The sequence below is a fragment of the Notechis scutatus genome, chromosome 1 (assembly GCF_049901735.1).
Source record: "Notechis scutatus isolate UNSWTSFEM ecotype Mainland chromosome 1, rNotScu1.2, whole genome shotgun sequence".
Taxonomy (NCBI): Eukaryota; Metazoa; Chordata; class Lepidosauria; order Squamata; family Elapidae; genus Notechis; species Notechis scutatus.
The window spans coordinates 72,778,710-72,920,576 of NC_142009.1; the positions used below are offsets into that span (position 1 = coordinate 72,778,710).

Sequence of the window (141,867 nt, forward strand, 5' to 3'; positions counted from 1 at the left end):
TCTCCTTTCCTTTTTATTTCATTTTTTCTACAGCATAGCTGCTTTCTCTGTGAGGAGACAAAACTGGATTAAATTACTTTATCAGTTTTTATTCTGATAATGAAAGGCTTTTCCCATTAAGTGCTGCTAGCTTAAAATAATTCAGCTCCAGCTTTAGAGTCAGGGACCTTAATCTTCCATTTCAAAAACATTACAAATTCCTCTTATTCTGGTGCTCTTCCATTCAATTCAAATACAATAAAAAATAAAACTAAATATTTTCACAGACAAATGTCCACTTTTTTTTTTTTTAAAAAAAAGCAACTTCCAGAATTCAACAGAGCACATTCTATCTATGCAATCTCTAATTACACCTTTAAAAATATAGTATCTAATAAAATGGATATTCTATACATTTGTTCCTAAATCTTTATCTACAAAGGGGAATCTAGTTATCAGAGAACTGTTGCAGGTAATAAACATTAAAATTCTTAATCTGCAGTAGGAAGAAGTCTGTAAATTGTGAAGGAGCAGCTTATTTAAAAACAGTTTGTAATGTAATATTTGTATTCTGTGAGGGAATGAATGTCAGTTTAAGTACAATATACAGATTTGTACATATTTTGCTTTGCTTTGATAAGTAAAACAATATTTACAAAATGAATTAAAAGTGCTCTTAAAATCTTATAATTTAAGACATGTCTACTGTTGGTGGTGGTGTGTGTATGTGTGTGTGTGTCTATGTGTATGACATACTTTAAGCAACATAATTCCATAAGTTTGTGGTTTAAGTTTTTAAAAATGAAGATTATGAGCTATATATTTACCCACATATGTGAAAGTTTCCAGTGATAACTAAATTAAGAAAAATTGTAAAGTTTTGTCCTTATAATTTAAGATTTCATTGATAATTAAAACCAATAGATAGTGAGCCATATTCTAAAGATTGCATTCAGTTCAGGGCTTAGCAAATATGCACTTCAGGTCTTCATGGTAGATAAGAATAGTTTTGTGGTAACATATTCTGAAACTGCTATGTGCCTTATAATTTAATGTTACTGGTAAGATCTGTTACTGGTAATATCTGATTCTTATCAATTAGCTTTATTGTATCCAATTTGTGATGAATCACACATAAGACTTTGTCCAGTGGAATGGATATTATTTTTGTGAATTCATCCATTTTTCATACCTTTCCCCAATATTTAATCCAAAGGATAATGGGAAAATTCAAAATAGTCTAGTGCCATGATGGCAAACCTATGGCACGCGTGCCAGAAATGGCACCCATCTCTCTGGGCACGCCAGCTGTCGCCTGTTGCTCTTCCCGGTTCCAGCACGCATGTGGGAGCACCGGAAACCAAAAGAGCAAGTCCCCGGTGTGCATGTGCACTCCGGGAAGCTGCTTCCGGTTTTTGGGGTGCACATGCATGCTGGCCAGCTGGTCTTCATATGTGCATGCGTGCCAGAAACCAGAAGAACCAGGGGCAAACATGCAAAACTGGAAGCTCAGCTTCCCGATGCGCACCGGGGAGCTACTCTTCTGGTTTCCAGTGCTCCCCTGCGCGTGCGCTCCTCTTTCGGCACTCATTGCCAAAAAGGTTTGCCAATACTGGTCTAGTGTGTTGCCATTAACCCCCCCCTCTCAAAATGCTGAAGGAGATTTGAATAGATTCAGAATTTGTGGGAAATTTTTTAACTATTTCCTGTTGTTGTGACACAAATTAAGTACAATCCTTAACTACAATTTTATTTGGGACATGAAATGAGAAATTTATATAAGGAATTCGACAATATGGCGTTATTTGTTTGTTATCAAATATCTAGATTAGGTTGCTAGCCCAGCAAAGATTTGATAATACTGTGTTGATTAATTCCTTTTGGCTGAGGAATTTTTCAGTAGTTAGAACTAGGAACATTGTCAAATATCTGTGGAATGGCAAGATGAAGCACAGTCATCTATGAATGTCTTTAGATGCTATGGAGCATGAGATGTCCACAGGTTTTCCAGAGAGTTCTAAATAATGAAGCCTATCAGGTCCCAGTTAGAATACCATTTGCAAAGGACTCTTTAAAAGCTGGTCATGTGTATGACATGATACACTAAAATACTTCCTGTGTGACTGAGGGCAATAAAGAGAATCTTTTAAAGGTAGTCCTCAACTTATCACTGCAATGGAGCCTGAAATTTCAGTCCTAAGTCATTGTAAAGGCACCGCATGACCAGATTCAATTTTTAGAACAATCATGAAGTAAGTCACCATAGTTGTTAAGCCAACCATGTGATCCTTAAGTGAATCCAACATATCCAATGGACTGGAAACCAGCAAAAAATGTTGCAAATTGCAATCATGTGACTGCAATTGTGAATGTGAGCTCATTACAAAGTGCCTGAAAGGCAATTATGGGAGGAGATACAGCAATTGTAACTTTGAGGATGAGTGGTAAGTAGCTTTTTTGAAGCTTGTCATAATTTTGAACAGTCATAAAGCACTGGTCATCAAATGAGGACTATGTACTGTTTCTGATGTATACCTCAGTTTTTATTTGTTTGATTTTGTTTTGGATTTCATGTTGTCTGCCCTGGAAACTATTATTTTACAACCTTCAACAACCTGTTACAATAATTTTGCAGAGCATTTTGAGAAGCAGTTTGCCACTCAGACACATGTGGTGGTTTGTCCCGTCATTTGTTATCTTGCCTCTTTCCCATCATGGCTACATTAAATTAGCTTAAAGGGATTAACTGATGGGTTCAGGGTTGGGGGAAAGCTTCTTTGCATTAGGACAGGCTCCTGGTTGCCCTTAAAGAGGTCACAATTTAACCTCACCAGGAAAAGCTTTCTTGGATCTGGAAGATTGTAATTGTCATCTAAGATTGAATACATGGACAAGTATTTATAATAACTGTAAATTGCTTTGGGAACTTTAAAATAATGTACAGGAAGTCCTCAACTTATAACCACAACTGAGCCCAAAATTTCCACTGCTAAGCAAGACAGTTGTTAAGGAGTTTTGCCAAATTTTATGATCTTTCTTGCCACAGGCGTTAAATGAATCACTGCAGATGTTCATTTTGTAAAACTGTTCTTAAGTGAATCTGGCTTTCTCACTGTCTTTGCAAAAGGTGATCACGTGACTGAGACACTGCAGCCATCACAAATACATGCCAATTGTCCAGTGTCCAAATTTTGATCAGAACACCATTTTGATCACATAGGGATGCTGGAATGGTCATAAGGCGTAAAAAACTATCATCAGATTTCTTCAGTGCCATGGAAACTGTGAATGATCGTTAAATGAATGGTTGAAAGTCAACGACTACCTGTATAAATATTTTTCATAAAATATTTAGAGTTAAATACACATTACATAAGGCATGTGCATAAAGATGTGTTTTGTTGGATAAGTCACAATCTTGCAAACTGACTATGGAAGGAGAGAAAGTAAGAAGTATACTCTTAGGTCTATTTTGAAAAAGGATAGATAGATTGGATTGTTTTTCCTTACAAATGAACATCCAAAGTGGAGAAAATTCAGAAATGTAGTGCAGAATCAAAGTACACATGCAAATAGAAATTTTATGTACACTGTTTAGAGAAGATCTGGCCATGACAAGTCAGAACTGTAAACTCCAATTTATTATATGGATTGCTGAAGCTAACACAACTGTAAACTGGATCTCAGGGCAAATTCTTCTTTGATTTTTTAAAGTTAGTAGCTTCCTGGTATAATCAAAGAGGACAGGAAATTGAAATAAAAAGTAGACAGTTTTAGTGGAACACAGCAGTTCTTCCAATCTGTCACCCTCACTCATGCATGAGTAAATGTATACAAAATTATTTTAATGACCAATTTACTAAAACTAATAATACATTTTAAATAAATTTGCATGTTAATATAGGTCAAAAACCATCAACGTAAGTTTCACTGGACATTATATTGTACAATTAAATTAATATTTTAAACACCACCAGGTCTATACATATTCACATTTTAAATATTTGACTTTTTTCAAAATTTAGAGTTTTTCAAACAATTTTCTAAATTGTAAATACAGAAAACAGATTTTTTTTCATCAACTCAACTCTTTAAAACTCAAATATTTTTAACATTATAAACTCTCAGTTCTTTTGTACATAATTTAAGTATGTAAGTCCTTGCAAAATAACCCTCCTTACTAAAGTTGAATAAAGGGGAGAGAGTATCATTGGTCTCTCATTATATTGGGCTTCGTGGCTGAGAATCTGAAATGAAATCATGTTGTAGGGATCCAACTTGAACCATTAAGCTGTTATTTAGATATCCCCAGTCATAGGATTCAGGAGAGAAGCTAGAAGATAAAAACAATGTACTTTGTAAAAAATAAGCAAAAGTTTAATAGTGTTTCAAGTTATGCAATTTTATAAAGCTATTCAAATGCATTTTACTGCTTATATTCTGACTGTGTAGACCTATTTGCTTCAGTCCTCTTCCTGGAATAAATTTGACCAGACTTGCTTGGCCTAAATTTTATACAAAATTGTTAATCCAGGACATGAAAAATTTCATTTTAACAATGTTCAATTACATACAGTTTCTATTTATATAAAAGGCATTTTGATTAAACAAAGAAGGTATAGTATCAAAGGTATTGTACTTATTGATGATGTGCACTGCTCAAAAAAATGAACACAAAAATAAGACATCCTAGATCTGAATGAATGAAATATTCTTATTAAATACATTGTTCATTACATAGTTGAATGTGCTGACAACAAAATCACACAAAAATTATCAATGGAAATCAAATTTAGCAACCCATGGACGTCTGGATTTGGAGTTACACTCAAAATTAAAGTGGAAAAAAAACACTACAGGTTGATCCAACTTTGATGTAATGTCTTTAAAACAAGTCAAAATGAGGCTCAGTAGTGTGTGTGGCCTCCATGTGCCTGAATGACCTCCCTACAACACCTGGGCATGCTCCTGATCAGGGGGCGGATGGTCTCCTGAGGGATCTCCTCCCACACCTGGACTAAAGCATCCCCCAATTCCTGGACAGTCTGTGGTGCAACGTGGAGTTGGTGGATGGAGCGAGACATGATGTCCCAGATGTGCTCAATTGGATTCAGGTCTAGAGAACGGGCGGGCCAGTCCATAGCATCAATGCCTTCGTCTTGCAGGAACTGCTGACACACTCCAGCCAGTCTAGCATTGTCTTGCATTAGGGCCAACCGCACCAGCATATGGTCTCACAAGGGGTCGGAGGATCTCATCTCGGTACCTAATGGCAGTCAGGCTACCTCCGGCGAGCACATGGAGAGCTGTGTGGCCCCCTAAAGAAATGCCACCCGACACCATTACTGACCCACTGCCAAACCGGTTATGTTGGAGGATGTTGCAGGCAGCAGAACGTTCTCCTGTCACGTCTGCCACATGTGCTCAGTGTGAACCTGCTTTCATCTGTGAAGAGCACAGGGCACCAGTGGCGAATTTGCCAATCTTGGTGTTCTCTGGCAAATGCCAAACGTCCTGCACAGTGTTGGGCTGTAAGCCCAACCCCCACCTCATACCACCCTTATGGAGTCTGTTTCTGACCTTTTGAGCAGCCACATGCACATTTGTGGCCTACTGGAGGTCATTTTGCAGGGCTCTGGCAGTGCTCCTCCTGTCCCTCCTTGCACAAAGGCGGAGGTCACTACCTGATGCTGTCCTGATCCTGGGTCCTGATGCTGGGTTGTTGCCCTCCTATGGCCTCCTCCACATCTCCTGATGTACTGGCCTGTCTCCTGGTAGTGCCTCCATGCTCTGGACACTACGCTGACAGACACAGCAAACCTTCTTGCCACAGCTCGCATTGATGTGCCATCCTGGATGAGCTGCACTACCTGAGCCACTTGTGTGGGTTGTAGACTCCGTCTCATGCTACCACTAGAGTGAAAGCACCACTAGAGTGAAAGCACCACTAGAGTGAAAGCATTCAAAAATGACCAAACCATCAGCCAGAAAGCATAGGATCTGAGAAGTGGTCTGTGGCACCACCTGCAGAACCACTCCTTTATTGGGGATGTCTTGCTAACTGCCTATGCTTTCCACCTGTTGTCTATTCCATTTGCACAACAGTATGTGAAATTGATTGTCAATCAGTGTTGCTACCTAAGTGGACAGTTTGATTTCACAGAAGTGTGATTGACTTGGAGTTACATTGTGTTGTTTAAGTGTTCCCTTTATTGTTTTGAGCAGCGTATGTTTGCAACATGCATTACCTGTTAGGTTGTCTTTAAGTTCTTTGTGTAGATTGGTTCATTGATGAAGTAATTCATTTTCTTTTTCTAAACTGTATGATTTATTGATGGAAAGTGTAAACCCCTCCCCTAAGATTTTTCTGTGACATACACAAACAAGGCTTAAAGTTATATAAACCTAAGAAAAGTGCCGTGTTTCCCCAAAAATAAGACCAAGTCTTATTTTCTTTTGGGCCCCAAAAAAGCACCAGGTCTTATTTTGGGGGGATGTCTTCCCATATACCTTAGGACCGCCACAGCCAGGCCTACCATGCCCTGACACCAGTTGTGCAACTACCTGACTTCTGTGGCATGTTGGGCCATTGTGCACACAAGCGGTGGCACTGATGCATCACATGCGGCCTCCTGCCATAAGTGATGGCACTGGTGCCATGTGCCACATGGCATCTGGCTGCAAGCAGCAGAAGTAGCTACAGAAGAAGTCAGGCAGTGACATGACAATTGTTGGGGCATGGGAGGTCTGGCTGTAGCAGCCCTAAGGTAAGCGGGGGTGGGGCACGTGGGGCAGCTCCACTCCTCCCCACCCTAGCTTGAGTTTTACACATGTACCTTGCCCCACCTCGTACAACCAGACAATGGGACTGAGTGGGCAGGGTTTTAACTAGTGCTTCTTTTAGGGGTAGGGCTTATATTAGGCACACATGGCAAAATCAAGCTAGGGCTTATTTTTGGGTGAATCGTATTTTCAGGGAGACACTGTATACTGAGCTGTGCTATATATACTATGGTAATGGACTGCAAGGTATGCATGATTATTGTGAATAAAATATTAGTCTGTGTCACAAGTCTGTTTGCTTGTGTAACTGATTAGTCCACTCTTAATGGGATTTTGAAAGAATTTTTTTCACCAGTTGTTCTAATGAAAGCACTACCTGCATACTTTTTTTGAATTTTTCTAGAACTCTGAAGCCCTTTGTGAAGTTATACCATTCCTTTGTATGATCTATATACATATATTTGTCCTACCTGCCATATATGCTATGTGGTGATATGCTCCATGCCAAATCATCATCACTGTCATATCTGCGAGGATTGTCAAAGAAATAAGTTCTTGGGTTAAAAGCATGAGTTGGTACTATTCCTGGATTCGTCTGGAGAAAAAAGAAAAGTTATTTCTAATTGAAGCTATTTGTTGTAGAAATTTATTCCTTAGTTTCTTTTAAAAAAGAAAAATGTAAATACTTAGAATCACAGATTAGAATGGAACATTTAGGTCATCAAATCCAACCTCTAGTCAGTGCAAAAAATCCAAACAGAAGCAGCCCTGACAAACAGTTATTGTTTTCCCATTAATTATCCAAAGATTGGGAGTCCACAATCTCTCTGGGTTACTAGTTCTACTGTTGCTCTTATAGATACGAAGCTTTCCCCCTAATATTCAGTTGAATTCTGCCTTTCTGTAACTTAAACCCATTGTTATTATCAGATTTAATATGCATACAATCTGCTTCAAACAAGTGATTAGTAAAAATAATGAAGATTAGAGGACCCAGGACTGGTTCTTGTGGCACTCCTTTTGATAACTGTCAGCAGAATAAGAAACCCTTTAGTATTTTCACATCAGGCCACTTATTGTCAAGCCATACACCGCATACCAAACTGCCTTACAAATCAGTATGACATGTGGGACTTTATCAAATATTTTGCTAATGCTAAGCTTTGTTAACAATCTTACAGAAGTTATATAGTCAACAGCAAGACCAGATTGGTCTGGCAAGACTCTTGACAAATCTGTTTATTTCTGATAACTTATCACATTGTTCTAAGATAATCCCCTTAAGATTTGCTTTAGAGTTCTCCTGTCAGACTGACTAGTCTGTAGTTTGCTGGGTTGTTTTTTTCAAGGCAAAGGAAAGATAAGAAACTCTTGTTGTTCTGAGAGTACTTTTAAGGTTCAGCAGGATTTTTTAAGTTATGTCTAAACATCTACCAGTAACAAAATGTTTTAGGGGTTCTATACATTATGCTTTACATATAAATTATCAATTGTCCCTCCTGTAGTAGAAGATATTTCAGGTTTGGAAGGAGCCTTTCCAGTTTTTTCTTAGTAATTCAATTGCTTTGACTGTTCAATGTCTCAAATAAAAAATTCTACCAATTAGTTTGAGGAATGGTCTGATTTTCATTGAATTTCAAAACAATCAGTCACTTCCACTTTTTCATAGATATCCAGATATTTTTTTTCTTCATCTCATTTGTCATTAGTTCAATCACCTGCTGTTAGAATTCTGATGTTACAAATTGAATATATAACTTCAAATAAAAATCCACATAAATGATTAGATCATGCATAATATCAATAAAATCCTTTATTTACCCCATATACAAAATTATATATAACATTGTATCTCTTCAGTGACATTCTACTATGCTGATTAGTCTAAGATTATCTTATTTTGTTTTTAGATAAAACTTTGACTCAATATATATTTAGCTCTCTTTAGAATGTGTTACTAGTGGTGAGGTTTATGTTATTTGCAGATAAAACTTGGGGATGGCAAAACAGAATAATGTGGGGGGGGGGAACCTCAGTGAAAATGGTTTCCACTGCAAAGTTATATTGATAGAAATCAAACAATACCCTGCATCTTCTATTAATTTAAATATTTTTTCCTTTCCCATATAAATTTTCTTTTATGCAGATAAGTATTCTTTTAAACTACTATACCTTCTGGTGGCTTACTGCCAGAATATGTAATGTTACTAACTTAAGAAAACTGGAAAAGAATTTTCTGTTGACAGTTGGTTTTCTGGTAGTAAGAAAACATTGTACAGATATCTCCATATATTTATATGTATATCCCTAATGTTTTGTTTCTGACAAATGGTACAAACAATATTGTGCAACAGAGACTGTACAAATAATGTAAAATAGATCGTTTCTAGGGAACAAGTTCCCTAAATAATCAGGGAAAATTAACAAAAATTGGGAGTGGGGTTGAACTAAAGAAAAATACAAGGGAGAAATGTCAAAGAAACTACAAATTACTATGTCCTCAATTATGAGAAGTGAAAGAAAAAATTTTGTATAGCTGCTAATTATAAAGAGTTTGCCTTGAGAATTGCTGATTATTAATTGTGGATGATTGAGTAATGCTTCTTGCTGAGTAAGCAGAAGCAGATGAAATGAATGGAAAACTAATGAATATAAATTCAATGAATACAGAGGCTGATGAATATGAATGAGCGAGCAAATGGAAAATAGGAATTTTACAGAAGAGCTGTAAAAGAATATTAGCTGCAAAATATTTTTACAGTCCTTCTAACTACAGCTGAAAATAGACAGAGGTTACTCCATAATTTACCAACCATGCTTCCAATTATTCTGATTCTGTTTGTATCCTTGGCAAAAAATAAAGCGTAGATATGCAGCAAATGTAACTTCACTACAATCATCATCATCATCATCTTTTAACCACTCCATAATCCCTTGTGGGATGGATTCTGGGCAACTGAATGGAACTAGCAGAGTGTTTAATGGCCAGATGCCCTTCCTGTCGCCAGTGCTGAGTTTTGTTCAGCAGATATATTCTCATTGTGCCCAGAGAGAGAAATATCTGTCTCTACCTAGGATCGAACTCTCAGCCTCCTGATTGATGAGGCGAGAGCTCCACCTCCGGGCCATCGCACCACTCCATGCAACTTCTCTACAATGCTAAGAAAAAAAAGGAAGTAAAGGATTAGATCAGTGGGTGGCTGTACTCTAACTCAGAAAAAGAACAAACTTTTCTTGGGTCAAGCAAAAGAGGCAGTAAAGCAAAGAAATAACATTGTGGGGGTGGGGGTGATATGCCAAAAACAAAGGAGTGGAAGGGAACCTTACTCTGTAGAAAACACTGATGAACCAGAAGCAAGAAGCAAGATGTTCTGGGCCGATAGGATTTAAGAAGAGCTTTAAGACCATCAAGAAAGCTCTTACAGTGGGAGACCATGATGAGCAACATATGAGAAATAGGAGCACTTCAGAGCAGAACAAATGGCATTAATACCTGCAAATGAATAAAGCGGAGAATTGTAATTGTTTGTGATTAGCTATGACAAAGAATCAAAGGTAATGGGCGTTAGATGGTTAGGATGCCTTTGAAAATATATTATTTTAGAGTCATGGAATCAAAGGATTGGAAGGAATCTTGGAAGACTTCTAGTAAAATCCCCAAATCTTCCAGAAGCGCAGATTAGGAATGTAATTGTGCACTGCCAAAATTCATCATACAGGAACAAAGGATGCTGCTATGAGTGGCTCCAACTTCTTTTTTCCCCTTGTTACAATACATCTTAATATATTTTATTATTTCAATATAATGATCTTTCTATAATATACAGTACTTAAATATTATGGACATTATATTCTTTAGATAATATTGAAAACAGAGAAGAAAAGAAGGTATTCAATAAATATTAATTACAATTTGGGATATCTGCATTACAATTTTATATAAAGTTGCATATAACAAAAAATCAGTGACCTGCCTCACACTTTTGATCATAAATTAATTATTTAATATTTAAGTCTTATTGTAAGTAGAGCAAATTTAACAAGAACTAAAATACCAATACAAGTAATCCTCAACATTTAGTGACTCTTCAAAGTTACAATGGCACTGAAAAAAGCGATTTATGACCATTTTTCACACTTATATAACCATTGCAGCATCCCCAGTCACATGATCAAAATTCAGATGCTTGGCAATTGACTCATATATGTATGATGGTTGCAGTGTCCTGAGGTTTTGTGATCTGACAAGCAAAGTCAGTGGAGAAGCCAGATTCACTGAACAGCCATCTTACTAACTTAATAACTGTAGTGATTCACTTAACAACTGTGGCAAGAAAGGTCATAAAATAGGGCAAAACTCACTTAATGACTGTCTCATTTTGCAAAAGAAGTTTTGGGCTGAATTGTCATAAATCGAGGACTACTTGTAATTAGAAAAAAAAACCCCAAATTTAACCAAAAGCTGAGTGAAAGTTTGAAAAACAAGGTGGAACAACAACTGATGACGTCCTTTTTTACCGGTCCACGATAAAAAGCGCCCTCACTTATTGCATTACAGTATGGTATGCTGGCTTGACAGCAGCAGATAGAAAGACATTACAGAGGGTGATGAGCGCAGCACAAAACATCCTAGGCTGTCCCCTAACACCACTGGATGAAATCGCCAGGACTCACTGCCTGGTCAGCACTTTTACTCTCCTACCATCGGGCAAGAGATATAGAAGCATACATAGCCAGTCGTACAAACAGACTGAATAACAGCTTTTATCCATGAGCTGTCAGACTCCTGAATACAAAATAACATCATAACTATGTAGTATGATAGACTTGCAGGGCCGGCGCAATGTGCAACATGTTCGCATTGGTGCAATACAATGTCATGTTGTGTACATATACAATATCTCACAGAAGTGAGTACACCCCCTCACAGTTTGTAAATATTTAAGTATATATTTTCATGTGACAACACTGAAGAAATGACACTTGGCTACAGTGTTAAAGTAGTAAGGATACAGCTTATATAACAGTGTAAATGTGCTGTCCCCTCAAAATAAATACTGTATGTATAGAGGATTGTGTTTGTTAGTATAATTTACTGGGTTAGGGATTTTCTTATTGAGATGTATTGCGGGGGTGTGTGTGTGCACTAAGGGAGGGTCAGCCAATCTCATTATACACATATTGTGCATTGACAATAAAGGTTTGTTTATTATTATTAATTACAACAGTTAATTTTTTCTTAGAAAAGTCATTTCCTTTAAAATAAGTAAATATTAAGACAGGTATAACTTACTAGGTCTTTTGTAGGACTTTGAACACGGAAGAAAAATACCACCAAGGAAGTAGGGAGAAGTTCCCACACAAACAAGATTATTCCAAATACTATATAGCCAGCATCGCCCAACTGGCATTTCAGATCTGCCTGTTGCAAAGTTAAAGGGAATTTAAAATAGTCAAATATTAAACGTCTGTTAGCAGATAGCAAGATGAAATCTTATCTGACAAGCAATTTCCTAAGATTTCTGCAGCCTCTAAATCTAGATATTTTCCAAATTTTTTCAGCCTAACTAAACAAATATGCATCTATCTGAACTATCAATACTTATTGCTGAGTACATTCTTCCAGTCAGAACATTTCAATTAGTGGATACTTACTGAATTGTATCAATACTACAATCTGTATTAGAACTATAGCCTGAATCAATTGTGGATAAATTGATTTAATCCAGAATCAATCAGATTGACTAACACATAGGTAATCTACCTGTGAATCACTTGAAAGCATGTCACATTTAAATACATTTTAAAATAGATAATAGGATTAACTCTTCCTGTTACACAATTCCCTTTCTTCTAAACTGTTAGTCCAGAATAGGAAAAGTTCCCATTGGCTTATCTAATATATTGTAAAATTTTCATCACAAAGCTAAACTGAATGAAACTTAAAATTCTCCATGGTTAAAGTATTGCTGGCATACAATACCCCATTAAAATTACAGTAAGCCTAACATTTCAACTCCGCTCATTATGATTTTCTCAAATATTTTTTTTTGCAAAGGATAAAATGATTTATGGCTTCCCTGGTTTTAACATACACCAGGCTATGATTGTTCAGTCACATATAAACATTTCCTACATCTTTCATTGAAGATTCCATTCTCATTTTTGTTAAAATGATGCCAGTAGTCTTATAATCTTTTGTTTTTCTTGACATATGTAGTTAAAAAATATTGAGCTTGTAACTGCAATGATGTAGGAGTGTGGAGGAAGGATGCTTTCTTTTACACCATTAAGTATATGTATCTAAATTATAGATATTGTCAGAAGAAATTGCTACATAGTACTTGCCTGATCAGATACATTGTACCAATCATAATCAAAAGAGTTCATTGCCTTATTTTGAGAAAATGATAGAATAGTCAGATTGTAACAGGCTCTTGAGGTATACAGTAGTATAACAGTTGCTCCTATTGTTGTTAACTGGCATACTGATGAGCCCTAAAGAAGATATTAAAACACAGATATTAAAACTCACTTGTCTTCGTAAATAATGCACAAAATATTAGTATAAGATGAATGTCACAAACTGTTGATGTTATAAGATTTTTATATCTGTTGTCTTTTTAAAATTATAAAGGATTAATAAAGTTTCTTTTAAAAAAAGACTCACTTGTCTACTGATAACTAAAATGTTCAAGGTTCTAGTTTGAGAGAAAATTTGTAGCCAAAGCTAAAGTCATTTTGGACCATCCTTAAACATTATGCTTTGTAATTCTGCTGGAATCTAAAAAGTGCTGATATACCTTACAATATATTTCCTTGGAAAAGTGAAAGCCATGGTTTTTTTGGTGGGGCAGGATAGAAGGAAAAAAAACAAGGAAAGATTGTCTATTTAATGTTCCACACTGGAAAAATATATATCACACCATAGTGGAATAAGAAGTAAATATAATTCAGAAAAAAAAGTTTAAGATCTGCAAATAATTCAGTCTGCTTTTTGTAAAGCAGGAAGATAGATACACTGATATTACTTAATCTGCTGGTCAGGAATTATACAAGTTATTATTATGCATATTTGTTGGACACCTGGAAAATGTTCCTCATCTTTTTTTAAATGTAATTTATAAAATACAACCAACACAAAAAGGGTTATTTTGTTACAAATGATTGCAGTGTCCAACAAGTAATCGTAACAGTTGCAAAATTGTTTTTATAAAACAGTTGCAGTTGCAGTAGAACTACCAACGAGGCATAAATTAGAGTATTTCTAATAACAGAAGACTACAATATGAAGAATAGGAAGTTAATTTAATTAAAGGGAAATTTCCTTAATCAAAGACAATTAGCTCCTATATCACCCCTGGAGAGAAAAAGTGAGATTCGTTGAAAAAAAAAGACACTTTTTTCTCTATCTTTATAGAACCATTTGAAAAGAATAAAATCTCAAGGAATAAACAAGAGCACTCTTGGTGTTAAAAGAGAAAGACCTTGACTTCATTCCAAGTAAGAATATAAGCAGTCTGCTTAATCAGTTCTAAAGCCTCTTTTGTCCACTTATTCCTTCATTAAATCTTCAGTGATGGAAATGAGAAAGCTAATACAATCTTTCATTAGCTGCTGAGAAGTGACAGATGGAAGTTCATAAACACATACAAAACACAAAAAAACTAAGATGTACTTTACCTTGGATTCCAAGTAAATATTTGCTAAGGTCATTTTGGAAATCTTGTAGAGACAAACCGAGAGTGAGATGGCACAGAGTACAAACAGAGTGTCATTTATAGCAACCCTGACCAATACAATTATCCTCCTTTCTGAATTTTCTAATTTCACAAGCACAGCACATGTTAAATTCACCAGCAGGAAAAGTAGACTGACCATGAAAGACACCAAGTAGAGGGGTAACCTAAGCAAGGAGAGGGAAAATAGTATTAATTCCGCAATTATTATTTTTAGCAAATATTACTACAATACTAAATCACTCTTCCCCAAATTGGTATCTTCCAGGTGTGTTGGGATTCCAAGCTGCTTGAAAAAGACTTTGTGTTGCTCAGTTTTTCCCAGCAATGCATAATATGCCCTCTCTTATAAAATAGCTTAGAGGCTTGATCAATGGTGGGATTCAAATAATTTAACAACCGGTTCTCTGCCCTAATGATTTCTTCCAACAACCAGTTCACCAAACTGCTCAGAAAGTTAACAACTGGTTCTCCCGAAGTAGTGCGAACTGGCTGAACCCCATCACTGGCCTTGATTCTGTAACCCAAATTTCCCACCATTGAATTTTCAGGATTTCATTGACTGTATCATGTCATTTCTAAAGTGACTAATTACTGTTGTTTGCACAAACCAAGTCTTAACTAAATTTTCTCAGGAGATTATTAAGTAAATTAAATATAATTTTAATTATTAAAAGTAATTAAGCTTTCTTAGTTGTGCCTATCATGGAACAGCCCTCCCCCCCCCCAAGACATGGAAGGTCCAAACCCACTTAATCTTCCTGAAGGATGTGAATACCTGACTCTCCCTGCAGGTACTTAATTAGGATGGTAATGAGCCCAATATAAGTGTAAGTTTCTTATGGTGCCCAGCTGTTGTATTTTGTCTATTTTTAACTTGGTTTGTATTTGTGTTTTGAGATCTTATTATGTATTTTATGATAACTGTTGTTAGCTGCCCAGGGTTATGCATGTACAGTAAATGGGCAACTTTGTAAATTCTCTAAATGAATTAATAAAAGTAATTATTTCTCAGAGATACATGGACATGTTTTTATTCCTAGAAATAAAATAAAACATGTCCCAATAGTTTGCAACTGCTTGTTCCCCTTCATTCATGGTGGAAATATGTTTTTACCTGTATTTAAGTAATTCTGGTGAGTATTTAGATTTAGCTTTGAAAATCACCTGTAAGAAAATGAGACTGTGTTATTAAACATGCAATGCATAGTAGGGCTGGCACTCTCTTGAACTGTGAGTTCATTTTATTTCAGATGGATGCCTTGGGCACATACGTAGCAAAACCATTGTGCAGCTCCTGCATTCTTGCTTTCAGATTTGCAAATAGACAATTTTCTATGTGGCAGCAAAATTTTATTCATCAGTGTGTTTACAGGAAATATATATCTTTTTTTTATCCTAGACAAAAAAAAAAACCTGCAGAAGCGAAAGTAGCTTTGTATGCAATCAGATAAACCAAGCAAAAATAATAACTATAATCATCCATTCAAGGGTAGGATCTTTTGAAAGGAAATAATTCTGTGGTAGTGCTTGTATTCTACCCCAGTTCCCCAACCTTTCTGGCTTTGCGGGGGAGGTAGAGGAAATGGTTCCGGGCAAGTGATGGGCAAGCACATATGGATGCATGCAGTTGCCAACTGCTTGTGCATGGGGGAATTCACATGTGCAAGCACTTGCCCGCCATTTTGGGTGGCCCAGTTTTCAACAGCTCATGGCTCAGTAGTGGGCTGTGTCTCGAGGGTTGGAGACTCCTGTTCTAACCTATCTTTTCGTTCCGTGGTGGTCCAATTGCTTATGCTCCAAGATTAAAATAGGAAACTCTGTCTCAGATTGAGTTCAAGTTGTAGGAACTGCTTGGATTCAGCCAGTTAATTTCTTGGTATTTTTGCCACTTATCTTCCTCTGGAGTGTTTTTCAACTTTCCAGTCCAGTGCACTACCCTGGGATTGCTTGATAATCTCTCAGACCAGGTGCTGTCCCCTGCTAAGATCAAAAAATGGTCAATGGGGCAAATGAGATTCATGCAGGTCAGAAAAGCACCAATGCTTATTTTCATGGTTTCATGATTGTTATCAACCCTTCCTGACTACTGCCTAGGACTTCCCTATCTCTAGCTTTTTTGCTTGAAGATTGTTTTTTATCAGTTAGTCGCAGGCAGATGGGTACTCTATGGCTCAGTTCTTTTGCCCTGCTTTCCTTAAAATATTTTGCCCTGCTTTCCTTAAAAATAAAAAACCCTCAAAGGCATCATCATCATCATCTTTTTTCAGAGTTCCATTATATAACATAGCAAAAGTAGGAACAGAGCATATTGAAATAGGCCACATATACAACTTTGGCACTACAAGAAGTAAAGTAATGCTGTAAACTTATTTATTTCCCATGTTCAATTTATTCTCAGAAATGTCAGTTTCTCTTCCATGTATCTCTGTAGTACACGCTTCCTCAAACTGGTCTCACTTCAGATTTTGTAGCTTTCAGCTACTAGAATTCTCATCAACGATTGAGGCAGTTTTGGAGTTAAGTCTACATATCTTGAGACTGCTTAGCTCTGTCACGTATTTCAGAAGCAAGCAGACAATCTGTTGCTCATAATTATGAATCATGCTTAATAAGAACATTCAGACCTTTGGAGAAGAAACACACTTTTCCTCAAAATTTTTAATATCCTTGAATGCTAACTCTGGAGCTGACACCCCCCAGTTAGTAAAAGAGCTAAATAATCTTCCCCCACCCCCATGAGATTTGCACCTTCCTTTCTGGATGAAGCCTTGACACTTCCATATGGCCAGGAACTCCAAAGGGGGAGTGGCACCTTGAGGGTGCTAAATGGATTAGTCAGACCCCACCTCCTCCCCATAGCCACCTTCCTCCTTTCCTTTCCATCTGGTTAACTGAGTTTTGATTTTAAATGTATGTTTCTTATTCTTTCAAATATTGTATATGGTATTTTAACTGTATGCATATAAGCCACCTAGAGTTACCTCAATGAGATGGATAGCAGAAATTTAATAATAAATACCAATAAAAGAGAAGATTGGTAGCTCAGGGTTGGAATGAAGGCTCCTTAGTGCTTTACTTTACTTAATGCATTACCCAACTAAGTAACACCATCAGTGCTGGGAAGGTGTGCAGTTTGCTAAGTTTATATTCTAGTGGCTTGCCTGTCAGTGTTGGTGGGAGAGGTCAGAGATTCTTTGGTTGGGGCTGTTTGCTGTTGTCCTCTTTGGCAGTTTCTTGATTGGGGTATTGTTTACTTAATCGTTTGTCTGATGCTAAGCTTGGAGTTAATCTGTGCTGATTACTGGTGGAGAGGTGCTGGAATCCTGTTTGTGGGGGAGGTTGTCTCTTTTGCATAATCTATAGATGTTGTTAATGTCTGTGTATCTATTGATGGCTGGTTTGTCAGATTCCCTGGCATTTTTGGACTTGGCCTGCTCTAGGATTGTTACATTTTTCCAATTGAAACTATGGTTGAATCTGTCTATATGTTGTAAAATTATAGAATTGCCATTTAATTTGACAATCAAACAAGGAAGCTCAGAGAGCACCAAAGACCCCTCATTTCATAATAAATACATAAAATAAAACAATTCCAAGTTCACAACTTACTAAGAATCAAACAAAGAGAAATCACAAATGGTCAGTTCCTTTTTAATATATGATGGGTGATTATATGTTGGGCCAATCTATACAATCAATTGGCTTGGCTTGGAGTGTTCTGATCCACTTTTATTGCATGTGTGTTCTTCCTAACCCATCTCAATTATACTATTTTCCTAAATATCCTCTTCCCTTCCCTAGCTGTTTTTAGGATGGTTCTTTGGGGAAATTATAGCTTCTATACATAGCTACCATGCACAATTAATTATTAAACACTTCTATCCTGGCAACATTTTCAGAAACCATTTGACGATGAGCCATGATTGTCTTCACTTCTGTTGATGGATGGCTGAGAATAAGAAGGTAAAATCTCATTCCTGCCCTGTTGCAAGCTTTGTAGCAACAGAGAAATGCCCATGCTCTCACTCCACTTCTCGGGAGATGATGCTGCTGAGATATAGAGAAAGCAAACTGTACTAACAATACTATAAGTAGGAAAACATCTGTAACCTTTCAAATAACTTCTCTTCCTTCCTTCACAATGCACAAGTTTCATAATGGAGTAGTAGTATTCCTTGCTATATGCCAAAGAAACAGCAATTCCTTTTCCTTTAAATACCACCCTCATACATGTATATCTCACAAACCTAAGACACCCTAGCTAGCGTAATTTACCAGAAACATCAGCCTTGTGGGTGTGTTAGCAACTCACATCTCTCCCCAAAACCACTTGGAAACTGAAGACATATTCACCAAGCAGAGGCATTTCTAGATATGGATGAACAAATTTAAACGATGGACATTCGAGCTAACCTATCACTCCTATGGGTGACCTGATTTTCCAGATTCCTTTAGTATCAGTTTAGCCTAAGACTGTATCATAGGAAAAGTCAGTTTGAGATGGGATGTATAGTCATGCAGATTTTGGTCTAGCTACTGTATGTCTATGATTCTTTGTCCAGGGATAAACCCTAGCAATGGAAAGAAGGCTGAGTCATAAATAGTATTATTGGATTTGATAAGCATCCCTCACAATCATGGAAAAAAACATTTGTTTCAAATGAAAGATCCTTTAAAAGGGACTAGTATATTCTGCATCTTTCTCTAAATATATTCTGTTCCATTTCCTCCTAACCTTTTCCTAATGTATCGCATGTTCCAATTCAGTAATCATACTATCCAATATTTTAATTATCCTCTAAATCTCCATATGTTTCTACTAATCTAAAAATGGAGATTAAACTATAATTAGTAACTCCCAACTTTGCACAGGAAACTCACTGTCTTCCAAAGCTTAAGGATGATGAGAGTTGTAGTCCAGCACAGCTGGGTATAATGCCATGGAGAGTACTTCTATACAGGTAGTCCTTGACTTACAACCACAATTGAGCCCAACATTTCTGTTGTTAAGTGAAACATTTGTTAAGTGAGCTTTGCCCCATTTTACAACCTTTCTTGCCAGAGTTGTTGAGTAAATCACTGCAGTTTAAGTTAGTAACATGGTTATTAAGTGAATCTGGCTTCCCAATTGACTTTGCAATGGTCATAAGTATGAATCAGTTGCCAAGCATCTGAATGTTGATTACATGACCATGTTGATGCCACAATGGTCATAAGCGTGAAATACAGTCATAAGTCACTTTTTTCAATACTATTGTATCTTTGAATGGTCACCAAAGAAGCTGTTGTAAGTTGAGGACTACCTGTATGTTATGACCCAATTACTATATGCTGTAGTCAAGCAAGAAGGGAAAAAAATAACCATGCAGAGTTATATGCACCCAGCAATGCATATGAATAGGATTCTTAGCCTTGAGATGCCAGGGCATGAATGGCATATATCAAAGTTAAATGAAAAACATGATATATAACACAACCAATTATTATTATTTTTGGCTGCACATATCATGTTCAAATCAGGCTTAATTCAACAGTTTTATCTGGGTGCTTTAAAGGACAAAAACACAGAATAACATTCATATACAAACATATACAGAACAGAGGGCTTTGATAAAATAATATTCATTTAAAGGTCGAAACATTCTCAGATTAATCTTGATTGATGGATACATTCATGCAGTTTTCTTGGCAATAATCCAAAAGTGAGTTGCCATTGCTTTATTCCAGGATGTTTTTTAAATTTCTCAGCCTAGCCTACAGCCCTGCTATTCCCTGTTGACGATAGGATACTGCAAACAGCCATAAAAGTGAGTTGTTTGCCAAGCCCTAAAATGCAATCATATGATTTTCATAGATGACAGAGAAAGTGTTCTCACCCTTCACTTTCAATTAAACTGTATACAAAAGACAAAAAAGGACAAAAGAACAGAAACAGTACAATGCATGCTACAAAATTTGTAATTGATAGGATAACATAAATCCTAATATAGGTAGAAAAACATGTAAGCTAAATTCTAGTCCTAAAGTAGAATAGATATGGATATGAATACAGAAGTGAATTGAACCAGTGTTTTGAAACCAGGTTTATGCTTCTTCTGTATTTTGTTGGAGAGAGAGACTTTATTTATTGAATTTATTTATTGATTGAATTCATTTAAAATACAACACTTCAGAGTAGACCTGCATTATATGTAATACAAACAGAATTTTTCAATATATTATCCACTTTGTCGGTCAATTTTGTCTGTTTGTCTAAAATAGTATAAAATCTGCTTGAGCAGGGGGTTGGATTAGAAGACCTCCAAGGCCCCTTCTATTATTCTGTTAATCTGTTATTATGAGAAAAGAGTAAGATTCAAAAAGGATACAATTCGGCTTTCCACCACTTTTTTCCTACAACTTCTTCCTCTTAAGCTGTTCCCGTCATGGCTCAAAATCTAAAAATAAACCCAGCTAAGATAAATAGTCATAGAGGAAGAGATTGCAAGAAAGAGTTGAAAGGCAAGAACATACTAAACCGCCTTTCTTCTTTCTTTCATTCCTTCCATCCCACACTTCCATCACCATGGTCTCAATAGGTTGCAGCACGTCATCAACCTTGTCTGGACATGGGGGCTAAGCAGGTCAGCCCTAGTTAGTATTGGAATGGAGGACTATCAGGAAATCCCAGAATCTGTAGGCTAGAATGGGAAGTTGAAAAGTGCTGTGAAAGAATGAGATGGCAAACCATTTCCAATATCATTGCCAAGAAAAGAAAAGTACCCTTAAAGTCACATGAGTCACATGAGTCAAGCATGACTAATATTCCGTTTTAAACTTGTATAAAAACTATGGGATTTGAAATCCAACACATCAGGAGCACCACATTGGAAAAGTCCGTCATAACAGACTGAAATAAATTTCTGTCAATTAATACTTTGTTAATTATACATTCTTGGGATAATTTCAGTGAGTCTTTTAAATTATTTCTTCTGTCCTATTAATGAATAGTGTCATGCCCCTGTCAGAATCTGATTCCGAGGGGGAGGCCAAGCAACTGATAAGGAGTGGGAGTGTGGCTCTGTTAGCTGTGGAAGAAACTGGGGAAGGGCAAAGTCTGGCTGGGCAGAGCAGGGGAGAGATAGAGCAAGGCAGAGGGAATTCAGAGAAAGATCCAGGCCCACCCCCTCTTCATCCTAGGGCACACAGGGAGGAAAGGAGCAACGTGAGTTGCTTGGCTTATGGGGGAGGAAAGAGCCCTGATTCCCTTAATTAGCTGCAGCTGGGAACACAGTGTTTAAAAAGGGAGATTGCGCACAGCAACTTGTTGGAAGCAAATTGTGAATGATCTGTTATTGTCAAGACTTATCTGAGTTCCTGGCATCTTCCCAACTGTGTGTTTTGCTGGTGTTTCAGGTCGGGAATTCTTTCTCCTGCCCTGTCAAGTTAATTACTGCAGCGTGGTTTGTGTGGATTTTTATTTACAGTTTGTAAGTATTTTGTTTTCAGACTGAATTTCCTCCACTTAAAGATTGTTCTTGGGAGAATTTCTTTCTCCAGCCGAAGGTAACCTGGACATTGGGGGCAAAGTTGGAGGTATTAAAGGGACTCTTCTTACTTGTGACTGTGTTGCCTTGTGCCACACCCTGGGTCATCACGAATAGTGTGTAGAGAGGGAATTCTTAGCAGTTTTATTAACATTTAGTAACTTGTTCACACCAAGCAGAATGGATTTAAGGCACACTGAGGCACAACCTGTCTTTTTATTTGAATAAAGTTTGCCTCTGGACTGTGTGTGTTCCTCGTCTCCCTTTTACACTTGCCCATGCATGTCTGATGTGACAATGTAGGTGTAATATTTAAAGGGGTACTCTGTGGCAACAGGCAGACTTACAAGTCAAACTTGTCACCTGATGTTTATCTGAATCTCTTGACTACAGTAAGTAGAATACAATCTTAAACGTGTTTACCCTGAATCACAATTTTAAATGTGCTTCTCTGAATCAATTCCCATTATATTCGGTGGGAATTATACACAGTGAAATAATTATGCAAGAACAGCAGTTTGTGAATGACTTAGTACAGGGGTATCAAACTCGTGTCGCCACAGCATCATCACATGACATATCACGACTTTTTCCCCCTTTGCTAAACTGGGTGTGATGCATCTGGGCCGTGGGCCACAAGTTTGACAGCTCTGACTTAATACCACAGATTTTGGCTTTATTCTACCTAAATACTTGTTATTTATTCACAAAACAGTAGCCAAACTATTTGTTAATGTGTGAACCTGGTTATATTCTTTCAGTTTAGCCTCTAGCAAATAAAATATGCCAAAACTTAATTGGTTTCTGTGTAATGCTTTTGCAAGTCCTTGTTTTCAACACATTAGTAATAAAATTTAATCTCATTTGCATGTAACAAAAGACTGGTATATGTGTGAATATTAAGGCACTTTTAATTAATGATTCTGGTCCAACTTCACAATCATAATAAAAGTTATAAATCATAATAATATGAAGCACTGAAGCTAAAGTTCAACCAACCTACCATTTATCTGAAAAAACAACACTGAAGTCAGTGAGACCCCTCCCTACTTCCTATTTTAAAATAATGTTCTTCTTAACTTCTTTAATATTTCAGTAATGCTTTTTCCTTGCTCGTTTCTATAAAAAAAATCTCAGCAAAGCCTACTTTTTACTAAATACTAAATTTATCATTGATATTCCTTAGCATTTTTAATGTATGACTCATTAAAAGTGTTTAATATGCATTTCTTTCAGAAATTCTTTCAATTATTCACACACCACTGCAAAACAGGGTTACTGCCTCTCTGAGCATGTTGTTAACTGAAATATCCTTAAGAATAGTTTGAGGCTTCCTATCTCCCTGATCCCATTTTAAAATTTTTCACCCACACCAGTGCTCAAGAAAATATTTGCTTTCCATGTAAAATCATCACTGCTCACTTAACAACAAGAAAATAAAATTAAAGACACCACTACATAACGCTCCATTTGTGAACCAGGTGATTTTTGGTGAGGAGAAAGAGGAAGGGGTTTATTCCTAAATGGATAAAACAAAGCTTGATGGAAATCTTGCATCAAAGTAAATGGCCAGAAATCTTGGATTTATCCTATTTTTCCTCTCCCTCCTCTTAAGAACAACCGAAATCCAGATTTCCCTGCTGCATTATATTGTGAAACCTTGTAAAATCAGCTGGTCTGTCCAATTGGCTGAGTAAGAAGTTTTTTTTGTTGTTGTTGCTACCGTCTCTGTCTATAAAATTAAAGCTCCTCCTCCAAATGTCCACTTTGACGGGTCAATACTCCCCCCCCAGCTTCGATAAACGGCGATTCTAACTAACATGAGCCCCCCTGACATTTCCTAAAGTGAGGTATTCGCACAACATCGCACCGCGCCAAGTCCAGCCGAGACCCGAGCGCGGGAACGGCCGTCCGTCCCTTACCTGGGTGAAGTAAAGGTTCATAAGCGTCAGGGTGAAAAACTGGAGGCACACCGGGAAGCAATAGAGGAGCCAAAAGGCGAAGGGACTGAGGGAATTGGCGGCGACAAAGTCCTTGAAATAAAAGGAGAAAAGCACCGTCCGAAGAGAAGCCCAGAGCAGGCACAGAAATAAAAAGACCGTCTGATAGCTAAACCTCTTGTGCCGGTAGTGCAGGACCAGCCAGAGCTGGACGTAAATGAAGAGGAAAAGGAGTGAATAAAAGACGGTGTAAGCCACGGTGAGACCCAGCTTCACGTACGGAGGCACAGCCGGGCTCAGAGTAGGCAGGAGGCTGCCGTTCCTCAGCGCGTCCCATTCCAGGGCCTCCATCGGGCGCCCGGGATTCGCGGGCGGGCAGAACTCGGGCTTAACTTCGCCGACAGTGGCTCCTGTTGCTGCCGCCGCCGCCGCCTTTCATCTTCGTCAGGAGAGGAACCGAGCGAACGAAAACAACCCGCACTTCCTCTTTGGCTTTCCAGCACTTGGTGGCTGGAAGCACATGATCTCGGGGCAGAGGGATTCATTGGTGCGTCCTCCGTCAGCAGTTGGCCAGGAGCAGCGCGGAGAGAGGGGAGCTGCTGTTTGGGACGCCCCCTTCGCTGGCTCTCGGACAGGGAAGGGTATCCCCCCACACACACACGCTTCGGCCGCTCCCCGGTTTTTCGCACAGCTTTGTTCTTAAGCAAAGGGCCTGCTGGGCGACATTCCAACGCAGCCCAAGATGTCCCACTGTCTTTTAAGTTGGCGATCTTCTTACGCAGCTCATTACATCTTCCTCCTCCTCAGTTGTGTTTTCTTTTTTTTTCTGCTGGGGATGCTGACTGTTCTTGAAGGGGAAAATGGATGACTTGTCTTGTTCGCGTTGGATTTCCACCTGAGGAAATGCAGAGCCTCAGTAGAATAACTTTTACAGAGCCTCCTTTACCGTACTTGGGAGTGCCAGTTTGTTGAAGAAAAGAATGTTTTTCAAGTAAAAATGCTATGTTGAGCATTTATAGTTGCACCTATTTTCAGTCTGCCAATCCCTGACTTGTGATGTATTTTTAGTTGCTTAATTTGTGGGTCCTGTCAATTGGTCTTGCAAATTTGAATTTGTCCCTAACAGATTGGGTGTTGGATGTCGGAGAAGCCTAGAAGGCAAAACAATTTTCTCTCTTCAAAATCCTGTATTAAGTCCAATTAGATGCTCAAGAAGAAATCTATTATTTATCAGAACTGCCAGGAACATCAGTGTAGGGATTTCACTCCTGTTATGACAAACCCTGGAGGTTATGTTGTATTTGTCAACTGAATATGGGAGAAATATAGAATAAAAGTCTGCCTATGAGATCAGTTATAGCCCCTTCAATTTCATGCCTTGGGCAGAAACATGCTACATCAGGAGGGATACTATTTTAAAGATAACAAAACAATTGCACACCAGAGATTCTTCCGAGCAAAGAATTGAAAGAAATACCAAAAACTAGAGCCTTGTTATCAGAGATAAAGATGAGTACATTAACTTTAAATAGATTAGCAACTCCTCCTTTTATATTATCTACCTTTAGTGATAGAATTTTGTTTTGTTCAGTATAGGAGTAAAGGAATGTAATTTTAATAAATATGTTTACTTATAAACAAGAAACAAAAAAGCAAAAATAAACCCATTATATATTTTTAAAAAGATTAAGAGCCAATGGATGAAATTTTAGTGGCAGTGGCTTAATTAGCACATTTGGGTAAATCCAAAAGGTAAGTTTCAAATTGTCCTCCTCACATAGTTTTGGAATAGATAAAAGATAAGGTAGGAGTGGGAATGCAATTGTCACAAAATCCTGGAGAAAAATGTGTTTGTTTGGCTATTGGAATTCAAATTACTTTTAATCTCACTTATTGCAGAACACTAGGATGTGTTACAAGGACATAAAAACAAACAAAGCTTTACTATAGCAATAAATGAGTGACTCTGGATGATAAAACTATAAAACAATAATATTGTTTTTAAAAAAATATTTTCTAGAAAAAAAATAAAAATCATGGTTAAAGGCTAAGGGAGAACTGCAGATGTCAACAATAATAGAGCTACCTCAATACCTGATTGGGCCCTAGTCTCTGCAGGCCTGATGGCAAAACCAGATTTTGAGGGACTTTTAAAAGTCAATAGGGATAGAAAGAGTCTCATTTCAAGGAGGGGGGGGATGATGTTCTATAAAGTGGACCTCGTGGCAGCAAAGGCATGCCTCTGGGACCCACTGACTCCCTGTGGTGGACACCCCCCCCCCCAACATTATGCACTGGGTCTGTTTGAGACAGGGCAATCCCATTCAACACCAAAGATGGTAAAGTCCCAGATCACGAAGGCTCTAAAACCCAAAGGTGAGCAAATAATTAAGCAGCTAATACTAGACTGGATCAGGAAGACCCTGGTTTAAGTCTTCTATTCAACCAGAAGGTCATAGGATGAGCTTGGAACAACCTTTTGGATCAATCTTTTTCCTTGGGTTGTTATTTGGATAAAATGAGATAGGTATGTAGGATGTATGTTTATAAAAAAAAAAAGGTGGGATAAAAATAAAAGTTCCACTATAACATGTGATTCACCATATCCAACAGTATATATGCAATAATTAATCCATCTTTAGAGTCACTTCAGCAAAATGCCACTGCTGGTGGTATCAAAAGACAGTGAGATATCAAACCACTTCACAAACACATAGGAGAACAAACCTATCAGGACAAAATTCAGAAGTCCATCTACATTTGAAAGACAAAGGTCATTTTTTTGAAGATAGCAAATCCACATTCTGGACAGAGAGGGCCACTGGTCTGAAAGAGGATCAAAGAGGTCATCTACATTAAGAATGAACAGCCATCTCTCAACAAAGAAGTAGGGATACAACACCACCCATATCCTGTTTAAAACACAGTCCTTTCAGCAGTTCGAAGAAGGTTCCTCATCTATTTGCACTATTCAGGTGACCCTGAGGGCACAGATAAACCTCCAAAACGCCCTCAAGGGTTCTCAGAAAGAGTGCTAACAACCAGATGACTGCAAGGAATATAAATCCTTCCATCCTCCACTATTCAGTCAGAACTGAAAAAGCTTCTTGGATGAGAAGCAAAGTGTTGAAGGAAAAACAAAGTCCAGTTGCCTTTTGAAAAAGCACCTTTAGGATAACCATGACTTGGATGACTGAGAATCTCCATAGACAAAATACAAGCCACCTATTGATGCAACTTTGCTCCGCATTAGGAAGGCTTCTCACTGGATGGTCGAATGCATCAAGAAAGACATCAGGCTGGTTCTGTCTCGGGTGAGCTGCCCCGAGCACGAGCTCGGGAAGCTCTTTTATTAAAAACACATAGTGATACATCATAAGCGGTGAACTCTATCCAATCATTATGTTACATGAGTAGAAATATTAGTGGACACATAGTAACATCCAATTACAGTGTTATATGGTCAGTTTAGTAGGTACAAAGTAGCCAGCGTTTGCAGTCCAGTTATTAGCCCATGATGACGTGTTGATTGATGTTCTTTGTTCCTGGTACACGCTTTCAGCCTACGTGAGGCCTTGAGGCCTTGACGCCTGGTATGTACCGAAACTGTTGAAGCTGATTTATTACTGCATCTCCTCTGTTTTAGTTTTATACGAAGGAAATTCTTCTGGATCTTCGTCATTGCCCATGCAAAAATCTGTGTGAGCGTACGCATCAGGGTCTTCTGAGGGTATGACTTTGTACAGAGGTTCCTTTTCCCAGAGGGCATTAACCTGTGCAATAGCGCGCTTTTCAGCTAATAAGGACAGACTATTGGAGATAGTGCGAATAAAAATTGGTAACACACATGGAAGAATAACACATCCTGCAGCAATCATACCTATGAGAGCTACTATGGCTTGTAATCCTGGTAATTTTGGGAACCAGGAACTAAAAATATTTTTAAGATTAATACCTTGCCATACTTGATCAGGATTATAGGTTAATTGTCACATCTCAGTTGTTAATTGTGCTACTACTTTGCCTACTTTATCAATTTGAAGACAACAATTCATGAGATTGAACCTACCACATACCCCTCCTTTTTGGCTAGTATGTAATCTAAAGCTAAGTGATTTTGGTAGACAGCTGTGCATGATTTGTCTGTGGCAGTTGCTAGAGTGTTTAGAGCCTTATCTATTCGTTGGCCAGCTAAATCTAAAACAGCTTGTAAACGAATGATTCTATTAATCATATATATGGGGTTTCTATATCCATAGGACCCGTCTTGGGAAGATGTTGTGTAATTGAGATAAGGGAGGAGGGAGGTGTTGAATTTAGCAGGTGTGGTGGTAGCATTGTCAGGTGCTGTCCAAGTCTGGTAGGAGTTATCCCATGTACCTAAGCAAAGGAGGTGTCCTACTGGAGTGGACCCATTTCGGGAAAAGCAGTTTCTACCAATTAATTTGGTGGTAATTGTCCAGATAAGTGGATCGGAAACTGTTCTAGCTGTTATGTTTCCTATAGAAGACATGTTAATGAACAGTGATGGTGAGGCTTCTAAGGCTTGCCACGGCCATTGTTCTCCTGTGGTGGTTCCCCCACAGACAAAACAATTAGTTATTGCAAGTTGTTTTGCAATTTTTTCTGCCATATCCATGAACAAGTTTTTTGCAATTACACTGGTATCAGGGCTTTTTCTAATTTCCTTAAATTATTATATACCGACCATCCCAATGATGTTTCCTTACCTTCATATATTATTTCGGTTGTTATGGTAATGTAAGTGTTTGGATCCGATCCTGTGCCATCAATCCCTATACCATAAGTATCCAAGGCAGGGTGTTGTCTGGAGATGGTGATTTCTACCTTATTGTCTGTGGTAGACCCTGATATTCGTTTGAAATGTGACAGATGATTGCAACCTGAGTACCCTCCCCGGTATAATCACAGACACAAGACCAACCCGAGCACTCGATGGAACCTCCACAAGGGATCCACTGATTGGGGTACCCTGTGGCCCAGTTAATGGGTGTAGGACACAAATATTTATGATTGTGGGCGTAAGTTGTTTTCCAGTCAGCCGACCCGCATGAATACCCCCTGGTTTAGAGCAAGCAATACAAACATCAAAGGTTAAAACAATTAGGTTAGTACCATCCTTGAGCACAGTGGTGTGGTTTAGGTAATAAAGTTTTCCCTCCTCCTCAGGATCAGATCTGCCAGAGGTTCTTGGAAGTCCCGCCCATAAGGTAACGTTGAGACGTACAGCTGTCTTGGGATCGTAGCAAATGGTTTTTGAGTTCATCTTGCATAGATGGTACATGGTCCCGTTTTTTTTGGCAAGTTTTTCCGGTAGAAAGGCACTTCTGTGGTTGTTGGGTATGGTAGATGAGAGTTAGTTGAATGAAGCCTGCTTGTGTGGTTTTGGTCAGGCAGGGGGCGCAGCCATCTGACACGCTGGTGGAGTTCTGCGATCTCTTAACCCGATGTAGAAAGGGGGGGCCTGAACATGAATGTCAGGCTGATTCGCAAATTGTCTGTGATGAAGATGAGGTGAACGGGGTCTGAGGACTGTCCAGGAGTCATAGATGTTACGTATGGAATCATAGAGGCGTCGACCGGAGCAATAATAGGCGGTGGCAGTAGGATGAAGTATGAGGAGTGTAGTCCGGGAGGGTGTTCAAAGGTGTTGATCTGGAAAAAAGCATTGCTGGAGATATGGAGCCATGGCTGGGGAGTGTCGACCATCTGAGATAGGGGGGAAAGATGTCCCCAGACGTGGTGCAGGTCAACAGGAGGGGGGTGCCTGGCGTGAAGTACGTCACTCGAGATGGAATGGAGACCTTGGAAGCATGTGCGGCAAGAAGGAGGAAGAGGGTCGGCAAGTCAATGAGATGAATCATGTTGATATGTCTGCAGGTGGTGATTTTTCTACCTTGGGGTGGTATGGTCTGACGTGTCGTCCAGGAACCCACAGGACATGATCTGGAAGCTGGATAGCTGCGTAGCCGCGACCCCAGGTGAGGAAACCAGCAGGGCCCTTCCAAGTAGGGTCTGGCAGTTGGCGGTAGTATACCTGTGGTTTGGGAGAATCAGGGGAAGGGGAGGAAAAATGTCGCTCCGCTGCCGTCATAGCAAGGGTGCCGGAGAGATTGAGGAAGTTGAGGGTATAAAGACAGAGATTAAGGGTGTCTTGCATCGCCGGGAGGCCAAGGGTTCTTTTCCCTTTGATCAAATGTCGTTCTAACGCTGTTTTTAGCGTTAGGTTGGCTCTCTCTACCAGGGCTTGTCCTTGACTGTTATAAGGAATCCCACATTTGTGAGTAATTTGCCACTTAGCGCAAAATTCTGACATAGCTGTGCTAGTGTATGCAGGACCATTATCTGTTTTTATTTCATTTGGGCGTCCCAACGATGCAAAGGTGCGAATGCAATGGTTGATGACATGTTTGAGGCTTCCCCTCTTTGCGGGTCGCCATTATAAACCCTGAATAAGTATCAATTGTGACATGCAGATACTTCCAGGGGGCAAACGGAGAAATTGAGTAACGTCCATTTGCCATATTTCACAGGCTTTCAACCGCGGGATTTACCCCTAAGGGAATGGAATGGGCTTGTTGACTGCAGGTGGGGCATTGCTGTCTAATGGCTGAGGCTTCAGCCATAGTAAGATTGAAATGTTTCATGAGAGCTTTAGTGTTTTGATGGAAGTATGAATGGCTCTCCCAAGGAGTTAATGTGTGTGAGGTCATGATGCCTGCAGCCGCTTGATCAGCCACATCATTGCCTTCCTGGAGGATTCCCGGGAAGGGTTGGTGGCTGCGAATGTGTGCTACAAAGAGGGGTGCTGGCGCTGTGCAACAAGGTGTTGCAATGTAACAAAAAGAGAGAGAAGGTTTTTATCAATAGCGGGAGAGAGGTAAGAATCGTGAATAGTAGAGACTATTTGGGTAACATATAGGCTGTCTAAGATCAAGTTGAGGGGTTCGTTAAAATTCTGGAGGACTAATATGGTTGCAGCAAGTTCAGCCCTTTGTGGTGATGTCTGCACAAGGGTGGTTTTAGTGTGCCACACCCCATTTCTTTGCCAAGCGCATGCCCTCGTTCCCTACTGCCATCAGCAAATATAGTCAAAGCATTGACCAAAGGTCCTTTGCTGATGGGAGAGGAGAAAGAGATGGGTATTGTCCGAATGATTTGAAAACGTGGATCAGCGGGCGGGTGGCAGGAAACTAGTTCAGGCCAGTCGGCTAAGGCAAATTGAATTTCCTGGGAGTTTTGGAATAGAGATTCCCATATTTGTAGCGAAAAAGGGATAAAAAGTGTGGAGACATCTATTCCCATAAGTAATTTTGCACAGCTCCTGCCTTTTATGATCAATTGAGCCAATTGAGCTGATTTGGAAGTGATGGAGCATCGTGGCGTATGGGAAAGATGGATCCACTCTATGATGTAGAGTTTTTGGTCTTTTTGAGTTACTGCTGCGGTCATAAGCCTCGGAGTGGCTAAAATGACCATATCTAGAGGAATATTGGCAGCAGCTCTGTCTACCCATATTTTCCAGATATTCTCTTCTATTTGAGTTATTGCTTGAAGCTGAGGTTGCTGCAAGGATATTATGTCAGCAGGCTTTTCCCCCAAGTAAGGGCTTCAAACAATGGAAAAAGAATATCAGTGGTTAAAGACAGGAAAGGTCAAGCCCAGTTTACGGTACCCAGATATTGCTGAAGTAGAACCAGGGTGGGTTGAGAAGGTAGAGACAGAGAGGGAAGTGAAGGATAGGCAGTAGTTGAAAGCATTTTATAGCCCAGATATGCGTACGGAGTTAGTACTTGTACCTTTTCAGGTGCTATATGCAAACCTCCCTTTGTAAGAACGGCTTTCAGGAAGGAAAATGAAATGAATACCGTACCCGGTGGCCCAGGAGCGGCAACAAGGATATCGTCCATATAGTGATACACCAGAAATTGTGGAAAAACAGAACGATAGGGTAGCAGGACATTATTTACATAGTGTTGACACATGGTGGGGCTGTTGAGCATACCTTGAGGTAAGACTTTCCACTGAAAGTGGGAGGAGGGAGAGGAGTTGTTTAAGCGAGGTAATGTAAGCGAATAAGCGCGATCTTGTTCATGCAAGGGGATAGAAAAAAAGCAGTCCTTTAAATCAATTACCATGAGATCAAATTTTTCAGGGATGATGTTGGGATTTGGGAGACCACATTATAGCGCCCCCATTGGTTTTATTATTGTGTTCACGGCTCTTAGATCCTGTAAGAGCCTTCATTTTCCTGACTTTTTCTTTATGACAAAAATGGGAGTGTTATATGGGCTGACAGATGGTTCAACATGCCCTTTGACAATTTGGTCCTGGATAAGTGATTGCAGGGCCTCTAGTTTGTCTATTGTGAGGGGCCATTGATCTACCCAAACAGGTTCTGTGGTTTTTAATTGTAGCCGCAGTGGAGTTCTAGCAAAAGATTCCATTAGTCAATAATGAGTTTTGAATTAAGTTGAGACATAAGATCGTGGCCCCACAGGTTAGTATGTAGTGGAAGAACCAAGGGTTGGAGGTAGGCAGTGCGAGAAATATCAGAGGAACTCACCGGTAGCCAGTGTTTGCTATGGTGGGCGTGCTGAACTCCCCCCACTCCCGAACGGCTGGGGCAGTTTCCAAAGGCCAATCGTCCAGCCACTCAGCCGTTCGGATGACACTTACGTCAGCTCCAGTATCTAAGAGACCCGAAAAGACTTTGTCATGGATTGTGAATTGTAACACAGGCCTGGCATGTTCCACCATTTGATGGACAGTAAATGCCCAAGCATCAGCTGTTTTAACAGGTACCGGAACAGCGGTTGCTACTAGTTCTCCTTGCTAAATTTGGTGGGAGTATTTCCAATTACCGCCATGGCCACTGAGGAAAAGTCATTGGAATCTCTCAGAAACGGAGATGCAATGATTCCCTTTGCCATGAGGTCCCGGATGGGATAAATTATGAGGGCATCATGGCAGGAGGGATTGTTTTCAGGCGTGTGGGAAGAAAGTACACAGTGCCTGGGATGTCGATTTCCATATCTTCGGAGGCAATTAGTTGGAAAGATATGGAGTCAGCCTTTGGAGTGGGGCTGGCTGATCGCCCCTCTTCTAGTTTCCCTGTGGCTGAGGAATGTTGCTGCGACACTGATTTGCCCAGTGGTACCCTTTCTTGCACCTTGGGCATATTGTTTTAGGCTTGGTGTTATTTTGTGTATTGTCCCTGGCTCTGCATTGTGCTCTGAAGTGGCCTGGCTTCCCACAATTGAAGCAGTTTCCAGCTGGCCTGTTTTGAGAATTTGCTTGTTGCAAGGCCATGGCCAGATGCTCCATATTGTAGGAGACAGTTCCCACGATTCTGCAAGCCTTTAGATAGTCCGAGAGGAAGCCCCCTCGGGCAGATAGAGGCTGCAGAATCCTCTTGCAATCCTCATTTGCATTTTCAACAGCCAGTTTCAACAGAAGCTCTTTACGGGCTTCTTCATTCGAGATTTGTCTGTGAATGGCTTTCTGAAGTTCCTCTATGAACTCAGCATAAGGCTGATGTGAGCCTTGAGTAACTTTTGAAAAAGATCCTACGATGCCAGAGGTAGGATCATCGACTTTGTTAGGGGCTTTGACCGCTATGATACTGATAGTGACAAGGGTACGTTGTGGGAGAGCCGCCTGAGCTGATAAGTCCGCAAATCGGCCCATACCGAAAATTTGATCCGCTCTCGCGGCTGCGCCTGTCGCGGGCAAATCTCTCAGCTTCGGCGTGAAAGTCTGACTCCCAAACAACATACTGCGGTCCTGTCAGTACCATACGGAAAAGATCTCTCCAATCTTGGGGTAACATAAAAAAGGAGGTGCTGATGGTGTTAATGAAGCCTCTGACATATGGTGCCTGGATGCCGTACATGGCCACGGCTTGTTTTAAATCTCTGATTAATTTCATGGGTAAAGGTTCAAGTCTAGGCACCAAATTTCGGCTCCATCCCTATATATTCAATAGGACAGAGAGAGAGCTCCTCCAGGGTAAGAGAGCCCTCCCTGCATCCCTGCGCCATGGCTTGCGCGATCGCTCCCATGGGTGTCTGATCCTCCGCTGAATTTAAGTTAGGAGGATTTATGGGTTTAGGAGCAGTGGGGGAGGAAGCTTGTAATGGGAGAGCGTCCTTTATTTTGGTTTCGGCTGTATAAGGAGGAGGACCCTCCTTAGGGGAGGGGGCTTTGGTCAGTGCTAAACCATGGATTTTTAAACATTCCATGACTATTCTCCATGTGGTCAGAATCTTTGGCGGAGCTCTGGGATTATTATGAAAATAGTCACCCAATAGTTGCCATGTGGAGACTTTCAAGGACCCTTTCTCCGGATAAAGCGGACATTGTGTGTAAATGTAAGTCAAAAGGTTAATAAGGTCCTTCTTAGTTGGAACCGGGAGTGTTTTGCCCTGATTCCTAAGAATAAGAATTGAGCTCTTCGTTAATTCTCCTAATTCCTGCAAATGTGCTATCTGTGCTTTGGAGAACTTTCCGCCCATACTCACCTTTAGGGAGGATGTCTTCTTTAAGGAAAGATTCCTGGGGAGGGATCCGTGACACGAAAGCGGCGTCCTTGGGTTGCAACTGGCTCGTCCGGCCGGGTGAGATAAGCAGTCGAAGACAGACGCATCCGTTTCTTTTAACGGATCACGTCGGGGTCTCAGATGCGGCTTTGCTCCGCATTAGGAGCGCTTCTCACTGGGTGGTTGAATGCATCAAGAAAGACACCAGGCTGGTTCTATCTCGGGTGAACTGCCCCGAGCACAAGCTCGGGAAGCTCTTTTATTAAAAACACATAGTGATACATCATAAGCGGTGAACTCTATCCAATCATTATGTTACATGAGTAGAAATATTAGTGGACACATAGTAACTGTTAGGGATAACATTGTTTACCCTAACTGGTTTGGGTAAAAATAATAAATATGGTATCATGGTTTGTTAGTTAAAGTGTGTGTAACTTTAACAGCAGGAATGTAATTAAGGGTGTGGTTGTAAAAGCACTATATAAGAAGCGAGGCCATTGCAGCTCTCTCTCTCTGGCTTACTGATCCCTAATTACTGGTTGATTGATGACTGCATTCTTGCTGAAACGGGGAGAGAAGAAGGAGTGTTGATATTATATTCTCAACGGAGAGAATATAAAGATTGGACTGATTTATTGTAAGTGTACTGACATTGGCTATTCAACACGGACTTTGCAAATAGAGTATCCCTGACAAGAATTGACTGAAATTGATATATGACTAATGGACTGTTTATTTTGACTAAACTATAATTCTTAAATGGAATAAACTATATTTTTGATAGCACAAGCGTATCTGTATTTTTACTGCGTGTTAACTTGAAAACTTATCTCACACATTTACCTGTCTTCCTATCTGACTTCGCTGCACATTCTGTTTAGTTTGTTTTCCTTAACACCCGTTGGGGAATCCAGGCTTAACAGTAACATCCAATTACAGTGTTATATGGTCAGTTTAGTAGGTACAAAGCAGCCAGTCAGCGTTTGCAGTCCAGTTATTAGCCCATGATGACGTGTTGTTGATTGATGTTCTTTGTTCCTGGTACACGCTTTCAGCCTACGTGAGGCCTTGAGGCCTTGACGCCTGGTATGTACCGAAACTGTTGAAGCTGATTTATTACTGCATATTAGGTCATTTAGCTTGTATTAAAAACCAAGGTAGATAAGAGTAAAATGATAAAAAAAGAAAGACTAAAATATACCAGTGAACATCTGAGCTCCTATAAACAAGATATCTACACTTTACACCCAAATAACTAAAACTAGACCAGATAATATAGTGTGGACCTTCACTGAGATTGTAGAATAGCAGTGATTTCACCCTTAATGTATTTTGGAAGATTGTCACAACAGACCTCAGACGGCTTCAGCTTTTTCCAATGCAATCCAATTGTAAAATCCTGGATTTTTATTCTTACATAGCATATTAATTCCGAAGTCCAATGTATCTCATTTTCCTTTGGTTACTTAAGCTAAGCCACAGTTTGTTTAATTGTAATTTGTTAATTTAACTAAAACTGGCTCGCGTCACACAACACTGTATGCTGTTATATGTTCATGTACCAGAAGCACAAATTACATTATGTTGCATTAGTGAAATGTGTGAATGTTAATTAGCAAAACAAAACAAAACCTTTAGTAGCCAAGAATCCTTGTGTCTAAAGTGATTGCTTCTTATTTTTGGATCAATTGTTTTTATCTAATATGCAATATATTGCATATCTTATGCAATATATTAGCTGGGTTCTTTTCAATTTGGGAAGATTATATAAATTTGGAGGTAAAATTATAATTACATATGATCCTGAAGTTAGTGTAAACATTAACATCTCTTGAGCTATGCTCACATGACATGTAACACAAATTAGCCAAGTGTGTTGGGTGAACTCAGTATAAACACTGTGCTGTTTAAGCCTAGAAAGTTGGGTAAATTGAATACCATGTTTTTCAGAGTATAAGACGCATCCCCCCCCAAAAAAAGTGGGTGAAAATGTAAGTGCATTTGAAAATGCAGTGAATACAGACCCATTTTTGGCCTCCTAAAGCCTCCGTGCATCCCATTTTTGCCCTCCCCAGCATCCAGAAGCACTCCCTGAGAGGCTGAAAACGGGACCCGTGCAGGCCTCTGGAGGCCAAAAACGGGCCCATTTTTGGCCTGCAGAGTGCTTCTGGACACCAGGGAGGGCAAAAACAGGACGCGCAGAAGCAAAAAAAAAAATTTCTTGTTTTCCTCCATTAAACCAAGGTGCATCTTATAGTCCGATGCATCTTATAGTCCGGTGCATCTTATAGTCCGGTGCATCTTATAGTCCGGTGCGTCTTATAGTCTGAAAAATACAGTAAATCATAGCTAGATTAATCATAGGTAAGCTTATCATGCAAACTCAGCCTTTTCACCTAGAATAATTTTCAAATAGCATCCCAAAATATTTAAGAATGGGAGGTTGACTTCAATTTTCCAACAGCATGTTTGATGTCAGAAACAGGGCAGTAGTCTGGCTGAGAGGAACCAGCCCCTGAACCTTGTAAGCCTTGTAAGCTGGTGTGTCAAGATGGAAGCCCATAATCACAGAAATTCTACTTCTACTTTGCTCCAGTGTCATGTATGTATAAGCAGGGCAGCTTAAAAACATTTCTTATTTTATGTGTGTGTAAAGAGGGAATGAAAAGGAATCTTCGGAGTTTTCACACATCAAAAATGTGTCAGGATTAAACGTCAGGGCACCAGTACCCTGCAGTACTGGAATTGTACCAATTTCTACTAGTTTTATTTTCTCTTTCCAAAACAATCTTGCTTTTCCCACCTCCACTGTATGAACCTGCCACTCTTTACAGTAGTAGGTTTCATGGTTATCTTTTTTTATCGAATTACATCATCTTAATGCTTAATTTCCCAGTTTCAACAACTTTAAAATGTAGGGATTTAAACTCACAGAATTCTCCATCTGGTCTTAGATGACATCCACACATTTTAAAGTTGCTGAGATTGAGAAATATTGTCAAGGCTTCTAATGAGTCTTTTTAATCCTTATAAAAGAACTGCCTACCTATGCAAAACTTGTTCCTCTCAGTCAGGTTACTAGTGTTTTGTCTCTTAACAGCAAACAGGCTTTTGGAAAACGGAGAGTGGCTTAATAAAAAGAACCAGTAGGTGTCTCTCTAAAGTTTCTTTTTCCTGTTTAGGCATGTAGAGATTTTAAAAAAACAAAAACAGTGTCCTGCGGAAATCTGCAAATGAATAGCAGTTTTTTTCTTTCTAAAACTTTATTCTAAAATTCCTGATCTTTAGGAATATGATGCAGCTGATGCAGCAGAACTCTGAATAGCCTCAATATTTCCGTCTTGTACAGAAACAGGATGTGTAAAGAGTTCTAAACACTGCCTATTTAATGATTTGTAGCATATAGTTCCAATATCAGACTAATTCAAATATATACTGTCAGCAAAGATAAAAATGGGAAGAAGACATTTTAGTAATCTTATAAATTTCTGAATGAACCCAAACACAGGTTGCTTATCCTGTGTTTAGATTCTTATCCTTAATTGGTCTGCTTGCCTCAAATTTCATAATGTTTGTTGATGTTTCTTTTGGATCTCCTCAAGCTCCATTGAGGAGATCCATCATCAGCATGACTTTATTTTCAGGTATTTTAGATTTTCTAATTAATAAATGGGAAGCTTGCTTGCCGAAAGGGAAAGCTTTTATGTTCTATATTAGCATTCTCCAAATCCTGAATTCTGATTGGTCCACACGGACTGTAACCTGATTGGCCAACTAAGCGGCCGTGATTGGTGCGCTAAGAATCTTCCACGATTGGCCGAGCCGATCGCGGGAGATTCAAAGCGCTGTCATTGGCCGCCGAGCCGCGAGGTAGCTCTATATGAAGAGCTGCCGCGATTCCTAGGTCCTGTACAGAACTATATACCAAATAAAGAGCTGACTGTTCACTTTGGTCTCGCGTCTCTGTGGGAACCGATCTACCCGATCTAACACTGGTGATGAGGGTGGGATCGTGAGACAAGAGACCAACCAAGCACGTGGCAAATGGCACGAAACGACCAGCAAGATGGCCAGCAGCACCTCGCCACCTGCACCCTTCAACCCGGCCACTGAGGACTGGGAGTCCTACACTGACCAGTTCCAGATGTTCCTGGAATGCAGCAACCTCAAGGATGCCAATGGACAGAGAAAATGGGCCGTGTTCCTGACACACTGCAGGCCCGCAGTGTTCAAGATGGCCAAAGCCTTGGCAAAGCCCGCCGACGTAAAAGAAATGGACTGGGCTGACCTCGAGCCCATCCTACGGAACCACTATGCCCCTGCCGTGCCCACCCTCATCCAAAGGCACGAGTTCTACCGACGGGACCAGCGCGAGAGTGAAAGCATCAGTGACTTCGTGGCTGAGCTGAGGGATCTCGGAGGCCTGTGCGGGTTTACCGATTTGGACGAGGCCCTGCGAGACCGAGTCATTCTCGGACTCCGAGACCCCGTCCTGCAGAGCAGGCTGATGGCCAGGGGTGACATCTCCCTCGCCGACACCATCGCTGAAGCAACGGCAGCTGAGGCTACCCGCAAATCGGCAGCCCGGATGCAGCAAACGAACGCAGCAGACTGACCGGCGGCCATCAAGACGACCCCAGCACCGGAGAGACACGCGGAGACCAGCCACCGGGCGACCACCACCACCCACCATGGCGACGTCGATTCCCCCTCCGACACCGACGATGAGGAGGAAGAAATCCACCGACTCCAGGCGGAGTGCGATCGGCGGGACCGGAGAGGACGTAAGTTGGGGTTCCAGTGTGCCGGCTGTGGAGGCGATCACCCCCGCTCTGAATGCCATTTTCTCGATGCCATTTGCCGGCATTGCAAAAAGCGGGGGCACATCACCAAGGTATGCTGGAACAAACGGAACTACAGTCCCCGGCATTGAGGCAGCAGCCCCTGGCGGCGAGACAGCACCCCCCAGGAACCGAGACCGCCAAACCGAAAGCCGATGGAGCCGAGACGGCCGGAACAAACGACTTGGCCAGGCGCAGCGGAGAGAGGAAACCCACCAGACGGTCGTCATCAGCAATTCCTCGACCATCGACGCCCAGAAGGTACGCATGGAGGTAGGCATCGAGGACCAACCATGCAAAATGGAGGTGGATTCCGGGTCCTACCTCTCCATGGTTTCCTGGTGCACAATCAAACGCCTGGTGCCTACCATCCGCCGCTGCGAGCTGGACGACCAAAAGCTGACCCTGAAGGACTATCAGGGAAACCGTATCCCAGTAGTCGGCATCAGACATTTTAAAATAACTTTCAAAGGCCACACCGAGGTACTGCCGCTCACTATCATGGACAAAGACCATCCCAGCCTGCTCAGACTGCAATGGTTCACACCGCTGGGAATCGAAGTGACGGGCATTCACCACACCAACGAGGCGGACTGGGAAGCAACACTCGCAAGGGACTTCCAGGAGGTCTTCGACGACACCCTAGGCAAGTACCAGGGGTCCCCAATCTCCTTCAACCTTAACCCAAACGTTGCCCCAATCCACCTTAAGCCACGGCGAGTGCCATTTGCGCTCAAGCCCAAAATCGATGAGCAGTTAGATAAGCTCATCGCGCAAGGGGTCTTAGAGCCAATTGACCATGCCCATTGGGAAACACCCATAGTCACCCCCATCAAACCAGATGGCTCCATAAGAATCTGTGGTGACTATAAGGCCACCCTCAACCATGCCCTGCAGCAAAGTGCCTACCCCGTCCCAGTGGTACAGCACCTTCTGCACTCACTGGGGGGAGGCCGGGTCTTCGCGAAGCTCGACCTGGCTCAAGCCTACCAGCAACTGCCGGTCGATGCCGAAACCGCTGAGGCACAAACAATTGTAACACACCGGGGGGCATTCCGATGCAACCGACTCCAATTTGGAGTCAGTGTCGCACCAGGAGTCTTCCAGAGCCTCATGGAAAGACTTCTCCAGGGAATAAAGGGAGTGGTGCCTTACTTTGATGACGTGCTGGTGGCAGCCACCAACAAAAAACAATTGGAAACCCGCCTAAGGGCGGTACTGCAAAAATTCAAAGACTCTGGCCTTAAGGTTAAAAAAGGGAAATGCCAACTCTGCACCGAGAGGGTCGAATTCCTGGGATACCTCCTAGACAAGCACGGAATCCACCCCACCGTAAAAAACTCAGAGCCATCAAGGAAGCCCCTAGACCAAAAAACAAGGCAGAACTGCAGGCGTTTTTGGGACTCATTAACTTTTATAATGTTTTCCTACCCCAAAAGGCGACCACGGCGGAACCCTTGCATAGGCTGTTGGACAAAACAGCCGCCTGGACTTGGGGGAAGCGGGAGGAAAACGCATTTCAACAGACCAAAAACCTACTAACGTCAGATGCAGTCCTTATTCAATATAGCGAGACCTTGCCGCTGACAGTAACATGCGACACGTCACCCTTTGGCGTTGGGGCGATCCTCAGCCACATGTTACCGGACGGGAGAGAAGCACCCATTGCCTTCTTTTTGAGAATGCTGTCAAAGCCGGAAAGAAATTACAGCCAACTGGACAAGGAAGCCCTAGCGGTCATCTCCGGAGTGAAAAGGTTCCACAAGTATCTCTACGGTAGGACCTTTTCAATTGTTACCGATCACAAACCTCTACTAGGGATACTGGTAGGGAACAAGGCCACCCCGAACATCCTGTCACCCAGGATGACAAGGTGGTCTGAGTTCCTTGCCGCCTACAGTTACCAGCTGACACACCGGCCCGGCAAGGACATCTCGCACACAGACACACTGAGCTGCTCCCCCCTACCAGACCTGGAGGATGACCCAGCACCCACAACGACAACCCTGCAAATAGAGACTTTACCTAGCCCACTCTTGACCGTGCCAGACATTGCCCGAGAAACAAATAAAGACAAGCGACTGGCGCGAGTCTTGAGCTGGGTAGAGAAAGGGTGGCCAGAAAGCGATGGCAACGAACACTTCAAAGCCTTCAGGAACTGGCAAACCGAACTGTTCACGCAGAAGTGGTGTATACTTTGGGGAGACCGGGTGGTGATACCAGAGACTTTGCAAAAAAGGGTACTAGCCATGTTGCATGAGGGGCACCCGGGCATCGTCAAGATGAAAGCCCTGGCCAGGAGTTACGCTTCGTGGCCAGGGATGGACAAACAAATTGAGACGTGGGTGGCCGCATGCAAAAGGTGCCAGGAAACTAGATCCACCCCCCCGCGCACCAGTCCTGGAATGGGAAACCCCTAGAGGCCCCTGGTCGCGAATCCACGTAGATTTCGCCGGGCCCACCAAGGGACACACATTCCTGATCACAGTAGATGCTTACTCCAACTGGCTGGAAGTAAGCACCACGAAAACCACAACAACAGAAGCCGTCATAAAAAATCTGAACAAACTTTTCGCCACACACTGGTTGCCAGATGTGCTAGTGTCGGACAACAGACCACAGTTTACGGCACTAGCATTTGAAAAATACCTGGCCGAACGAGGTATAAGACATGCTTTGACAGCGCCCGCTCATCCGGCGGCGAATGGGCGGGCGGAGCGAATGGTTCAGTACACGAAAAAAAACCATACAAAAAATAGAAACCGGCGAAATACAAGAAAAAATAAATAAAATGCTGTTTATACAACACATCACACCCAACACAACCACAAATAAAAGCCCAGCAGAACTACTTATGGGCAGAAAACTAAGGTCCCCACTAGACCGATTGCGCCCCACATACAACCCGGAGAAACCCCCAGACTCATCCAGTAAACATCGAACATTTAACATCGGAGACACCGTCTATGCAAAAAACTTCACAGGAGACCCACTCTGGGTACCGGCACAGATAACCCAGGTAATGGGCCCCCGGTCGTACCGACTACAAACCACCGACGGACGAAGCTGGAAGCGGCACATCGACCAGCTACGGTCAAGACTAGCCTCTGACAGCACTGACACCCCACAAACAACTACTAATAAAGAAACCGGGGGGGGGGACCTCAAACTCCAAAAAAGGGGAAGAGGAAAGGCCTAAAATGCAAGCAGAACACCCCCCAACCAGAATAAGCCAACCCCAAACAATAAACCAGCCATACTCACCGGTAGACCTCGAACCATTGCAGATGGGAGCTTCACCTGGAAGGTGCAGCCGAGCCAGCTCAACCAGCCCGGAGAGACCAGGCGGGAATGGCGGAGCCGACAACTCGACTGACCCAGGTAGACTGGATGGGAGTTGCAGCCATAGGCCCGGCTCACCATTCCAGGCAGTTCCATCGAAGGGTTTGAGAGCGACGAGGAGCCCGTCCGAACCAGTCGACGACAAGACACCTACTGAGACGCGCAAGTCAACTAGACAAGTACGAAACCCCTCCTACCTGCACGACTACGTAACCACACTCCGTCGGACGAAACCAAGAGGGGAGGGGTGTTCTATATTAGCATTCTCCAAATCCTGAATTCTGATTGGTCCACATGGACCGCAACCTGATTGTCCGACTAAGCGGCCGTGATTGGTACGCTAAGAATCTACCGCAATTGGCCGAGCCGATCGCGGGAGATTCAAAGCACTGTCATTGGCCGCCGAGCCGCGAGCTAGCTCTATATGAAGAGCTGCCGCGATTCCTAGGTCCTGTACAGAACTATATACCAAATAAAGAGCTGACTGTTCACTTTGGTCTCGCATCTCTGCGGGAACCGATCTACCCGATCTAACGCCTTTATTTCCCAAATGGCTGATAAGGAATCTTTTAAACTAAAAATGCTGCTTTATTTTCATAAACCATGAAAAGCGTGTTGATCCATGCTTGATGTGGTGGTAGTGGTGGATTTCTCCACTTGCCCAGAAAAATGACAGTGCTGCAACATGAAGAAAAACATATTGGTAGAAAGAGAAAGTGGAATTAAAAAAGGTCTTTGCAATTTGCCTTTTGGTAAATGGGCATTTTGTGACTGGCCTTACTTCCCATGACAAATATTTTGTGAAAACACCTGTGACACTCAGAATTCCAAAGGCATCAATTGTCCTCTGAAGGATCTTCTTAGTTCAGCCTATTTCACTTTTTCTGTGCCAGTTTCATTCCTCTATGCTGCCGTTAAGTTCTCAAAGGATTATAATGGCAGAATATAAATATATAAACACAATTCTAAAAACAAGCAATTTTAGGATGATAAACAATGTATTTAGGTTTGTACTTCAGGGCACTACAAGCAAACAGAATGCAAGCCTGCTTCACTAAACCCCATCAAAATAGTTTTAACTTAGGGTATCCTGATGTCAAATAAAGCACACTTTGATTTAAGAAAGAAGAAAAGATAGGTATGGACAAAAGGAATTAGAGGAAATCAATGCAAGAATTATTCATACTTTTACAGAAGTCTGCATTTCTATTCTTGGTATGTCTATGAACTCCATCTGTGAGGAAGGGAGAACAGACAAAAATAGCAATAGCAATAGCACTTAGACATCTATACAGTGTTTTGCAGTGCTTTACAGCCTCCTCTAAGTGGTTTACAGAGCATATTGCCCCCAACAATTTGGGTCCTCATTTTACCCACTTCAGAGGGATGGAAGGCTAAGTCAACCTTGAGCCTGATGAGATTTGAACTGCCAAATTGCAGGCAGCTGGCAGTCAGTAGAAGTAGCCTGCAGTACTGCATTCTAACCACTGTGCAATGCTGGCTCAAAAATATTAACTATCAGTTAATGACTAAAGGGCGACATCATCTGGACATCCTATGTATTACTTCAATTAACCCCGTCAATATACATGACTGCCCAAGGAATCAATATGACAACAACTTTACTGTTACTGCACTGTCTATTTTAACAGTAATGCAAGTCAATAACAGCTTCTAGTTGACCTTGGTTGACTTTAAAAGAAAAATAAGCCAAATGAGACCTGGCTAATAATTTGATGGGAGACCACAAGGAAATTCCAAGGATGTAGACTGTTGACTGGAAAAAAACATTATTGGAAGAAGATGAAGTAAATCACTTGCACATTGTTTGTGAGAAAACAGTGTGGACATGTAGTCATCAGGAATTCCGTCTGATGAGGGAGTCTTTATGGATCTCTTCCAGACATGAAAAAATAGTAAATTGCTCTGACTCACAGAACAATTGTGTGCCCCTCCACCCCTACTCTCACAGATTTTTGTCAGTTTGTAATTCCAGACATTCAATTGTTTAAAAGCAATTGTAAATTTTCCACAAAACGTGTGGAGCAATTATGTCGTGAAACCTGTTTTTGTAGGTCTGTTCAGCAACAGATATACAATATGTAAGCACAGATACATACATGCAATACTCTTCCCAGATCAGTCCTTCTGCAACAAACTCACTATTTGCACATATCTGTGATCCTAATTTAGAGGAGCACTTCATTTTAAAAGCAGACCTCTCAGCAGGAATATTTCATTACTTTCCAATATGTTATTTTTAATCCAATATTTTGTTCTGTTGACTTCAACTGAAAAAAAAAAATCACAGTAGTTATGAAACAAGAAACACAGAGGGTATATCTGAAGGCATATATGAAGTTCAGTACCAAAAAATGCTAGCAAGGAATGACTTGGGTTGCAAGCTATTTTGCTATTGTTTCCCGCATCTGACCTATACAGTTAAGTTGCACTTGAATTACTTTAGTAATCTAAGAACAAAAATCTCATAAGTGTGCAACCACTCCCATCTTCTCAATATATTATTCATGTGTCAATGGTACTGTTCTTTAATATGGGTTAACTAAAGCTTCCTCTTTGCTATGCCCCTGTCCTCATACAGAGCCTGAAAGAACGGGCTTTTTGATCATCTGTTGTGTTGATTAGATAGAATAGAAAATGCTCCCTTGGAAAAGACTGTGCACAGAGCTTATACATCGTTTAAAAATTTACAATTTGTAAGCATGTCAGACTTTCACAATTCTAGCCCTGTGGTTTTCCCACCAATGAACAGCATGCCTATAGGAGAACGTAGCTTCAGTCCTGTTTATTGCAAAATCTTGTGTACTTTCTCAGGAGTTGATTGTTGAATAATTGCTTTATAAAGCAGGCCATTGCCTCTGGACATTATACACACTGTGTAAAATGTACAAAAGAATGTCAAGCCATATTTGGAAAAATGTGTGGGTGTTTGTTTTGATTTGTAATTTCTAAATAGAATGAGCTGCATTATAGCCAAGAAGACTGAGGTCGAGAAGGATAAATAGTCGCAATTCATGGAATTATAGTCTAATTCCATGAGTCTGAATAATTTATACTAAAAGAAATTTTAAAAGTTGGCTACATTTGAGAATACACAATTTTATGTGAATATTTATTTAATCTATATTAGCATGCGTGCATTTTATAGAAAAGCAAATGATCATTTAACATCTCTGATTGAAAAAGACATGAAATAATTTGCAGTTTAAAAAAAAAAATCTACAGTCTAAATTGAAGGAATACAACATCACCTACTCTGAGTTCAGGGGTACAGATGAATACATTATTCCAACCAAGGCTTGGCCTCCACAGTTTTTAAGTGTTTTGTTCTGGAAAAAAAAAACCATTTTGGGATATTATTAGTTTTCCCAATCTAGTGGCTTCCAAAAGTTTGGGGTTTCTGTTCCTTAGCTGGTGCTACCCATGCCTTGTTCTGGCAAAAAAACTCTGCTATCAGGAATGTGGAAGTTTGGATTATTACTTCCTTTCTGGCTCTCTAGCAGCTTCCAGCTGAATTTCACTGTCTTCACTGTACCCTCTACTTTATTTATTTATTTGTTTGTTTGTTTGTTTGTTTGTTTGTTTTTTGTTTGTTTATTTATTTATTTGTCAAGCAAGTATTAGATAACAGGTATAAGTATAAACATGGTTATGAATACATGAAATGGATAAGAATAAAAAAAAAGCACTAGGACAGGGACGGTAGGCACGTTGGTGCGCTTATGCACGCCCCCTACAGACCTCTCAGGAAAGGGGTGAGATCAATAGTAGACAGTCTAACAGTGGTGGGATTCAATTTTTTTTACTACCGGTTCTGTGAGTGTGGCTTGGTGGGCGTGGCAGGGGAAGGATACTGTAAAATCTCCAGTCAGGGGTGGTATTGGCCGGTTCTCCAAACTACTCAAAATTTCCTCTACCGGTTCTCCAGAACTGGTCAGAACCTGCTGAATACCACCTCTGCAGTCTAAGATTAAAGTTTTTGGGGTTTGAGGAAGAAATCACAGAGTCAGATAGAATATTCCAGACATTGACCACTCTGTTGCTGAAGTCGTATTTCCTGCAATCAAGTTTGGTGTGGTTTTACCTTGAGTTTGTATCTTTGCCCCCTTCCCTTCTGGTAGGATCACACTGTCCCTGGGGACAAAAAAAAACAAGCACTCACCTTAAAAGAAGCTATTTTTGGAAGGGTTGGGTAGTTGCTTTGAAAGTCATGTTTGTCTGTCTACCCATTCACATGTTTGTGAATTACTCTGGAAGGGTAATTCCAACTTTATCCCTGCTAAAGTTCAGGAAGTTTAGAGATACCCACAAGATCTGGCAAGTTGCTAATTCCATTGATGAATATTCCAATATACTCTTTGGCTATTGATTGACAATTGCCTTTTTCACACTTACCTTGATCTGTTTCATACAACTGTGCAAGTGAGAGAGACAGAGAGCGAAAGAGGGAGCACAAGAAAACAATTGGGGAGGGTGGTATGCACTTTTCTAAAGGGGATTCTGGGAAGTGCTCCCAGTAATGGCTGCATTTTTTCATACTGTAAATAATGCTCCACAATACATTGAAGGATGAAGAAAGCTTTTCCAGGAATCATTAAATTAAGACACACGAGCTCCTAGGACAAGCAAATGTATGTTTCCCCCTCTTCTTTTCGTTCTCCATACAAGAAAGAAACAATTAATTGAAATGAGGTAATGAATCTGAAGCTCCCAAATGGGAATTATCAGAAAGCTATGCCTATTTTATGGAGATGTAAGTTCTGAGATCTTGATCTCCTGGCAATACTTCCATCATGGCTTCTTTCCCTGGTTTGAAGAAAGGATCTGGCCTGAAAACCAGTGAATTAATAAGAGGCAGTGGAATGTTGTGGCTGTTTCCTTCTCAGCTTATAATGAGCTGTGTTCTATGCATCAAACACAATTCCTCTTTCAGTGAATTGATGCCCAGTTCTATGCAAGCTCTTTTACTTTGTCAACGTATTGCACTTAATTAAATACTTTAAATATGGGAGTGGGAGGGAGAGAGGAAGAGAGGGAGGTAACTGAATTTATTTTTGAAACATTTATATTTTTCAGTCAGCTCAACAATAAATGCATTTCCCATTCTCAAGAGAAGTTTCCATTACTGACCTGCAGAGACAGCTGCAAATATACTTAGTAATTTTAAGTAATAAACATCATAATTTGGTTTTTGATCTCCACAACAATAGTCAAAATATGTAGTCAAACTAATTTCCCTCCAAACATTTTAAAAACAATAACTTGAGAAGTAATTTTGTTTTTTTCCCCCCTCTTCATTTTATTAAACTCTAAAAGTTATGCAACACTAAAAGTGTGTGTGTTTATGTCTGCATACGCAGAAGATGGGTGCAGAAGATGGGTGAATCATTTCACTGAGTTAAGAGGACAGGAGTAGGACAGAGGAGACTTCTGTCCACCTGGGATTATCTGATAAATAACTAATTGGGGGGCAAAGGAGACTGCAGAAGTCAATAGATAAGGTTTAATCCTTTACTGTGTCTGTATTTTGTCTGCTAAACTTTTTCTTAAGTATATAATCTTTGGTAAATTAAAGTATATTTCCATCTTAAACTTAAAGCATTTCAGTTAGCTAAAGGAATAAATATGGAAGAAATAAAGGAATAAATATGGAAGAAATAAAGGAAGAAATATGGAAGAAATAAAGGAATAAATATGAAAATAAATCATTAAAAATGAAAAGAAGGACTAGAGGTGACATGATAGCAGTGTTGGTGTTCTGTATTAACATACTCCAAACCCTTAAATCTGATTGGCCCTCACAGGCCGCAACCGGATTGGTCGACTAATCGGCCGTGATTGGTGCGCTTAGAATCTACCGCGATTGGTCTAGCCGATCGCGGGAGATTCGAAGCGCTGTCATTGGCCGCCGCGCCGCGTACAGCTCCTATATGAAGGGCAGCTGCGAGCACAGGTCCTGGACTGAACTGTATACTCAATAAAGAGCTGAATGTCACTTTTGAGTCTCGCGTCTCTGTCCGAACCGACCTACCCGGGACCGATCTACCTGGGACCGATCTCCCAGACATAACAGTTCCAATATCTAAGGGGTTGCCACAAAGAAGACGGAGTCAACCTATTCTCCAAAGCACCTGAAGGCAGGACAAGAAGCAATGGATGGAAACTAATCAAGGAGAGAACTAACCTTAGAATTAAGGATAAATTTCCTGACAGAATTATTAATCAGTGGAATGGACGGGCGATAGTGAATGGGCTGCGGTGGCAGCAGAGAATGGGTGGTGGCAGTGGTGAAAGGGCCATGGTGAATGGCTGTGGCGAACAGGCCACAGTGATCCCCGCTGCCTAGAACAGCTGATCGGCGGTATTCCAAGAGGCAAATCCAATCACCAATCAGCTGCTTGGCAGCAAAGTCTCCAGCGTTCCCTGGCAGCAGCAGCAGCTCAGCTCAGCTGACTGGTGGTGGTCTCCATGGAATGGAGCCCTGACAAGCCATATGCTGGGGCTGCGATAATGTGCTGAAGCTGACCAGGCTGTTTGCTGTTTGCTGCAAGGACGCTAGTCAGATGAATACCAGTGGACGCTGGGAGGCAGAAGCAGATTTTTTTCTTGTTTTCCTCCTCTAAAGCTATGTGCATCTTATAGTCTAGTGTCTTATAGTCCAAAAAATACGGTAAATGCTTAATTTAAGAGATATGTCTTCCCTAAAGGTAGAGTGAGTATGGAGTATCATAGAGAATGCATTACCAGAGAGACTCAGGATAAGTTTCGTTGGATGAGGTTCTGTGACAGTGGACATCTTTAAGGGCCTGCCTCTTATGCAAATCTCCTTTCCTGAGATCACTAACAGGAGTGGTGATTCTTCAAACAATGAGATCCAAGCTATTTAAGGCTTCAGAGGTCAGACCAATACTTTATGATGCTCAAACAGCATTTGGCAAGCTGTTAAATGTCTAGAACTCATTAGAAGCTTAGACTTTGCACTAGGTGAAACTTCCAAACACTTTCAAGGCAAGAAATACGACTTCAGCAATAGAGTGGTCAATGTCTGGAATACTCTACCCGACTCTGTAGTCTCTTCCCCAAACCCCAAAAACTTTAACCTTAGACTGTCTACTATTGACCTCACCCCTTTCCTAAGATGTCTGTAGGGGGCGTGCATAAGCGCACCATCATGCCTACCGTCCCTGTCCTATTGTTTCTCTTATTCTTTTATTTTTCTTATATGTACCCATTTCATGTATTCACAACTATGTATACACTTATACTTATTATCTTGTAAACAATTGGCAAATCAAATAAATAAATAAAAATAAAATAAATAAGATTCAACTCAACATGAACAACTATTGTTAAATCCATTTGCCTTGATATACTAGGATTAGTTGTGGAAATAATCCTCCTTGTCACAACCACCACTGTTACTGCTAAAATTTTGCAAAAATATTGATGACCATTAGATAGTAGCATTCTTTGACATCTAATAGTGCGTCTGGAGGTTAGGTAAGCCCATCAAATGTTTGTCTTTTTTATTATTTAAGTTGTGTTTGTTTTTGGCCATCATTACTATTTTAACTTTTGTTGCACAGGTTTAATTTTATCCCTATGTGTGCTGCACAGAGTCACAATAGGCAGCTATGTAAATGGTTTTGATTTAATTAATTAATGTTTTTTTCACATGTTTATAGAGGATGGTATTTAGCAAAAAAGAAGTAAAAAGAAGTCATTTAGTAAATGACTTACTCTATGGTACTTATACTGTATATTCATTTCATTGGATGGGGCTGAAAGTGGTTAATAAATTAAAATAATGTGATTCAAACACGAAGATTAAACACATATAAATAACTCATTTCTTCTTTATAAACAATATAACAGTATTTAAAATTGTATGTTTAATGCATTTTTTTAGAGCTTGGTTATTTTGGAAAGACAGTTTATTGAAACAAAGAAATGCACAGGATCTCAGGATTATGCAAAGTTGTTCTTTCCTTGAGTCATAAATCTTTGCAGTTTAGGGTAGAAATAATCTTCAGATTTGTCTTATTGGAGCTAGAATTCCCCAGCTAGCATGCTGGCTGGAGAATTATGGGAGTTGAAGTTCAGAGATTTAAAATTATTAAGGTTAAGAAACACTAGTGTACATACAGCTGAAATTTCTTTTAAACCCCGTTTTCCCATTCAATTGTGTTGCTTATTTCTATGTATATACATATAGTACAATACATACAGTACAGTTATATCCAGCCACTTTAACTATTTTCTTTGCATTTAGGGAGTTCTGATTCCCATTTTTTTAAAATAACGACCACATGATTGAAATAACAAAGAGTGGAATAAAATTTACTACATTTTCTTGCAGAAGAGTCATAAGTTCTGGTCAGTTTCTGACATGCAAAACAAAGGTCTGGGCTGGAAATTCTTTAATTTTAAGGGCATGTCTTAGTAGAAAACAGAGTAGATCTCGCTTATGACTCAAGTAAGCTGCCCAAATATGTGCCATCTAAGATGATAGATGTACCTTTGTCTTCTTGTAAGATGATGGATGTCCCTTTGTCTTCTTGCAAGTTTCCTATATCATTTGAAAATCACCTACACAAGTTAAATCCTATCATCTCTGTTTCTCCATGAGCCAGTACATTTCTGGCTATATTGAGATACACACACACACACAAATTTTCTACAGTATTTGTAGGATGAGTGTTTTGCAGCTTATGAGCACTGTTTTCACTATGAGTGGAACTTGCCTCAACTTTATTCTCTCCCTGTGGTTCTAGTCTAGAGATTCAACTGCCATGAAGCCTTAAAATCTTACATTTCTCCCCTTTATAAATAACAGCTAAATGTGCAAGGAGGAAAATGAACTCGAAATGCAGCCTGCATGAACTGAAGATAGAGGGGAGAACAGAAAATGAATGTCTGTCAGCTGGAAGGAAGAAAGGATTTGCTTGTCTTGTTTTTCATTTGTCTTTAAATTGATTGGTGGCCAAGGTGACAGCATCTTGGCTTCAAACCACTGATCAGGCTTTATTATGAAACCCATCTCAGAAAAAAGTGATTCTGCCTAGTGTACACAGCACTTAATTAAACAAACAATACTTTCAAACAAACAATACTTTGAAAAGTATATTCAAATGCAACACTGTATTGTTGTCAAAGTGCCTCAAGTCTAAGCACTCTTTCTACTATGAGATGCTTTTCCAGATGCTTTTTCTGAAAAAGGATTTCAGCAAATCCACAAAGGAATAGTTTGTGATTATTAAATGATCGTCCTAACCCGAGCCATTTTAAATAATTACAAGCGGCTCATACGTAACAGGGACTCTCAAAACAATCCTAAACGTCCGGCGGAGAACGAAACGGAGTCTCGCTGGCTACATTTGATCGACTCTCGTGTAAATCCAGCCGTGCAGTTCCTCCGGCAAAAAGAAGAAGAAGAAGGAGAAAGAGAAGGAGAAGGAGGAGGAGAAGGAGGAGAAGAAGAACAAGGAGAAGGAGGAGAAGGAGGAGGAGGAGAAGGAGAAGAAGAAGAAGAAGAAGAAGAAGAAGAAGAAGAAGAAGAAGAAGAAGAAGAAGAAGAAGAAGAATGACACGTTTGTCGTTTAGTTTTTTTTGTTTTTGTTTTAATACGCAACCATTCACGAGTAGGCGAGTAAGAAACTTTCGGAGCTCGCATTACAGAACGTGACCATGGGAGCTCGTGGAAGAAGGCGGGAAAAGAGGACGGGGAAATGGGAGGAAGCTAAAGGATCCCACGCTTCGGCTCTTTCTTTTATGGCTTGGGGTGGGGGTGGGGGAGTGTGTGTGTGAGGGGGAGGAAAGCCCAGGCAAGTCCTCGCCTTGCGATAGGGTAGCTTTTTTCTCAATCGTCTATTGATTGGTCGGTTCCCCATTCTAGCCAGCGCGTCCCCCTCCTCTCTTTCCTTCGCAGCCCCGGCGGGGTTTAAAACTTGTAGCGCGTCCCGCCGCCTCGCCCTTGAGGCGACTGGAAGAAAGCGCGGGATTATGAGGGAGCTGAGTCTGTGGGCGCTGCTGGCGCTGGTGGCGCCGAGGGGCTGCTCTCCTGGCGAGGGGCTCCTCTTCCCTTTCGGCTCGGCTCGGGGCGACGAGGCGTTGGAAGCGGGGGACGATGTCAGCTCCGCGCCTCTCTCGCTCGACACGCCGCTCCACTTCTACGGCTCCAGAGTCCAGTCCCTCTACGTAAGTGCCCGGGAGGCGAAAGGAAAGGGGATCGGGCCGGAGACCGAGCGAGCTGGGAAGAGGGAAGGGAAGGAGGAGCCGCGGCGAGTGGATTCGGGCCAAGGACGAGATCCTGAAGGGCGCGGGGGCGAGGGGTGAGGGGAGGAGGAAGGCAGGGTCCCGGAATGTGATTTCCAAAGAAGGAGCGCGGGAGGATGGAGAAGTGGGGGAAAGGGAGAAGAGGAGTTGCTGTCACTGCGGGTGGAAGAGGCTGCTGCTGCTGCTGCTCGGGCCGCCAGCCAAGGAGGAGGAAGTTTACTCTGATAAGCGGCTGCTTCATCCCTAAAAGGGAGAGAGGATGGCTGGCTTTGGTGAAGGCATCAGCCTAGAAACCAGGAATCGTGAGTTCTTGTCCCGTTTTAGTCCCGAAGCCAACTGGGTGACCCAGGACCAGTCACTTTCTCAAGCAGATAATCTCCACTTCTGGGACGGGGTGTGTGTGTGTGTGTTGGGGGTGTTGGAGAAACCTTCCCCAGAAAACGGCAGGGGCAAGTCCAAGAGGTTTCCAGGAGTCCAAAACAAAAAAACAAAACAAAACAAAACCCTGACTTGAAATGGAAAGTCTGGGAAATTGAAATCTTCCATGTTGATCGTCCATAAAGCTAGATAGATGTCTATCTCGACTCAAGAGAGACCTTTCCTTTGCTTGTTCTTTCAGTTTCTCTTGTCCCTATTGCAGAGGCATGACTGCAGTTGAGTTGCGTCTTGGGCAAGGCGTTCTCGCCTATGTTCAAGGCAATGTTATCCTTCCCTCTGAATTGATTGTAATTCTACATGAGTCCATGTAGCTTGCAGTGTAAGTCTCATAATTAAAAAAAAAACAAACGATTGACTGGGTCAAAACCCGGAATATGGATTTGTAAATAAGCATCCCTAATTTAAAAAAAAGAAAGAAACTCCTGTGTTCTTTGTAGCTATCCTCCATCAGGCTATTCTAAACCGAATGATGTCCCTTGAATTTCTGCGAACCTGGAGTGATCTGATATAAGTGGAACCTTTTTCAATAAAATGTCAATGCTGGAGAAATGGCATGGGATATTGGAAGGAGAAATTATGCAGGAGGAAAGCAAGGAGATGTTTTGGGTGCGGTGAGGAGAATTTGTTCAGAGTTGTTTTGGCAATTAGGATAGACTTTTGCTAATTCCAAGCAAAATAGAAAGCAGATGTCCTTTGTTTCCCCCTCCCCCAATTTTTTTTTTACAATTTTAACTAGAAAAGGCATTGTTACTATCATTTCAGCAGTTGAATGCACCAAAGTTGCAGGTCATGCAAATAAAATAATATTCATGCATGTCAGCACAAAAAAGCAGACCCTGTTCTGTTATAAATATTTACATTCCTTTCTTAGTACTGTTCAAGCCACAGATCTAATCCATGATTATTCTTTCATGCTGAATACTGGTTTGATCTGATTTGATCTTGATTTTTCTCAGCATGGAAGGGATTGCAACAATGATACAGATAGGTCATCTTGGTTTTCTTCTCATACTTAAAATTATGCATTGAAAGTTTTCTGAATCTGTTATATTCAGGCACATTCTGATCTCATTCAAACAGCCAAATCCCATAAAATGCTTTCAAATGTGTGGTAGCACCTAGTTGACTGTGACTGTTCTTGAAAAAGTTAAGCAAAGATGCACCTGGTTAATACAGGTAGTCCTTGACTTGTGATCACAATTGAGCCCAACATTTCTGTTGTTAAGCAAGGCATTTGTTAAGTATTTTATGACCTTTCTTGCCATAGTTGTTAAGTGAATCGCTGCAATTGATAAGTTAGTAACACGGTAAAGTGAATCTGGCTTCCCCATTGATTTTACTTGTCAAAAGGTTGCAAAATATGACCTTGAGACACAGCAACTGTCATAAGTATGAAACAGTTGCCAAGCATCTGATTTTTGATCACATGATCATGGGGATGCTACAAAGGCTAGAGGTGTGAAAAATTAGAGTGTTATTGCAACTTTGAATGGTCATTAAATAAACTGTTGTAAGTCGAGGGCTACCTCTATGTGGATAGGAAGCCATTGAGAAATCCTAGGTTTGTAGATTGGAGTTGAAAATAAAATCCCAGAGGTAGTTAAGCTCTTTCCATATTGCTGCCATATGGATGTATTGCTGAAATGACCAGAAATTCAGCTTGATGACAAGGAAACTTTTCAGTAGCAAGTAATGAAAAGCATTTATTTAGAGGTTGTGTATGTAATTTTCATAAAGCTATGTCATTCATTCATTTATTCATTCTTGGACTAAATCTTCAGAAAATCCAAGGTTTATAACAACACTGGCAACTTTAAAAATCAAACTCATGGCCCACAGGCTGGATACATCATGTGCTGGCCCCATCCCACCCAGTTTAGCAAAGGGGGAAAAAGTCCTGATACGTCACATGACATCGCCAAGATGACGTGATTTTGACATCCCCCATGATAGCATAAAAGACAGTACTGAAGAGTTCTGGTGAGCAACTCTATGCTAGTTGGGGACTTCTGGGAGTTGAAGTCCACAAGTCTTAAAGTTGTCAAGGGTAGACACCCTTGGTTATACTATTTAAAGTAGTTTGATAGAGCCAGGTATTTAGGGGATGACTGTCTTACATTCAACATGCCTGTATATAAGTTCAATGTATCAGCCCCTCCTCTACTGGAAATACTGTAAATCTTCCCAGTAGAAGAAGGGCTGATACATTATAGTATATACTAGTCAAGACAGGGAAAAGTTTTTGTTTTTTATGATAGTGGTTGTATTGCAGTGAAAGAATTATCTGCCAGAATTTGCTCATTGGGCATCTTCAGTATGTCTTTTGTATGCCAATTGTTGAGGCTTTATATTATTCCATATTTTCATGCTGCTTCATATTCCTACATTATTCTTGGTTATTTAAGTCACTAATTTTATGAGATATGAAAATGCTGAACATTTATAAATCTTTTTTTTTAATCTAGAAAAATTAGAAAAAGCATATGAAATTATTGCAGGTCACAGCAGCATTGCTGTAAAGCTCTCAATAACTACTAGACATAGTGTAAATACTGTATTGACATACAATGAAGCTGCTGGAAGTTGCAATGAATGGTTCCTGGGGCAGAAGAGGCCTTATGTGCACATGCAACAGCTGTTTGGCTTTAAGACCTTGGAGCACTTTGCCAGGATCCATTAATTCCAAAAGACAGAAGGAAGGAATAACAAGTTTAAGGGTATACAAATCATTTAGATCTTTTTCCTGATGGTAAACCATCAGCTGTGGTGTACAGCTTCATTCTTGTTTCAATAAAGATTCTAATCTAGCTAAGCTGTGTCTTAGAGTCTTCTGCTGAGTGCAGACAAGCTAAGTCTTGAAAGTATCAGGGGTGTGATTTACTGTTGATACTAGTTGGGGAGTCTCACATAATGTTCTCCTGGTGTTTGCTGGGAAACACAAGCAGGATAATGCTGTTGACCTTGTAAGACCTACTTGGGAGTTTCTATAGCATGTGATTGATAATTTTGGGCCACACAATGCTGGGCTAGAGAGACCTTTCATCTGATTGAATATACTTCTGATGTTTGTGAGCAATTATTTTCAATCCACATGTAAGCAGAAAGCTACACCTAAAATCTCAGCTTTGGGTTTTTCTCCGGGTGTTCTATTTAGCATGGGATACAATCAGGCCAAAGCATTTATTAAGCAGAGTATAGCAGACAAATGGACCTAGTTAGGACCCCAAATTTTATTTATTGTGAATCCAACAAGTACTGTGTCTCCCTTATGACATACCTTATTAAATTCAAAATACCTAAACACTGAAGGACCTTTACTCTGGCACCATGTCATGCCCTCCCCTCAAGATGTTGTCAAATACAGAAAGATTCCTTACCCAGAGAGACAACGCCCCTGCGACTCTGGGCACACAGAAACAACAGAGCATGTGCTCTTCCAGTGCTTGTTTTGCAGAGACATTCATACTAGCTTCATCTCACCATCACTGCATAAATACGTAGAGTGTATGGGGCAATTTTATACCACACTGCTGCTTTCAGCATCTACCTACCTAGCAGTTTGAAGGCTTGCAAATACAAGTAGATTAATAGGTATCACTTTGGTGGTGAACTAACAGAGTTCCATGTATATTTGGCATATAGCCATACTGGCCACATGACCGTGGAAATTGTCTTCAGGCAACGCTAACTCCCTTGGCCAAGAGACAGAGATGAGCATCCTGCCTTAGAGCCAAACACGACTGATAGGGAAACTTTTACCTTTACCTTTTGTTGCATTCAGATACAATGTTTCAAGATACAATGTTTCAATGTTTCATGCAGTATTGCTCAAAATTCATTGGATGATAACCTGTGCTATAAACTAGATTTAATGGGCACCTAGCGTACTCTGTAACCTGAAAACCACATTTTAAGAACCGCTGTACTACAACTACAAGATGCATATCCATGTATAGAAGAACAGTGCTAAACTAATTAATCACAGTAGCCGATCAAGGATCCTCTTCTACATCTCTCAAAGTCTAATGCCAGCAAGTTTTGGCCAACTCTGGTGGGTGACCTTTCAACAATATAATGCAGGAGATAATGTAAGAAAGAATGGAATGTCTCCTTTGCAGGTCATTGGTGACCTGTAGAATCCTCCTCGTGTTTGCTAGCCAGAACCACCAGCACAACTTGCCTATGCCCACTTAGCAGTCAGCTAGCCAAAGTCTGCTCAACACCTCACTTCTGTGGTAGTTTTGCTCTGACCTTCAGAAAATGTTTGCTTGGTTCCATGATGGCTAAGTTTCTGATTCCATATAGCTTATATGAGACTTGGATCATGAGGTGTCATCAGTACTGAATTCCCTCCCTATCCAAGAGATCCAGGAGTCATTGTTGTGTGTTATGAGCTGTCTCTGGATCAGAAATGCGAAGCTGACCCCTGCAAAGAGGGTTTCTGTGAATTAGTGCTTCCCAGGTATTGATATTGAATAAATATCCTGCTCTGAATGATATTGCATTCTTATTTAGGACAAGTACAGGGGAATTTTATTTCATTCATCTTTTTACTGGAGGTTCCTAGGTAGGAATAATCTGGCTACACTAATTTTTCTTAATTAAGTGCCTCCATTTTAATAGTAGTGATAATAAAATTAACAATTTTCTCTTCTAGATTATTGGAATGTGCTTTATGTGAAACTGCACTTGAGGATTACATCAGGAGTAGCTAGAGCAGAATACAGCAGCTGGGTACTCTCAGGATTAACTCATAAAACATAAATTGTAAAGGGCTTGGCTGGACTACAGCAAGTTCAGGATTTCACAGATGCCATGCAAAGCACCGCATGAATTATGTCCTGGATTCTTGAGAGAGTGCAATTCTCTGTCTGCACATGCCTGTCCTGGTCCTTCCTATATTAAGATGTATTGAAGAGGTTCGTTACTGTAGACCACTGTTGGGAATCATAAATTACACAGGGGCATAGGAAAATAACAGATATGAAGTATATTTGCTCTGAGTAAATTATCTTCTTTATTCCTATGCACCACTAATGTAAAGTATAATTTTCTAGAATCCTTCCTCAGAAATCACTCTGGTGAAAATTTCTTGAGATCGCTTACATTTTCTAAAAAGTAATACAGTATATTAGAATTGGTCTTTGGGACAATAGATTTTGGAAAATCTATTCAGAATAATTGTTTCTCATTGTCAATGGAATTAAGCGGGACAATGGATATCAGAACAAACAAACATGCATTCCAGAATGAGTTGTTTGTATATGGAAATATTTCGTTTAATTGGTACTAGATTTGTAAGTGGGTGTCATCAATTGCATTTTTGAAAATAATGATCACCTCACACTTAGATCGTTATGACATGGGTTAGTTTGCACAATATCCAAAACTGAGCAAAGTCTCTTGTTCACCTCACATCTACTCATCTGTATGTAAAGTCCCTGCTCTGGAAATGCACTTGTTCATGGAAAATGAAGATGAAGGGGCAGGAGTTAATTTCTGTGTTAGAGGGAGAGCATTGTATTCAACTAAGCAAGTTTTGAAAGAATTGCATATTTTAAAATGTTACCTGCATTTTCAGCTACAATAACATTTTTATACAAATCCATTCATTGTGGAAGCAAACAGGAAACTACTGTGCCCTGAATGAGATAATTGACCCATATGGTCACTGCTATTTGTTCTGGTAAGCAGTAACTCCTCACAATGAGATAAAAACCCCTTGACAGCCTGCTTGCCCTGATTTTTGCAACTGTTTAATTGCCAAGTTTTAATTACAAGTGCTGTGTACAAAGTTATGGCCCTTCTGCCACAACCAAAATACTGTAATGGGATGTGGCTCATGTATATAGTAATGTCCCTCTACTGTGTGATGTGATTGACATTCAGACTAAGAATGCCATTGTTTGAAACACTGGGCATTTTGTTCAAGTCTCTCTTTATCCTCTTGCTGCTTTTTATAAATTCCTCTAGCTGAACTGAAGTTGAACATAGTTCTGAAGCAGAACTATGCATAGTGTATGCAAGAGAAATCTTTATTTACAAATGTAACTTACAGTAGTGCTTAAACATTTATGAACTCTTTTGGATGTTCAATATGATCTAAAATGTGACCTGTTTTCTCCACAAGTCCTAAAACTAGATAGAGCATCCAAATAAACAAATTAAAAAATCATACTTGTCCATTTATTTACTGAGGAAAATGATCCAGAAAACAACTTGAAGAATTACAGGGTCGGTGCCATATGGATATTAGAGGTAATGTTCCATAAAGCAGAGACAACAACAAATGAGACATGGTTCACATCTATGAACATGTCACAGAATGGAATGAGAGAAATGTGAACATATGTAGTTTGATTGGCTGTTCATTGAGATGAATCTAAATCGGTTAGGGTCAAATCCAATTTATTACTCATCACATCTGTTCGTTCAGGCCAGAAAAAGATCCAGCTGCTTTATGGATTCAAAAGAAGTCTATCACTTATTAATAAATATCCCTTTCAAAATTTTTGAAGAGCCTTGGTTTTGAACCTCCATGGCGTCAACATATGTTTATTTATTTATATTTTATTAATATTATTATATTAAATTTATTGGACACCATCATACAGGGCAACTTTGGCCAGCTTACAGTGTTAAAAACATAAAACTACAAAACATATACACAAAACAAATAAAATACTATAAAAATACAAATACTCAATGTTTGTAAGCATATGAGTAATAATCACAAGAGATTGAACCTTAGTGATTGTAAAAGTAAGTTTTAGTATCTTCTTTTGGTGTTGCAGACTTTGAATTTGTAACCTGGGTACAGAAATTTTATTGATTGATTTTGGGCTGACCACCATATAAAGCAAAATATAGGTAACAGCAACATATATTTGAAAATACAATAAGAGAAATGACACATAATATTGTGACTTTCTAACATTATAGTTGGCTCTTCCTTTGTTCCATGTGAAGAGAAAGGAATCTCTTTCCACATCAGTGAATATTCTTTAGAAGAATGATATGGGGGCATTTGACCAGCAATTGCACTTAGATTTAGTCAGATAGAAAACGTTGATAGTTGTTTTCTTATTCAAAGCAAAGTCTGGAATAGCTAACTCATTTCAAAGCACAATTATTTTTCTTTGGCTAATCAGTATCTGATGATGAATAAGCAGAAGTTGATATCCCAGTCTTTAGCTTTTTTAAAACATAGTGTTATATTAGTGTTTTTGTTGTTCTTGAGTCATATCATTAAAGATATCTGATGAAGAGATGGATGAACAGCAAATTTTTTAGCTATAGTAGTTTACACAATTAGAGCAGATTCTTAAATGTTTATTCAGTGACATAAAATTATCTGTTTACAATTTATCAAATACTCTATTGGATCAAATAAATGTGATTTTAGATTAAAGAGTTGGAGAATTTGAGGACGTTATATTTAAGGGAAGATATGATCTTCTGAGATGGTATGAATAATTGGGCAATCAAATTCTGGAGTTGAGGGGTCTATTTATTCCTACCTTCAGTTGAAGTTAAGAAATCATTGCAAAATTCCCTTATGATGTCACCTTTTCTACAACAATATGAACCCATCATAAATCATCTAGAAATGTGTAACAACAAGTGTTTCTGTTACTTATTAAGTATTAGTAAGTATTCCTGCTCACTGATATCAATGTTATATCACTGATATCAAAATGATTTTTATAAATATCCTTGAATCAAAACTTCTGGCCTCTGAAAGATGTAGCATTGGTTTTCCTACCAGACATCCTAACCGGTTTTTATCTGTTTGGCATCCTGTATATATTTATCCAGAAGTATTACAGCTGCATCTGTTTGAGAAGGTTCTCCTCAGTCCTTCTGGGAAAGTATGACTATAGCAATTATCTTATCTTGGTAAGGAAATGCCAGAGTTGTAAAGTAAATAACAAAGATGGAATCTGTTCTGTTTTCTTTTGACATCCTTATAAGGTTTGTGCCTCATAGTCAAGTAGCAGTATATTGAAAACACAAGCCTGCTAAATTAGCATCAATATACATATGAGGCTAAGGATAATAGCAGGATAGATTGTGCTGGGGGAGGTAGACATCTATTATGCTAAGCCAAAAGGATTTGGCAGTGCTTGGCTTAGCATGTGCAATGAATTCAGCCATTATTGTCTACAAATCATGTTTTTTGTATCTTAGCATGAAGTGTAAATCCATCTAGTTAACCATAATAAATAATTAATAAACCATACATAATTTATGGTTTAGCATAGGGCAGGGGTGTCAAACTCTTGGCCCATGGGCCAATGCATCACACGCACTGGCCACACCCCCAGTTTAGTGAAGGGGAAAAAAGTCACGCTATGTCATGTGACAACGACACAAGTTTGACACCCCTGGCATAGGGTGTGAAACTCAACCAGTACAATGATATCATATCAGGTCATATTCTAAAAAGAGTACTACAAACAAGTACCTTTTTACTTATTTTACTTATCTGTCATGTAGGAGGTACTACATGACAAATTTCATCCTAAATTGGGACTTGTCAAATGTATGTAGTTAAATCTTTTCTCTATACTGGGAATTAAAATTGGTGAATTATATACCATTCTCGTACTGTAGATATGAAAAAAAATGAACGAATGGGAGGGAATGGCATTTACAATATTTACTACAATAAATATGGGAAGACAACCTGATAGAGATTTCTCTTCCACCAGTCATGCTATTAAATAAAAATGAGTCTATAGACACTTGTCAGTCAATGTGGCACACAATTCTTCTAAGTGTGTGAAACTGCAGATTAACAAAATGAAGTGGTGGAGCAGACAGTGACATTTCAAGATAAACATGATACATAATCTTATTAAATTTATAACTACATTAATTAAAAAAATATATTAAAGTAGTTCTTTGTAATTAGAAAAATAGCACCTCAGGGACCAGGATTCCACAGGGAAGCATACAAAATAAAAATGTAAAACCAGGGATTTCTAGGAAGAGAAGGGAACAATCACATCACATCAAAGCAAATGAAGGCGAAGGATTGTTTTAGCAGGATGTGTCAAAAAGTTCTCAATGAAGTGGCGGTTGTGTCATGCAGTTGCTTAAAAAAATGTAAAAATATTTGTTAACAGAAACATAGCGTCCGTAGTGTCATGAATGGCTAAGAGAATCAAGATGAAACAGAATTTCTTAACACAGAGACCATATCAGTAGTGGCTAGGCTTTTTGGGCTCCTGTGCCAAAAATTGTGTGTGTGCTTGTATGCTTGCACTCGCATGCCAGCACCCAGAAGGCAATGTGCCCCCCACGCCCCCTATGCATGTGCGCATAATCCCTACCCACCCACCCCTGCCACCGCCTTACCTTCACTGTGCCTCACAGCTGATTTTCAGCTGGTTTGAGGCCTTTTTCGGCCTCCCAAAGGTTGAGGAAGGCTTTGCAGGCTGAAAACTAGCCCCGTTTCATCACTTCCGGTATTTTCGTAAAAACAGGAAGTGATGAAATGGGGCTAGTTTTCAGCCTGCAGAAGCCTTTCTCAAGCCTTTGTGACAATGAAAAAGGCCTCAAACTGGCTGAAAACCAGCTGTGAGGCGCGCATGTGCCCAGTGAGGTAAGTTTGCTGTAGCTCGCGTGCTGGCACAAATGGCTCTGCGTGCCACCTGTATGGCACGCGTGCCACCGGTTTGCCATCACGGGACTATATCCTTCCTTTCACACCTTCATAGCTCAACCTAAGAAGCCTAAAGAGAAACCATAATAGTATCTTTTAACTAAGACACTCTAAACCACGGGTCCCCAACCACCAGTCCGCGGACGGTACCGGTCCGTGGAACAAGTCCCTACCGGGCAGCTGTTTTGCTGGGCACGCCATCTTTTTTGATGAAAAGTGCTTCGGTGAGCTTTTCCGGGTAGAAAGCTTACCGGAAGCACTTTTCATCAAGAAGCGGCCTTAACAATCTGCAGACCGCGATGCCAGCTGATGCCGGTGCCGGGCAGCGGCATAAAAAGGTTGGGGATCACTGCTCTAAACTACACAAATCAACTTATAGGTTGGTACAAAAGTCCTCTGAAATGAATGTTTCCCTCAAACATATTTCATATCCACTAAAGCAGAGGTGTCAAACTCAAGGCCCAGGGGCTAGATCTGGCCCACGGGGTGCTTAGATCTGGCCTGTGGGGCTTCTGCCAGTGAAAACAGCTCGGGGCGGCCACACGTGACCCTCCTGAGCTCTGTTTTTGCTGGCAGAAGGTTGCAGGAGGGCCGTCACAGTCAAAAACAGAGCTCGAGAGCCCGTTTTTGCTGGCAGAGTGCTCGGGCCACCACAGGTGCCCCCGACACAAGTGACATTGAGTTGGCTACACCCACCCTGACCATGCCACCCCTGCCCCCCCAAGTCAAACACAAGCATGATGTGGCCGTCAATTAAATCGAGTTTGACACCCCTGCACTAAAGGCTCAGAATTCTGTTATATCTGAAAAGAGCTATAGTTACACTCTGATCAGATCAATGCTGAACTTTGCAGAATACAATTATTAAAATGTACCCTTAATTGCAGTTGTTTTACAACATTAATTTGTATTAATTTGATTTGCAGTAGATTCATATTGGTTTCTATTATTTGAGTCTAGTTATATATTTCCTGACTGCTCTATACATTTAATGCTATAAGTGAAATTGCTATTCAAGATAATATCATACAAAAAAAAATATCAACTACATTAAAAAAATCCATATTATGACAACCTTATATCTTTAGGCCAACCTGGAGAATAAATTAAGCTGTACAAATGTTTTTGACTCCGTCATCAAGCTAAATGATAAAAAGAATGTTGTTTGAGTTACAGCAAAATGCAGTATTATGGCCTTAAGTTTCAGTAACGATTGTATCACTCTGCTAAACAACTAATTCCCACAACACTGTCAAATTAACTAAGACTGTATTACTATTCTTCTCATCCTTATTAGTGCACATCTCTTCCCACTTATGGCTATATCCATGTTGCTTGTATCTTTACAACTTATATTGTTTTTATTGTTTCCTAGTATGATTTGATTGCTTATTAGTATCCTATGACTATCACAGTTGTATCTTATGATTCTTGATGAATATATTTTATTTTTTCTTTATGTACACTGACAGCATATGCATCAAAGACAAATTCCTTGTGTGTCCAATCACACTTGGCCAATAAAGAATTCTATTCTGTTCTATTCTATTCTATTCAATTCAATTCAATTCAATATTCAAGTTAAAGCTCTGGCAGTGCTGTGATGGTTTTAGATTGTATCTTGGATTTTCTTGAGTGCTCCAGCACCAATGGGTGATTCCTCCATTTTGGAAAATACACAATCTGCCTATTATTCAGATAGGCAAATGCACAATTTTCTGAGATTTTTTTAATATTTTCAAAATGGTAAAAGTAAGCATTGTTTGATTGCATTATATCTGAGCATTTGCAACACATACTTTTTATTTTAACTAGGTTCTTACTAATGGCATCATAGCAGTGAGTAGGCCATTAAGAGAAGACGACTATCTTGGTCAATTTCCTCTTAGTTTTGGAGGTCTTGCTCCCTTTTATGCGGACTTGGATACTACAGGTGGACGTGGAAATGTATATTACAGGAAAGATTCTTCCCCTGAGACCCTCCAACTTGCTGCCAAGTACATCAAAAGGGGCTTTCCAAATACTACCTTTGATCCAGAGAGTGTTGTCATTGTGACCTGGGATTCTGTGGCTCCTTATGTAGGATCTAGTCAAGATGCTACTTTACAAGTGAAGGTAAGCAGTTGACAGCCTACCACTGAAAAAAATTCATTCAATGACTGCATTTTTTAATGCTGAAACTGTAGATCAGGGGTGTCCAACCTTGGCAACTTTAAGACTTGTGGACTTCAACTCCCAGAGTTCCTCAGCCAGCTGGCTGAGGAACTCTGGGAGTTGAAGTCCACAAGTCTTAAAGTTGCCAAGGTTGGACACCCCTGCTGTAGATGATTCTGTGCATGTTTATTGAGGATTAATTCCTACTGAAACCACCTGGTTTTATCTTCCTAGCAAATAGATTTAGGAGTACAGCCTTAAAGTGGAATTTTATACATATCTCCAGGAAACAAGGCTCTCTTCTTCTAAATGTGTTTTAATTGATTTAATTTTAATTACAATTTTATTTTTGCATTTGAATAATGTTTATTATTTCTTTATTGCTTTGAGATATTTTGGAAGTAGAATAAAACAATTTAATAAATAATAACTTATGAAAGGGAGTTTGTTCATTTCTGAATTATATGACTTTGTGATATTCAGTGCTTAGGGACAAACTTGCTTTGGCATGAATAATTTAATGTTTCTTATAAAAATTCTATTTTCTGGTTTTCTTTCTTTAAAGTATTGATTCTGTATTCCAGAATTTTCTTAAAACTTGGAACTTTCAGAAACTCCCAGAATTTAAAGCCTGCATGGGAATATGGAATTTCATGCTACTAGGATTCTGGGAACTTGAAATTCAGTGGAGCTTGAGCATGCTTAGTTGGATAAGCTTATTGTCTTCTGCAATAGATAATTAACAAGCTGGCTTGTTTTATGAAATGTATATCATTCACGTGTTTAACTGTTATTTTTTTTAACTTTTTTTCAAATGAAATTTAAATCTTCCTACAGAGAAACACATTCCAGGCTGTTTTAGTGTCTTCTGATTCTAGTTCCTATGCGATTTTCCTTTATCCAGAGGATGGTTTGCAGTTCTATAGTACACATTCCAAAAATGATAACACAGTTGTTCCAGCAACTGTTGGCTTTAGTCAACCTTCTATATCTTACTTCTTATGGGAAAAAGCTGGATCATACAATATAATTGCTAACGATGAAGAGATCCTAAGGAACCTGTGCATGTATGTGGTTTTCATTATTTTTTCCAAAATAATTTTCTATTTCCTAGTAATTCTATAAATCTTGAGAGTGTACTTCTATGAATAAAATTTTACTCTTTTAAGTTGTATAACATGAAGGACTCAGAAATTGTAAGTGGAGATATAGCTATGAATTTATAATGTGCCTAATCTTTTTCCTAATGTAAGAGGCAGGTTTCTTTTTTTAAAAATAGCCTAATGGACACTTAAGACAAAAAGAGGATAGAGTAAGAAGAGATATGGTGGCATCAGTGTGTGTGAACATATTAGATGTTCTTACATACATTACTTAGAAGTTACAGAACGTGTTCAAAGTTAATAACATGTGAGTAGCATTTCATATTGGAAACTGCAAGGATGTATTCAGACCCCACCTGAAGCAGCGAGTTGCTATAGTAAGTGCCAGTGTGGACCTTATGCACGTTTATTGGGATAAAAGTTACAAGAAAACAAAATATATTTAGTTAAAAACTTTATGCACTACTAGGATTTTTTTAAATAATAAAGCAATGCAAATTGATAGTTTTTCTTATTCAAAGAGAGAAAGGCTTATAACATTTGCCAGTCCAAATGCTCACCATCTTCCTAGGAACTTCAGTTGATCTTCCTCAGACAACACCAGTTCCAAGAAATAGGATAACAGTTGTAAGTTTCCAACTTTTATTCTGCAGCTTGAAAGGCATGATTCTGAAATAAAAATATACATTAAACAGAAATGGATTTCCTATCTCTCAAAAATTCAGGTCTCTGGTGTGCTCTGTATATTTGTGTATACTGTATGTGTATATTTACTTTTTCTAAGTTCATAAGTAATACCCCTTTAAATATTATTTAGTCTTGTCCAATAAATTTTACCATCAGACTCCCCATTTAGAGTTGAACAAAGCAATTCATGAGGATTATCTTACCCCAGCTATATTTGTAATTTGTGATGTGGAACTTAATTCTTTAAAATATAAAAAAAATACAATGCTTGAGCATACTTTGGTTAATGTATAGTTAGTTTTTGTTTTGGTTTTTTGGTTTTTAGGGCCAGCAATTTGGGACAACCTGGAGTTTGGGCATTTGAGATTGGTGGCTCAAATGACATCCTATCGGCCAAAGCTACTCAGTCTCCTGCCAGTGTAGAATACAATGACTATGAGCAATTCCAGGAAGTGACCCTACACCCTTCCATTCTTCACCAAGATCCCATTGAAGTAAGCCATCCAGAAGTCTCCTATGATGTTTCTGACAGAGGAGATAATTTTCAGACTGGATACAGCTTACCTGAGCCAGCAATAGAAGATAATTTTCAGCTTCCATACCAAACTTTAACTGATCAGCCTCCAGTTAAACTTCCACTCCCAACAGGGAAAAATCCACCTCTACGGTTTCCAATCCATCAATTTCCCAACCAGCACACTCAGATTATTGAAGTAGAAGAAGATGATGAAACTGGAATTGGTAAGTTCACCTAGCAAAATCTCTTTTGATTATCTTTCATAAATACAGTTCTATAAGCTGTTTCATGAGATATAAAAGTATTTATTTACAGAGTATCCATTGTATGATGAACAACAGATATGAAGTAATTTCCCCCCAACCGTTTCTAAATACGCATGGGCATAGGAAGTATTACAAGTCTCAAAGCATATGTCATTCACCTGCTAACTTTGCATCATATAAAAAAGCCCTCACTTGCATGTTGTTGATGTCTCCTATGTGAGCTGCCTTTACTACCATGCTCCTCCAACAATACAGCCTCCCCCAATAGGAAGTCCCAGCATGTTTTATAGGCATAAAATGAAATTAAGCCCCTCCCCCCAAATTAAGGCCTATATTAAACATGAGACATGGGGGAGATGGCGGGGGGCTTGCTGTTAGGAGCACCCCACAGGCAGCCATGCCTTGCCACCGACCTCCCTACTGTCACCAAGTACTGTGCTGCACACCCGGATATGGTGCTGCCTGTGTTGACTTCAGTGTTGGTGGGACACTTTGTATCAGGAGACCTTCTGCCACCATTGCTTTCCCTTCTCCCCGTGTCGCCGCGGCGTTTGGAGCAAGGCCACAGCGTTTGGCGCAGCCACATGGGGCTGGCCAGGGCTCCTCCCTGCAACCAGAGCCCAGCGGAGCTTCAGGCGCTCAGGCGCTCCTGTCGCCGTCTTCCCGGGCATCGTTCGCAGGCAAAGCCCATTCTTTTAAAAATGACACCCTACTACAACAAAGCCTTCCCATCCTGAGAGGGCAGCCCAACCCCACGTGTAGAGGCCACAGCACAGGATCGGCCCACCCCGGGAGAAGGGCCCAGCCACCATCCCTGCCTGGCGCCAGGCAGAGTGCGAAGAACTTCGCCTGGGCCGCCCAGTGCAGCTGACAGGCAGGCCCTCCTGCCTGGCGGTGGAGCTCTGGCCAAGGCAGCAAGCGCCTCCCCACCGGGCCCTCCGCTTATCCCGCCAGGGCCTCACCGGAGCCGGGCAGGCTGGACAGAGCCGGGAAAGCAAGCCACAGGTGTGTGCCTGCCTGCCAAGCGAAAGAGCCAGGCCGACCCGAGCTTGGCTTCCCAAGTCCCTCCAGCCAGACCCTGAAGGGCCACCGGGAGAGGCCGCCCAAGGCAGTGATAGCACCCATCTGTCCGCGGATAGGGAGGCGAGGCGTTGGCAGTGCTGCTTCCCTGGCTGGTGGGTCCGGCAGAGAGAGCCCGAAGCCGCCCATCCTTTCCACCCCTTGCCCAGCCCGTCCCCATCCCCACGCATTTCCAAACACACCGGCAGATCCAAACGTTGCAGCGGCACGGGCTTCGGGCAGAGGTGCTCACTCGGTAGGGCTCAGCTCGGAGGAGGACGCGGCACGGGCCGTCGCCTCACCTCCCTGTCCACGGATGGGTGGGTCCTATCACTGCCTCGGGCGGCCTCTCCCGGTGGCCCCTCGAGGTCGGGCTAGAGGGACTTGGGAAGCCAAGCTCGGGTCGGCCCGGCTCTTCCGCTCGGCAGGCAGGCGTGCACCTGCAGCTCGCTTTCCTGGCTCTGCCCAGCTCGCCCAGCTCTGGCGCAGCTCTGGCGGGATGAGCGGAGGGCCCGGCGGGGAGGCGCTCGCTGCCTTGGCCAGAGCTTCGCCTCCAGGCAGGAGGGCCCGCCTGTCAGCTGCGCTGGGCGTCCTAGGCGAAGCTCTTCGCGCTCTGCTCGGTGCCAGGCAGGGATGGCGGCTGGGCGCTCTCCTGGGGTGGGCCGATCCTGTGCTGTGGCCCGGGAGATTCACCTCCCCACGTGGGGTTGGGCTGCCCTCTTGGACAGGGGAGGCTTTGTTCAGGATATAAGAAATAGCTTTGAAGGACAGGATGAAGAACCGCTAGCAAGGCAATGATCAGACATACTTGAACCCATTCCAAGAAACCACTTTGAGTAAATGTTTCAGAGAGCCCCCTTTCTAGTTCACAGGAATATAAAGTGGAGGAGGGGGAAGGACATTCAGACTGGCAAGATTCTGTTACTGAGGCTGTCACCATAAAAGTACTCCTGACCTATATGGTTTTGGTTTTTAGCCTAGTCTACCTTGTAGAGCTTATAAAAGCTTTGCAATCTTGGTACTAGATAGAGAAAATAGCATTGTTAACTAACTGGAGGGAGAGAGCTGGAATATTCAATAGTGCACTGTGAATAACTTGTATACTTCTTTCCTGACATGCATATCAGAGTTGAGGCACATTATATGTCAAACATATGTCTACTAATTTTGGATTATTTCTCATTGCTCAATGGAAGCAATATTGAAGATTAAAATCCATAGTAAAAAATACCAACACCACCTAACAATTCAAAGTATTGCAAAACATTTTTAAAAGCTTGGAGAATGGAGGCTAGATGCAGCTGCTGAGGGAGGACAGTCTGTGAACAATGCAAGAGAAAGTCTGGTGCCAGGGATGAAAAAAGCATCTTGCTATCAGATAAGAGAAAAATTGTAAAATTGGATCTTGACATCAGTCTGTTTCTTTTGGCTCTACTAGGGCTGAATTTCTATTCTGTTTCACAACCAGCAGAGTTTGGGTGCTGGAGAATTAAATGTGGCCAATAGTAATTCAGGAGACATTAGCTCTACAATAAGAAAGATATTCCTATATTATGTGGTTCTGCATTCTGTACATTTTATAAATAACAAATGGGGAGATGAAAGACACCATAACTGGTTTAAAATTTTGTGAGCTCAACCAGTCTTCTATCTGTGTTTCCCCCTGCTCCACAGTGTTCCGTTACAATACAGATGTCCAGCAAAGCTGTACAAACAACCGCCATCAGTGTTCAGTTCATGCTGTTTGCAAAGACTACCCAAGTGGCTTTTGTTGCAGTTGTATTGTTGGCTACAAAGGAAATGGCAGGCAATGTGTAGCTGAAGGTAAATGTTGATTTCCAATTAAATATCTAAAATATAGCACAGCATTTTTCTGAAGTGTCTTTTCTTTGGTGAATGTAAATGTTATTCTTTTAGAGCAGACTAGACACTGTGCAAGATCTTGTATAATATCCAGTCCAGGATATAGTAGAGAACTCTGAAATACTTAACTTTCTGAAACAATTAAAGAAAATGTTATTCGCTATTACAGAATTTCAAATTAATGCAAAATTATTTTTAAAATTGTTAATCTGAAAAAGAAATTAAATCCATATTTTTCTGGTGTTCTTGAAGTTGTTATTAAAAGAATACAACTTGCTTGTTGGTTAATAGCAATAGCAATTAGTCTTATATACCACTTCATAGTACTTTACAACACTCTTGGGGCAGTTTATAATGTCAGCATAGTGTCCCCAATAATCTGTATCCTCACTTTATTGATTTCAGAAGGATGGAAGGCTGTATCAACCTTGAGCCCTCTCATATTAACCAAGATTTACAATACTACAGGAATACAATACTTACATTTTCCTGTTACATTTTACTAGGTTCTCCTCAGCGAGTCAATGGAAAAGTCAAAGGACGGATCTTTGTTGGAAACAACCCAATACCAGTTGTATTTGAGAATACTGACCTCCACTCATATGTTGTGATGAACCATGGGCGTGCATACACGGCCATTAGCACAATTCCAGAAACTTTGGGTTTCTCCTTGCTTCCTCTTGCTTCCATTGGGGGTATCATTGGATGGATGTTTGCCGTGGAACAGGAAGGTTACCAAAATGGATTCAGTGTTACTGGTAATTTTTAACATTTGTTCTTAAAATTATGTATTATATTTATGTTTTAATATTTGTGATGATTTCTACATTCCTACAGAAGAGGCTTTGTAAGGTCATTATAACTATTTTCAGAAGAACACAAGCAGCAAAACCACATCATAATATACTGTTTTTTCTTTCACAAACTATTTTTTTCATCATTTCCCCCATACTATTAATAAAAATATAATCATCATCATCATATACTAGAAAAAATGATAAACTATGAAAACTTGCAAATAAAAGTGAAAAGAAAGAAAAAAAATACTGACAATAATAACAGGCATCTTGGGTGCAGCCCAAAAACATCAGGAGCACTAGTTAAACTCCATGAAACTGACAAAATCGCCACCAATCAATTACAAAAGACAGTTTTACTTTGGAACAGCTTACAGCCTTTGATACAACCTTTAATAACATCAAACAGCATCTGCCAATCCCAGGTCCATGGGAAGGACTCAACAGGTCCTTATAGGATAAAATATCAAATCCAGTCTAAACATCTGGCTGACTTTGCAACAAGCCATTATAATAATAAAAGCAAGAAGACACCAAAAGCAGAAAACGAGATTGCCGGCTCCAAATATGGGCAAGAAAAATAGACCATGGGTTGCGTAGGCAGAATCTGATTCCATAATCATATTAAAACATGGTTTCTTTAATTGTTAAATTTTCTTAGACTTCAGACATATAAACTATAGCTTGTTAACAAAATCACAGTTAGTGTATATACTTAATACTAAACCAAAAGCAAACAGTCCACTTAAGGTTTAGCTGGTTAGGTGAACCAAGACTAAAGGTTAACATTTCAACATAGAGGGTGGCTCTTCTAACAGATAAATAAAACCTAATGTAATTTATCTTCTAGGTGGCGAGTTTACAAGGCAAGCAGAAGTTACCTTTCTCAGCAACAATGAAAAGCTGATCATCAAGCAGAAGTTCAGTGGGATTGATGAACATGGGCATCTTACAATCAGCACGGAACTTGAAGGCAAAGTTCCTGAGATCCCATTTGGCTCATCTGTCCATATAGAGCCTTACACTGAGCTTTATCACTCTTCTAGTTCAGGTACGTTAACTACATTTTCAGACTTGTTGCTTGGAAAGCTTGCAGCCAAATCTATTAATGCAGGTTGAAATCATCTATTCAGTCTCTGGTCTCTCCAGGCTGGACCTCTTTTTAATCAAAGGAGGTATATCACACCATTTATGAAACTAATTAATATTAAGTGGCTGGAACTCAAATCAACATATCCAAAATACGGGTGTTCAAAGCTAACTTTTCATCCCTTCCCTCTTCATAGCAGCTCTTTCAGCTTATCCCCCAGGAAACTTCTTAAGGACTATTGAAGAAAGGAGATAACTGATACTGATTAATGACAACCATTTTTAATTCAAAGATTTTCCTAACTAGTCATGCATTTACTAGTTTCAGAATTCTTGGCAGAGTTGATGGATTGGGGGAGCTTGGGGGTTGCTGAGATAAAAAGGTGGTAGGTAAGTCAGTTTCTGCCAACTCTGCGAAACATGTATTTTGTTCCATTGTTTCCCCTCCATATATATGTGTGTGTGTGTGTGTGTGTGTGTGTGTAAGTATTGTATTTGCAGGCTAGCACAATTGAGTGTGTACTGTACAATTATATCCTTGGTATCATGTATGTTTGATTTGTAGCAAGACATTGAAGTTGTCTAATTTATTGCAGTTTTAGCCAACCAATTTAGCCAACCTTTATATTTGGTAACAAAAATTCTGATCAAAATGATTAGTTTCCAGCCATATGCTCAAAATAAGGGATTACCTTGATTGAGAATTTTGAGGAACATGCTAAGGACTACACTCCACAAATACAGTTTATTTCAGCAGTTTGTATTTAATAATTTTCCCTTTCTCTCTCATTAACACTTTCAATTCAACTTTTAACCTTTGTAGAGATTATGAAAACTTCAATCAAAGCTTAGAGCTACATTTTTTTTATTTCCCCAATTTATATTCCAGGAAACCTTATGTGGTCATTTATAATTACCAATAAAAAAGATGCTTCACATTGTTCTTATTATATAGAAATGTAAACATCCATTGTGTGGAACTTGCTTTACCTTTCGGTAATGAAATTGTTCAGTACTCAAGTCTTATCAATTTGTACTCCAGTTAGGCTGACCAGATGCGGGCTTCAAAAATCCAGATGACCACTAGATGACTGTAGAGTGTTGAGTTCTCTGTGCCTCTTAGCTGACAGCTAGCAATTGTCCAGATTTTTGTCATCTAGATCTGTTAGACCTACAATCAATTGATTAACTGTTCAGTGTTGTTTACCATTTCATAGATTTTAAGAGTTTGGTCTCAAAAACATCCATTTGATGGATGGAATTTAAGATTGCAAAACAAGACATGGTACAAAAATTGAATTGTGTGATGGAACAGGAAATATTTCTGACTTATTATGAAACCTGATGAGAAAAATGGATCGTTTTAAGAAGATTCTACTGAAGTCCACACAAAGATGCTGAGATTGGGAAACATGTCTCAAGAGATTTGCTGCTTTTCTTTAGTCCAGTTCAACATTTTGAACATGTCAGCTGTTGTCTTTAGTTACGCAATATAAAAAGTTGCATTTTTCAACACTGCAAAGTTAACATCTTTAGTTGAATAAAAGTGAACTGAATATAAATTAAGCACTAGCTGATTGATATTGTTGAGATTTGACTTAAACTATTGTATAAATATATGAAAAGATAAAATAAATATTAACTTTTTATGAAGGAATGAATTGGAAACCCCTCCTCCCAAATAGTGTTCAATTCAGAGTGGAGAAAGAAACAGTGAAACAAATTTCTGTTATTCACATTCCTCCCCCCTGAGTCTGAAAAGCTGTTCTGAAGAAGCAAAATAGCTCTAAAGCAGCATGAAATGTGACGAAAGAGTGCAGAGGCACAAGAAAATAAATAAGTTCCCCCCACCCATTTTCTCTGTCAGTAGGAATAAGATGTCTTTTGGAGTCTTCTGTGAATGAATTATCGAGAGTCAGCCCCATCATTGTAGAGCTAGATTCTCTGCCATATTTTAATATTGTAATGTAAAATGAAATATATTCAAGTGTGGCTAATTTTTATTAATATGAATTTATTTCATATATTTCAGTTATCACATCCTCTTCTACTAGAGAGTATACTGTGACGGAGCCAGAAAGAAATGGAGTATCACCAACATACACAGTTTCTTATCAGTGGCGACAAACTATTTCGTTTGATGAATGCATCCATGATGATTCCCATCATTCTGGTTCAGCCACTCAGCAGCTGTCAGTGGACAGTGTTTTTGTGTTATATAACAAAGAGGAGCAGATTTTGCGATATGCAATGAGCAATTCAATTGGTCCCATTGGTACGTTTGGTGATGATTAGCCTGGTTTACTTCTACTGCCTTTGCATAGAAGCCTGACTTTGATTTTATATTTGTGGATTTTCAGATGCAACAGTCCATATAAAAGAGCCCTTCTTTTTGCTAATCCATCATCCTGCTTCCCACAGAGTCAAATCAAACATCTCCAGGATGTAATAACTGAAGGCACAGTCAACCTCCTGCTGTTCATTTCTAAAATTAGTTTCTGACTGCCTTTGATCCTAGAAGTTCCATTAACAGTTCTATTCTTTATGAGTTTCACAAATCTTTGCTTAAAGTAAGCTAGTAACCATCACTGTATTGTGTGCCAATGAATTCCATATATATTTTAGTGAAGAATTATTTTCTTGTCCCTGCCTTGAACTACCTGTGCCATCCAGTAACAATGAATGACCCTGAGTGCTGGTAATATGAGGAAAAATATTCACTACCCACCCCTCATATATACATTCATAAATTGTTGTTATTTGCTCCTTTAGTGATATTTTTGTTAGTTAGAAAACCCAAACATTCAACCTTCCTTCAAAAGGAGAATGTTTTGTCTTCTGCTCTCTGATATTCACTTCAGAATGAGGTGATTCATGAACAGCGTTATTGATTTCGTGATGTTCTAACAACAGACATAAAAGCAATTTGTTTTTTAAAACTAATAATAAATACAAACCTATATACGGCTGCTCTAAAGTAAGCTCCAGGGATTTCAGTAAGATTTATTGCCATGTAAGTGCATATGAATTACTTCCTTAAATGAGAAATACCTTACTATTTGGGTATAGCTAAAGAATATTTTCTTTCTGAATATTTGCTATCTGATTTGTTAACATTCTACCATGAAATTTCATAAGTAAGATAACTCATTTATTAGATGTCTGTGCTTAAGATCACTTATGAAGTCATTGCATAACACAATTTGATTACAGTGATATGCTATTATTAAAATGATTGGATTTTAAAATAATTGAAATTGTTCAGAAGTCAGACTGAGTTATAACTGGAAGGTAGACAGATGGATGGATGGACAGACAGGCAGACAGATATAGATCGACCACATTCTAAAAGCTGGATTTCAAATCCATTTGATAAATCATCCATAAGGGTTAGGTAACAAAATTGGTCTGAGGTAAAATTGAGTAGAAATACAGCATGCTGTTTGTGAATACAACCAGTGGGGGTATTCTACTGGTTCGAGTGAACCGGTACTAAAAAATGTTAACAGTTCGGCTGAACCGGTATTTATTTATTTATTTATTTATTTTCCTCCCGGTGATCAGCTGTTCAGGAGGCAAAAAATGGGGGAGCGCAGGGTGGCTGCACAGCAAACCTGGGCCTCAGGGAAGCCTTCTGGGAGCAAAAACGGCCTCCCAGGAGGCTTCCCTGAGGCCCAGGAGGCAGAAAAACAGAGCACAGGGAGGGACTGCAAAAAAAAAAAAAGATATGCCCACCCAGTCACATGGCCACGCCCATCTAGCCACGCCCACAGAACTCATAGCAAAAACATTTGCATCCCACCCCTGAATACAGCTATAATTCACTCCATTATGTCATAGTTATTATTTATTAAATTTATTTATTTATTTAATTATAAAGTTATTCTGAATTGAGAGAAATGCTTAGAATTTCTATATGTAGAAATAATATACGGGCTTAGAAGAACTTAGAGCTTCTGTTCAGTATCTTTTTTCATGGTTTGTCTTTACAAACATGAGGAATATAAACTATGCTATCCCAATTTTACACCCATCGGCATCTTATTGACATGGAAATCATTCAGTGCTAATATAAACCACATTTTCAAGAGCACAGATATAGTTAGATTATTTTTTTCAGATAATCTTCTTTAAAAGTATCTTCTATGGTCTCTTGGCAGATGGTTCAGGTGATGTAAGTCGCAATCCTTGTTACACAGGCACCCATGGCTGTGATATTAATGCAGTTTGTCGTCCAGGAACAGGCAATCAATTTACCTGTGAATGCTCAGTGGGTTTCCGGGGAGATGGACGGACATGTTATGGTAAGAATTTTATTTTTAATAGGACATGTAAAATCAATGTGATTTTTCATCACTGTATTCACTTTCAGAATCTATGTTTTGCTGTTTGCTATTTGTTATATACTTGCTATACATAACAAATTCTGGTATATTTCCCCCATGTATATGTCTGCCAACAGAAAGACACTTGATTTCCTCAACAAAAAATAGCAATATGATCAAATTGTACTCTATACAATATCTTTTTACAGCATTTCTGCTTACTTTGAAGCTCTGCAAATTAGGACAGAACTACAGTATATGTGAAGTATACACATAGAGGTTATTTGTATAATCTGGCCTGTTCCTGCTGGGATTTAAAAAAAACCCACTACACCTAGATTGGGAATGTAGACCCAAGAAAGAAGTTTTAATCCTTTGTTCCGATTGGAAATGGTCCTTTGCCCATAGCCATAAGGAATGCTATCCAAACGGGAACCACAATAAAAATTCTGAAGATAAAACTCAATTCCTACCTATCATCTGCAAAAATGAGAGGTGGGGAAGGGGGAAACCTGAGCCAATCCATACAATTAATACTGCCTTGACTTTTGCTCATGGTTTCTCAGGGCCAAACTAAAGGTGATTTGCAATAATAGCTATTGCACCAATTGTTGTTTTAAGAAAATGAAAATGCTTTCTTGAGAGGTTGTGTATCAGAGCTGAGGGGTGGCAGTATAGAATTGCTGCTGTCCTGCTTGAGTTATGTTTATGTTTAGAATTTTTCACAATGATTGCACAGCAATCTGAAGATAATTTTGAATAGCATGGTGACTAGGAGAAAAATATGGATTAGCCATGTACTTCCACCATTTATTAATCTACTGCAAAGCTGCAATCTTCTGAGGTACTTTCGGTTTAAAAATAAATACTCACCTTCTCTTGTGCACACCTTGATGTTGTCATGATATTAAATTACTGTGCTGTAAGAATCAGATGGAGTAAAACACATCAATATCCTAATATGACAAAATCAAATACTACATTCTTCATCACTTATATCTTGACTGGTGCTTCTACTCTCTGTTGTAACAGCTTTGTTTGGAAAACAGAGATTGCCTTTTAGCTGAACTAAAACTAAACACAGATATATATCATGCTCTTTCTTTAAAGAATTGTGAGTGGCAGTTGTATAATAATGCTGCTTTTCTACTCAGATGTAGATGAATGCCAGGAGCAGCCAACAGTGTGTGGCAGTAATGCTGTGTGTAATAATCAGCCAGGGACTTTCCGATGTGAATGTTTAGAGGGTTATCAGTTTTCAGATGATGGGCGGACATGCATAGGTAAGTTTATTTCAAAACTTCCTTTGTTGTTTTGGGAAATCCAGACTAGCTTAAGAAAGTACTATAGATAGTCCTTGACTTACAACCATTAGTTTAATAACTATTTGAGGTTATGATGCCTCAAAAAAAGGGACTTATGACTTAAGTTGCATTTATGGCACTCATGGTCACATAATTGCAATTCAGACATTTGGCAACTGGTTGAAGCATCCGGTGATCATACGATTGTGATTTGCAAACTTTTTCAGCAAAAATACACCCACTGGGAAAACTGGATTCACTTAATGACTACCTGATTCATTCAAAACAACTGCTGTAAAAATTGAAGTAAAATTGGGTTCAACTTGATGTACAACAGAAACTCTCTCTGGTCACTTGGTAGCCTACCTGCATTTACAACAGCAGCATGCACTTCAACTCTTCCCCCCTCCATTTTTGCCCTTTTGGCCACCAGGCACTCTACTGCTGCCTAATCCTGCCACCCCAGCTGACCTTCACCATCTTCTTCCACTGCTTGCGAGGCTTTAGGCAGGGCCAGCAGCTGCTTCAGCCAGAGGCTCCCCCAATGAAAGGAAGAAGATAGCAAAGGTCAGCCAGAAGTGGTGGGTGATGGCAGGCATAGATGGTGGAGTGTTGGGTGACCAAAAGGGCAGAAGAGGGTAGAGAATTGAAGTGGAGGTGAGTATTGCATGAGGTCCTCATCTAACAATGGTGTATATCTATGGTGGTTCTCAGTCATCCAGATCATGGTTGTCCTAAAGGTGCTTTTTCAAGAGGCAACTGGACTTTCTGGTTTTTCCTTGAGGACGTTTTGCTTCTTATCCGAGAAGCTGAAAAGTGAAGAAGCTTCTTGGATGAGAAGTGAAATGTCTTCAAAGAAAAACTAGAAAGTCCAGTTGCCTCTTGTAAAGCACCTTTGGGACTAACAACGATGTGTGCAATCCCAGCCTATTGGCCACAACAAAGACAAGTGGAATAGCTGTTGCTAGGCAGTGCAGTCATGTGACATTTTGCTTAATGTCTGCTTTGCTTAGCAAAGAAAAATGTAGTCCCAATTAGGGTTTTGGAGCGATGACTACCTGTACAATAAATGTAGCCCTCACCTCTATGGCATTGGTTTCTTAATCTGGGGCATTGTGTACCTTTCAGGATACAATTTCCATCCTGCCATGCTTCCATTTACACAGGTACATAAAGGACAGAAATTGTATTGCAAAACATTTTATTACAGTTACATTCCCCTTGCGCCTCTTATAGATGACTATGGTCTTTGTTCTGCTGTCATTTATGTGTAAAAATACCCCATTCTGCTATGTGGTTTTGGGTCATTCCAGTAGCGCTAGAGAAGATAAGGACATTTGGCAAAGAGAACCTGGGAGATTTTTACATGTAAATAATAGAAAATGGAAGGTGCTCAATCAACAAATGCATGTAAAAAAGTATAGCCAATACCTGTGCCCCTTTTTTATTTTTTTAAGTGGGGAAAATTAATACAGCCTTGGATTTCATAGCTAAAAACATCTGTTCTATCTTGTTTCCCCTAGTAGAAAAGCATCCAGATGTGATCCCAGCAGAATCCATGGTGAAGTGTCTTTTTAACCTTTACTGAATAAATCATTTGCTATATTTAAAATGTCCTAATGAAGCGTATTGAAGAAAGAGGAGAGACATAAAACTGTGGCTGCCTTAAGATTAAACTTTTAATAAAAGGAGGCTGGATAGTTTATAGTGAAGGCATGTAATGTGATAAGGTTTCTAAAGTTTTAGTCTGATAAAATTTTTATTGTCTGCCAAGCAGCTGTATTAAACATTTCCTTTCTTATATTTTAGTAGCTTCAACATCTGTTTGGAAGAAAGTTCAGTGCTTGGCTGTAGCTAGGCATGTCTTTAATTATTATTATTTCTTTCTCCCTGCCAAATGCAATTGTTTAGTTAACTGTATCTCTAGTAAAGGGGAGGGAAGTAAAAAAAAAATCCTCTGAAATCTGGAGATAGTTTTGGGATTTAGTGCAGACTATACTGAGCTAGTTGCAGTATAAGGCAACTTGTATTTTGTATATACATAGTCCTTGACTTAAAGACCTAATTGAGCCTGGAATTACAGTCATTATAGTTGTTAAGATAGGTCACTATCTGGCCTTGCCTGATTTTACAAACTTTTTCGGGGTGGTTGTTAAGTGAAGCCATATTATCCAATGACAGTTTTTTGCCAAAAACTGGGAGTAAATGCTGGGAACTAGCAAAAAAATGTAGAAAGATATTGTCCTGTGACCATGGGATGCTGCAAACAGCCATAAAAATGAACTGGTTGCCCAGTGCCCAAAATGCAATCATGTGATCTGTGTTTACAGATGTCAGCACTTTAAAATTGTTTTTTCACCGTGTTTTGTTTGTTTGTGGATCTGCCTCTGGTTTAGTAAGACATCATGAGCATACATGTCACATTTTGTCTTAATTACCTGAACACGTCAGTATTGGTTTTTGCTGTTTCTCTGCTTTTTTTCCTGTTCGTGAAATACCTTCTAAAAAAAAGGGAACTGGAAGTAGGCCATCAGCAAGCCTTGCTAAAAATACGGTAGTGATGTGATATTAAAGATGTAATTGTATGCATCTATGATATTTCTGCCTTCCCTCCTTCAATAAGAGTTGTTTTACATTGGATCCTTCTGAAATCTGCCCAGTGTCAGCAGGATGATGTATAACAATTGTGGATATTTGTGGATATCTTTGTTGTACTTTTGATATTATTTTTTTAAAAGAACATTGATTGATTCTAGAAAATAAAGTATAAAATATCTTGAGGAAAAAAATGGATTGTAAGAATCCATTGTAACCTTGAACAATTGCTAAGTGACCAGTCATAAGTTGAGAACTCCCTGTATAAGGAGGTAGAAAGGGATATAACATCCTAGACATTCTGCCCCATTTATGCCTGGCACCCGAAATAATTTGGGTCTTAAAATGGCTCAATTTTTTGAGGAGCCACAAATAACTGCAATAGTTTAAAAAATACTTCTTGTCAATTGAAGTGTTTTATACTGTCAAGCCCCATTCAGCAGGACATGATCAAGAATTACACAGACTTCAATCAGGAATTTTAGTATAAGAATTAGGAATTTGATACAGAATCCTAGAAACGCAATAGGAATTTCCAGCCCTCTTCTATCGCTAAAGTAGAAGGTAACGCCACTTGTTATGATAATCCTCTCTTTCAAATGTTGTGAATCTTTTCTTCCTGTTAATTAGATAAACTTCTATTAATTAGATAAACTTCTATTACACTGCACTATCTATTAGTTACTGGTGTCCAGAGTTCTTCCCACTTCTTACTCAACCTTCTCACTCTCTGCACATAGTTTTTCTCTTTTCTTTTAAAGCTGATTTCCTTTGTTCCCAGAGTTATAGCTGTCTACTCTCTAAGGGGAAAATTGTTTCCAGTTTTTCCAGAAGTTATATCAGAAAGGTATGACCTCAAGAACGTACAGTCAAAAGATAAGATCAGTATAAGGAACAGATCTGCTATCCTTAGCTTATGCAAAAGTGAATCTGAGCAGCTGCACTTAATAATGAAAAAAACAAAGAGGGGGGAAATATTTGAAGAGGAAAGGATCCAAGTACCCATCAAAAGATGCTATTGTTATAGTCAGGGAAGAGACAGAGGATAAAAGTTGTACAATGACTGAATGTAGCATTTTAAAGTGTAAACAAGAAAGCACAAGGGAATAAGTCTCAATTAAGAACTCAAAGGAATGAAAGAAAAAAGCTAAAGAAATAGAGAGCTGTTTTATAAGAAAATCAGAAGAAAATTTACAACTAAGATAGGATTATTAAAGAGAAAGCAGAGAAGAAATGAAAAAGAGGCAAATGAATGCAAAAAAAAAGTAGACAGACAATACCGAAGCCATTTAGAAATAGCTTTATAGAATGACAAAAACATTTCAAGAGACAGCATGTGAAAGTTCAGAAACTATTCCGCTATAAGTGACATAACCAGAGGCAGTACCTACTATCATATAGGAAAACCCGTGGTGCAAGTGAAAATGCCCATTGGACTGTTTAAAGCTGCAAGAGAAAAGACAGTAAAAGAGCTAACTGTGTCAAAAGATTTCAGAAGAAACTGGGTGGCTTTGAGATTAAAAGTAAGAACCTGCAAGAGAATGTGTAAATTAGGTTTTTTTTAGAATTTAGAATTCTTTATTGGCCAAGTATGATTGGACACACAAGGAATTCGTCTCCAGCGCATAAGCTCTCAGTGTACATACAAGCAACATTTTGCTTAAGATCTTAAAAAAGGGGAATAGAACGATGTTTAGAGCTACTTACCTCTGACCTCAGATCAGATAGTTAACCCCCCCGAACCGGTGAATGCCCCCCCCCCCCCCCCCCCCCTGCTGGGATCGGGGACAAACAGAAAGAAGGGAGGAGGAGGCAACCCCGCCGCTCTCGGCTCAGCTCTCTCAGGTCTCGCCTCCACCAGCACGAACTGCTAAAGAACCCTCCGCGCCGCTCACCCCCCCCCCCCCCCCCCCTACGCCCCCCCCCCCCCCCCCCCCCCCCCCCCCCTTCGCCCCCCCCCCCCCCCCCCCCCCTTATGGTTGATCGGAACAGCTCGGGAGTAAAGGAAAGTTATTCTCAGCCAGCTGCCCCAAACCCAGAAACAGGCAGGCGGCGGCAGGCAGAAGGAACACTGAAGGGGCGCGGAAAGTGGGGAAATTTCCTCAAAAGAAACGTGCTAAGCGTTTACGATAAAATAGATAATGGAGAATATAAGTGAAATAATGATTTAATCTTTATACTTAGCAGCAATAAAGAATGAGAATATTGATAGATGGCATCCTGAAGTAAAGTGAGATTAATATGATGATATTAAGGTGATATTAAGATAAATGATATGAAAGGCAAAGATATTTTAAGCAAGGAAAAAAAACCTCAAACTCTGAAGAAGTGTTTGCCAGCAAAAAAGGAAGATGGATGCCTTTGAATTACATCCCTGAAGTTGGTACCATTGGCTACAAAAAGTATCCAATGAAATGGTCTTGGACTATGAACCATTTTATATAGGTTTTCTTTATACGAGACTGACATGGTTAATTTGTAATTTGTTTGCCAGATGTGTTCCCATTTATCTAATTCAATACTATGACCTACATTTTTAGTCCAAATTATCATAGATTCTGTGACTGTTTCTTCTTTTAATTTGTAATCCAAAAGATATTTATATGTTTTATTAATTGTTTTCTTTTCCTCTCCTAGCCATATTTTATCTAATTCTTGTGGGATCATATTAAAGCCAAATTGTTCTCTATCTTTTTTATAATGGGTTTGTATTTGTGCAAAGGGCCACCATGCTATCTCCTTTCCTTGAATTTGTATTTGGTTCCCATTTTTAAGCTCTCCAGTATCATATAGTAAATCTTTATACCTGACAATATTTTCATAATCCAATAGATTTGGATATGTGACTGCTTCCAGTGTAGAGAGCCACAATGGAACCTTTGGGTAGTGGGTTTTTTTAATCTTTCCCCAGATATTGAACAACACATTTCTTACATGGTGCCTTTGGAAATATGAATGTTGTTTAGATTTTCCATCCCACATGAAGGCATGCCAGCCAAGTTGGAGATCAAAACCTTCTAATACTAATAACCTTCTATTTTCTAATTTAACCCAATCCTTAAGCCAGTTTACTATAGCAGCATCATAATATAATTCAAAATCTGGAAGGCCAAATCCTCCTTTTTCTTGGCATCCTGTAATAGTTTATATTTCACTCTGGGTTTTTTCCTCTGCCATATAAATTTAGATATACATTTGTTTAATTCTACAAAAAAGTTCTTTTCCAACTTGACTGGCACTGTCTGAAACAGGAACAACAATTTTGGTAAAATATTCATTTTTACTGTCGAAATACGTCCCAATAACAATAACTGCAGTTTGGCCCAATTATCTAAATCTTTAACTATTTGCGTTATTAACTTACCATAGTTATCTTTTTTAATCGACGAACATCTAGCAGTCAACCAGATCCCTAAGTATTTTACTTTATTTACCACCTGCATACCTAATTTATTTGCTAGTTCTTCCTTCTGTTCCTTTGTACAGTTTTTTTGTTAACACTTTTGTTTTTTCTTTATTAATTTTTAACCCTGCCACCTTTCCATATTCTTTTATTTCTCTTAGTAGTATAGGGCTTGTTTCTAAGGGTTCTTCTAATAAAAATGCCATATCATCAGTGAATTCCTGGAGTTTATATTCCTCTTTTTTAATTTTTAGTCCTCTAATCTCTTGTTTTTGCCTAATTTGTGCTAAGAGAGTCTCTTCTGCCAATATATACAATAGAGGAGCTAGGGGGCAGCCTTGTCTTACTCCCTTATTTATCTTTATGGTATCTGTATTTTCCCCATTTATTAATATTTTTACAGTTTGCATGTTATAAATTGTCTTAATAAATCCTATAAAATTTTCACCAAATTTCATGCCTATCAGTTGTTTAATAAGGAAGTTCCAATTCAGGTTGTCAAAAGCCTTCTGGGCGTCTAAAAGTATCAATGCCATTGTCTTGGTTGAGTGCACTTCATAATATTCTAATATATCCATAATGGTTCTTGTATTTGTTTTTATTTGCCTATGGGGGAGGAAGCCATTTTGATCAGTGTGGATAATTCTACTTAATACTCTCTTTCCGCCAATATTGTAGCCATTATTTTGTAATCTACATTTAAAAGTGATATTGGTCTATAGTTTTGAATTTTTTGTGGGTCTGATTGTTATTTATAAATAAGGGTAATATATGCTTCCAACCATGATTTAGGCATGTTAGCGTTCTCCAGGGCTTCATTGTACAAGTCCGCCAATATCTCCTCTATTGTTTCTTGGAATTTCTTATAGAATTCCAAAGGAATTCCATCTGGGCCAGGGGTCTTATTTGCTTTTTGTGTTCCAATTGCCTTCCTAATTTCTTCTATAGATATTTTATTATTCAAATTTTGTTTCTCTTCACCAGTAATTTCAGGCAGGTTCTTTTCATTCAAATATTGATCAATAAATTCTTCTGGTATTTCTTCCTGTTTATACAATTTCATAAAAAACTCCTTAGCAATTTCTTTCTTTTCTTGGGTCTGCATGCATAATTTCCCTTCCTGATCTTGGAGAGCTACGATCATTCTCTTTTCTTGTTCTTTTTTAATTTTATGGGCTAACCACCTCCCCGGCTTATTTGCGTTTTCAAAATAATTTTGTTTTGCTAATTTAATTTTTCAGGCCAAATCTTCCTGTACATTTAAATTTATTTTATGTTTTACCAGATCAATTTCTTTCTTAATGTTTGAATTGTTTGGGTCCTTTTGTCTACTTATTTCCAAATCTTTCAGTTTCTCCCTCCATATGTTTTGTTGCTGTCTTTTTTCTTTATTCTTTTTAATACTATAAGCAATAGTTAAACCTCTCACATAGGCTTTGGCACCTACCTCCTGCGAGACTGGCTAAGATATTTTCACATGTGGTGGACTTGCCCATGTGCTCAGAAGTTTTGGAGAAATATTAGAAATTGGATTTTAAATATAACAAAATAAAATTTAAAACTTGAACCCGAAACCTTTCTGCTAAGTATGATAGATTTAAAGATGGAGAAAAAAATATCAATATTTAATTTTGCACATCGTAACTGTGGCCAGAATAACCTATGCACAAAACTGGAAACTGTCTTTCATTCCTTCAGAGGACATGGTAATTAAAAAAATACATGAATGTGCTGAGATGGATAGCCTAACCAAACTGTTAAAAAATAAACAAGATAGTGACTATTATGAAATATGGAACATTTGTTATGATTGGTTAAAGAAAAGGTAATATTTGATATTTGGATAAGTTATGGAAATGACAGAAGACGTGCATTTAATTATAAACTATATAGAGAAATCAAAACATTAAAAGAACGAAGGAGTTATTGTAACAAGGCAGATCACGTCAATGATAAAGATAAAGAAAAAAAAGTTAACCCTTGCTCAATATACGCTGTAAAATGTATATATATGTGTGTGTGTGTGTGTGTGTGTGTGTGTGTGTGTATGGTATTCAGCTTTGTTCGGTATTTTCCCACGCCATTATAGTTGTGCTTTTAAAGTTGTAGCAATGTTTTGGCAGATCTCATCTGCCATCATCAGGCTTTGCATTGTGTCTCGCCGACGAACACAATACAGAAGCCTGATGATGGCAGTTGAGATTCTGCCAAACGTTGCTACAACTTTAAAAGCACAACTATAATGTCGTGGGAAAATACCCAAGCAAAGCTGAATACCATACATGTAAGTACCCGTGAAAACTTAAGAAAACAAATATATATATGTTGATTTGTCTGTTTTAAATGTATGTCAAATAAATGTTTAATAAATAAATAAATAAAAAAGAAATGGTCTTGGACTAAATAAAACTGACTGCTTCAAGCAGAAACTTACAGACTTTTGGAGTATGATTTGAGCTGATTGACATAACAAACTATTATGCCTGCCCAAGTTGAGAGAAGTAGAGGAAAAGAAACATACTCTGGATTAAAGGATGTGGAGTCAAAATCTCTAGTTGACCTTGGAAATACTATGGGCTATAACTCAGTACAAGTGGAAATTATATCATTTGTCCATCTGGTCACCAGGAATCAGGCCCAATAGATACATAGCTCTGAAGGAAAGGAAAACAGTTACCGTATTTGCCGGCGTATAAGACGACTGGGCGTATAAGACGAGCCCCCAACATTTCCACTCAAAATATAGTTTTGTTATATACTCGCCGTATAAGACGACCCCCCCACTTGGAGGCATGCTTTTCAGGGCAAAAAGTCATCTCATACGCCGGCAAATAAGGTAAGTTGTAACACTTGGGGTATTCTGGATATAATTCTTGATTGACACCCCTGCCCCTTTCCCCAAACTTACAAAGCCACCAAAATGCTTTAGAGAGGCAGCTTCGCCTTTCTCAGGCTGGCACTCAATTCCTCTCCCTTTCTTTGTGACAGCCCGCGTGCGTGCCATCGGGACTCCAAGGGTGGGGATGGACAGCTGCCAACTCTCTCTCTCTCTGTGTGTGTGTGTGTGTGTGTGGTGTGGTGTGGAGGGTAATTCCGGCTATCTCTGGCCTCCGCCGGTTTTAAAGTCGCTTGGCCGGTTCCAAGTCGCAAGCGCGCGCTGGCCGGGAGACGCGGCGCCGGGTGGCAGCTCGGTGCAGGGAGGCGGATCTTTCTCTCTTAAGCGGGAGGGGAGGAGGGGACAAGAGGAGGGACGGGACAGGGGCGGGAGGAGGTTGCTCGCCTTCTTCCACCGCCCACCGGACCCTTTTCTTCCCAAGGGGACCCTGAAAGCAGCTCGGGAGCCGGGTGGCCCTGCCCAGTGGGGTCCCATCAGGAACTTCCCGAGGACACCCCCCGCCCAAGCACAGCCCTCCCGGTCTTTCAAAGAGGGAGGGAGAAGCGGGAGGAGCAAATTGCCGCCCCCCCGCCCGCTGCCCAGAAGGAGGGTGCCACAGTCCACCCCCACCACCTTCTCCCCCCCACTCCCCGGGCCATTACGCGGCTCGGGCTAGCTGGGCGAAGCGGCCCCGCCAGAGACTCTCCGCTCCACCCCACCCCACCTCCAGATTGGCCTCGCAGCGCCCGAGCCGGGCGGAGGGTGGGTGGGTGGGTGGGTGGGAGGAGGAGGAAGAGAGACTCCGGCTGGGCTTGAAGGGGCTTCGCAAGTTGCGGAGCTCCGCCCCGTCGCTCTTGCACCGGTGACAACGCTTACCGGCGTATAAGACGACCCCCCACTTGGAGGCATGTTTTTCAGGGCAAAAAGTCGCCTTATACGCCGGCAATACGGTAAATAGGCTTTGCAGTATTGTATAGGAAACTCAGACAATGTTGTCTTATTTGGAGAATATGTCAGTTTTTACCAGAAGTCATGGAGAATTGCAGGAGGAGTGAAAACTGTGTTATATGCACTATATATTTTCCTTAGCCTTATTTGTTGCCAGTGTCATACAAAATATTTTGGAAATAATAGTTGATTTCATTATTAATTAATTATAGAATATATTTATGTGATTACTTAATTATTTTAAATGGAAAATTGTTTTATAGTAAAAAAAATTAAGTGAGGTTCAATGTGCCTTTGGATATTTTACAGTATGGATGAAGATTTTTAGAGTTTAAAAAGAATGTATCATTTCATAGTATAGTTTCTCTCATGTTTTAGAGACAATTTAATTCCCAAATGACTTCACTTAGTGATGACTATTCAGTTTGGAAATGTTCTGTATTTGTTTAAAACTCATTAATCTGCCAACATTTTAATATCTCACTGAGTTGCAACTATAGTCAGTTGCCAAATTGAAATTCTGGGACATCGGTTGCTTAAATTTTCATAAGATAGTAAATCATTCTTTGTATAAGCAACAGAGTTTGCAAAGAGCCCTTTCATGGTTTTTTTGTTTCTCCACATGGAGCCATTGCTACCCAGCAATTATGTTAAAAAAGTGCTGCATTTGAGGTTTTGATTATGTATTGAATGATATATAGTTAATTAATTTCCAGGATCTTAATGCTGCACGCAATACTGCAGAATTTCAAAAACATATTCCACTTTGTAGCTGCTGTCACAAAATATATTTGAGCAAAAATAGGTTATAAAATTGTGCTCTATGTACTGTGTGAATATCTATCTGTCTGTCTTCCCCAGATGCAAAACAGTAACTGGTGATAAACGCTATTGGAATGGTTTTGAGTAAATGCTAGTACTGGTACAGACACACACACACACACACACACACACACACACACACTAATGGCTATCATCTTTGGTGTTTTTTCTCTTCTTCAAGTTTTATTATGTAAGATATAGCCAACATTCTCCTTTTTCCACATTCATTTTCAAGCAGAAATGAATACTGTCTGAAAATTCATGCCCAGATGTCATGGGAAAAGGAAGATGAGATAATTTAAAAAGTAAATTAACACATTATGAATGGCAAATGTTGGATTCTCTGAGATCTCCTAGTCCTGTTAATGACAAATCAGCAGGCTAGAAGTATGAGACAAATAAAACTTGCCATGCTTCTTTTTCTTAATGTCTGGAGATTGCCATCTTGACTATTGGCTCAAACAAGCAGAAACTATGGAACTGTGCTATGAATTGTAGAGAAGTGAAACACCAAGTAATTTTGTATAACATAATGAACTAACTGGTGGGAAAAGCTACCATGAATGTGAGAATCTGTGTTTGAGAAAAAGCAGAATGCAAGAAATGTGGCCAGGATTTGGTAAAATGAAGCAGCTAAACCAAAAGATGACTCTAGCATCTCTATCTATAAACTGCAAGACTGACAGGGAGGAAACCCAAATATATCTGATAAACACTAGAAAACAAATAAATACAGAGTATTGGTGACATGGGTACCAGCTAGATGCCACAACACACTTTATTCTTCTAAGTAACAATTTGGCTAGTCAGTGTTTTTATGATTTCTCCCAAATTTTGCAACATCTAAGGCAGGGGTTCCCAACCTGGGGTGCTCGCACCCCCTGGGGGTGTGAGACGATATTCCAGGGGGTGCAAAAAAAGTCCAGGTAAATAATAGGATATTGGCTATATGTTGGCATTTTTATTCCAGGGGGTGCGAGGTTCGAGTGAAATTTTATTCCAGGGGGTGCGAGGTTCGAGTGAAATTTCTTTAGGGGTGCGGGGCGACAAAAAGGTTGGGAACCACTGATCTAAGGTATAAAGTCAACAATACCTTGAAAACATGGAAAGCATGGAAAGATTACTTTTAAAAAATCTACAGTACTCATTTTTTCCCTCAGTTTTCAGCATCTCCAGAATCCCCCCCTTTTTTTTAAAGAAAAAGCTTAAACTTTAACATTTTTTGCCTATGGATATCTGATTTACAGCTGTTGACCGTGTAGTGAATCACTGTTTGATGGGTTCGCACACATGTGATATCCCGCAACGTGCCCGCTGCATCTACTCCGGTGGATCTTCTTATATCTGTGCATGTATTCCGGGGTTTTCTGGAGATGGACGTTCCTGCATAGGTGAGGGATAGCATCGCTCCCTTTCCTCTTTGTTCGTTTTGGTCTTTATGCAATTCTGTTGCATGGTAATTGTGTTCAATCCTTTTATCATAATATTTTTTACATGCTGAAGAAAATAACTTTTTTAAAAAAGTGAAATGAACCAAAAGAAACTTTTTTTAATTGCTGGGGCCCAATAGTCTACAATTCATATTTTTTAAAAGTTATTTTTATATTAATATTTTGAAAGCAAATGTGAGCAATGCTATGCAAGGAAAGTTTGTATTAAAATATTATTAATTACAAATATATCTTCAGAAATTCTAAAAAGGCAGAAATAACCAATTATTAAGAGTATGCACTTATCAAAAGTTCACAGATTCCATCTAGAATATTCAGGATTTGCATGCAAATAGCAAATACTAACAATTATAAAATAATCTGGTTGAGAATATCATTCTATTACTAGAAATGCATATTTTATGTTGATGGAAAAAATTACATTTTTCTCTAATATTTGAATCCCATTGAATTTACTGTGTCATTGACAATTTATTCATTTATATATCTATATATGAGATGCATGGGATACTGGTATATTCCAACTTTGTACATTTTTTCCTCTTTAAAGCACCTTAATTGGTGATTAAGATAGTTACAACTATCTTGGAACCATTTAGCATGCTCTCAATCTATGTGCATAAACGTTGCTTGTGAATTATCAAAAAAATAATTTGATATTTGATTCAGTAGGCACTGTGTCCTGATTCACTGCACAGAAAGGAGCATGGGGTTGCAGACTCAAATATTTTGCAGAGAATTTACAATAAGATACTGCATGGAAGAGCCTTAAATCCTGTATTCTTCTTCTCTTATAAAAATAATAGATGTAGATGAATGTCAATCGAACCGTTGCCATCCAGATGCTGTCTGCTACAACAGTCCAGGGTCCTTCAGCTGCCAATGCAAAGCAGGTTATCATGGAGATGGCTTCCACTGTGTATCACAAGGTAAACCTTCAGAATAATATGTAAAACATTTTTAAAGTGCAGACGCTAAAAGAGTAGTTCCATGGAATAGCAAATGGGCAGCAATTACATTTTGCATACTGTGACTAATCAAGCTTTGATTAAGGTATAATTATTTGATACTGCTTTTTTGCTCTTTTTTCAGATCTGTTGTTGTCTGTTCCAAATTATTGCTCCTTGTAGTTAAAAAAGTGAAATGACAGCCATCCAGTTCTGATATATATAGCTGTAAGATAGAACTACAAGGTCATATTCAATACTTCTATTACCCTTTTTATAGTTTTTCAACATTATTACAGCTGTGATATTTTAAGACAGCTTTCTGCATCTTTAAACTTAAGCAACAATATTTTTTTGTACAATGCAGAAATTATTTTCATTTAGCAAATTCATTCTTTGAAGAAGTTGCAGAGTTTTGCATCTCTTCAGGACATAGCCAGCTTGCCAGTAAAAGAGATACTGAGGTAAGAGTAGTGCTCTAAAAAGTACTAAGTACTAAGAGTGTCTATAATTCATTATATCCTCACACTCCATTGTTTGATTTCAAAAAGAAACAGCTGTCTGAATTCTGACACCCCTTTTTCTTCATGGACTTTATTTACCATATAGAAACAAACTCAGACACTCTGGCTAGAGGCTATTATCACTACGCATCATTCAACAACTGTTAAAGTGTGTTGTCCTTCACAAATGAAATGAATTGCTGGTAAAAAAAAGTTTTGCATTATATTGGTAATGCTTTGTAACAGAAATAAAACTGAATGGATTTCAAATATAACTTCCTAATATTGAAGGGTTCATTAACTTTCCTTTGAACTTCTCTTAAGAATATCACTTTAAAATGACATGTTGCCTCCCAGAGCTATGAGAAGGAGGATTCATCTTACACCAATCTAACTCCACCTGATATCCTCCAGAAGGGTTGGATTACATCTGTAGAATATACAGCTAGGCTGCTAGGATCTTTTCATCTAAATATCTTTAGGGCATGCATAGTTAAGAGCATAGGAATAGACTTACTGGATCTCTATCTGTCTTGAGTATCTTCACAGTTCAAATGTTTTCTGCATTTAATTTATTCAAATATATTATTTACAGCTGTGGAAAAAATGACCATTGGTTTTATTCTGCTCCCCCCAAACCCAAAAGAAGCCAATGATAGTTTAGACACACTATTCCTCCAGAAAAAGAGAAAGGGTAAAGACATAAGCAAGGTACTGCTGGATTGGTTTTCTGATGCATTGAGCCCAGCAGTCTGTTCTTACAGACTCCACGAGGAAGCCAGCAGATGGCCTTCAGAAACTGTCGCACAACGACGAAAGCTAATAACCATTGACCCCCATGACTTCCTTGTGTAGTGAATCCAAAGTTTAAATGCATATTGTGTAAAGAAAAAAGAAGTTTGTATCTCTTCACTGCAATTTTAAACATACAGTGAGTACAGTAGTCTAAAATGACAGATCATCAGCCATTTCTGATTCGATCTGTATGGATTCCAGCTGATTTTGAAGAACTCGTGTGGGTAGAATACGGGCTTGGGTATTTCTGACCTAATAGAAATAAAATTAAAGAATTTTTACATTTTCTTCTTCTTTTTATTACAGAAGTAGAGAAGACCAAATGTCAAAGAGAACAAGAACAAATTCTGGCTTTGGGCCCAAGAGGACATAGGCCAATTGGTCAATTTATTCCCCAATGTGATATCTATGGGAATTACTTGCCAACCCAGTGCCATCCTAGCACTGGCTACTGCTGGTGTGTAGACAGAGATGGTAATGAGATGGATGGTACTAGAAGTGGCCCAGGTATCCAGCCTCCATGTAAGTTGCTTCTAAGTTAATAAGTTAGTGCAATAATTTTTCTTCATGTAGATTTTGCCTATTCTTACTTATAACTCAACTAAGAAGTATGAATATGTACGAATTTGAGATATTTGCAGTTATTTGTATATCAAAGTTCTGTGATTAAATGAAAGGTACATTTATACTATAAATGTGATTTGAATTATCTGGTTTTATTTTATAATTTGTATTTCCAATAATAGAAACTGCAGTAGAATATAAAACATTGCCAGCATGAAACATTTTGGATACATTTTCCAGTCAATACTGCATTTTACCCTAGTTCAGTGTTTTCCTTAGCAACTTTAAGATGCGTGAACTTCAACTATCAGAATTCCTCTTGGAGTTGGAGTTCCTCTTGAAGCCCACACATCTTAAAGTTGCCAAGGTTCAAAAGCAATTCCCTGGTTGGTAACAGAAAATGAAAGCATAGGTCCCTGGTACAAACCACAATGATGAAACATGTATTGACACATCATATATCAAACGTTGATTCTTTGGCCTTGCTTGCTGATGTCAGACGCAAACATGTAACACATGTGATGTTTATTGAGATATCATAATGCACATTTCATCACTTGATTCCCTGTGTTTCTCCCAGGGATGTCTAAGAAGTGGACGTTGGTTGGGGAAGAGCGTGCTTCTTGGTTATTCTGGGTTGTTGGATGATTTTAATATTGTTAGTAATGCATGATTGAGATCACAGAAATGTAACTTTGGACCTAAAGTTTATTGCTTTGTGTGTGTGTATGTGTGTGTGTGTATAAATCAATCAATCAATCAATCATCAACTGTAAGAGAAATAAAATAAGTTTTCTGCCAGGATTCTGGCAGTTGCCCTAATTAAATCATGAGCCTCGAGCCAAGCTTTAAAACTTCAAAGGATTTATTAGGAGTGACCATGTCGGCATGACTTGTATGCAGCGAATTCTGAGACACATAATTCACTGTCACCCTTGACCCTGGTTTCCCCCCCACCCCTCTGGGTGTATCATAATTCACGTTCTCCAATTAGGAATTTGCACAGCAGAAACTCTGGTAGCTTAGTTATAATCTTTGCAAGATAAGAATGGAATGCACTTTCGATTTTAACTGCTGCACTGCTCTTTCAAATTCTCCCCCCCTTCTGTTCATGGCAAATCTAAAAAAAGGCATAGAAATGTTTTATGAGTTGACATTTTCAGGATTGTACATGAATATGTGGATTGGCTACCTTTGTTTTTTAATGGCTGCATCTCTTAAGCAAGAAGTGCAATGAACATTTATATGCTAGAGGGTTGTATGTGTGCATGTTTGATGATGCATGTATACAGTGGTATAATCATCATTAAATTTTGTATTTAGAATCTGATCACTTTTTGTGGTGGAGACATGCATTGCAATCTGAGACTAGGGCAGCTAAGGTCATTGGACCTAAATCTCAAATAACAATGCACCAAATTGCAATCTCTTGTTGTATGTATTGTAGCAATGCCTTAAATGTGCTAAATTGCCAGACTTGTACGGTATCAGAAAGATTACCTGGCCTTGTAGATATGGTAAGTTTTGTCTTTGAGTAACCTGATAATATGTGTTTTATATTATTGGTCAATAAGGTTTGGGCACAGTTGCTCCTCCTGTTACCATTGGACCCTCAGTAAAACCAGATGCAATTCCCCTGCCTCCAGGAAGCCACTTACTCATTGCTCAGAGTGGGAAGATTGACCATGTCCCTCTGGAGGGGAATGTTATGAGGAAATCAGATGCAAAAGCTTTGCTGTATGTACCAGTAAGTATACCAAAAACATGATGCATTTCTTGACTTTTTACATTTTCTCTATAATCTATTGTTTTTATTCTAATCTTCAAAACCATATATTCTTTTTTTTCTGTTTCTCACAAAAAAAATCAATAAGGAGTTTCCAATCATCCTTAAATCTAGACAGTGTCCTATCTCTAATTAAAGCAGTTATCTCAGCAATCTTCTTTGTTATCCATTTCTCTATTTCTATGGCTTGAAGAATGCCTCTCCAGTCCACGGCTAGGAGCAATTCTATATTGAATGGCTAGACTTAACCTTGTGTCTAGTATATTTTTTAAACCCTGATCTTAAAAAAATATATGGCATGCATTTTTATTTGTAATTTGTGGTTAAAGGCAGAGATCTCATAAAATGTTTCTGAAGCATTGTATTTTATAAGTTTCCTTGCTTCTGAGATAATCAGGCCAAACTTTTACAAACAAATTTACTCTATGTGGAGCTTTTAATTAAAGCTAATTTTTATTAGCTTTCTAAGCAAGTTTGGGTCTCCTATAAAGTTTCCATTGTTTGGGACTCTTGGAGTTTAATTGCCTTTGTAGATAGCTATAAAAATTTATGGGACATATAAGATTCTTCCCAAGTACTTCCTTTCTTGATTTCTACATTTCTACTGTAAATATTATAATTGCCTGATAATTTCCTATAAAGTGGTCAGTGTCTATATTCTGTCACAGGTTTTTTTTAATCTCTTCTCAGTGTCTGAACTGAATATTTCCCTAATCTCCCATTTTCTTCTACAATTACTCTGAGTTTCTTGCTGTGTAGTAAGGTCTTAATCATTTAAAATAGTTTAGATCCTCTGAATGGGTTGTTTAGCATTGTTTTTTTTTTTTGAAAAGGTAATAGAAATCATTGATCCTGCATGTTCAACCAAAGCTGCATTTTCCCTTAATTCCCAGTACTCTAATTATACACTCATGCCACATTTGTACATATCTTTTTTTTTAAGTTGAGAGGCTAATTAAATAGTGCCAGGAAATTTGGTTGATTGTAGTATTGTTTCAATGACAACAGGTGTTAGAATGACAAATGTGGATATGGAGAAGAGAAGAAGAGCAATATAAAGATAGTAACTTCCAGTCAGCTAAAGGACAGAGTACTAAAGCACAAAGATTGAGGGGAATCGATTTTTATGCTCAAATTAATATTAATTAGAATAGTTATTCTTTCATGACTCTGTATTCTGATTCTTCCAGAAGTCTAATCTATCTATAATTTGTATTTGGTACTTAAATATAGGAACCTGCCTTATAAAGGGCCATACAATTGACTTCACACATTCTAGCAGATGGTGACACTTAAAGATTTTTTGAGATTTGAGATTTGACGTTGAGATTTTTCATAGCTCTGATGAAATCCTTTTTAACTGCACAGAGCAGAAATTTGGAGCTTTTGCATGCCACTGAATAACAATCTTTCCTTAAAAGAAAGAAATATTGAATATTATGTCTTAATTACAATTATTAAGTGGTTCGGTGACATTTTGTTTTCAAGCTGTAGGGTTGGATTTTAGAAATGGGAATGGAATAAACATAGCCCAGTGTGAATTATTAGGTAGAATAGTTCAACTGTTCTATCACTTCATTTTTTTTAGCTGGGATTACAGGGGTGGTCCCAAGATTTAGGTGACAACTTATTTCTTTTCTATTGCTGCAATGCAATTTGTTTCTGATCTTGGGTATTGCCTTAAGCCAGAAGGCAGCATTAACCCATCTGGACTGATTCCTAAATGCTAAACAAAAACAGATTTGATTAGAACTAGGATATAAGGCTTTAACTTTTGAATTTCCTCATTAGTCTCTTACTATCCATTGTAGAATTTTCAAGCCACTATATTCTTAGCCATTTCTTTAGCATTACAAATGTGATATGGTAGTTTGTAACGGTTTGTCTAAAATGCAGGATAAAGTTGTTATTGGAGTTGCTTATGACTGCTTGGAGAAGATGGTTTATTGGACAGATATCAGCAGCCCATCCATCAGTAGAGCAAGCCTTGGTGGAGGAGAGCCAGTATCCATCATAAAGACAGGTAGGAATTATAGATTTTCTTCCTCACCATGTCACACTGAACCCAATGTATATTTCCAAAGATGGGAGATGATTTTCTGCACTTAACATTGAAGTCCTCAGCATAACCTCTCAGAATATCTCGATAAAATATTCAGCCCTATGTGGTAGGTTTGAAATTAGTGCACATTTGCTATTTTAAAAAATTTTTTTGGAATAAAACACTATTATGTACTGCATTTTTCAACTTTTGACAGTTTTCAATGTTACTTATTTTAGTATATAACAGGCAAATGAAGACATATAATTATATGTAATTTATTTCATTAAAGTGATGTGTATTAAGCTAGTTTTGTTATAGTATTTCACATGTCATTTTGATTGCATCTATTGCTACAGGGGCTTATTTTATTATCCCTAATTTGTATGTACAGTGCAGTCCCTTTATATATAACTCAGAAGTAAATATCCCCGAGCTCAGTGAGATTTCTTGCCTAGAATGGAGGTTTCAATCTCAATGAGAAAAAATAATCTACTGGCTGTTTAGAAGAATTCTTTAAAATGTATGTAAGGGCTGTGCCAATTGGATGAAGCTCTTCTGGCTCTCACAAGGCCACAGAGCAATAGCACAGCTGCCTCTGTGAAAGAGTTTTTACAGGGAAGTCAGCCTTAACCCCTTCTAAGGCCTAATGAGTAGAAGTGGCTTTGTATATGTGAAATCCCTTTAAAACCTATATTCCATGTCAGTTGAGTAGCGTATGACCTTTATAATCATCTGCTCAAGTTAACGGCTGCAGAAGGTACCCCATGGGGAGAAATGCAGCATTGTGCCCTAACCTTCAACTCCTTTCCATTCTTGCATAATCCCAACATTACGATCAAATGGGGGAATGGTTATAAATGTCATTGCATTAAAACATGACTGGATTATGCCTGACTGATTATGAGGTGGTCTGATAATCAAACAGCAATCAAATTTTGTAACATTATTTGAAGAATTACATACTGTAATAAGTGTTTTAAAATGGTTACATCCATTTCTCTAACTATGTGGGCAGAATCAAATAACTTCATGGCTTTTACTGGCTTGTTTAATCAACTAGAAACTTTTCATCACAAAACATAGGTTTGAAAACCTAAAAAAGAAAAGAAAAAAAAGTTCAGTATTTAAAATAAGAAATGGAATAGAGAGCCGGAGCTGGGTTTTATACATAAATGATAGTTTTAATATTTTTAACAGGCAGACTGCTGTATAGTTAAAAAAAAGTTGTATAACATTAATTTAAAAACAGAATGTGCTTACAGTCTTGGCCTAAATTGTGGTCAGTCTCTTTTGAACAGAACAAAACCCTTTTTGAGCAGAAAAAAATCCAGCACATTTGAATGAACATTGAACTTTTAAAAAGATGTCTATACTCAATCTGTCTTTGTGATTATTCCTTGGAGCCATTGTAGAGGTTATCATCTGCTATTTCCTGTTGCCTTGGGCCTGGTCACTGTCCAAGAAAAACTAGTTGCGTACTTTTTTTAGGAGTTCTTCTAAAGCTGAAATCTCTTTTCCAAAATGATCAGCTACTTGGAGCTTTAAATTTTCTTCTGATGACTAAAACTGATCGATTTTAAAAAGTTCTCAAAATAGGTGCTTCTCTGCTTTTCAGTCAATAGTTTAAAATTATAGTATTTCACCTCTATCAGAAAAGTCCGTATTTTTTGTTGACAATACTTAAGTATTTATAAGTTTGCCCCAATTTTGTTTCTTTTACTAAAAAAAAAATGCAGACTTTGTCATATTTGTGAAAATATACAGGCACCTTATGTAGATATTTCCTTGTAGATGTTTATATGGAATGAACCTATTTGTTTTAATTAGAATGTTAAAAGTCACAATATGATAAGTATTAATGGGTATAATGCAGGGGTGAAATTCAAAAATTTCCCCTACCTACCGGCTCTGTGGGCATGGCTTGGTGGACGTGACTTGGTGGGCTTCAGTCTCTAAAAGGAAGAAGGCGCATGGGCGTGGCCAACCAATTCAAATTGTCCCTACCACCTCTCCGAACCGATTCAAATTGTCCCTACCAGGTGGTTGAATTTCACCCCTGCTATAGTGACTTATACTGTACCACAATATATTATACTACTATAATTTAGAGTTAGGGGAGACTTACATTTAAAGGCTCACTGAACCTTGGAGCTAGGTAACTTTGGGACAGTGACACTCTTTAGTTCAACCTATTCAACAGGAAAGTTGTGAGAAAGCAATTGTGTTATTCACTACTGTGAGCTCCTGAGGAAATGCAGAACAAAATTGGATCAGTCAATTAACAAAATAAATATTTTCTTTCCAACATTGTATTTATACTACTTACAAGTACTTATAGTCATTGACTTGAAGATTAGGCCAAGTGTTCCAACAATTATTATAAATCCATAACTAAGTAATTTTACATTGAAATAACAGTTGAAATCTACCAATGCTAGTTTCCTTTTACCTTCTCTTCAACAGAATGGATATTTTTATTTCATAATTTCTCCCATGTAGTTTCTCGATATTTTTAAGCATAGTAGTCTGCCTTTGCCTTACCATTAAACAGTTATTACTGTGATATTTAGCAAATCCTATTCACAACCAACCTATACTTTCCTTGAATTTGCCTGGAGCAAAATGAGATATTCCACTCCAGAGGAAATTGGTTCAAAATCCTCAATACCCACACTGAAGATACATAAAAATATGGCACTAGGTTTTAGCATTTTGCTTATTATTAGGGACCCCTGCATTTTTGGTGTTTGAGGCACTGTATTACTTCACAAATAATGATCCATGACGGGCTTGGCAGGGAATTAAACACATCACTAATTACAGGGTCGGTAACCCCATATTGATCAAAAAGGACGCATCACTGACAGAAGAATTAAACTGCTTCTTTGCCCGGTTCAAACTGAGTAGGTCTTCGAACACACTGCCTTTACAAACCACCGGTACTCAGCTGTTCACAGTACAAGAGTATGATGTGAAGCAGGTGGTTAGAGCAGTGAATGTAAAGAAGGCCGCTGGCCCTGATGGGGTACCTAGGAAAGTACTCAAAGCATGTGCTGACCAGCTCGCAAGTGTGTTTACAAATATTTTTAACCTTTCTCTTACACAAGCCATTGTTCCATCTTGTCTCAAAACTTCCATTATTACTCCAGTTCCCAAAAATCCCTCTCCTGATACTCACACCCATAATTACGAAGTGTTTTGAGAGACTGGTCTTAAAATATATACAAAATTGCCTCCCATCAAACTTTGACCCACACCAGTTTGTCTATCGGAATAACAGATCCACAGAGGATGCTATTGCCATGGCTCTCCACGTTGCACTGAACCATCTGGAGCATAGTGGGAGCTATATAATACTGGAGCCTCTGTGGCACAGTGGTTAGAGTGCAGTACTGCAAGCTACTTCTGCAGCCCAGCTGCCTACAATTTGGCAGTTCAAATCCCACCAGGCTCCAGGTTGACTCAGCCTTCCATCCTTCCAAGGTGGGTAAAATGAGGACCCAGATTGTTGGGGGCAATAATGCTGATTCTGTAAACCACTTAGAGAGGGCTGGAAAGCACTATAAAGCGGTATATAAGTCTAAGTGCTATTGCTATATAAGTATGCTTTTCATTGATTGCAGCTCGGTTTTTAATACCATCAATCCGGATATACTTATTAAGAAGTTGCTAGAATTGGGCCTCTCTTCTCACATTTGCTGTTGGATAAAGGACTTTCTTACTCCCAAACTGTTAGGATTGACAGCTATTTTTCTTCCACTCTTGCTCTCAGCACTGGCTGTCCACAGGGTTGTGTGCTGAGCCCCCTTTTGTATTCACCTATGACTGCACTCCCTCTTGTCCCACTAACTCTATAATAAAATTTGCAGATGATACCACATTGGTGGGACTCATATCAGAAGAAGACAAAACGGCCTATAGGTCAGAGGTTTTCAGACTGGTCTTGTGGTGCAAATGTCATAACCTCGCCCTGAATATCAAAAAGACCAAAGAATTTATTATAGACTTCAGATGATGCAAAGCAGAGCCTCAATGGAGACTGTGTGGAAAGAGTTCATATTTTAAATTTCTAGGAACTCATATTTCCAACAACCTTACTTGGTCGGTCCACACTATGGCCACTGCAAAGAAGGCCCAACAGCGCCTGCACTTTCTGAGGCTGCTGAAAAAGAGTGGTCTGGGTGAGAAGTTGCTGGTTATTTTTTACCATTCTACCATCGAGAGCATTTTGGCATACTGTGTCACGGTGTTGTATGCTGGATGCTCTGTAGTAGATAAGATGATGCTCCAGAGAGTTATAAACATAGCACAAAAAATCATTGGTTGCTCTCTTTCTTCTTTGGAAGAGATTGCGAAGACCAGACTCCCCTCTAGAGCACAAAAAAATCTCCACAGACTTCTCATCCTGGTCATTCATATTTGTTATCATCAGGGAAACGTTATGTCTTAAAATGAGGACTAATAGACTGAGAAACAGTTTCTTTTCCAAAGCAATAATTGTCTTGAATCAAACAGTACATTTGTGATTTAGTTCTGTATATAAAGTGGCATTTTAAAACTATCTAACTTAATATATGTTTTAAATAGGTTTTAGACTAGGTTTATTATTATTATTATTATTATTATTATTATTATTATTATTATTATTATTTTAATTATTTTAATTATTTTACTTTTTAAATACTGTGTAGTGTGATTGTGATGTGGTGTTTGGGGCACTGTGCTGGAGTAACTTTCAAATTTCATTGTATTTTGAATGCAATGACGAAGTATTCTATTCTATTCTATTCTATTCTATTCTATTCTATTCTATACTATTCTATTCCCATTGTAACATTAGATGCCTCAAGCCCTCTTCAGACATTTGAGACCAAATATGGAAGAGAGATCTCTTGAACAAAATAAACTTCCTCAGAACCTAGGCATAACTTTGAATGTTAGCCATGCCCTTTGATTAATGTTTTCTTTTTATATCTCCTTCTTCAAGATTTGGAAAGTCCTGAAGGAATAGCCCTGGATCCCCATGGTCGTACTATCTTCTGGACTGATTCTCAGCTTGACAGAATAGAGGTAGCCAAAGTAGATGGCACTCATCGACGTGTATTGTTTGACACTGAGCTGGTGAATCCTCGAGCCATTGTTGCAGATCCTGTGAGGGGGTAGGGATGTATTAAATATCCTATTATTTTATTTACCATTTATTTCCTATTCCTTCAGCCCATGCTGTTTCAGTACCTATATCAGGTTCTTTTCCCATGCTAAAACTATCAGTCCATAACATGTTATAGCCAAATAAATAAACAAACTGTATTGTAGCTTGATATGATGCATGAATCACACAACATAGTAAGACAAGGGCAGGATCCCATAACAACCTGACTACAAATTGTCCAATCTGTTATAGTTTAGTCTAGTCTAATATGTTGTGTGAACCCAGCCTCTGAATGTTGAATTTCTTTCAGTTTAGGGAGCAGCTTGGGGATTTCCTTTTATTTTTATTTATTTGAATTATGTGCCGGATATCTTGTCTAGAGGTGACCCTGGGCAGTTTACAAGAATTAATATTGTATGCAAGCTGAAGTTGCCAGTATGAGATCCCGTTTTTTATGCAAATGATCTTAATTTGAAATCCAGTAGTAACACAAGACTAGAAATGGGATGGAAGGGTATCTCACATCAGGTGTAATTTGGTGAAACTAGAACAGTGTTGCATGGAACAGTATAGAAATCCAGTTGACTGTATTAATTGTACAAGAAGTGGAAGAGCTCAGTTATAATAGCAAATGTATGGCCAGGGTCCAATAGTGGAACAGATCACAAATTGCTCATGTGCAAGCTTCAAGTCAAGCTAAAGTGGAAGAACAAAGCCAAGCAGTTTCACAATATGATCTTGACCCTCTATGCAATATTTTCAAGAAGATCAGGAATTGCTTCAAAGTCCCAAACCTCATTGAGAGAGAACTACCGTGTTTCTCATATAATAAGGCCGGGTCTTATTTTTTTTTGAGCCCGAAAAAATGGCTAGGCCGTCTTTTCGGGGGTGACTTAATTTTCCCCCCTTGCATCTTCGGGTGGGCGGGCAGCGATGGCTTGGATGTTGACCTCGGCGTTGGTGGGGCACTTCGTATTGGGGTCAACGCAGGCAGCACCATATCCGGGTGTGCAACAAAAGTACTTCCCTAACGGCAAGCCCCACCACCATTCCCCCATTTTGCATGTTTTAATATAGGCCTTAATTTGGGGGAGGGCTTAATTTCATTTCATGCCTATAAAACATGCTGGGACTTCCTATTGGGGAGGCCGTATTGTTGGAGAAACAGGGTAGATGAACCGTGTAATGAAATTGAAGAAGTTGTCAAGGATGAATGTGAAATTGCCAAAGACTAAGAAAAAACAGGAATCTAAACTGAATGTCAGAACAGACGATGGAGATTGCCAAGAGAAGAGAAAGAATGTTTCAGGAAGGAAATTAACAATAACAACAACAACAGCCCTCAGAGAGATATTTAAAGAAACATTGGTTATAGAAAGGCATTCATTTGTGTGGATTATGCCAAACAGTGGAATGTCCTTAGGAAGATAGGAATCCCAGGTGAAATCTATATACAGGACAGGATGAAACATGAGAAAGCAGACTGACTCCAGATCAGTGAAGTGATGAGAGATGCCTCTATATCTTGTGTTTATTTATTCAAACTATATGCTAAATATGGATTAAGGGAGGCTGTGCATGCACTAGTTTTAATTGTGTGTGTGCCAGCCTCACACTAACTGAATTTTGGCTTACATTAAACAAACCTGGTATCACTTTATAAATTGCAGTAAATTGAATATCCTACTACAGTGCTTGAACTCACACTAATCACAACCTACCTTGTACAGCACACTAGTAAAATATTCTGAATTCATGAATTCAAATGAAAGCCTAAATTGAAAGCAGGGACAACAGTCTTGGTCCCATAGCGTGCTACAAACCTAGCTGTAATTCTGGTGCAAAAAAAGAAGATTAAGCTATAAAATTGAAGAAAAATGTAGAATGGAAGAAGTATGCTAAATTAACAAATAAGGAGCAGTATAATATTTTTACTGCTGGGTATATAGTGCCTAGAATTTTCTAGCTACTGCAAAAACTTGCCATGTGTTTTGGTAGACAAGTGATTTTTTTAAAGGTCTGACCTTTTTTCCTTGGGAAAAAAAGCTGTATTCACACAAAAAGCTCACTGACCATTCACTGAGCCATGGGTTTACCCCAAATTTTAGTTTCCCACAACATACTGCCTGAGATCATGCAACACCAGGGGTCTTCAAATTTGATAGCTTTAAGACTTGCGGACTTCAACTCCCAGATTTCCTCCTCCAGTTATGTTAGCTCAGGAATTCTGGGAGTTGAAGTCTACAAGTCTTAAACTTGCCAAGTTTGAAGACCCCTGTGCTAAACACACTAAAATCTAACCATGAATTAATATCACACAACTGGCTAAATGTAATATGCTATGTCCTATTTTTCTTTTAAAAACGTGATGTTTTAACTTGTCACTTAGTATGCTGATGTAATCGCCGTTTCCTTAGGCTATGCTGAACTATAAATTACCCAACTTCATTCAGATTCAATGTGATGACCCAGGGTGGGATACAAAACGAACAGTCACAGAAAACAGGTGAAGCCCCTTTTATTCCTTCACTTTGCTTCCAAGCTCTGAATATCTTTGACTGAAGACAAAATAACTCCCACACAAACAGTTGCACGAAGAAGGAAAAAAGCAACACAAACCAGGCTGGAGGATGTCTACAGATAACCCACACTGGGAAGGACGCCAAACTCAAAGAGGAACTATAAACTAGAAATATTTACACTCTTTGTTTCTAGCATTTGCCAGTACGCAGGTCCATACTCTTATTCAGTTGTCACAGCTGCAGTCCATGAAGAGGATCAAGGCCCTCTCCTCCCGAGTAGACCACAACTCTCCCTTATCCTCTCCTCTCTGCGTGCCCTAGGATGGATAGGGGATGGGCCTGGGTCCTCCTCTGACTGCTCAGCCGGCCTCTGCCTTTCCCCAGCCTCCTCCACAACCTCCAGAGCCACACTTCCACTCCCTGTCGGCTGTTCCTCCTCTCCCTCAGAGTCAGTCTCCACCAGAGGCATGACATTCAATGTATAAACTAATTAATTGACTTGAATTTGCACAGTGCCTTAGATTAAAAAGTGATTGAGTGATTGGAGGTTCACTGTGTTATATAAATAGCAGGTAAATCTTGAATGTTATAATATCAGTGATAAATTATTATATAATAAAATGAAGAGGGATCTACTGTGTAAAGGTACAATCTCCCCTAAGTCAAGCTTGACTCCTGTTGCCTTAATGGAAATATCCATGTAATTTTATTAGAAATAATACTACATAATACCAATACCCTCCTTATGCACAATTGCATTTATTTATTTGTATATGTGTCTTTATCAATACACTCAGAAACCTTTATTGGACAGACTGGAACAGAGAAGCTCCTAAAATCGAAACCTCCTATATGGATGGTACCAATAGAAGAATTCTTGTTAAGGATAATTTGGGACTGCCAAATGGGCTGACACTTGACACCTATTCCTCATTGTTGTGCTGGGTAGATGCAGGTAAAGTCTTACACTGTAGAATGAATTAAGCTTATGAAATAAATGAACAGCTGGATGCTAAAATATCAAGGTGTAGTCATGATAGTGCTACTTCTCAGTACTCAACAATTACTGCCACTTGTCTTTTTCTATTTCACAATATCAGTGGTTTAGAGGTGACTACTAACCTCTCATCATAGTCCAGTTTTAATTTCTCAGGTCTGAAGGCACAGCTGTGAAAGTCTGCTGTCTGAAATTCTCAGGACTGTCAGTCATTATGAAAAGTATTATGTTAGATTACCCATGGTGGCTAATAGGTAATGGTTAGCCCTAAAATGACTCAAGCATACAGAAGGGGGCAAGGAAAGCAAATGTTAAGAATTGCAAACTTTGTAATTAATATTTTCAAAATAAATGGAAAAGATGTGGACAGGTTTTGACATGGGCTAATATAGAAGAATTGAAAAGGAAGCCATAACAGTATACATACTGTATTTATCCAAAAGTGTGTGTGGGGGGGAATCCTCAAATAATCATTTACAACTTATATGTGGAGAAGTTACCTTCTTCAGCTGAGAATATATTAATGCTAAATGAAAGCCTTGCTAAGAAAAGGGTCAGTTTCTTGCAAAGCCCAGCTTGTTTTTTCACCTGCAGGGACCAAAAGTGTAGAATGCATGGATCTCAATCAACATAGCCGTCGAAAGATCCTTGAAGGAATTCAATATCCTTTTAGCATTACAAGCTATGGGAAGAATTTATTTTACACTGACTGGAAAAGGTATGAGTTACCTGTTTTTGTTTATTTTGTATTACTTACAAAAAAACCTGTGCGTTATTCATAGTCTCCACTCCCCCACCTCCAAGCCCTGTATAAGTGAGGGCAAATCTGTATATTAAAAAAAAAACTCCCGCATCCACTGCAGGCAGATAACTGAAATATATTTTCTGAGGTGCTTGTGGATATATGTGTTGGTGTTTGTGTGCACTCCAATAGGTTTTGGTGTTTTTACATCTAATTTTCTCTCCTTCTTTCTCCATTATTTTATATTTTATTTATGTCACTATTTTATGTGCCATAGAGATGCCGTGGTCGCAGTGGATCGCACAATCTCTAAAGAGAATGATAACTTTCAACCCTATAAGCGCACTCGTCTTTATGGAATAACAACAGCCTGGGCTCAATGTCCATCAGGTAACGGTGTGAATATGAATATATGTGTGTGTGTGTGTGTGTGTGTGTGTGTGTATGTACACTGCTCAAAAAAATAAAGGAAACACAAAAATAAGACATCCTAGATTTGAATGAATGAAATATTCTTATTAAATACTTTGTTCATTACATAGTTGAATGTGCTGACAACAAAATCACACAAAAATTATCAATGGAAATCAAATTTAGCAACCCATGGAGGTCTGGATTTGGAGTTACACTCAAAATTAAAGTGGAAAAAAAACACTACAGGCTGATCCAACTTTGATGTAATGTCCTTAAAACAAGTCAAAATGAGGCTCAGTAATGTGTGTGGCCTCCATGTGCCTGTATGACCTCCCTACAATGCCTGGGCATGCTCCTGATGAGGTGGCGGATGGTCTCCTGAGGGATCTCCTCCCACACCTGGACTAAAGCATCCCCCAACTCCTGGACAGTCTGTGGTGCAACGTGGCGTTGGTGGATGGAGCGAGTCATGATGTCCCAGATGTGCTCAATTGGATTCAGGTCTAGAGAACGGGCGGGCCAGTCCATAGCATCAATGCCTTTGTCTTGCAGGAACTGCTGACACACTCTAGCCACATGAGGTCTAGCATTGTCTTGCATTAGGAGGAACCCAGGGCTAACCGCACCAGCATATGGTCTCACAAGGGGTCTGAGGATCTCATCTCGGTACCTAATGGCAGTCAGGCTACCTCTGGTGAGCACATGAAGGGCTGTGTGGCCCCCTAAAGAAATGCCACCCCACACCATTACTGATCCACTGCCAAACCGGTGCTGGAGGATGTTGCAGGCAGCAGAACGTTCTCCACGGTGTCTCCAGACCCTGTCACGTCTGTCACATGTGCTCAGTGTCAACCTGCTTTCATCTGTGAAGAGCACAGGGCGCCAGTGGTGAATTTGCCAATCTTGGTGTTCTCTGGCAAATGCCAAACATCCTGCACGGTGTTGGGCTGTAAGCACAACCCCCACCTGTGGACGTCGGGCCCTCTTACCACCCTCATGGAGTCTGTTTCTGACCGTTTGAGCAGCCACATGCACATTTGTGGCCCGCTGATCATTTTGCAGGAACTCTGGCAATGCTCCTCCTGTCCCTCCTTGCACAAAGGCGGAGGTAGAGGTCCTGATGCTGGATTGTTGCCCTCCTACGGCCTCCTCCACATCTCCTGATGAACTGGCCTGTCTCCTGGTAGTGCCTCCATGCTCTGGACACTACACTGACAGACACAGCAAACCTTCTTGCCACAGCTCGCATTAATGTGTTATCCTGGATGAGCTGCACTACCTGAGCCACTTGTGTGGGTTGTAGACTCTGTCTCATGCTACCACTAGAGTGAAAGCACCGCCAGCATTCAAAAGTGACCCAACCATCAGCCAGAAAGCATAGGAACTGAGAAGTGGTCTGTGGTCACCACCTGCAGAACCACTCCTTCATTGGGGATGTCTTGCTAACTATCTATGCTTTCCACCTGTTGTCTATTCCATTTGCGCAACAGCATGTGAAATTGATTGTCAATCAGTGTTGCTACCTAAGTGGACAGTTTGATTTCACAGAAGTGTGATTGACTTGGAGTTACATTGTGTTGTTTAAGTGTTCCCTTTATTTTTTTGAGCAGTGTATGTATGTGTATATGTATATATAACATGAGGCTGAAATATGAAAGAAGATATACCATGGATTTCAGAAAATTCTCTGGAGAAATTCCACTACCAATAAAAATCAGCCTAATTCCTAATAGTACAAATTTAATTAACTTAATTGCATTTCTTTCTTTCGATTGCTTTAGGAGAGCTAAAACAAACAGAAAATATTAGCTTTTCCTGCTTGGTAATATATTTTAGTACAGTACCCTTTATAAATTCATTCAGTTTTCATGACTGAACAGTGTCATAAAGAATTTAGCCCTATCAAGAATAAAAAGCTTTTGGCATGCTTTCTGCTGAAATTAGAAATAAAGAAAGATCTTAAATTATTCCTTGCTTATCCTACTGTGTTTCCCCCAAAATAAGACCAGGTCTATATTAATTTTTGCTCCAAAAGACACATTAATGCTTATTTTCCAGTTAGGCCTTATTTTGGGGAAAATATGGCACTAAAATGCATCAGTGTGCCTGATGGTCTTACAGTAACTGGGGCTTATTTTGGGATAGGGTTTATATTACGAGCATCCTGAAGAATCAGCCTTATTTTCCAATTGGATCTTATTTTCAGTGAAATGCTATTTCTTACCTTGTTTGTGCAATTGTTAAAAACAGGCAAAAGAGCTAAAATAGAAGGTGGGTAGAATAAAGTAAAGTATTATAGAAGCAAATACAAAGCTCTTGGTTGATATTTGGGAAATTTGAGTATTGGTTACAGCTTGTGTGACAAAAATGCCATTTCAGAGCTGACTAATAGTGTTTTGGCAAGTATTATTCAAGAACTCTGAGAAGAATTCTAGGAAGGAACTACCCCAGTTAGTTATCTTTCCCTGTGATATTGGCTCACTAACCAAATATACAGATTTTCCAATCCATTATTATTATAGTTTGTCACACAGCCTGCGAAATATTTAGACTGGATTCTCTGCAAGAAGCAAGGTCCTCACTTTTGTACGCAAGAGGGGGACAGTAAAGGAAGGAATGCATGATTCATCCTAAGGTACCTCGTGGCTTACGCATCCAAGCTGATCTAATATTCGTTTTGCCAAAAAATGTTTAAAGGTGGAGGTTTGTTCTCCCAGCTGATGGGTTGGTTTCCGAACAATTTGTTACCAGGCTAGGTAACAAGTTCAGCAGAATTTAGGGGATACCAGTGTCAGTGTTCCTCTGTTTATAAGGGCCTAAACTCCACTGAAGTTGTTACCTAGCTAGCCTGGTAATGAAACATTCAGAAACAAACCCACAAGTTCAGAGAATGAACCTCCATCCGAGCTACAGACATTTGCCACCACTTAATAAATTAATAAATGAAGCACTGGGATTCATTAAGCTGGTACATATATTTTGCAGGACGTAACTACTGTTCCGTGAATAATGGAGGCTGTACTCATCTATGTCTGGCTACCCCAGGAGGCCGTTCTTGCCGGTGCCCAGATAACATCATTGGAGTGGACTGTATAGAAAGGAACTGAAAACTGTAGCTCCCACCCTGGGGAACTACACTGCCACTAAGTAAGCAGCAAGTTTCCTTAAGATAATGGAAAGATTCCTAAGATAATCATTGCTCTTTCCCTTGGGGCTGGAAGCACACTGCAGTCAAATATTGGCACTTCTCTGCAGCCACTTGTTATACATTCCTTTTTTAAAAGAAACAAAAGAACACAAAATATAACAACTACCTGTAACTGTGCCAGTTAAATAAATCCGCCTAAACCATTTATTGTATGAATTATGGTAACAGGATGTTACAAAGCACAAGAGAATCAAATATGAAACATCCATGTATGGAGTCCTACTTTGGCAATTCATGTATAACTTATAACTAGTACAACTGAATGCTGGGCAGTAAAACACCATGAAGGAATTTAATGAAATGACTTGAAGCCCAAAATGTAGGAGTTTATTTGTAATGATAATCAGCTACCTAAGCCAAAGAATCTCATGTTTTTATGCCAAATATCTTAAGTACAATCAGTTTTCCACAGAACCCTTGAGAATACAAATAATATTAGATGCTCTATTAAGAAGGATTAAAGCAGGGTGATATTAAAAATTGATGACTTCTCTGTACAATTCTCTTAATGCTATCTTTTCCCCAACTTAATTTTCCAGAAAGCAATTGGGGAAGTAAAAGGATATATATGAATTATTTGTCTAATTTCAGTGGAAGAATAAACACCCTTTAGCAAACGATTGCAAATTCCTTTGCTCTTTGGTATGGCCTCGTGGATATCTGCATTAAGCAGCAAAAAGTGTAAACTGTGGGAAAAATGATTTCAGAAAATTTGCCAAATACATAAATTTTATATCTATTTTTTCTAGTAGAGGTAGTCCTCGTTTAGCAACTGTCTTGGATAGCAATTGTCCATTAATATCATAGTAATAAATGGTAATTAAAATCATTTTCCAAACAATGCATGCATTTATGACAAAAAAAAGTGTAGAAGCTGATTAAAATCTGGTCAGTTTCAGGCAGCAACTGCCAGCATTGGAGGGAATGAACTTGTTAAGTTGGGGTTAGCACTTTTTAGGGAAGTACTGGGCTATGGAGGAAAGCAACTCACTAATAGCTTGTTTAAGCAATCTCCCTGCAAGAGGGAAAAGAAGAAGACAATCAGGCACAGGACACTGTATGAGGCAACCTTTCTGAAGGAGAAGGCAGTGACCTTTGCAGTGTCTCTCTCTCTTCTTTCTATTGTATGTCCCCTTATTGTTCATTTGACTTAGCAACTGAGTGGTTGGAACCTATCGCAGTCACTAAATGAGGACTACTTGTAGTTTCTTTGTGTCCAATTTAGATGTGCTTTTTAATTACATATGGCAAGGGCAATTGCTATTGTGAATTATTTTCTTTAGTCATTGTGTTTATTCTATGATTTCCTTGAAATTAAGAAAAAAAGGAGTTGATTTTCTGTGCCACTTGCTAGCATCCAATTTAACAAGGTAGAGTCTTATAACCCACAGATTATTTCCAAATGGTTTAGGAAAGTTTGCTTCTGTGGTAAAGTATATCTACAGCCCAACAAGCAAATAAAATTTGTCAAGATAGCTGTTTTAAAGGGCAGCAATTTATTTTTTTAAGAAAATAAAATATGCATCAGAAATCATAGCTCACCAGACTTCCACGTAAAGAAAGCAGAGCCAATATTAAGTCTCTGATTACATTTTCATGTTATATTTATCATTGAAATATAAAATACTATATTAAATGTTTAAATTTGATATAACTTTTGTATAACTTTAATACATTTAATTTTTTTTCATTCTGTTAGAAATATCTGAAACTGTAAATCAAACAGAAAAAAAACTGCTGAAACAAACAAAAGGTGCTTCTTAAAAAAACAGTAACCAGTGTTATTTCAAGTTCAGGTGACAAAGAAAGTTTACACTGTAATCAAATAATTTTCACACTGCCAATAAAATAATTTTTGTAAAAAAACATTGCCTTTGAAGTACAACACTACGTCTGATATTCTTTTTTATAAGAAAGATTTAGATCTATTTTTTCAACTCACCTATTATTTTTGTTTCCATAATCTCTGTTTTTAAATTTCTAACAATCCTATGTACAAGCAGAAAGTTTCTTTAACAAGAGATTTATATACTGCAGTTAGTCCTCAACCTACAGCAGTTCTCTTAGTGACTGGTCAAAGTTACAACAGCACTGAAAAAATTACTTCTGACTACTTTTCACACTTACAACCGTTGCAGCATCCCCATAGTTTCATGATCAAAATTTCAGACATTTGGCAACTGACTTATATTTATGACGGTTACAGTGTCCCATGGTCATATGATCACATTTTGTGACCTTTTGACATGCAAGTCAATGGGGAAGCCAGATTCACTTAACAACAGTGTCACTAATTTAACAACTGCAGCAATTCACTTAACAACTGTGGCAAGAAAGCTCATCAAATGGGCAAAATCTCACTTAGCAACAGGATTTTTGGACTCAATTGTGGTCGTAAGTTGAGAACTATCTCTATGCTGTTTGAAAATGTCATCTGGTGTATAAAGTATTTGTTGCAGGTCCTGCTGGCAGCTACTTTTTGGTATAGTTTACCTTGCCATCAAGTACAGCAGATACATACAGTAGATAGATGGAAGCAAAAAAACCCAATTGCACATAAAATATAGGTTTTAAGATATAATTGACAAGATGTGCAAACAGTTAAGCTGTAGAGCAAGGGTGTCAAACTGGCAGTGTCACGTTGCCATCATGTGACATTTTGCGATCCTTTTTTCCCTTCACGGACCTGGGGTGAGTGTGGCCTGCGCATAATGCATCCGGCCTGCGGGCCACCAATATTGCTGTAGAGAAAGAACAATACATATATTCCTCCTGTCTGTAATTGTTTTTTTTTAAATCATGTGTAAGGTTTTTATGGGCTCTGCAATGCTCTATGAGCAGATCTGGCCCTACTGGTAGGCCTAATTAGGCAGATAACTCAGGCAGAAGATGCTATGGGATTGAATTAAAGCGCTATCTATCCCATATGGCCTTCCCAATGCCTTTTAAGCTAGGCTACTGGAGGGCAATTTCTGAGAAACTCTCACAACTTTGCTATTACCAGTATAGATTATGGTTGTGGTACAAAAAGTAGATTTCCAAGCAATTCTACACAGGGAGAGGAAGGTCTTAAATCGCCTAATAGCAGATGTTCATCAAGGTGTATTGATCACATTAAACCCTTACAAAGGGTTTGTGAGCACTTATTGCTCCTTTGAAAGAGAGCATTAACTGTAAAACAGAAAAGAAGTTAGATAGATTAAACGAATTGGAAGGGACCCTGTAGGTCATCTTCTTCTTCAGCAGGGAGTAAAAATAAAGCTGTTTCCTTGAGCTCTGTGAGAATTCATTTTTTCCTCACTTTCTGAAATGGGATCCCCTGAGGAAATTAAATATCAAAAAGCTGAAAAGGTGATTTCTTACTACCAGTTGCTGGGAGGTGCAGCCAAACGCTATTGCAAGTATTTTACTTAAAGGCTTTCCAGAAGCATTTACTTAGCTAATGAGAACATGATGGTGGAGTAGACTGGCCTTTGCTCAGGACACTTCTTACGATTGGAGAAGCACAAACCATCCTGTCACCGAGTTCAAGATCATGAAGAATCTCAATTTCCTTTGTAGAACTATCCTAACATATGACATCTGCTTGCTTGGGATTTCTCTGATTGTATAATTTTGCCCCAATACATTTGACATCAACTTGATAGAATGACAAGAGATTATGAAATGATAAAAAGATAAAATTGTCTCTCAATAAGAGAGGTAAAGGTATAAGGTTTCCCCCTGTCCAGTTGTGTCTGACTCTAGGAGGCAGTGCTTATCTCCTTTCTTAGCCAAGGGAGCCAGCGTTGACCAAAGACATTTCCAAGAGTATACAGTAATACTTAACCAGGTTCAGGTTTAATCTAGGATTGTATGTTATATATTTGAAGATAACCTGCCTCACATCCAGAAGTTCAATGTTTCTGTCTGCCTGGAATGTCCATTGCCATTCCTTAATCCTCTCTAAAAGTTCCTGCAATATTGATCGTACAATTTGCATACAGCATGTGCACACAGAGAAATGGAACTAGACTCAATTTTAGTGTAAGACTAAAGTTTTGTGTTGTAAGACACAAATGTTTTTAATAGGAAATATCCCCTTTTATATAAAACAAGGTTATTAGTTCAATTTATATAGCCACCCACCTCACACTCATAACTCTAGATGGCTAACAACAATTAAAAAAAAACACACATAAAGCCGCACAAACCCCATGACAAAACCATGTCTTTTAAGGCCTTGAAAAAGGCCAGCAGGGTTCTCCAGTCTTCAGTCAAATCTAATATCCAGGTAGATGATGTTCCAAAGGACAGACACTATGTCAGAAAAAGTTCTCTACCTTGAGTCTTGTCAGATGGATGGAAAAGCGTTCATCTCCTACTAGACTTGATGGGATGGGTAAGTACAGCTGGTCTCTTGCAATGAAAGACTTTTAGAATTACAACCAAGATCTTGACCTGCATGCAGAAGCAAACTGGCAACCAAAGTAGAGGTGTAACATGCACACCCAGGAGTGCACATAACTGCTACATTCTGTAGCATTTGTAACTTCCGTGTTCTCTTCAAGGCCAGCCCCATGTAAGACACATTGCAGTAGTCCATTTAAAGCCTTCCTGCTTGTCTCCCATGTTTTAAGACATGCTCTTCTTGCTATTAACTTAGATCGGGGGTCCCCATACTTGGCATCTTTAAGACTTTGGGAGTTGAAGTCCACAAGTCTTAAAGTTGCCAAGTTTGGAGGCCTCTGACTTAGATGAAAGGATTGCTGCGGTTCAACAGACTTCTTTCCTTCACTTCATTTTCTATTTTACTCTTGTTCTAATGCTTTCATGTCTCATTTATAAATAAATATTTATACACACACACAACTCTGCATCTCTTTTGCAGAGGCAGCATTTCTCACTTTTCTTTTTATTTTGTTCCTATTTGTCTATTGCTCTTCACTGATACTAACACTGTATTTCCAAAAGCAAGTGTAAACTTACTGGCTGCCTTTTATTTGCTGAGGTTTCATCACATCTACCATTAGAGGGCACTGTAGTTCTAGAAATTAAAACAGCCTCTTTTTTTTTTTCCTATCCACTTTGTTTATAATTACTATTCTTATATAAATAATGTCTTAATTTGTCTCTCACTGGCCCCTTTCTCATTTTTATCCTTTCTGTTGCTGCATGTAGATTTCCAGAGGATTATATGAGAATGACAAAATGACTGTTTTGTCCAGAAAAGAGAAGAAAAAAAAATAGTCAAGAAGACAAACGAGATTGGCTAATTATTATACTGTATGTGACAACTTATATAAGTAACATTTCCATGATGCACATGATCTCGTTGTACATTGTTAGGAACCAATAACTTATCTTGTATACTGGTGGGCATGGCTTGTATGTAAATATTATAAATATTTATGTAAATATTGAGTTTTTTATTTAAAAAAGAGCAACTTTTACCCAAAAGCAGGCAAAGCAGGCAGGCAGATTGAGTTGCTCGCAGAATCACAGATTCACTTAGAGATCTATCTATCTGCAATTGGCTACTTGAGTCTGCATTGAAAAGCTTCAGTCCTGAGGAAGGTTCGGCTTTGCTTTTAGATTAGCTAGAAAGCAAGAAATCCAAGGATTTCAAATTCCAAGGATTTCCTGCTTTCTAGCTAATCTAAATCTCCTGGCAGAGCAGAACAGTTAATGGTCGGGGGATAAAAAGGAAAAATAGCAACTTAGCAAACCAGGCAAGTTGGATGGCTCGCATGCTAGGTAAGGAGTGAGTGGGCAGGGAGGGGAGGGGCCAGCCAATGGAGCGATTTGCCAGTTCTCCGAACTGGGGACAATCGTGTGTGCAGCGTTTGCAAGAAATCATCAGCTGTGCCTCCTGGACAGCCGACAAGCACTGCGCTCTGGTGCGCAGCATTTGAAAGTCCTTGTTTCCTGCTTTTTCAACCTCAGCTGTGCCGCGCAAAGCAGCTGAGGAGGGAAAAGCAGGGAATAAAGGACAGCCTAGAGCCTGGGCAGGTGGGTGGGCCAAACACTGGTTTGGCTGCTCTTCGCAACTACAGGTTCTATAGAACTGGGCCGAACCAGTAGCATCCCACCTCTGGCTGCCATTTTTTTTGTCATCCCAGCTCCTGCAGGGGCAGGTAAGTACCTGCAATGTACAAAGAATGGCAATCCATTGCATCATAGCAGCGACTAGGTGATTTTTAAGCCTTCACTGTCAACTGTCCAGGTTCCCCACTGTGGATGGACACAGGCTCTGCTTCACCAAATATTAATTGATTGATTGATTGATTGATTTAATTTATGTGCTATGTTCTTCTGAGTTGACCCTTTTCACTTTTAACATACAAGTTTGCACAAGAAAAATCCTCTGCTCTTTCTACGCTTTTGGTATGTGAAAGAAAAGGTGAGGACATAAACAGCCCATCACTCTGGTGCAACATTTAATTTCATATAGAATTTCCAGTTTTTCAGGAAATATTGTAAGAATAAAGATCATTGCTCTTTAGCTTAAACTTGCTTAAATTTACTTTCAATCACTTGTGGAAAATCCTGCTTCTAAAAAAACAAAAGAAAGTACTTCCTTGTGAGTATGGTATGTTTTGGAAATGGTTGACATGAAGAAATAAATACTATTCCATCACAATAAAGCAGATCATTGTTAAGAGATGACAGCTAAATTCATTTTTCTGTAATCAAACAAGAGTCTAAAGTCAAAGGGTTTGGCTAGACATGCTCTGGCATGCCATAGCATGACTTGAGAGCTGAAGACAGAGATGGGATCCATTTTAGGGTGGGATTTCATATGTTTTAATTGAGAAATTGCTGCCTTAAATTTCTGCTTGGCCTAAGACATCCATTTTGTGTTATACCTGGTTAGAATTTTTATAGTGAGGATGCAAAAATCTGGGTGCCCACCATATACGGAGATGCAGAAAACTTTAACACAGATTTTTGCAGTCCAAATATGACAATCTTTTTCTTAATCCCCATCTAAAAATGAAACCAGATAAAGTTAGTTAATAATCTCTACCACTCGTTCAATAACTTTTCTTCAATTGTCATTACTATGTTTTGTTAAGTAGATTCCCAAATAGAATAACAGATTTGGATTTAATTGACAACATTTTTATTACAATATTGTTGTTCTTAATATTGTTGATCTGTCTTGAATGCCAGAGTTTTTCTAATAATATGATGGCATTTTCAGCACAACCTTTGCACTCTTGAATCTTCTGAGACGTGCAGTACAGTATGACCCCTGGACAAGGCTGCCTTAGAAGCATCATGTTGAACTGAACAAGGTCAGAGAAACTTTTAACTATTGCCTGATATTTCACTAATCCTCACATCAATCCAACCCATGTCTCATATTTATCTGAAAACAAATTCTTGGGGAAACTGAGAAAACTCAGAAAAAAACGAGCCATATCAGATGTATACACTGTTTCAAGATCTAGGGGTATTTCTCCAGTGGTGGGATTCAAACATTTTTACCACCAGTTCTTTGGGCATGGCTTGGTAGGTGTGGCTTGGTGGGCATGGCAGGGTAAGGATATTTATTTTATTTATTTATTTATTTGATTTGTCAATCGCTTACAAGATAATAGGTATAAGTATATACATAGTTGTGAATACATGAAATGGGTACATATAAGAAAAATAAAAGAAGAATAAGAGAAACAATAGGACAGGGACGGTAGGCACGTTGGTGCGCTTTATGCACGCCCCCTACAGACCTCTTAGGAAAGGAGTTAGGTCAATAGTAGACAGTCTAAGATTAAAGTTTTTGGGGTTTGGGGAAGAAACCACAGAGTCAGGTAAACAGGATCCCCAAGACGCCTGCCCGGTTCGGCGTCAGCTGGGCGCCGCGACCGGTTCGGCGTCAGCTGGGCCCGCGCCCGGTTCGCGTCAGCTGGCGCGCGCCCGGTTCCGCCGTCAGCTGGGCGCCGCCATCTTTTTGTGAAAATCACTTCCGGTGGCGTCACGAGTGATTTCAAATCCGCGGCGCAGCGCTCGTGAGCTTTTTCGGTAGAAATGGCTTTCTACCGGAAAAGCTCACGGCGCTGGCGCCGCCATCTTTTTGGCGAAAAATTGCTTTTTACCAAAAAGATGGCGGCGCCAGCAACCAGCCCGGTAAGGCTTGTTCGCGGCCCGGTACGGTCCGCGGACCGCGGTTGGGGACCCCTGAGGTAGAGTATTCCAGACATTGACCACTTTGTTGCTAAAGTCGTATTTCCTGCAATCAAGTTTGTTGCGGTTAACCTTGAGTTTGTATCTATTGTGTGCTCTTGTGTTGTTATGGTTGAAGCTGAAGTATTCATTGACAGGTAAGTCATTGCAATGTATGATTTTATATACCATACTAAGATCAGACCCAAGACGGCGTAATTCAAGGCTTTCTAGGTCTAGAATTTCAAGTCTGGTGGCATAAGGTATTCTACAACGAGTAGAGGAGTGGAGAACTCTTCTTGTGAAATATTTCTGGACTTTCTCAACTGTGCTAATATCAGATACATAATGTGGATTCCAGACTGATGAGCTGTATTCGAGTATTGGTCTAGCAAATGTTTTGTATGCTCTAGTTAGTAGCATGATATTACCAGAGAAAAAGCTACGTAGGATTAGGTTAACAATTCTTAATGCCTTTTTGGCTATGTAGTTACAGTGGGCTGTAGCACTTAGATCATTAGAGATGAGTACTCCAAGGTCCTTTACAGAGCTTGGATCATCAACAAGGTCTTGACTATTCAGCCTGTATTTTATTTTCTGATTTTTTTTGCCAATATGTAAGACAGAGCATTTATTTGTTGAGATTTGAAGTTGCCATTTGTTTGACCATTCTGATACATAGTCAAGATCTTTTTGAAGGGTAGCAGTATTGTCTGTGGTATTGAACAGCTTTACATCATCAGCAAAAGAACGCAGTTGCTCTTAATGTGATCACAGAGGTCATTTATGTAGAGTATGAAGAGAGTTGGTACTAGAACACTGCCTTGGGGGACACCACTATTGACAGGTACAGATTTTGATAGGACACTCCCAATTTTGACCATTTGTTGTCTGTTTGACAGGAATGCTTCTATCCAGTTATGCAGTTGTCCAGAGATACCATAAGATTTTAGTTTTAGGAGTACTTTGTCATGTACCACTGAATCAAAGGCTTTACAGAAGTCTATGTAGATTGCGTCTATTGTTTTGCCCTGATCGAGTTGTGTAGTCCATATGTTTTTGCAGTGTAAGAGTTGTAGATTACAGCAGGGGTCCCCAACCACCGGGCCGCGGACCGGTACCGGGCCGTGGAGCACTCTTTACCGGGCCGCAAAGAAAAAAATAAAAAAAATGGCGGCTTTCTTCGCCCGGTGAATGCTGCTGGGATCGGGGATCAAGGACACAAATGAAAGAAGGGGAGGGAGGAAGCAACCGAAGCCTGTCCTGCTCTCTGGCTCAGCTCTCTCAGTCGATTTCTCGCTCCTCCACCAGCCCAGGAAGAAACTGCTTCAAAGAAGCGGGGTGGCTTTTCCTGTCGCCGCAGCTTCCCGAGCGCCCGTTTCACCCCACCCCGCCTGCCCGCTCGCTCGCTCGCGGTTCAATCCACAGTGCTCGTTCTGCCTGCCTGCCTGTCTGGTTGTTTAGGAGCAGCTTGGCTGAGAATAATAACTATTCGCCTCTTTTTATCAGCCGGCTGCTCCGAAACGAAGAAGGCAGGCAGGCAGGCAGGTAGAACGGAGCACTGTGGATTGAACCGCGAGTGGGTGGGGCGGGCGGGGTGGGGGTGAAACGGGCGCTCGGCGAAGCTGTGGCGACAGGAAAAGCCACCCCCCGGCTTCTTGGGCTGCTGGAGGAGCGATAGAGTGACTGAGAGAGGAGCGAGGCAGACACCTGAGGGAGGGAGGAGGAGACACCTGAGGGATGGGGCTGAGGGAGGCAGGGCCGGCGCTCCCTGAACTTGGTGGTTTTGCTGGCAGCGTTTTATTACCCGACTAGGTAACAACATCAGATGTTACCTAGTCAGGTAATGAAACGTCTGCAAGCAAACTACCAAACTCGGATTCTCCCCCCAGGTCCTTGAAAAATGTTTCTGCTTGAAACCGGTCCCTGGTACAAAAGGTTGGGGACCACTGGATTACAGGATAGTTTTTTTTCTGAAACCAAATTGTTTACTGGAGAGTAGGTTGTTTGTTTCTAAGTGGAGGATAATGGATTGGTTAATAATTGATTCCATGACTTTACAGGTGACGCAGCATAAAGAGATTGGTCTGTAATTTTCAACTAGGCTGGGGTCTCCCTTTTTGAAGGTGGGGATGACCATGGCTTGTGACCATAGGTTAGGCAAGGAGCTGGTCCTGAAAGATTTTTCAAAGATTATGTTTAGAGGTTCTGCTATGGCAGTGGATAGCTTTTTTAAGAAGTAGGCACATATTCAATCCGGTCCAATAGATAGAGATGGTTTTAGATTGCGTAGTCCTTTTTCAACATTGTCTTCTGTAAAATCGATATGTATTAGATCATTGTAGTTTTCTGTGGTTCGGCTAGGAAAAACTGGGCATGATCCATTGCTGTTTACAAATACTGAGCCAAAGAATGTGTTAAAGAGGTTGGCTTTAATGGTGTTGTCGTTGCAGTCTTTACCATTAGGTCCTATCAGGGGTGGGATGGACCTTGAGTCTTTTAGTTTGTTGTTTACAAAATTGTAAAAAGTGTGGGTAGAATTGGTACGTAGAAGGTTTTCCTCTTGTTTAATGTGATAATTGGTGAATTCAGTCTTTATCTGATGGCATAAATTTTTGTATCAGCTTTTGAAATTGGCAATGTGACCAGATTTATTTTTCCGCCAGAGTGATCTCTTTTTGGATTGAAGTTTCCTTATTGTTATGGGTAATCTGTTTTTTGTTTTGTTTTGGGAGTTGTTGTTGGTACATATAGTTTGATGACCCTTTTGACTTCAAGTTAAAATATTTTACTTGAATATTTTACAAAATATTTTACAAAATATTGTAAAATCTCCATTCCCTCCCCACTCCAGGGGAAGGATACTGCAAATTCTCCATTCTGTCCCCACTCCTGGGGGAAGGTTACTGCAAAATCCCATTCCCTCCCCATCCCACTAACCTGCTTTCCAGGTCCGTTCTCCTGTGCAGGGCAACAAAAGAAGACCCAGCCAATCAGCTAGCACTCAGGAGGTAGAAACAGATGGGGGCGGGGCCAGTCAGAGGTGGCATTTGCCGGTTCTCCGAACTACTCAAAATTTCCACTACTGGTTCTCCAGAACTGATCAGGACCTGCTGAATAGCACCTCTGTATTTCTTCATGGAATACCATCTTTCCAAGCATATTAGAATGTAGAGCCAGATCTTTCCACCATCTTGCCCCCTTGAAGTGAGAAAGTTTGCAATATTACCCTTTGGGACATGGAAATGCAACAATTTCATTTCTCTGTCCTGAGCTGACTGATGGCCAGTATTCTAAGTCCAAACAGGGACAAATTTCCAGTAGTTTCCACTTGACTAAACTAATGTGTACTTCTTTAGTTCCAGGTCAGCCATGTTTCTTTGAAGACATTTCATATACAACAGAATGCTGTTCAAATCATTCATGGCAATGTACAAGGCATGAATGTCGAAAAAGAATTCAAGGAAAAGAACACCTGTACACAAAATTAGTATAACATGAATAAATTACTATACACTAAAAATCTTCCCCATACCCGTAACTGTTCTGTGTGAAATGATATGTTGAAGAGAAGAAAATTCTAATTACTTGGGTGGAAAATCTATGATGGTGGACTTCAACCACTATCAACTCCAGCCCAAATGACTACAGATAGTCCTTGACTTTTGACCACAACTGGGGCCAAACCTTCCATCACTAAGCAAAATAGTTGTTTAGTGAGCTGCATCTGATTTTATGACCTTTTAGGCACGAACTGCAAATTCAGAAGCAAATGTATTATTTGTGAATTTTATGAAAACCAGGTACAGTATAATAGCTATCATATTTCTCCACTTTTTGTACTGATTTTAAAACAATTGAAGGAGATGTATGTTATGAATACAGTAGTTGTGTTACAGCTTGCAGAAGAAGAAATGGCAGCTGAAAATAGTGCTGAGAAAAGCAGAACTGAAACCACAGTGAAGACCAAAGAATCGGCAAGTAGACTGGCTCTGCAAACCTCTCTGGACAAAGAGAAGATGGGAGATTGCCCACAAGTGCTTCCAACAGTTGCTTCTCATGAAGAGACCACAAGACAGTGGGCAGTACATTTGAGTACTAGGAGATGAAGAAATAGCAATCTTGCTCAAATCATGATTAGTGTCTAAAAGAACTCCCATGTTTGCATACTTCCTTTTCTAACTACAGTCACAAAATGTTTATTAATTACTTTTCAGCTGTTAGAACCCCTTGGATCCATATGTCTGAAAAGACTGGATCAGTCTGCCTGTCAAGCTTAATATATATATATATTTTTACAAATTTTTATTAACTTTTAAAGACATACAAAACATAAAAAATTCAAGACATAAAAACATAAAAAATCTCTTTTCTGAAAGTTGCTTAATCCCGGGTCAAAACTCTTGGTACAGACACACATTCAAATTCATATTCATTTTACATACCATTCCATATCTTATTACATTTTCATTTTTCTATATAGCTTCTCCTTTCTTTTAAATTTTCTCAATTTTATTTTATTTATCTCCTCTCAATTCAAATCATAATATTTATTCTTTGTCTGTTCTATTTCCAACTATCCGTTTATCTTTCTTCTTAAAAGAAAAAAAAAGAAAAACCTTCTCCTGTACACTGATTGGAGTGTGACGCCTATGTCTCTTTCCCCTATATTTATAATACTTGATTTAAAGTACATAACTTACGTTGGGATTCTGTCTGGTACATTCTAACATTATACAATATCATCAAAACCAATACAAATCTATTCATTAATATTAATATTTATTCATATCTTAAACATCTAGCACATTTCTTATCAATTAGATCACATATTTCTATGGGAGCACCTCTTTGCCATATTAATTCCATCCCCCACATCACATATTATAAATCATTATTACATTACATGTTCCCCTCTCCTTCTTCAAACCTCTCATTTCACGAATAATTTCACTATTATAACATAGCCTAATCATTGGTATTAACAATCATTTATATCTTTAGACATTTTACACATTTCAATTAATTATCATACCTTTATGGGAACACTTCTTATACTTTCCAAAATTATTCCCCCACATCACCGATCTTAAATCATTATTTCATTAAAGTACTCCCTTCTCTTAACAAAAATTTCACTAAATTATACTAAATATTTATCAAATTTTAAATTACATATTATTTCCAATCTTCTATAATTATTTCTAAATACAAATATAAAAATGCAATCTTATGTACCCTTCTAGAATCCCTTTTCCAATAAAATCTATCCATTATCTCTAAAAAACTTTTGTTTTTTGCATTTTGCTCCCCACCATTAAAGCTTCTTATTCCTTCCTTTCTCCCTTGCTTCTTCTTCTCCTTATCCTCTTTACCCCTTTGTCTCTCCACCTCCCTTTTATCCTGTTTTCCCTCTTTCTGTTGTTTCCTAACACGATATCCTCTTTTCACCTTATTCTTCTCTTTTTGGATTGTTTTCCCAGGTCTTAAAGTCTTCTTCTCCTTTTTCTCCTCCTTCTTTTCTTCTCCAACCAAAGTCACATGTTCTTCAAAAATGGCTTCTTCTTTATCCTGCTCATACGATTTTACATAAGCACAAACCGCCATTTCTATAAACTGAAAAAGAGTGCCAAAAACATCTTTCCCTTCTTGTTTTTCTCTTTCATATTTTTGATGTATAAGTTCTAGTTCATCCACAACTGATGCCATTGTACAGAGAATTTTTTTTTCAAAACAACCACCCAAGTGCTTTTAGTCTGAGATAATTCTCATAAAATCCAAAGTCATCAAACAGTCCAATCAGCTGATTCTTTTTAATACTTTCTCTTTTTCCACTTTCTCTTTTTGGGATAAAGTTTGATCACAAAGTTCTCTTTAAAATATATCTTTAGAAAATCTTATTGCTGTTTAATAGCTCTTTAAAATTAGCTCTTTAAAGTTTTAGGCAGTCTTCTCCTTATTTTCAGGTTGCTCCAATTTTTTTTTTTTTTTTAAATAAATTTTATTAATTTTTAAAACACACAAATTGTCATTATTCATTACATGTTTAGACCTTTTTTCATTGTCAATTTAACAAGTCAGATAAATTATAATTCTGTTTTAAACCATTTCCATACAACATACCAAAACCTCTTATTCAGTTTCTCTTTACTTCTCTTTACTCTTATTCAATATCATTATTATTATTTCATCTGTTTCTTTCTGACTTAGTTACCATTATTCTCAATCTATATTTCTACAATTTTTAACTAATTCTCCCCAAAAAGACATATACACACAACACACAAAACATAAAAAAATCTTTTTGGAAAGTAACTTGGACCCAGGTGTCTCTCTCTTCATGGACTTCACTTATATTCATGCTCATCTTACATATCATTACTTATTTTATTTACCATTCTAAGCCTTCTATATTAACTTCCCCACATATTTCACACTTCTTACTTCTATCTTAATTAATCATCTTAATTTGAATCATTATATTTATATCTTTTGTCCATTTTTATCATCCCTTTGTCTCATTCCTTATAAAAAAAAGAAAATAAGTTTCTCCTGAAATCATTAATCAGAGTATGATGCCTTTCTATCTCCCCTAAGTTAATCAAATTAATCTTTAAAATAATATCTAATACCCAATCCGATTTTGCTTGGTACATTCTATCTAACTAATACATCCAACGTAATTAAGTACATAATTAGACAATAAATCCAAATATTAAAAAAAGATACTATAATAAAAATTTTATAATAACATCAATACCATAGTCTTATTAAACTCTTTAATTAAAACAATATTCTAAACCTCCCCTATTATTAGGTTTTAAAGCCAATCATTTTTAAACATTTTAACATTTTAATCTCTTATCAACTCTTAAATCATTACAATACTACCATCTCATCTTATGTACCTTGCAAAATCTTTTTTTTTAAAAAAAAAATTATACTTTATCCATTATCCAAAAAAATTTCTTTTTTTCATTTAATTTCAAAACATTGTAGCTTTTCTCCACCTTTTCCCTTTCTTTCTTCTCCCAACAAACCTTTCTACCCCCCTTCTTCTAGCCTCTGCCTTGCCAGCTTCCCTTCTCTGTCGTATTCCTTTTCCTTTTGTTTACTATCATCATATTGGTTTTGCACCTTATTTTTCCCTTTCTTAAATGTTTTTTTAGATCTTAAGTCCTTAAGTCCTTTAATTTTCTTCTTTTCTCTTCTTTTCTTTTCTTTCTCTCTTCCTTCTTTCTGGATCAAGTTCTGAGATTCATTAAAGATGGCTCCTTTCTTTCTTTCTTGTTCCTCTGCTGTCTTCATCTGTTGTAATGTTTGTTGATAATTAATAAGCGCCATTTCTAAGAAAAGGAAAGCTTCTTCCACACCATCTTTACCATTTTTTTTGCTTGTTCATATTCTTTTCTTAGTTCCTCAACAGAAAGAGCCATTATAAATCTTTTCTTTTCTTTTCCCCTTCTTTCTTACAACAACCAGAATATTCAAAAGAAAATAAAAAAAATAAAACAGTCCCAAAGTTATCAGTCAGTCCAAACCAAGGCAGAGTTCTCACTTTCTCCTTCTGGGGTAATATCAATCCAAGAGAAAGAAAGTCCAAATCTGTTTAAAATCTTATTGCAATATATTCTAGTCTTCAAATCCTTAAGGCATCTGCTCCAACAAAGTCTTAGCATACAAATGTTTTCTTTTTAATCCTCTCTCTTCCCACTCATCGCTTAAAACCAATTTTCACCTAAAAGAAATAGGTTTCTTAATATCCAGTTATTTATTCCGTAGGAAAAGAGGGAAAGCTATCCTTTCAGCACCTTCAAACAGCCGCTTTTTTCCTCTTCTGGCAGGTATTATTCAGAAAGTCATACTTTTCAGGAATTTTATTAGATGTGTCTTAGAGTCCTAGGAGCCAAGAAAAACTTTCTCCTCTCAATCACTTTCTCCACTTCCTCCTGCGCATTCTTACCCGGCTGCCAGCTTCTTTGTGGCGGCCATTACAGACCGCCGCTACACCGTCCTGGGAAAAGGGAGTTCTGCCGGCCAGGAGGGAGTCTGCAGCACCCCAAACCCTTCTCTGGATCCCCCCTACCTTCAGCTGCCCCTGCAGGCAGCCTAGCTCCGCACCCGGCTGGGTCGGAGCCCCAAAAACGGCTAGTGCGGCAGGGATCGCGCAAGAGCCGCAAATCCCTGCCGCTCGCATGGCCGACAAACCGGAAGTCCCCAGGTTGCTCCAATTTTTATTTATGTTTTCCTCTCCCTTCCCACTCACAGCCAAAAAAAAAAAAAAAATCTTCTTTTTTTTTTTCCCTTTGAATATTCAGAAATCCTTGCTCCTTCAATATTCATTTACCTCCAGAACAGATTCCCGGATTTCTCTTATGGTTCCACTGCTGTCACGTTAGGGAGGAGAGTGAAAGGCAAGAAAAAAAACCAACTTACTCTTTTGAAATGTTCGCGCTTGTATCTCTTTCTTGAAACAAAGTATCCTTAGCAGCCTTCGAGGTTACAGGAACTCTCTCTCTTAACTTTATCCCAATCAGAAGCAACTTCCACAGCTCTTCCCTCTTCCTCCAGCACAAATCTTACCCGGCTGCTGGCTTCTTTGAGGCGGCCATTGCTGACCGCCGCTCATCCACCTCAGGAAAAAGGGGTTATTCCGGCTGGAAAGGGGGTCTGCGTTACCCCCAAACCTCTGTCCGGATCCCCTCTCTCTTCGACTGCCTCTACAAGGCAGCCATAGCCCCCAGACCTATTTAGATCGGGGGCACCTTGGCAGTGAACGCGGCAGGGATCGCAGAGGCGCGAATTCCTACCGCTACCAAAGCCGCGCAAAACCGGAAGCCCCAAGCTTAATATTTTTTTTAATAAACAGCAAAATGCTAATTAAGATATTAGTTCTAGAAAGTTATGAATGGATTAGATTCAAATCAGATAAATTTGAAATAACATATTGGAATTAATTATAAAGAATCCTTCCTGGGGGAAAGTTTATTTGTTTTGAATTGTTTCTATGAATAAGAAGAGTTCCTTGCCTTATCTTTTTTGTACAGTTAATAGTAAACAAGCGTTTATTAATGGCAATTGCAAAAAAAATTGAAGCTGGTTAAAAATACAATCTCTGGGCATCTGTGGAACCAATAATTGCTATACAATGTGAATGAATGCAGGAGATGAGATAATTCTCTTAAAAGTTCCCCTGTGATTTCCTTTTGGTATCCATTGCACAAAAATGGAACATATTTTGAATGCCTTGAGTTAGCCACAGGCAGCTTTGGATAATGAAGCTTGCTGTTTGAATGAATTAATTTTATGATCCATGTGAATGATCGTAACTAAGCTGCCTTCCATAAATAATTGACAAAGTCATTCTTTTCATTATGATGAGCATGGAAACTGGCACACTGAATAATGTAAACCCTCGAACAGAGTCTGCTATTTTCTCTTGGCTTCACCAGGACAGTCTGCTTGGACCATGACAAACTGAGCTTAGTTGAAACAGGGTGAATGAACTTCAGTCAGCTCAAACATATATGCATTATTCCAAATCAGAGGAATATCTGGTTCCACTGGACTAATATGAATTGCACAGTAGTCATTAATGTACAAGGCTTAGCAAGACTATTTTTCACACAAAGAAAAAGCCTGTATTAGAATTGCTAAAATAGATTTTTAGACTCTGTACAACAAAGCAGATTGACATTAATGTTAAAAAATGGTAACTGCTTACTTTATGGCTTATTCTTCCAATGTCAGTTTCTTAAATCTTTTGGTAATAGGTGGTCCCACAACAAGTACCTCAATTTTTCCTCTAAAAGGTGTGTTTATTAGTGCCATTGTTGATGTTACTCTTGTTGTAGACTAAGAGACACCTGCCCTCCTCAACCCCATTTTGTACACATCTATTTTTATCTGTCATTAAGATAGAATATAATTCAAAATAAAGCCTATATATTCTTCATTTAATATTTTATTATTAATATATGGATTTCTTACCTAGAGATGGAAATTTAAGGCTTATTGGAGTTTCTTATTTTTTGGATTACATTTTGCAGACAAAATTGTTTGCAATTCTTCTGACTTGTATGCCATTGTGTTGACACCAGGATGACTCAGCCAAGATTTCATCAGTCATAATTGTTTTAGATTGTGTTTTACCCAGTCTTATGACATGTACTAACTATTTGGAGATCTGAGACTCATCACATGCTTTTGGGAACTGCGTCCTTCCTGGATCATAGCATTGTCAAAAATACCTTTACTATCTGGACTATCTGGATTTGGCACTGGTTGAAATGGCTGCGTAGATACCTCTAATTTGCTTCAAGGCTGGCTCCAATATTTAGGAAACAGCCCTGGGTTTTCACTAGGCCTACTCATTCCTGATTCTGAGGTATGAGTCATGGGCTCTGTTCTCTCATTGGATAATATGGAGGTGGAGGAATCTGCCTAAAAATGAAAACAGAAGAAAATTTCCAGGAATGCTGGGGGATTGTAAAGAGATGAAAATTGTTTCACAGAAATCGGTGCACAGATTTTTTGATATATTTTTTATAATCCAATTGTGTAATACATCCATAAGATACTTGCTTTTAACTTCAATGAAGTAGCATTTATTGAGATATTAGATTGTTCTGGAGTGTTAAAGGATGCTTTATTTCATAATAATCAGAGCAGTTCAGAATGATCAGAATATTTCTGTAGTATTTCCAAAACTTTCAATACAGGTAATCCTCAATTTATGACCACAATTGAGCCCATAATTTATGTTACTAAGTGAGACAGTTGTTGCATCATTTTATGACCTTTCTTATCACAGTTGTTAAGTAAATCATTGCGGCTGTTAAGTTGGTAATACAGTTGTTAAGTGAACCTGGCTTCTGCATTGACTTTGCTTGTCAGAAGGTAACAAGTGGTGATTATGTGACCCTGGGACACTACTACCATCATAAATAACTCAGATGCTTGGCAAGTAACCACTTGCCAAAAATCTGGATTTTGATCAAGTAATTGGGGGATGCAGCAACAGTTACAAGTGTGAAAAATGGTCATAAGTCACTTTTTTTAGTGTCATTGTAACTTCAAATGGTCATTAAATGAACTGTTGTAAGTTGAGGACTATCTGTAATTCTTGGGGGGTGCAGATCATCTCCCTTTCTTGTGACAAAAGACATTTTGATCTACTATTCAAAAAACAACTTAGCTTATTTTTTATGGTATAGATATTACAATATTTTATAATACTAGAAAATCAATAATTATTTATTTTCAAAGGTAAATTTAGAAACCTAGTTGACATTTGATTAGTATATGACATATTGATAGTAGAACACCTTCTCTGTTCTTTCTTTTTGCACTAATAAATGCATTTCTTTCTTGCTTTATTTTATTTGGAGAGGGCTGTAAAGCACTGTGAAGCAGTATATAAATTAAGTGCTATTGCTATTTTCTAATTTTTCTATCTCTTCTGTAAACTTGTTAAGCAATAAGTAATACAATTTTTTTAAAATATTCACTAAAATAAAAACTGATCAATGATAGATGAGGAGGATCAAAGAGATGGCAGTGATGTCTTTAAATTTTTTTTTTTTTTTTTTGCTATGAAACAACTTCCAGAATCCAAAATCTTTGAAATGTGCAGGATTTTAGGACATTAGATATGTCAATTTAGGTGTATTTGCAATTAGGAAATGGGTATTTGTACCGCCCATGTGATCTCTTCAGTTATATATTTAACCTACTTGTTTTTCTAAAAGATGAATCATTAATTGCAATTAATAATTGGCTGCCATTACATTCTGTTCATTAAAAATACTCGACACTAATCTACATACAATCTGAAAACAAATTAAGACAATTTCTTAAAACCATCCTCTGTCTGGAGTAATGTTAGCATGATTGTCAGAATCTACTGCAAATAGCATCTACAATGTAGTAGATATCAACTGTATTCAAGTGTGGCTGATATCAAATTACTAATGTCTGCTCACTTGGTCAATTGAGTTACTATCTCCCTATAACCATTTAATGTCTTTTGAAAGTAGATTTAATTCTTGAGACATCCAATGCAGAGGTTGCATTGGAAAGTTCGGAAACTGAATCTAGATAACCAAACTAAGTGAAGGCCTAATTAGTGGAAGGGCTATTCTGTCATTATTTCCGCACTGCAGTTCAAATTACAACTCAGAGATATCGTAGGATAACAAAGAAACTATCAAGCATCACTTAATACAAGTTAAAGGTATATGCCTGTTTCCAGCAGAAGGTTTAGCATATCATTTGTTTCTTGATATGCTTACAGATTTAGGGCAAAACAGAGCATGAAGTATATTATTGTTTATCTTTTCCACATAAAACTCCATCATAGTTGCATTACGTAATTAAGAGGGTCAAAATCAAACCTTTACTGTCAATGCACAACATGTGTACAATGAAATTGAATTGTGATGAATTGGGTGTAACATGTTGTTTACACCTTTAATCCTGGAGAGGATTTTTAGCAACTCTTTTGTTTCTTCACCTCTTTTCAATTCATAATTATCAATCTAAATAGTATATCTTATTATTTATTATGGTCTTTTTAGGGATGATTAGATTTATTAAGCTGCCAGTGCAGAAGTGATATTCATCAAGTTCTGACCAGTTCTGGAGAACCGGTAGCAGAAACTTTGAGTAATTCGGAGAACCGGCAAATACCACCTCTGACTGGCTCTGCCCCCATCTATTCTCTGCCTCCTGAGTCTCAGCGGATTAGCTGGGTCTTCTTTTGTTGCCCTGCACAGAAGAACGGAGCTGGAAAGCAGGTTAGTGGGGTGGGGAGGGAATGGAGATTTTACAGTATATCCTTCCCCTGCCACACCCACCAAGACACGCCCACCAAGACATGCCACATCCACCAAGACACGCCCACAGAACCGATAGTAAGGAATTTTGAATCCCACCACTGTGCCAGTGCCCTTATTTCATGAGTACCAACCTGCATGTCTTAATTCAACATATTTTTAATTCTTTGCTTTGTCTTTTAAAGGCACGTATTCCTATCTTCCAGGTCCTCAACATGTTATGATTTCCTTTTTTAAAAAGGTTTTTTTCAAAACCTCCCTAATATTAAGGTTCAAAATGGCTTGTTTTAATAGAGATACTCCTACAAACTGGTTAAAAATAATATCTAAGAGATGCAAACGAATAGGATTTATCATCATACTGTTTCTTAATAAGAAATTTTCTGAATATTCACACTGATACCCCTATAAAGATGCTTGGTATTTTTAAACAAAATTAATGTCCCTAAACTAAAGAGGGCCCTAAGCCTAGCCTGGTTTAACATATTTCCATCAGCAGTTTTAGCAGGGAGATACCAAAGGATTGTCAATGAATCCAAATTCTGCCCGTGTGGATAAGAGGGCCATAGAAACATGTCCTAGAGGGTAGTCTTTTATTTTACAACCTTTTTTGCAGTGGTTGTTAAGTGAATCACTGCAGCCATTAAGCATATAGAATACATTTGCTGGTTGTTAAGCAAATGCCACAGTTTTAAGTGAACCAATGGATTGCTGTGATGACCCAGGGTGGGATACAAAATAAACACAGTCACAAAAACAGACGAAGCCCCTTTTATTCCTTCACTTTGCTTCAAAGCTCCAAATATCCTTGACTGGAGACAAAACCTCCCCCACAAGCAGTTACGAAAAGGAGGAAATGCTGTTTAAACTAAAAATGCCTATAAATTATAAAGAGTAAAAACAACACAAACCACACTGAAGCAATTAAGGGAACCAGGCAAGATAAGGGCTTGAAGACGTCCACAGATATCGGAACACACACTGGGAAGGACGCCAAACTCAGAGAGGAATGACAGACTAAAGATATTTCCACGCTTTGTTTCCAGCACAGGTCCATGCTCATGTCCATTCTTTTAACCAGTTCTCACAGCTGCAGCCCATGAAGAGGATCAAGGCCCTTTCCTCCCTCATAGACCACGCCATTCAAGTATTTTCCTTATCCTCTCCTCCCTGCGTGCCCTAGGATGGAGAGGAGATGGGCCTGGATCTTTCTCTGACTGCCCAGCCAGCCTCTGCCCTTCCCCAGCCTCCTCCACAACCTCTGGAGCCACACTTCCACTCCCTGTCAGCTGTACCTCCTCTCCCTCGGAGTCAGTCTGCAACAGGGGCATGACAGATTGCTATGGGTGAGGGAGTTTGCCAAGAATTGGGAAAAATGCCAGTTTATTGCAAAACCATTGTTTTGTAAAATGTGGTCATGTGAATGTGGCCCAGTCACCAAGTGTCCAAAGTGCAGTCACGTGACCAGGGGAGAAGGAGGAACAACCATAACCACAACTTCAAATCTGGTCATAAGGTAGGTTCGTTGGAACTTTGGTCACTATTCAACTGGTTGTAACTGGTTGTAAATCAAGAACTATCTAAAACATACTGTTCATTTTATGCCAACATGCTCTATGAGCTGTTAGTACCAGATCTGATATTATCCTGGTCACTATGTTTAGATCTATTTAAATTTTTTAGATTCAGAGAGTAAAAACAATATACGACAAAAGACAAATATCAGTAGCTGTTATTGAACAACTAGTTCAAAGCAATTTTTTATTTTATTCTGCTCAAATGAGACCCTTTGGGGACTTCTCTAAATGCTGCAGCTTTGGACATTGTTAGACTGATACTATACAGTGTTTTATTTTGATTTTCAGAAACATATTAAAAGAGTTTATATAAATGCCTGAATGTTGTGCATTATATGGATAATTGACACAAATTGTTTTTGTACATAATAATAGAAAGCTTGCTCATTTCTGCCATCTGTCTATTCACATTCTTCTGTACCAATGAATGCCTGAGATTGGAGCTTAGAGGTTTAGCTATCACATGATACCCAGTCTCATGCCTCTTCATCAAGTGATTAATTTTTGTCTCCTTCTGATTTCCTGCATGAACTGCCTCCAGTTCTCTCCAACCTCAGAACTTGCAGTCAGCTGGGCTGGTGTGGTTTTGATGCCCTTTTCAATTTGATTCAATTACAAATCACAAAGTTTTCTGCTTTTTAGTTTTGCCCAAGAGTCCCAATGGTGCTTTTTTCACAAGAGCTCCACATTTGCAGGACCACTCCTGTATGCTGTGAAAAGAAACAAGAGAAAGCACTTTTTACCTAAAATTTAAAACCAAAAGAGACACCTGAAAAGCTTGCTTATAGTTTGGGTTTATTATGAACCTGGGATCACCAGAGCCGAACAAGCTTTGGGTAGAGCTTTAGAACAGAACAGAACAGAACAGAACAGAGTAGAGTAGAGTAGAGTAGAGTAGAATTCTTTATTATTTAATTATTTATCCATATGTAGTGTCTTAGTCATGTATTATAACTTTGCTTGCTGGCAGTGACAAGCCAAATGTGCATTTCTAAAAGTATTTCTGCACCACTTTTATTGTAGTCTTGAATTCTGCAGACTCAATAAAGCGTAAGCAGATGCCAATGTGCTGCAGATGCTCAGCCAGGATGCAAAGGAGAAAGTGCTGAAGGGCCTATTCCTCTGTTTTCTTGGGCCTTCGTGGATCACAGGAAAAGAAAACCAGAGCAATGCTTATGTAAATCAGAAATGGTTAGATTAGATAACTGTGTTATGGGGTTGTTTTTCTTTAGATATTTTATACGGGCTATTGAATAGTTAACTCTGTCTCCAATTATACTCAGTCTGGACATGTGCACCTAAATTTAATTAGTATAAAATGCCATAAGCATAAGTGATAAACAAAACGAGAAGAAAATTGCATAATATCTGCATTCCTAAATCCTTTAAGCCTCCCATTTCATTATCCTGGTTCTTCGCTTTGGGGATTCTATTCCTTCTTAGCATCTAAATGAGCTAAAAAAAAAAAAAGGACCACGCAGACAAAATGACTGTCAAAGATCTGTTTTCTTTTTTCAGGAGTTAATAGTGCCTCTCAGAAACTACTTCCTTCTATCTGTTTGTTACCTTGAGGTGTGCATAGGGCAATTTAAAAAAAGGCAAAACAGGAGCTAACAACCATGTAATTGAAGGCCTGCCTATTTAAACATGTCAATGACAACACATTAAAAAGGAGCAGAGCTTCAATTGCAGAATAGTCGTGACTTTTTTGACCTCCCTGTGGTTTCCCCAGTAAACCTGAACAACTTAAATGTTAATCAGCACTCAGCCTAAAACTGCTTCCCTAAGCAATTTTAAAGGATAGATCATCATGACACAGCCATTCATCTCATCTTCAACCTACCAGAGGCAGCTTATTTTTATCTTTAACTGTTCCAGTTTCTTTTTTGTCCACACACAATTTTCACTGCAATGTCATCTATGATGCTTCTTCAGCAATGTTAGAAATGCCTTGGTGAAGGCATTAGATAAGGGCATCTCCTGCACCAATAGATGGTTCCTCAGAACTTGTTTAGCATGTCCCCCACAAGGCCATTTGGGCTGCAAGAGAGATCCGATACCTGGTTTTTGCAAAGCCACTTGCCCATGTCACGCCTTCCCAGCTGCTTTCTGAAATATATTTACATGAGCTCCTCATAAAACCAGGTTTACAGCTGTTCTGAAAAGTGTGGCGGACATATCTTTAAGCAATGGGGTTATAGCTCTCTTGGATGTGAGTAAATGTGTGCATGTAGCATCTTAAGATTACCCAGTCAGGGAAGCAATAAAAAACCCTGTTTGCATTAATGTTATATTGGCACAATGGCTGTTGAATAACTCTAGAAGGCACTGCAAATTGCTAACACTGAAATGCCCATAATAAGGCAGAGACATTGGCAAGAGCTGCAATATCTAGGCTGGTGGGAGAAAAGACACTTCTCTGGTTGCTGGCCTGTTCTTTTTTTTTTTTTTTCCTGGGGCTCATTTCCTCTCCAAAGTTGAATTAATGAATTCTACACTGAATACCCTTAGCTCTAAAAGGAAAAGGAAGAACCAATTATGTTTCAATGGATAGGAAGAATGAATTAATACATACACTCATTCATATCTGTTCCCAATACCCAGTAACTCTTCCCATTTCAACTCATCCCACATGCATCAGTTGGTTTTCTTTTGAGCGTGGGTTTAGCACTCTTCCAGAACAGTGATAACTATCTTGGAATGTATTTATTTGACTTTATCTCACCTTTATGATCATTTATAAATAACTCAACAAATATATCTAATATTCCTTCCTCTCCTGTTTTTTGCCACAACAACAACCCTGTGAGGCGGCCTGGACTGAGAAAGAGTGACTGGTCCAAAATCACCTAGTTTTAATTCATCCTATTCTGGCCCTAGGCCAGCACATTAACCACTAGACCAAACTGGATCTCAATGGTACTATACCGTGTCCAAAGGATACAGCAAAATATCAACTGAAACTCAGGCTCCCTTTAAATGTATATGCACAAAACCAGTGTGACAAAGCTGTAAGGGTACCCTTGTTCTTTGGGTTCATAACAGGAGCAGAACCAGTAACCCTTGGCAGCTGGAGCAGTGCAATTCCTACTTTTCCACTGACTGTGGGCTTGGAAAAAAGCTCTTTAACACAACCATAAGGATTACTTCAAAGGTGGCATCCACTTTGTGGGCCTCCTTTCCCAAACACAAGGGCTCAAAACACTTCGCTTGTTGCTAGGGAAACATTGGACAGTATGGGTACACATTTGTGTGTGTACTTTACAGTAAAGGTTTCACACCCACAGATATATACAGGACCTATCAATAAAGATATATGCAATGTTTGTACTGTAGAACTGCTTAATAATTCCTGTGTATTTGATATAGTTTTATGGCTTTGCCTTGTCCTTTTTTAATCTATGCTTCTTCTCCCACCCAAAGTAGAGTTGTTAATATTCTTCTCAAAATACAATCACATGGCTAATAGATTATGGATTCTGTAACATCACACTTCTAGGTAAACAGATATACCAGTTTTTTCCTTAACCATATATATTTGGCTTCTTCAGATTTAACTTCTTTGCTCTCTTTTACCCTTCAAATAGTCATTGAGCAGCTTCCAAATTTGGTGAGTCATAGTACAAATAAAAGGAGACATTGCTTTTTAGCAAACAAAAATAAAAAACCCTACTCCAGCCATCCACCCTCCAGATGTGCAAGTTGCCTGAAACTTTCATGGTTTTGCAAAAAATTACACAAGGGATGGGAGACACTGAAAAGCAAATTGCGTATAATGGGAGGGAAATGGTACCATAGAAGATCCAACATGTAACAAAGGGGGTAGGGGAGGAAAGGTACCATGTAATGCTACTGTCACACAGCTTACTAAGATCCATCAGTTCCTAACTTTATAAAAGGTTCCAAATAAACCAGATGTTGCAGGGCTGTATCAATGACATGATTAAACCCTCTTAAGAGTACCAATGCTACAATACTTAGAGGGAAGAGGGAAAAGAAAATGGAATCATTGTTGCATTCTACAATTATGGAACTTTCTATGTAATTAATTGGGTTTACATCTTGATATAATTCAGTGCTGGCTGGAGAATTCTGAGAGTTGAAGTCCACACATTTTAAAGTTGCCAAGTTTGAAGAACATTGCCTTAAAGAAATTCTCATGCGTAGAGCTGATTTCAATAATAACCTCCTCCCATTTTACTTGAATTATTGTTTTTGCATCCTCTTCTTAAAACATGTTATTTTTTGAGGTTAATACATATTTGCTCCATTAAGCATGGAACAAATTAGCTGGAGTTACCTCCCAAAATGAAGAAGCTGTAAAATGGCAGATTATGGGTCCTCATGACTGAAAGCCTTTGCCATAAATAAGCTGTTCTACAACAGCCTATCGTTGTTCTAACAAACAAAGCCAAGAACATGTAGTGCAGCTTTTCTAGCGTAAGTTTCTCGTTTCTTAGATGAATTGAACTGAATCAAAAATGGCATTTCTCTTCCAGTCTTCTCTTCTTTTGCATTATGCCTTGGTGTGCTGAATGAACCCAGCCTTTGTGGGATATCAGCCAAGATTTCAGTTAGTAAAGTATGGATTTAACAATTGTACTTAATTCAACAAATTATGACTTGAGAGAATGCATGAATCCGGTTTTCTGCATGATATTCCTGGCTGGGTACACATGACACCTTGGATGAAGTTACTCTGTCTCACAGTAGTGTAGTGTGTTGAATTATTATTGGCTTACTTATGGTCATCTCAACTAAACCCATTTCTTGGGCTTCTATACAGGTAATCCTCGAGTTACGACCACAATTGAACCCAAAATTTATGTTGCTAAGTGAAACATTTGTTAAGTAAGTTTGGCCTGCTTTATGACTTTTCTTGCCACTATTGTTAAATGAATTGTTTCATTTATTAAATTAGTAACATGGTTGTTAAGTGGATCTGGATTTCCCATGGACTTTGATTGTCAGAAGGTCACAAAAGGCGATCACATGACCCTGGGATACTGAAACCATCATAAATATGAACCACTTGCCAAACATCTGAATTTTGATCATGTGGCCATGGGGATGCTACAAAGGTCGTGTGAAAAAGGGTCATAACTCACTTTTTCAGTGCCCTTGTAACTTTGAATGGTCACGAAATGAACTGTTGTAAGTCAGGACTACCTGTAATACATCAAAGGAGAAATTAATCAAAGTGGTTGCGGTTCCTTAATTTATTGAACCATTAATTAGCCACCATCCACAATATAATTTAGACTAGTATGTTGTAAAATCTCAGCTGATGTGTGTCTTTCATACAAGATGGCTTGGAGCAAAATTTGCTACATTAAACTCCTAATCCAAGGAAGTGAAAGAGAAAATGAAAAGGGGGGAATTACTGATCCATTGTATGAGGGGATAGTCTGAGTATGGAAGGAAATTTCTGAAATCCAGATACAATGATAACAAATATCCAAAATAAGTACCACAATGTATAGAAAACATACAATGGAGAGAGATTAGATAGAAATTCCAAAGGATAAAAAAATTAAGCATGTATATTTATCTACTCAAAGATCAAAATACCAAGGCTATTGGTATAATAGTTAATCGTAGTAAGACATACCACTCTATTTCTCTATAAAATATTTGATTTTGGTTTACTTCCAATAATCGTTGTTGAATGAGATGTGAAAGAAATATAAACCTTAAAATGTATGCTTCTGAATCTTGACTGAAACTGCTGAGTCATAAAGACCAATGTTTCAGAGGTGACATTTGTGTAAAAGTCATGGATTATTCCCACTTAAAGGTAAACAAGATTGCTTATCATTGCAGTGGAATAACGTCACAGATTATCTAAAGAAGATGGGTAACCTTGCTCAGTCATACAAGATAGACAAGGTAAATGGTTTGTTCTTGCAAATGTGGAAAATACACATTTTAAGAGAAGCAGCACAAGAATATGGGGAAAAAGAGCAATATTAATGGCTGATGTCTCTTGTGACAGCCATACTGTAGTGGTAAAGTTGGATGAGTTTAGTGGCAATCTATCTTCTCTTCTCCTTACTCTATGATGGAATCTTTAGAACTAGCTGCAGTAGGGGAAATCCAAGACAGAAAACGCAGCAAAGCAGCCTGAATTTACTGAATGCACTTTAGGGCAGCTATCATATTCTTGGCCAGGGTCCCCAACCCCTGGATTGTAGCCCACTACTGGGCCATGGCCTATTCGGAACTGGGCTGTGTGAAAGGTGGGCCAGTGTACCTGCACGCACCAGCTCCACTCATGCAACCAGTGGGCTGGCATGCAAAAGCATGCTCACGCAGCACAGATCTACTTCCCCACCTCCCAGCCAGGCAGCCAAGCCACAAAGGTTGGGGACCACTGTTCTGGACAATCAGCCCATACAATTAACTTATGGTTCTATTTTTCATGTAAACTCATACTTATCAAGTATGAATATTTATAAATGACTATATTTATAGCACAGTTATATGCACATATCCTAATAAAAAATTCCACTTAGTTCAAAAGAACTTATTTCCTGGTAATTGTGCTTAAGGATTTTAGCTCTAGACTGCAAATAAGTATACTTATTATTACTCAACTATTTAAAGAGGACTTTCAATGTTTAAACTTAGGTTTGTATTGGGCTATTAAGAAATTGACACTGACATGTTCCAATTGTTAAGCCTATCAGTAATGTGGCTCAGAACTTCGATCCCTCTTCTTAACTGCAAGTTCATAAAATGAAGCACATCTGCCCAGGGTTATGTGTATCTTATCTGCATCAATATAGAGATGTTTGTATTTTACTTGAAGTCAAAGGTAAAATCTCTCATTTATTACAATAGCATTTAACTAGTTCACACTGTTTAATCTTCATAAGATCGCCTTGGTCAGTTTAGAACAGGGGTCGCCAACCTTTTGGACCTCAGGGACCACCAAACTCATAATTTTAAATCCAGGGACCACTAACCGGTTCTGTGGGCGTGGCCTAATTTGTGGGTGTGGCTTGGTGGTCATGTGACTGGCTGGGCATGGCTTGCATGTAAATATTATAAATATTTATATAAAAATTGATTTTTTTTATAAAAAAAGAGCAACTTTTACCCAAAAAGCAGGCAAAGCAGGCTGGCAGATTGAGTTGCTCACAGAATCATTCAGTGATCTATCTATCTGCCATTGGCTAGCACAGTCTGTCACATAAAATTTGCTTGCCGTGAGTTTACACTGAATAATAGAAACTTCAGTCCTAAGGGAGGTTCAGCTGTGTTTAAAAGCAGAGCCGAAGATCTAAAGACTAGGTAGAAAGCAAGAAATCCAACCATTTCCTGCTTCTTAGGTAATCTACATCTCCAGCACAGCAGAACAGCTAATGGTCGGAAAAAGAAAAATAGCCATTTAGCAGGCAAGTTTGCCGGGTAAGGAGTGAATGGGCGGGGAGGGTTCCCACGGGCCCTGTGGGCGGCACAGCCGTATGTTTCTGCACAGCCTGGATTAATTGCTTTGGGGGGGTGCTCTGGGAGTGAAATCTCTTTGTGGCCCACCAAAATTTTCTCACGGCCCACCAGTGGGCTGTGGTCCACTGGTTGGCAAACACTGGTTTAGAACGTAACTAAATCCTGTGAAGGATTTTTGTAGCGTTTAGACCAGGGGTGTCCAACCTTGGCAACTTTAAGACTTGTGGACTTCAACTCCCAGAATTCCTCAGCCAGCTTTGCTGGCTGAGGAATTCTGGGAGTTGAAGTCCACAAGTCTTAAAGTTGCCAAGGTTGGACACCCCTGGTTTAGACTTTAATAATATAAATGCTGTTCTCTATACAGCTGCACTTATTTACAAGGTGATGATATAAGTCTGCACCTGACAGTAGTACTGTAGAATTGCTAGTATTTTTTTATAAGCCATATATTTTGTAATTGGCAACACATAGGCCTCTGAAACGAATTGTGATAAAAACTGACAAACTGTGCACTGCATCAAAATACAAATCCGAGCCTTTCTTATTTGTAGCCTAACATCTTGGGAAGCTACATAGCTTGCATCATCATGTCACAATGCACAATTTGTCATTTGCTCCTCCTGCTTACTGCAGAGCTTACTGTTTACTACTGATGAAAGTGTATTGCAAGACGAGCTCCACTGCATTTATATCTGCACCAGAGTATAGTCTATGTCTGCCAAAGGAGCAGTGTTCTTTCAGTTTTCATCATTTTGACAGAGCTTGTGATCCTCGGGATGACTGTTTTACCAAATGACTCTAACTTCTTGAACAATATACTGCATTGTAAATTAAGTATAACAAAATAACAGAGTGGGGAAGGGACCTTGGAGGTCTCCCAGTCCAACCCCCTGCTTAAGCAAGAAACCCCATACTATTTCAGACAAGTGGTTGTCCAACCTCTTAAGTATTACTGAATGGGTTCCCACTGTTTTCCTATTATTAACAGATCTATGATTTACTCAAACCAATTGTTTGAGTTTGCATAACATGTTGAACCACGGCAGTGTTCTGAAAATATCCTAATATACTACCGCTTTATAAAGCCTTAGTAAGACCACACGTGGAATACTGCATCTGGTTTTGGTCACATTACAAAAAAGATATTGAGACTTTGGAAAAAAAAGTCCAAAGAAGAAGATGATTAAAAGCCTAGAGACTAAAAACATTTGAAGAATGGTTGCGGGATTTGGGTTTGGCTAGCCTAGACAAAAGATGGACTAGGGAGGAACATGACAGCACTATTCCAGTAGTTGAGAGGCTGCCACAAAGCTGAGGGGGTCAACTTATTCTCCAAAGCAGTGGTCGCCTACCAGTGGGCGGGGACCACTGGTGGTCCACAAGAAATTTTTGGTGGTCCACAGAGAAATGTCACCCCCAAAGTACCTCCAAAAGCAATTAATCCAGGCTGCGCAGGAACACAAGGCTGTGCTGTCAATATGGCCCACGGGAACACAAAGCTTCCGTTGCTTGCATTGCGAACAACATGAGGTAGTGAGGGGAGGGGGGAAATGGCAGAGGGGGGAAAAGTTGCCCCACGCGCCTGGTGTGGCCACTGGGCTACTTCTTCCCGCTTCTTTCTTCTGCTTTTGGCTGCGCACAAGGAAAGCAGCAAAAGACTTTCTTTCTCTCCCCCAAACTCCACCAGAAATGAGTCTTTGGGACCCTGCAAGGCATCCTGATCCAAGAGACTGTGCTGGCGTGACAAGTCTCACAAAGACTCATTTCTGGGAGAGTTTGGGGGTGAGAAAGAAAGAATTC

At 39.1% G+C, this 141,867-nt stretch overlaps 3 protein-coding genes and 1 long non-coding RNA gene across 6 annotated transcripts in view; 3 read left to right on the forward strand and 1 right to left on the reverse strand.

Moving 5' to 3' along the window:
• Positions 1-285, forward strand: part of ERO1B (endoplasmic reticulum oxidoreductase 1 beta) — a 24,939-nt gene extending 24,654 nt beyond the window's left edge. The window contains exon 16 of the mRNA XM_026669416.2: positions 1-285. This exon is cut by the window's left edge and continues 610 nt beyond it. The gene's annotated coding sequence lies outside the window, so the exon portion shown is untranslated.
• A 3,314-nt stretch (positions 286-3,599) lies between these two features.
• Positions 3,600-24,428, reverse strand: GPR137B (G protein-coupled receptor 137B). 2 transcript variants are annotated; one of them, XR_015749946.1, is made up of 8 exons: positions 23,953-24,428; positions 15,619-15,668; positions 14,446-14,668; positions 13,107-13,260; positions 12,056-12,180; positions 10,090-10,255; positions 7,233-7,357; positions 3,731-4,312 (listed from the first exon to the last, which is right to left on the reverse strand). XR_015749946.1 is itself a non-coding variant. In XM_087967600.1 (7 exons), exons 1-7 carry the CDS (start codon positions 24,319-24,321, stop codon positions 4,201-4,203), a joined length of 1,158 nt encoding a protein of 385 aa, XP_087823726.1. In that variant the 5' UTR covers positions 24,322-24,428; the 3' UTR covers positions 3,600-4,200. The 2 variants fall into 2 exon arrangements, 1 of the variants encoding a protein (XP_087823726.1); XM_087967600.1 differs by lacking the exon at positions 10,090-10,255 and having other exon boundaries at positions 3,600-4,312.
• Positions 24,429-52,651: 28,223 nt separating this feature from the next.
• On the forward strand, positions 52,652-111,941 carry NID1 (nidogen 1). Its single transcript, XM_087967621.1, has 20 exons — positions 52,652-52,936; positions 64,938-65,237; positions 66,114-66,343; positions 67,392-67,807; positions 70,583-70,732; positions 71,278-71,529; positions 72,419-72,619; positions 74,690-74,932; positions 76,818-76,961; positions 78,137-78,265; positions 90,177-90,320; positions 91,187-91,309; positions 92,932-93,147; positions 94,764-94,936; positions 96,872-96,998; positions 102,007-102,178; positions 105,491-105,648; positions 106,285-106,408; positions 106,710-106,822; positions 109,832-111,941. The coding sequence occupies exons 1-20, from the start codon at positions 52,742-52,744 to the stop codon at positions 109,951-109,953; spliced, it is 3,732 nt and encodes a 1,243-aa protein (XP_087823747.1). The 5' UTR covers positions 52,652-52,741; the 3' UTR covers positions 109,954-111,941.
• Positions 111,942-115,628: 3,687 nt separating this feature from the next.
• Positions 115,629-121,640, forward strand: LOC148132847 (uncharacterized). 2 transcript variants are annotated; one of them, XR_015749955.1, is made up of 3 exons: positions 115,629-115,790; positions 117,241-117,334; positions 121,562-121,640. It is a non-coding gene; the product is annotated as an uncharacterized LOC148132847 (long non-coding RNA). The 2 variants fall into 2 exon arrangements; XR_015749954.1 differs by lacking the exon at positions 115,629-115,790 and adding an exon at positions 115,838-116,170.
• Positions 121,641-141,867: the final 20,227 nt, after the last annotated feature.

What these genes read in the sequence shown, in the direction of transcription:
- NID1 (XM_087967621.1), top strand. Translation starts at nt 52,742, where the DNA reads ATGAGGGAGCTGAGTCTGTGGGCGCTGCTGGCGCTGGTGGCGCCGAGG. An exon ending in CCCAGGTATCCAGCCTCCAT is followed by an intron (nt 93,148 to 94,763) that starts GTAAGTTGCTTC and finishes TTGGTCAATAAG; the next exon opens with GTTTGGGCACAGTTGCTCCT. An exon ending in TTTTACACTGACTGGAAAAG is followed by an intron (nt 106,409 to 106,709) that starts GTATGAGTTACC and finishes TATGTGCCATAG; the next exon opens with AGATGCCGTGGTCGCAGTGG.
- GPR137B (XM_087967600.1), bottom strand. Translation starts at nt 24,321, where the DNA reads ATGGAGGCCCTGGAATGGGACGCGCTGAGGAACGGCAGCCTCCTGCCT. An exon ending in CCAGAATTACTTAAATACAG is followed by an intron (nt 14,669 to 15,618) that starts GTAAAAACATAT and finishes CTCCTTGCTTAG; the next exon opens with GTTACCCCTCTACTTGGTGT. An exon ending in CAATGTATCTGATCAGGCAA is followed by an intron (nt 12,181 to 13,106) that starts GTACTATGTAGC and finishes TGCAACAGGCAG; the next exon opens with ATCTGAAATGCCAGTTGGGC.